General features: G+C 51.8%; 2 protein-coding genes across 8 annotated transcripts in view; one reads left to right on the top strand and one right to left on the bottom strand.

Annotated features, from left to right (window-relative positions):
• Positions 1-3676: 3676 nt before the first annotated feature.
• On the top strand, positions 3677-107116 carry SAMD4A (sterile alpha motif domain containing 4A). 7 transcript variants are annotated; one of them, XR_012586581.1, is made up of 13 exons: positions 3677-3836; positions 5079-5304; positions 69644-70162; positions 85831-86094; positions 92037-92146; positions 92776-92862; positions 95530-95824; positions 97600-97685; positions 99925-100043; positions 102232-102433; positions 102732-102858; positions 104596-105787; positions 106882-107116. XR_012586581.1 is itself a non-coding variant. In XM_074583511.1 (13 exons), exons 2-13 carry the CDS (start codon positions 5109-5111, stop codon positions 106908-106910), a joined length of 2118 nt encoding a protein of 705 aa, XP_074439612.1. In that variant the 5' UTR covers positions 3692-3836; positions 5079-5108; the 3' UTR covers positions 106911-107116. The 7 variants fall into 7 exon arrangements, 6 of the variants coding, with proteins under 6 accessions (XP_074439612.1, XP_074439615.1, XP_074439611.1 ...); XM_074583511.1 differs by having other exon boundaries at positions 3692-3836; positions 104596-104679; XM_074583512.1 differs by lacking the exon at positions 3677-3836 and adding an exon at positions 4298-4630 and having other exon boundaries at positions 104596-104679.
• Positions 107117-119966: 12850 nt separating this feature from the next.
• The window catches only part of GCH1 (GTP cyclohydrolase 1), a 21977-nt gene continuing 21081 nt past the window's right edge, over positions 119967-120862 (bottom strand). The window contains exon 6 of the mRNA XM_074583509.1: positions 119967-120862. This exon is cut by the window's right edge and continues 1475 nt beyond it. The gene's annotated coding sequence lies outside the window, so the exon portion shown is untranslated.

Raw genomic sequence — 120862 nt, 5'->3', positions numbered from 1 at the left:
CCTCCTCCCCTAGCCTCAGATAGACACCTGTAGGACAGACCTTGGGAGGTCTCTGCTCCTTTCAGGGTGAATTCAGATCCGAGGTTGTCCCCAAACCCTAGGCTGGGCACAGGAGCATGAGTATAAATACAGATTTTTTTTTTTTTTTTTTTTAATGGCTGCCCCATCCAGTTTGGTTATGCAGACCCATGTAGGTTTTATTGTTGTGGTTTATTTTTGGCAGGGCTTATTTGTATGAATTGCACAGCTCCACTTCACCACCCAAGGTAAGGAAAATGCTAGCATCCCCATGGCCAATTCCCACACTTTGTTTAGGAACAAATGGAAGAGAAGTGGTGTTTAATTATCTCAGCCTGCCATGATATTTTCACTAATACTTGGGTTTAATGAGATAGGAAATCTGGGCCATTGTGTGCTGGTGGATATACTCATCCTTCCTTCGGCTAAATATGCTATCGGAGAGCTTTCACCGAGATGAGCAACTGCTTTCTTTGAACTCATGAACCGTCAAGATTGGCTAATTTGCTTAGACCACCTGCTTGGTGAATATTACTGCAGGCCTCTTGTTTTCTTTCTGAAAAGGTAAACAGAAATGTAGATTGTGCCTAAGTGTTGCTGTGCCTAGCCGCCCGGGTGTGCTGGCAGCGGAGGTCGGCCAGACCACGCCGTCAGCTCTGCCCCGGCCAAATAACGACCACAGGGACAAGGCAAAGCCCCGTGAATGGCCTCCGTGCTCTGCCCCGGGACTTGCAGCCCTGCAGAAATGCTCCAGCTGGATCCGCAAAGATCCCAAGGTCCCCCAGGAATTGCCATATAAAATAGAATTATCCTGTTCCTCTACTCGCTCTGCCTTGTGTTTGTGCTGGCTGGGGTGTCTCTGCTCCCAGGGCTCCATCCACAGGGGAGAGAGTTGACCACAGAGGTGAGTGTTAACAAGTCCCCCCATCCCATCTGATCAGCCCCTGAAAAGGAGATTTGCTTCCAGCCAGCTTGGGGATCCTTCTATTGCACTGATCCGCATGGGCACCCGCCCTGCAATGCATCTAGTGATGCAGCAGGGCGTTTCTTCCACGGGTCACAGATATATTTTTTTAATTGCCATAGAAACCTCCAAACATCACAGCGTATGCCGTTAGGTCAGGATCTCCCTCCTCCACGTCTGCTTCCTGGGGACACTATGGGGAGTAGGTGCTTGTAATCTCCTGAGTGATGGGTGATTATTTTTGATTTTATTATCAGGCACTCTCTTGATGTTTCCTGGAGCACGGGACAGACTCTGCTGCTTCAGTCCTTTTACTCTTGCTCCTTTGTCCCTTGCTGCATGTTGGGGGGATGCCATCTCCCACCGATCTGCCCAGCCTCACAGAGGGCTGCGTTGGATGTTTCAGCCCTAAATATTCTTCTGATCGCTGCTGTTACTGCTTTAGATGTGCAAAATGCAAAACCGGAGAGGCGTTATCGGCAAAGCTTGGCAACCCTTAAATTAGCAACGTGCAATCGCACGGTGTTCTGCCCGGAGCTGATGGTTTAACGAGCCTCGCTCCGTCTTCCCGTGCAAGACATGCACACCGGGGTGGCAGATGGTATATCCTCGCAGCTCCGCCGGCTGTCCCTCAGCACGCCCGGACGGTGGGAGGACCATCGGCACCAAGATGAGGGAAAAGGGAGTCTTTGATTGACCGTTTGTGAGGATGGAGCTGGAGGATGAGACAGATGGGGTGTGTTGGCAGGGAACTCCGCTCCTGTTTGTTTAATTAGTCACCAGACATACTGAATGCTGAAGGGTGTTCCATGCAAACTCGTAAGCGGGGTGAGATAGACCATAGGATAGGAGCTGCTGGAAGCCACTTGGTGATTGTGGAATCCCAGACTGGCAGGGGTTGGAAGGGACCTCTGGAGGGCAGGTTGGACAGGAATGCATCCAGGCAAGTTTGGAATATCTCCAGAGTAGGAGACTCCACAGCCTCTCTGGGCAGCCTCTTCCAGGACTCTGCCACCCTCAAAGGACAGTTTTTCCTCATGTTGAGATGGAATTTCCCATGTTCCAGTCTGTGCCCATTGCCCCTTGTCCTGTCATTGGGCACCACTGAGAAGAGTCCTGCCCCATCCTCTTGCCCCCCACCCTGTAGATATTGCTGAGCATTGATGAGATCCCCTCTGTCTGCTCTTCTCCAGGCTGAACAGCCCCAGGGCTCTCAGCCTGTCCTCAGCAGAGAAATGCTCCAGTCCCTGACCATCTTTGTAGCCTCCGCTGGACTCTCTCCAGCAGTTCCTTGACGTGGGGAGCCCAGCACTGTCCCCAGCACTGCAGATGTGGCCCCACCAGGACAGAGCAGAGGGGGAGGATGAGCCCTCTCTACCTCCTGGCCATGCTGTTTTCAATGTGCCCCAGGAGACCATTGGCCTTCTTGGCCACAAGGGCTGGCTCGTGGGCAACCGGTGTCCACCAGGACCCCCGGGCCCCTCTCTGCAGAACTGCTTTCCAGCAAGTCAACACCCAACCTGTACTGGTACATGGGGTTATTCCTCCCAAGGTGCAGGACCCTACACTAGCCCTTGTTGAACTTCTTTAGGTTCCTCTCCTCCGTGATCCTCATCTCATGGTCCTGCTGCGGGATTGATGCTCCTGCACATGGGACCAGGCGTTCTCATGGGATTGAGGCAGCCTTTTATCTCCCCGCTACTTTTTTTTCCCCCTCACAAAGGGACAGATTCAGCCACATGCTTTGCTTTTTAACCGAACGGTGCACAAACCTGGAGCTTTTCTTTCTCCAGCACCCACCAGAGCACGCAGCCGCTTTTTGGGGGAGTGGATCCACTGGCAGGGGACTTTGGCCCCTGGATTGCCTGGATCCCAGCGTGTCTCCCTCCCTCCCTCCCCATTTCCCCCCACCCAGCGTGGCCCTTCCTCACCTCAGAGCCTCCCTGTCCCCAAAGCCACTGGGACGAGAAATTGCTGCAAAGGCACTGGTGGCACTTGTCCCCTGGAGCACGAGCTGTGCACGGATCAGGCATTTCACATCCTTTGGCGAAACACACTTTACACCTTTATTTTTGCTGTGTAAAGTGATGGATTCGGCTCAATATTTGCCATTGCCTTCCAAAAGCTTATGCTTGGGGTTCCCCCCCCCCCCCCCCCCCCGCCTTTCCCTTCCTGGCTCTACCTGGAATGTTGGGGACATAACACCTGCCGGCCCGGGCCGACAAGTAAAACGGCTAAAAATAAATTATAATAATTTTTTACAAAAATGCCTTTTCTTGCCGATGCGACGTTTAGCGGAGCCGAAAGTAGGATTCCCGCCCCCCCCCGCCAAAAAAAACCCACCCACCCCTGCCATTACCCCGCAGGCCACTAGATGGTGGTTTCCTCCAGCGGGAAACCCGCAGCCAGGGGGTGGGCCGGGAAGGGGGGGGTCCTGGCTCTTCTTTTCCCTCCCCCGCACTGGAGGAATCCCCCGAATTCCCGGGGCGGGGTGTGGGGGGGCGTTGAATTGGGATGTTGCACGGGAATCCCACCGGTTCGCACCCGTTTGACACCGGGGAGGGGGAAAAAAGCGGAGGGAGGCGTGTGTGTGTGGATGGTGGTTGTGCCCCCCCCGCTTCCTTTTCCCCGCGCGCCCCGCCCCTCCCCGCCCCCCATGACGTCACCGCTATGCAAATGACGGCATGTGGGGAGCGGGGGCTCGGCGCGCCGCCGGGCTCAGTCTCGCGCCGCGGAGCAGCTGCTGCCGCCGCCGCTCGCCCCCCCGTCCCCCCCCCCCCCCTCCCCGCCATGGCACGGCCCCCCCCAGCGCCGCGCCGGGCCCCCACCGCTCCCCGGGGCCGGTAGGACTCAGGTCAGTGCGTTACTGCGCAGGGGGGGAACTTTTATTCCCGGGGGGGTGGAAGGGGGAAGGGGGAAGGGAGTTCCTCCCCCCCACCATCCCTTTAGCTTTGCTGCAGCGGGGACACCCCTCGGGTGCTGGATGCATTGTGGGAGGGTTGCTTGTCGTCCCCCCCCCCATAATTGGGGGTGCTGGGTGCATGGTGGGTGTTGCTTATTACCCCCCCCGTGCGGTTCTGTATGCATGTGGGGGGGTGCTGGGTGCATTGGGGGCTTGCTTGTACCCCCCCCTAAATGGAAGTGCTGGATGCATTTGGGGGTGGGGCGTGTGCTTATCCCGGGGTGCTGGATGCATTCGGGGGGGTTGCTTGTCCCGGGGTGCTGTCTGCACTGCGAGGGGGGAGGAGCCTTATTCCTCCCCCCGCCATGGGGGTGCTGGATGGATCAAGAGGGGTTCCCCCCGCCTATGGTGCCGTGGGAGGGGAGTTCCCTCCCCCCACTATTGGGGTGCTGGATGCATTCGGCGGGGTGCCTGTGTCCCGTTCCCCCCCCTCCGTGCTGCAGCCGGGGGCACCCTAGGGGGTTGCTGGGTGCAGTGTTGGGAGCGGGGGGGTACTTCGCCCACCTCCCCAACCCGGGCGGGGGTGGGGGGGGGGCTTTTCCCAGCGCTGGGGGGGGGGGTCGGAAAGCTGCTCGTCCGAGGAGGAGGAAGGCAGCGGGACTGCGGTGCCAGGGCCGAGGGCGAACCTTCCTCCTCCTCCTCCACCTCCCCTCGCCCCCCCCCTGACATCCCCCTCTCTCTTCCAGGTGAGGAGGCCGCCCCCGCCGCCCCCCCCCCCCCCACGCCGCCGCCTCGCTGGGGGGCAGCCCTGACGCTGGGGTTTTCCTTTTATTTTTTTGGGGGGAGAATTTTTAAATTTTTTTTTATTTTTTTGCCCCCCACCCCACCCCTTCCATCCATCTCTCCCTCCCCCCTGTGTGTGGCTGTAAGAGAACCCAGCACCGCACCGAAAGCCAGAAGAGAGGGAGCAGAACCCAACCCAGGCCGAAAGCTGCGTCCGAAACCAAAACCCACCCTTTTTATTGCCAAGGGAGATTTGGTTGTTTTGGTTTTTTTTTTTTTTTTGGGGGGGGGGGGAGGAATTTTAATTTTTATCGCTGTTTTTTTTTTAACCCTGCCCCACCGCATAGGGGAGGAAGTGGAGTCGGGGCAAAGGGGGGGCTTTCCTGGTTATTTATTTTCTCCCCCTCGCAGAGGTGTCTCCTCCGGCCGCCGGCTTCGACCATGATGTTTCGAGACCAGGTCGGCGTCTTGGCCGGGTGGTTCAAGGGCTGGAACGAGTGCGAGCAGACTGTTGCGCTGCTCTCCCTGCTCAAACGCCTCAGCCGGACCCAGGCTCGCTTCCTCCAGCTCTGCCTGGAGCATTCCCTGGCAGACTGCACCGAGCTCCACATCCTCGAAGGGGAAGCCAACAACCCTGGTGAGTCGTCTTTTTTTTTTTTTTTAAAAACTTGTTTTTCATATTTTTTTTATTTTATTTTATTTTATTTTTTTGCTGCAACCCTACTTGAGTGATGCTCTAATGCAGGCAAAATGAAAAAAAAAAAAAAAGGGGGGGGGGGCAAAAAATAGCAGAAAAAAAGGGAGGTCGAGGGCTCCCCAGCTTGATTACATTAACAGCTTTCTCCTCTTAACGTTTCGTCAACGGGTGATGGCTTATTTCAGTTTGATTTTTTTTTTTTTTATTATTTTATTTTATTATTTTTTTTCACAGCGAACTACTCCAGTCTATGGCGTGGTGTAACTACGGTAGCATGAATGATTGGTGGGGTTTTTTTTTCCCTCCTCCCCCCTCTCTCCTCCTCCCCCCCCCCCCCCACCTTCCTCCTTCCATGCAGTTTCCTGTGAAATAAGTAAGTCAGGTCACGTAGAGTCTGGATTTTCTAGGCTTCTTTTGGGCAACGTGGCTTGCTTTGCGTTCTGCAACATGCCGAAGCAGCCCATCGCTACCTTAGACAAACTGTTGTTTTCTGAAGGTCTGAACAGCTGGGTTATCCTATTAATTTATTTTATTTTATTTTATTTTCTTAAATGTGGCAATTCCTATTTCATCGTTCAGATCCTGTTTGGACGCATTCCCCCCCCCCAACCCGATGGCTCTGAATACCCCCTTGTGTTTCAGCGGAGCTCTAAAGAAAATACGAGTGGGCTGGTTTAGGTTACTTGAACGTACGGGATGCGTTACGGAAAACGTGTGTGGCGATGAAAAGTCCGTTTTGGTTTTATTTATGCGGAATTACAAGTTGCCTGGACTCCTCAGAAGTAAACGGAGTTAGAGCGGGATGAAAACGGCATTTGCGCGTTGTGCTGCGTGTTCGTGTATTTATGGGTACGGGTTCCGGACGCGCGTGTTTCTAAGTGCAGATACACGCAGGGGTGCGCGTCGCTTGAAGCAGAGTTTCTGGAATACGGAGCGCGAGCAGGGAGGGCGAAATCCGTCTTTTAAGTTGCGTAGTTCTTGTTGCCCCGACCTCTCCAAGAAAATGAACAACAGCACCAAAAAAAAGAAAAAAAGAAAACCAACCAAAAAAAAAAAAAGGAAGGCAAAGCAACCCCCCTCCTTGTTGCAAAGCATCCCTTTTTGTTTTTTTGTTTAAAATCCCAGGGAGGTGCCTGGGAGCCCATTGCTTTTTTTGGGCTGTGCGTGTGGAAGCGGAGCTGGGGAGCGTTTTCGGGATGGGTGGAAATCTCGCGGGCTGGATCCCGAACAGAGCCCCCAGTGTTGGCCGGGGCGGGGAGGAATGCAGGGTCCTTCTTCTCCAGCTGTTCCCTATTAGAGCACCGAGCCGGCAAGGATTTTGGGCAGCTGCCTGCGCTGCCATTTGATGACAAGGTCCAGCGCAACGGTCGTCTTCCACCCAGGATGGATTTGAAGTCCTTCTGCAGAAAAAAACCAAGCCGGGGGCTGCTCCGGCGTGAAGGGATCAGGGCTGGAATAACTGGCCGTTCCCTTATATAGCTGGCAGGAATGAGAGGGAGGAATGCCGCGAGAGCGTCTGGGCGCGATAGCGCTGGTTTTATAAACAGCTGAAGGGCCGAACCTCATCCATTTGGGTGGGGAGGCCCCCGGGGTGGGGGACAGACAGGGAGGGAACACGCTCTCTAAAATCAGCTGCTCCGGGATATAAATGTGCAGCCTCCCGTGCCCGAGCACAGGCTTGCCGCAATTCCCACTGCGAGTCGGCGCGAGCAATGTATTTTTAATTTTACTTTTTTTATGAGTGTCGCAATTTTTCCTTCAAATTGTGGGTTTTTTGGTGGTGATCCCTAGGTTGGGCAGGTAATTAGAGGCAGGGGTGATTTACCTCCTGACTGCAGAAAAGGCGAATTAGGAAGGAAAACAGGGTTTCAAAGTCTTCCCAGGTACAAAGTTGGCGTGGTGGCATTTGCTCGCTGTTGGGCAAGGTGGAAACCAGGGTTTGGACCCTTCCCATCTCGACTCGTGCGAGCCGCTTCCCACTTGCCCCTGTAATCCCGTTGACCTTGCTCAGCACGGGGATTTCTCCTGCGAGCGTAACTTGATGTCCAGCCTCCTGCCTGCCCCTTAGCGTATTCGTGGAGCTGCCGGCGCTCTCCCTGGTGTCTCTTCCCAAAATGAGCTGCTCCTCCAGGGTGTTAGATTGGATATTAAGAAAAATTTCTACACCAAAATGGTTATCGAGCACTGGAAAAGGCTGCTCAGGACAGTGGTGGAGTCGCCATCCCTGGAGGCATTTAAAAGCCGGGCAGACGCGGTGCTGAGGGACATGGGTTAGTGGTGGGTTTGGCAGTGTTGGGTTGATGGTCGAACTCCATGATCTGAAAGGTCCCTTCCAACCTGGGCGATTCTATGATTCTGTGATTTGTAACTCCAAACAGCAAAACACGGATCCATTGGGTTCCTCTTTCTCACCAAACACTGCTCCGTACAGCTTTCCCGTGGGATGGATGTACTCGTGTGCATCCTGTGGAGCCGGACGTGATCTTTCCCAAGCTGGGCATTGCGTTGGGTGAAGGGTAGCTGAGGGTTGCAGCCAAGAACTGTTAGGAAATGGCTTTTAGTCTCCTGTGTTAACGCCGCCTTCTGCGTAAAACCACCTGTATTTCTTAAATCGCTCCTATTTGGCGCCCGTTTTGCAGCCTGGCATTTGTCGCTTGCCTGGCAATGGAATTGCACCAAATTCCTCTGAAAAGCAGCGTCATCATCTAACCTTGTGTTACTCCTTACTGTTTGAATCCCATTGTTTGCATAATTTGGGCTCAATTCCCTTCCAGGCTGGGGCTGAGGTGGTTCCTGGTACGTTTTCCTGGTGTTTGCTGACTTGAAAATGGTGCTTTCCTGCCTGTAGGTGCCCCACCAGCATCCTTGTTGATGCTGGGGACATGGCGATGGTTGTGTGTGAGGGACTGTGGGGTGATGGGGTTGTACAGCCTAAATGGGATGTAGGAGCTGGCTATAAGATGTGGGGTGGTCACCTTCAATGAAGCATGGATGAAATCGTCCGTCTGGTGATGCTTGTCACCATGACTTAGGCAACACCGGTCTGAACGCAACGTGTTGGTCTAATGTGCCAGAGCAAGTGTCCAAGTTGAATTAAGTGGTGGGTCCTTGTGAAAAGTGAGTTGTTTTGTCCGTGCAGGACCTGTTGCTTGTCCCAGCCCTGTTGGGAAGGTGGGAAAACTTGAACGTTCCCCTTAGTTCGTGGCTGTAAGAAGAAGGCGGCAGCCCCGCTGCGTTCCTTGGTGGTTGGGCACCATCCTTGATAATATCATCAGCAATAACTGAGATTAACTGAATTGGAGCCTTGGAGTGTGTGGACCAGGTGTGGAGGAAAACCCCTCTCTACAAAGGTGTCCAGGTTGTTTCTTGCCTGGTTGACTCCAAATGAGAGGTCTAATGTGTGGCAGAGGAGATGGGAAAAACTCAAGGAATAAAAATATCTCCTTTTAACTAGTTAATTGCCATGGAGAAGCAAGCATATTTATTTTGAAGGCGTTCTAGCTGATATTTTTCCAAGTGTGAAGGTAAATTTTGATAATGACAACCGAGCCCTGCTCCTTAGGACTGCAAACCTGATGTGGCTCTGCTGTGTACAGCCACATATGACCCTCAAAAGACCCTGAGGAGCCTCCTGCTTCTGTGGCTCTTTGGATACCTGCTAAAGCATGGGTGGGGGGATACAACCACACGGAGGGGTGGATATAACCACATCGCCCACCTCAGAGGAGAAACACCTTGCAGAAAGCTACACTGGTGTCGTGGAGCACACTGGAGACGTGGTGACTACATGTAGTACAGGGGCTGCGGGACCACCTGTAATCCCTAGCGCATTTAAAGATATTGCTTGATTATAAAGGTATAATAGAAGTGAGAAGCAAACATGGAAGGAAATCCATGCATTTCTTCATTAGGTGAAGCATACAGCTTGTGGTTATCCTACATGGTGGCTATGAGTAGCCTCAGAGCTTTAATGGTTTAACTGGTGAAGAACGTGAGTTGCTGCTAATTCAGTTTGAGCGCAAATGGCTTGGCCTGCTGTGCATGGAGAAGAATATGGAAACCATATTATCCGTGCACAGAAATAGAAGTTTCAGGTATTACATAGCGCTATTTAAAAGCCTGCTATAACTTCCTTCCTTCCTTCCAGCCTGGCTTCGCTGGGCGGCTTCGCTCCCAGCTGCTCAGAGACGTCAGGACACGGTGACCTCCTCCGAGCCACCGGTGAAGGTCAGGCAGGAGGCCAATGTGGTGGTAGTGGGACCCGTGGTGCTCCTGTGCCCATTGTCTGTGGCTGAGCACCGAGGGGGACCAGGGCAGGGTATGGACCCGATGAGGAGATGGGGGCTGCTGTATCCACAAAACCTGATCTGTAGGCTTTTGGCATTGAGTGCAGGATGTGCTTCTGATCTTACCTGCTTGGGCATCCCCTGTCTGATGGCCAGAGGTGTAACTGGGGTTTTTTTGCATCTTCTAGAGTAGTCCCACATCCAGTCCCACCAGCCCTGGCTTTGGAGCTGCCATGGCTTCCTTGCTCCTGCAGTCTCTGCTAGTTGACAGAGATGTTCCTGTGAGTCCTCCAGGCATCCAAACACCCATCTCCACTGATGGAGTTACTACTGTAACGGCTTTAAGCTCTTGGTCTTGAAGGACAGCAAGCCTTCTTTGCCCTGTGCGCAGGACATTAGCCGCTTCACTTGTTAAAGCCAAAATCTTTATTTCATTTCGGCAGGCTGTCAAGTATCACAATGAGAGCACCAGGATGACCTAGATTCCTCGTCCTGGGAAGGACTGGCTGGAGGAAGAGACAAGGGTTGCCGGGAGAGGTAATGCCTTTAATTAGACCAAGTGATGCAGCTGGAAAAAATGGCCAAGCACGAAGGTGCACCAGCTCAAAGGAGGGCTTGTGTGGTTGTGGGGTTTCTTTTTTTCCTCCCCAACTGTACCAGCCAGTCTATTAAAAGGCATTACATGTTCCTGCAGACCTCGCCTCTTGCATCCTTAGGTCGTTGTGGCTCCAGCCCTACGACTGTTGCTGCCACCCTGACTGTGGGAGGGGCCAAGCAGGCATCCCGGCAGGAGGACGGGACAAGGAGCTAAGTCCCATGCTCGGTGGCAGTGATAGGAATTTTTTAAGTGGAACACCGACGTTGGCATCGCGTGGTCCCTCCGCATGCTGGACTCTCCCTGCCGAGGGGGCTGAGCAGCCCTGCCGGCTCTGCTCATTAAAAATCATCAGCTGGGACTCTTAAATGGAGAGACCTGCTGAGCTGTTGGACACTGGCTTCTTCTCGTCTGTGTGCTGCAGCTCGAGCTGCTGCCCTGCGTCCTGCCCAAGTTTTGTTTGCAAACTTGAGGGTTAAAAGCTCTCTGTGCTGGGCTTTTTTGGAGAATAGCAAGGGGAGGGGTATGGAGGTACAGAGCAATGTTAGCCAGGGGCTTTGAGCAAGGCTGCACGCCCAGTATTCTCTTGTAATTCAAAGATATTTTTATTTTTAAAGATGTTTTTCAGAGTAGCTGTGGGAAGCACCGCAGGCCAGCGTTTGGCTCATGCCAGCCCTGGCTGGAGGCAGGTCCGTGGCGCGGCGTGAAGAAGGGTCCCCCTTGCCCTGTCGTGGGACCGAGAGGAGACACCTCTGGGCTTGCGCTTAACTCTTCTGCATTTTCTCCCATTTGCTTAAAAATGCCTTCCCTGGCAGTTCCTGGCTCATGTCCCTTGTGGACGAAGAAGGAGGGAGAAGCTCCCCATGGCTCGATTCCATGGCACTAGCAGCACTGATGGCCGTGTCTTCTCCACGGGGCAGAGCTAACGAGGGCTGGATCGTTTGGGTGGTGGCCGTGCCTCTTCCCGCACAGCAAAGCGTGCCGGGGGAAGCTGTTTTTCTAGGTAGCAATGCATAAAACGGGAGTGAGGACAAAAGTTAACTAAGGAGAACAGTGTGGTTTGCTTGCTGGGACCATCGTGTGGTGCAAGCGGGTCTGCCCACGGGTGGGCTGCTCTCTCCCAAAGAGACTTTTCCACACTTTGCAGTGTCCTTTTAATCATTTTGTCAGCTAATGCGTGCATCGGCGAGGGGCCTGATGTCAGGGTTAATTTCCCCACTGACTGCAGTTGGGGAAAAAAATCCCGCTGTTGAAGTGTGTGGAAAAGATCTAGTGAAGTGTTTCGTGTATCATCGCGGACCTGAGCTGGAGTTCTCTGCCTGGGCCAGCTTGTCCCTTGGTTTCCCTCCAAATGCTGATGTTCTGTGCAGATATCTCACGTTTGCACTTAGAAAAGGAGTCGAGGTGAAGTTCTGCCCCGCAGCAGGGGGTGCAGGGAGGCTGCGTGAGAAGGGGAGGAACTGCACGAGGCATCACTGATGGTGTGTGGCAGCCTTCAACCTGCCGAGGTATGGATTGATGGGAGAGGTCGAGGATGGCTCTACAGCAGGAGCTGAATAAGAACCAACAGTAGAGCCGTCAATTAAAATAATCTCGTTTGTGAATTATCTTCAAATGAGATTAAATGGATGAATGGGGGGAGCGCTCTGCTCATGGCTGGGCTGTTGCTGGTGGATGATCATCTGCGTGGTCAGGTCCTTCGGCGTATTAGACCTCAGCATCCCAACAATGCTGGGTGCCCCTCTCACCATTTATATTTTACGTGGTTGCATTTTAAAATGCAACCAGTCGATTTTAAAACAGTTGATGCCCCAGTCAGCCAAAGTTTCCCTGAAGTGGTTGGTGAAGGTTTCTGTGGACCAGGTGGATCACGGTGCAAATTCCAATCTTCCAACAATTTCTTGAGCTTTAACCTTTCTTCTTCTCATCTTCCATCAAAAAACACCTGTATTTAATTTGTGGCCCATGAAAGCAATTTTTTTTACCAAGTGGGGAGTTACGTTTGCAATCAGCGCAACTGAAATAGTAATTAGTGTGAACGCTTGCTTTATTTTAAGGTGCATTCGTCAGCGCTTCAGCTCTCCAGCTTCGTGTTCGTGTCTAATGTTACTGCAGATAAGTGCTGTGAGAAAGGGCAGCCCTTGTGCTCCCACCGCATCCTGACCCCAGGGGTTGGGGCCAGTCGCTCCTCGGGGTTGGACTCATCCGCGGGTGGAGGGGATGGTGTTCTGCAGTGGCTGCTGGGCTGTGTTTTGGGGTTCCCACCTCATCGCCCCAGTCTCCTCCCCACTTCCTGTGTGGTGCCAAGCGAGTGCAGGAGCCCACGGCAAAGCACGGGGCGTCGTGTCCGAAACGCTTTCTGTCCGCGGAAACCCATGAGAGGGGTTTGGTTGGACTGAACCTGTACGTGAATGGTGTGTGTGTGCATGTGTGTACCACCGAGTGCGCAGGTGCCCTTTCCGTTTTCACTGAATAAACAAGAGCGTTACTTTTTTTACTAACTCTTTCTCATGCAAGAGCTGCTGAGTAATCTGAAAGAGGCTGCAGGCCCTGATGCGTGAGACACAGGGGTTTGTATGCTCACTGCTCACCCCTTTTCTCTTAAAAACCCAACGCGTTTATCCATGCAGTGCTCTGGTCCTAGGAAGGAGACCCAGAGATTTGGAGAGGTGAGTTTGGCGGCGGCAAACAGCCAGGCTGATGGCTCTCCATCCTGGCCCCAGCAATTGCAAATGACGTTGAGGTCGGAGCGAGCAGATCCCTTCCCCGCTTCCCACCCGTGCGCCACTTCCTCTTCCGCAGCAGATGCGTGAAGCCAAGGTGAAAGATCTCATCAAAAGAAGGTCGGGATTGTTTCATAGAATGGTTTGGGTTGGAAGGGACCTTAAAGATTACCCAGTGCCACCCCCTGCCCTGGGCAGGGACACCTCCCACCAGACCAGGTTCCTCCAAGCCCCATCCAGCCTGGCCTTGAACACCTCCAGGGATGGGGCAGCCACAGCTCCTCTGTGCAACCTGGGCCAGGGGCTCACCACCCTCAGAGTGAAGGCAAGAGGAGATGTAAGAGAAGGATTTACCAGCTCAGGTTCACCCGTCCGATGCCTGGTTCACAGCTTGTGGTTTTATCTGTGTATTTGCTTGTGGTGACTCCATGGCATGGTACGGTTGGATCAAAGGCTTTGGTGAAGGTGTCTGAACTGCAGCATGTTTTTCCTCGTGGGGCTCTGTGCTTGCGGAGCCGTCTGGGTGTACGGTGCAGCACCTCCTCTGAGGCTTCCCAAGCTTGGGGCTGGTGTGAGGGAAGGCTGTTCTTGCTCACTGATGAAGTCTATGGACTTTCTGATCTCTTGAGTTGAAACCAGGGTGATAACCATGTGTTTTGCTACTGTCAATTCAGGCTGCTGCCCTTCGCAGATACTTCAGGGCATTTGTAGTGCTTGAGCTGTAGCGCAAAAACCTTCTTGTATCATATATAAATAATCCACGGGTCAGAAAAAGGCTTTCTCCTGCGCGTGCTACCATGCTTCAACAAACTCGTGGTCATTTTGTATTGCGAGTGTGGGACTCTGTTATGGAAAACACGGCCGGATGGTATTGATGGCTCTGTTGCACCGAGGGCTAAGCCACAGCTTCTGCCGCAATCCCTGCGAGCCTTCCCTGACATTTGCAGGAGCTGGACATGGCCCAGCGTGTCGAGCTATCGCGCCTGAAGATGTTATTTTACTTACAGTAACGCTAATATTGTGAGTGTCGTCTGCAGCATCCGGCAGCTTTGCTCCGCTCTTTGCTCTCGAGCGAGGCAGCCCAGGCACGGATGCACAGGGCGCTTTAAAAAGCTTCTCTTCTGTTACTGATCCTCCCAAGTAATTCATTCCAGATTTCTCTTTTTCTTTTTTTTTTTTTCTTAATGATAAAACTTATTTCAGACAAACCACAAACCTGCCTTATTTTTAACCAGTTAGTTCTCCTGCTCATTGCCTATGCTGTTGCCTGGTTGGGGTATGGGCATGTGTTGCGTTCGGAGTTCTGATTGTTGTTGTAAGAAGTTATTGAGTGGGTGGATAAAACAGGGTTTGACCAAGTTTAGCTTGAAACATTTTAAAACTCACATTCCGTGCCACTGTATCTTTTTTTCCTTATTTCTGTGTTCTCAAAGAATTAAAAACCCTGAACATCACAGATAGGTTCTTCTTGTCCTTGGGTTTTTCCTGTTGGTCCCCTTGTCTGCAAGGGGAAAGGAAAAAGGGGAAAAAAAACCACAAGCGGGAGAGAAATGTGGAGGGAAAAAACCCGCAACTTTTGTTGTGAAGAAACTTGGCTCATCTGACGTTTGCGAGCAGAACATAGTGTTTCTGCAGCAGCTGCGGTCTGCGCTCCTGCCTTTCCCTGCTTTTCATAATTTTCCTGTTGGGATATTCCCCTTGTTTCTCATGCAACAAAAACCAATGTGATTTCTCTAGCTTTTTTTTTCTGTCTGTTCCCCAGTGTGCTCAAATTGCCCATGGGGTCAGCTTGGTTCTTGGTAGGCTTTCTGAAAATCTCACAGTTCCAAATAAGTGGATTATTTAAAAAAAAATGCAAAGTCCTCAGGCTGTTTCCCTCCAGATAATGCAAACATAGATGAAACGTTGGGTTATAACTACCTGAGTGACCTTTTAAGATAAGAATTGTTATTGACTGGCGGTATTATGTTAAACTGATAAGAATTCTTTTTAAAAGAGGAGGGGAAAAAAAAACCAACAAACCCTCCAGTAACCATAACAACTTACGTGGCAATGCATGGGCAGCGCACAGCTCCTTCCTGACGCTGGTGCTGAGGATTCCCAGGGGATCCCATCCAGCAGCCCCTTGGGAAACCTCCCCAGAGCTTCAGATTGGCGCTGTGAGGGATGCCGAAGGTCGTTAGGAAGAAATTCTTGGCTGTGAGGGTGGTGAGCCCCTGGCCCAGGTTGCTCAGAGAAGCTGTGGTGCCCCATCCCTGGAGGTGTTCAAGGCCAGGCTGGACCAGGAGCAACCTGGTCTGGTGGGAGGTGTCCCTGCCCAGGGCAGGGGGTGGCACTGGATGATCTTTAAGGTCCCTTCCAACCCAAACCATTCCATGAATTTTATCCGGAGCATTGGGCTGGGGCTTGGGCTTGGTGCTGCAGGTTTGGGAGTGGTGGGAGGGATGGGTGCTGGGAACAGGAAGGATGCTTTTGGAAGTCAAAGGAAGATGCTTTTAATAGTCTTTGCTTAAGAAATGAGCAGCCGGGCAAGGAAGGCTCTTCCTTACTGTTACTGTGCCAGCAAGCACAGCACAGCCCTTGGAGCCCTGCTGGGAGCTGGGTCCCATCTCTGCGCCCCAGCAGAGGCGCCAGCTCCTGTTTTTGGTTATTATAACAGAGTTAGGAGTCTGATGTGAACATACACGTACTTAAAGCCTTCCTTCACCTGGCTGAGCCCTGCTTGGTGGGTTTGCACGTGCTGGGTCGTAGGGGATGCTGTCAGTTCTAAGCAGAATTCACGCTTTTGCCATGGACTGCGACCGTGGATGGTCGTAGATGCTCCATCCCTGGAAACATTCCAAGTCAGGCTGGACGGGGCTCTGAGCAACCTGATCTGTCGGAAGGTGTCCCTGCTCGTGGCAGGGGGGTTGGGCTAGATGGCCTTTAAAGGTGACTCCAACCCAAACCATTCTGTGGCTTCGTTACCTTCTGTTATCGGGGGCTGCCACTGAGATTGTCTGAGGTGAAGAAAACCAACCGCGAACAACTGGGTTTTCTTACGACCTGCTTTTCTTCTTCCTCCCCCATCCCTTTGCACTTGTATTACCTACGTGTTGCGAGTTCCCGGGTTTTGTGGACAAAGTGTGTCCATGCTCGTGGCTCGCAGGCGGGGGTGAGCCAAAAGGTGACCGAACAAGAAGCAGCAGCTCAGAAAACGCAGAGACCCAGGAGGCCTGAAAAGAGAGGGGACAGGCCTGATAAAACCAAAAAATGCTCAAAATGTCTTAGAATTAGGTCTAGGAAAAAAATAATTAACTCCATTTGAATACGTACCAGCGGCGGAGGCAAAGGTGTGCGACTCGGCGTGTCTATTTGGGAAATCAATTACTTGAACCTGCTCGGTTGAAAGAGTCACGGCAGCAGCACGAATCCTTTTACCGATCGCTCTTAGCACTGTGTAAAGGTGTCTTCTCGGACTGCTCTCGCCAACCTTTCATCACATTATTCTGAAGCAGTCAGTTGGATGCTGAATGCTTTTTGTAGCTGATGTCAAACCTCGGTCAGCCGGAGACCCTTTATAAATAAAGGTGTCCGCTTGTATTCAGGCATACGTGGATAATAGCTGCTGTAATTCAGCTGTCCGGCTCGGCTACCCGGCTTTTATAAATGACTGATCAGAGATTCCATGGAGAATGAGTATTTAAAGGGATGGAGCTGCTAAAAGTGGTCTCTGTGCCGATAAGTACAGCAAGTCTCTATCCCCGGGACAGGTGGCCGGCCTTGTCCTCCTTCCACTCATGTCCCGGGTTTATATTTCACACAAAGCGAATGTTGCATTAATAAAACCTCAGTGCTGCGGTTAGATCACAAGGCTCTGCATTAATTTTTTTGCAGGCTGCACCCAAATCTCTCAGTTTGTCATCTTTTTTTTCTTTTTTTTTTTTTTTTTTTTTTCTGGGAGCGGGTAAACACTCAGAGATCTCTCTGGACAAGCCACAGCAGCTGGAGGATACTGGTTTCTCTATGGAGTGGAGGAATTTCATCAGAGGAGCTATTGTTCGACTGTGTTCTCAGCATTTTGGCAACTGTTCTTTAGATTAACCCTACAGAAAGGGGAGGGTGCTCTTTGCCGGGTCTGAAATAATTGCAAAAACGTGGGCAGATGCTTTTGCATTGTTAGAAGTCGATACTGGTTGGTAGTGGGGAAGTGTGGTGTGGGATTAAGGAACGAAGAAGCCTGAGTTGTTTAAATCCCTCCTAAAGCTAAACTGGATGTTGGCGTTGATGTTCAGTTGCTTTTTAAAATAGAAATAGTTGACGCTTTCTCCCCCTGTCCTGAGCAGTCGAGACGCGGTGGGTCGCAGCTGGCACACCCAGCCCATCTCCCGAATGAACTAAGACAGAGTATTCGCTCATAGTCCCATTTTCCTGGGCACAGGCCCTTGTGCTTGAAGAGGAGGAGGATTCGGTACGAGAGCAAGCGTCCCGCGTATGGCTTGGGTATGGCGGGTGGGGAAGGAAACCCTCTTCCAGCTCTGACATGTTTGTGCCGGGGTTACCTGTGTATAGGGTCCTTTTAACATTATTTCTCCAAGCGTTTATTTATTCCTGCCCGGCAGCTCCCGGCAGAGCTGTTTATGTGGCCGTATATCCACGTGCGGTGTACCCCAGCCCTTTCACCGTTTGCATCCCCGGCGGAAAACATCTTGGCAGAATGTGCCTTCTCTGGGGGGACACTTTTGTTTGCTTATTTTTTGTAATTAAAAAAAAAACCAAACCCAAAACAACCGAACAAAAAAGGTTGCTAAAGCTTTTCCCAGGAGACATTCAGCACTTCTGAGTGACTTCTTGCGTTCCCGGGCTCTCATCCTGCATGGGAAGGCGGGGCTGTCCCTGTGCCCGGGTGACGCTCGTGGGCTGGTTCCTTTTTGGGCTCCCCTGGCACTGGCCAGGCTTGGACCCCCTCACTCACACCTAATTGCAGTGTTAACGAATCCCACCTCGAGGGTGGGAATGAAGAGGGATGCAGTCAGCCACTTGATGAACCACCCTGCTGAAGTCAGTGATGCTTTCAGCTGTGTTGAAACGGATAAAAAAAATAACTTCTTAGGGGCTTGCGTGTAATTTTTCTGAATTTGGCCCCCTGGCACAGGTGGAAAATGGGAACAATCTCCCTAATCCTGCTAGGGCCGTTGCATCTGGAAGGAGTCTCTGATCCGGAGAAAACAGTTTGGATATTGACTCTCTCTCTACGAAGGCACATCAAGGTGTTCTTGAGCGGACAAATGGATGCTGGTGGCTCAGGAGAGGCAGAGCTCCTTGCTGCAAAAGCTTGGCATGTGCCGAGAACGCTCGTGATGGGTCAGGAGGTGGCTTGAGATAGCCAGCCCGGTGTAAATCCGGAGGGATGAGCCGTTCCCAGGGACAGAGGGAGGAGCTGCGCTCGCCGTGGAGCAGTGTGTGCACGGCAGCCTGGGCTCGGCCCTGCTCGGGCTCTGCCGTGAGCACAAGGACGCTTTGCTCATCCGCAGCCCATTGTGATCCCTGGGGCCTGGAGGAGAAGCAGGACCCCGTGAGTGGTGGCTGAGGGGTGATGGAGCTCCTGGCTCACCATCCAGCAGCTTCTTCTCTGCCGGTGCCTGCAGAGCCCGGTTCAGCCCCCAGCTCCACCAGTTCTTCAAAACGTAACCAAGGGTTGTTGGTTTTTTATATTTAACCTGATGTGCGTGTTTTGGTTCAGTTTACCCATACAATTACGCTAATTTGCTTTCTTATATGCCAAGAGATTAAAAATGCATCTGGCAGAGAGGATTAAAAACCAGTGATCTGGCTGTTGAGAAGCCCGTGATGTTTTAGGGTTTCCTTTCTAGGTGTGCAGAGCGCTGTAACATAAACAAATGTGATCCTTTGTAGCTGCAGTTTTCACAGGGAGAGCTCGTTAAAGCTAGCGCGATTGCTCAAGTAAATGAGAAATGAATTAATTTAAAATATAAGACTAAATCCTACCACATTAAAGCAGCACTCATGATTTAAGAGCTTGATTTTGGTTTGGTTTTTGTTTTTCTTGTATGCGAACCCAGAGCAATAGGGTTGCTTTACCTTTTAAAAGAAATTTAGAGCGACTTGTTAAATCCTTTAATGTTGCAGTGCTTCAAAATAATGCACGGTCAGACCGAGCGTAACTAATTCCAGTTTGAAAGCAGAGGGTAGCTGGTTTCTCAATAGACTTACAATTAGTGCAACAACAGTCCTGCCTTCGAGAGGGATGTAGCAGGAAATGAGACCACTGGAATCTCGGTGAATAAAAATATGTGCTTGGGGATTTTTTTTTTCCTTATTTTTTGTATGAGGAGAAGAGGGAACCCTATAAAAGCCATGGTTTAATTTAATTTTTCTTGCTCTCACACATGCTTCTGGCCCAAGAGGAGTCGTGGCAGGCGGTCAAGACGTGATGAAAGTGCCCTTGCAGCCGTCAGGGGCTGGCAGACCCCTTTCAAGGGGCTGTCTTTTGAGTCCTCATCCCTTGGTTCGTCTGGATTTACCTGTGGCAGGGTCCCAAGGATGTCGAGAGCTTTTCTCCTGGAGTCTGAGTTGGGCTGGTGCTGCTGCATGAGTCCTGTTGCTCCGTCCCAGCCCGGTGCTGGGTTTCCAGGGGCGGTCGCTTTGCTATTAATGCCGGCCCAGGTTGCCCAGAGAAGCTGTGGCTGCCCCATCCCTGGAGGGGTTCAAGGCCAGGCTGGACGGGGCTTGGAGCAACCTGGTCTGGTGGGAGGTGTCCCTGCCCAGGGCAGGGGGTGGGACTGGGTGGTCTTTAAGGTCCCTTCCCACCCAAACCATTCCACGATTCTATTTTGCAAAATCTTATTGTTGCACCATCAAGACTTGTTGTCGTGAATAGTAACTTCATCATCTTGATGGCAAAAGTACCCCTGGCTGTTTTCGTGATGCTCTTGGTGTGCTGCCCGTTCTGCCCAAAGCATCATCCTGCGTTTCCTGCAGCAAACCCCACAGTATGTGTGTGGCCAAAGCAGATCATGCTTTAGTCAGGTCATCTACAGAGATCCTGCAACATGGCCTGGCTGCGGTGCGGCTCTGATGGCTGGCGTTAACAGCAAATAACCGTCACTGCGTCACCGTAGTGTTTCAGGTGGTGCCCAGGGTCCTCCCCTGCCATCATTAGAGGGCTGTTTCACAACTTGTCCCTTATCGCATGTGTTAATTTTGCTTTTGAAGTCCGGACTGCTGCCACAACCTGTGTGCATCCCTTCTTTTCTTACATCGTGGTCTCCTGCTGCCAAAGGCGGCCGGGAGCCTGGTAACACCTTGAGTACAGACGGGGAAAGGAGATCTCCCATGCTCTCACTCCCATTTACCTTCCCTTGCCTTGCCCAGAGAGACTATTTTCATGATGTAGAAGTTGCTGCTGATCACGGCGAGCGTTTGCTGCTGTGTGCCCAAGGGGAGACAGTGAGGACGTGTCCCATTTTCCACCAGCCTTCCCTGGTGGGGGCTGTCGGGGAGCCCCGGGGCTGCCCCATCGCCGCCAGGATGCAGGTGCTGGTCCCTGGACTGCTTTGACTCTTCCCAGCTGCGGGATGTGGCCACCAACCTCCTGTCCCCCAGGTGCCAGCTGGAGCCCTGCCGGCAGCACCAGCCTTGCTGGGCATCACCTTCCCGCTGGCAGAGCTGTGGCCAAATTAAAAAAAACAAACATTTTTCTCTTCTCCTACCTATTTTGTGACCGTTCGGCCTCAGGGAGGGAGATGGGGCTGGGGGCATCTCTCCAGCCATGCCTCAGGCTGCTTTTATCTCCCTTCAAATGTCTGCACACCCTGGTTTGCGAATACAGTCAGCTCTGCCTCGCTCCCTTAAGGGTTTTTTTTTTTTTTTTTAATTTTTCTTAACTCCTTCTGTGCCCCTGGCTGATAGAATTTGGCTGGTTGTGGTAGAAATCCCAGTGTGTGCTCCATGCTTGCGCTTTTTTTTTTTTTTTTTTTGTTATTGGCAGCGAAGACCGTATGTTGCGGCTCCTGGGAGAGAGGAAAGCGGCGTTAACTTTTCATCTCTGTCGTCGCTGATTTACGGGGTGAGAAAGTGGCCTGGGTCTGTTTTTTTTTTTTTTTTAGGAACTGGGTATATACTGATAGTACCAGTGTCGGTACTGAATAACTCAATAAGCTGAAGAACGCAGCAATATCTAAAATTAAATCTGTTCTTAATTGCCGGGTTATAAATGGCAACATTTTCTCCAAATGGAATTAATTTATTATTTTTCAATTGCCGACACAAGCCTCAGCAGCACAAACGCCCCCCGGTTAGCATTAATACAATAATGAGGTGCTTGCAAAAGGTGCGTTTGGCATCTGCAACATACAATACAATCTAACAAACCATAAACTATGTCAAAATACTCTTAAGGTACTAATTAAAACTGTAAAAAAAAAAAAATGTAGAATAGATGAATACATTCCAAATTGTGACTTTTCAATGAAGCTCTTTCATAAAAAACATTGTTTCTTGCCAAAACAAATTCAAAGGCATTTTTGTAATTTCTGTTGGGGAAAGGAGGAGTGTTTATCCAGCCTTTCATGTTGTCTGGGTTTTTTGACTTTTATTTAAAAAAAAAAAAGGCAGTGCAAAAAAAGAGGTATTTTTTTCTGAATATGCATTAAAAAGTCTTGCTCCTGTCCTCTCCGGAGGGATGTGGGGTGAGGGCTGGAGAGGGATGCGCCCTCGGGGGCGCGAGGCTCCCAGCGGTGGTGGAATCCCCTGGTGCGGTGCGTGTGGGGCAGGCAGGGGGCCCGAAGTGGTTCCACGTGGCACAAGGACGCCGGGGGTCCTGCCGACATTGGTAGCTCCTGTTTTGGGAGGAGGAATCCCCCCCCTGGGGGTGCTTGGAATGGGGACGGGGTTCCCCCGGGCTTGCTTCGCTGAGCATCTTCTGCAGCCACAGGCATCCAACTAGTGCACAAAGCAAAACTCCTTGAGGTATTTATAGTTTCCCCTTCTGATTTTTTTTTTTTTTTTCCAGTCCTTCCAATTTTGGACACATTTTTGACAGCTTTTACCTGCTGAGTCACCATTCATCCCCTTTCACGGGAGCTACTCCTGCCATACCAATTCCGCGAGCAGGCTTGAGCAACCATCATTTAAAAATAAATCCTGTCAAGGAAGTGTTTTTCTTCTCCCCCCCCCCTTTTTTTTTTCTTTTTTTTCTTTTTTACGTATCGCCAACTGCTTTTCCTGCTGTGTGTTTTGCGTTCTTGCACAAGATGGCTATTTTATAGCTGCGATGCCTTCGCGTTGCTAAGGATGGCTTTATGATTTATCGCACCCCGCCGCAGCGTGCCGTATGGAGGAACTGGGTGTCGAAACCAGATAACGGCACAACTTTTGAAGATAACTGTATCTGATCCTGCAACGAGTGCTTTGGTTTTCCTAAGGTGGATTTTTTTTTTTTTTTTTTTTTTTTTTTGTGGTAAACCACAACTTGAGCACAAACTGCTTGTTTCTTATAGCTCCTTTTATTAAATAACTCGCCATCCGCAGCAAGTAGCTGTTGCTTCTGATGGACGGGAAGGGAGGGTTGGTCTTTCCAAGGGTAACACCAATATCCAGGTCGGCGTTCTTTCCCCCTTCCCAGGTTCAGACGGCGCGAGTGTTTACAGCTGGTTTTGCAGTGTTGCTTGGCGTTTAATCTGCAAGACTCGCAGGTTGGTCAGGCTGCGACAGCCACCTCTCTAGGAACCGCTCAGAAAGACTTTGGATGCATCCAACATCTCTTTATTTAGGGGATTGAAGCACCTGCCTCCCTGTCGCTTCCTGCATCTCGCATTTATTTGCTTTATTAGCTGCAGTTTTGCATGTTGGGTGGTAAACGTCAAGAATATCATTAGCTACTTCCTATTTCTCTATTCCCACCAACGTGAGCCCACGCTGATGCTGCGGATGAAGGGGGAATGTTCCACACTGTGCATGGCTGTTCTGCCTGGGTGGCGTGTTCCTTATTTTGTGTGTGCTCCCACCTTCCTCCTTTCCGGAGAATACGCTGCAGAAATTAAATATTTGGTCTATTTATAAATTTCAGTCTCTATATTAATGCCTCTACATATTAATCCTCCAGGTGGTTGCATTTCACTGTAATACAGCTGCTAGTGGGATGTTAATCTTGGTGAAAGTCTATTTTAGCTTTCTCCTGGTCGTCCAGCCTGCTGTCGTCCCATGGGGCAAATCCTCCCCCAGGAGAGAGGAAGGGAGACTATTTCAGGAGGAGCAATGTGGGAGGGAACAACTGCAGCTGAAACCGAAACCTGGTTTGAGAGGAGGAGGCCGGGAAGGAGCTATTTCAGTGGACGGCTTGCCTGGCCATGGTGATCCTGGGCACGGAGGTGTCTGTCCTCCTCCTTGGTGTCTGATCATCAGCACTAGTTCTGACATGAGTGCCTTAATCCCAGATTGGCAGGGGTTGGGAGGGACCTCTGGAGATCATCTCGTCCAACCCCCTGCCAAAGCAGGGTCACCCAGGGCAGGTTGGACAGGAACGCGTCCAGGCGGGTTTGGAATATCTCCAGAGCAGGAGACTCCACCACCTCTCTGGGCAGCCTGTGCCAGGGCTCTGCCACCCTCAAAGGAAAGTTTTTCCTCACGTTGAGATGGAGTTTCCCGTGTGCCAGTCTGTGACTGTTGCCCCTTGTCCTGTCGCTGGGCACCACTGAGAAGAGTCTGACCCCACCCTCTTGCCTCCCACCCTGTAGATATTGCTGAGCATTGATGAGATCCCCTCTCAGTCTGCTCTTCTCCAGGCTGAACAGCCCCAGGGCTCTCAGCCTGTCCTCAGCAGAGAGATGCTCCAGTCCCTGACCATCTTTGTATCCTCCGCTGGACTCTCTCCAGCAGTTCCCAGCCTCTTGGCCAAACTGGAGTCTCATCCTGCTTGCAAACATAAGCCTTGTTTTCTTTCTTCTAGTTTATTCTAATGAGTGGCCCATCTTTTCCGTAACTAAACTTCTAAGGCCCTGGGGATACATGGCATTGATCGGATGGTAAATCATAGAATCATAGGGTTGGAAGGGACCTCTGGAGATCATCTAGTCCAACCCACTTGCCAGAGCAGGGTCACCTAGAGCAGGTCACACAGGAACGCGTCCACGTGGGTTTGGAATGTTTAGGTGGAACTTCCTATGCTCAAGTTTGTGCCCATTACCTCTTGTCCTGTCCCCGGGCACCCCTGAAAAGAGCCTGGCCCCATCTTCCTGACATCTACCCTTTAAGTATTTATAAGTGTATAAATCTGTGACCTCAAATTCAGCAGGGCGGCTCAGGTCGCCCCGGGAGCGGGGTTTCAGTGTGAAAGCCGCGGTAAGGATGGCCGATCCTGGACGCGATGCCCTAACCCTTGCCCCTCTAGTTTTTTCTTGACAACACAGAAGGCGACAAGCTTTGTACTTCCGCTGCTTTTAAATCTGAATGAGTAATTCAATAACGAGTAGCTATCAGTTCATCGCTTTCATGTTAAGGAGAAATCCTGTCGTTTTAAAGCCTTTATAAAAGAATTGGATAGTGAGCTAATTTCCAATCTTGCACGACTAACCAGTACTTGAACATAAGGCTTCCCTTTATCTTTGCAGTCTCTTTTGTTATAGCAATCTTCAGCGTATGGTTTTTGGAGAATTTAACATCTAGCTCAGACACATGGCGACACACTCTTAATCCGCTCTGCGCATATAAGTCTAAAAATGGCTTTTTTTTTTTTTAAGTTTCCAGGATGCTTGTGAGCGCTTAGCTGTAGAAAGGAAAACAAAAAACCCACCAACACCAACAGTTTTTGCAAAGGAAGGTTTCTAAAAATGCATCTCCTTTTAGTGAGGAGAGCACGTGTGTCTGGGCCGTAACACAAAAATTGTTGACACGTTTTGCTAAATTTGCTAAGGGATTTTCAGTGCTGGGGATTTGGTTTTTGGGGTTTTTTGTTTGTTTTGTTTTGTTTTGTTTTTTTAACAGTTGGGAAAATCTTGTAAAAGCTTGGCGTCTGCGGTGGTCCTTGTGCCCTGAGCCTGGGCACAAGCTTCCTTCTTCTGCCCTTACATCTTTCTGCTTGTTTAAGATGGAGATTTTGTAAATAAGAGGTTTTCCCTTCCCTCCCTTCCAGCCTGCACGGGGACTTGGGGGCAAGTGGCTCCTCACATCCTGCATCCCGGGGATGGGGAGGGAGCAGGGATGCTGCAGCCCCTCTCCCCGCTGGCATTAGGGCGCTGTCAGCAGGGTCAAAATGCTAAAATCACAGCAGGGATGTGTGTAGGGGGAAAAGGGGCCATGGTGTCACGGTCCGTGCATCACCACTCCCAAGCAAAAAGGGTTTTGTGATTGCAGGGAAAAACCTTCCAGGTTGTGGGATGGGGCTGGACGTTGGAACTAGAGCTGTTGTGGTACTCCTCCCTCTGCCCAAAGATTCCAGCTTCCCATTGTCTATCAAATAGAAGGTGAATTGGGCCATGCGGTATTTAAATTGGTTTGGAAAAATCAGCTTTTTCCTGGTTCCTGTTCGTCCTTCCCCTCAGCTGTTCCTTTGGCTGGTGATGTGTGGTACAAAGGAGGAAAAAAAAGAAGGGGAAATCCTACTTGGGGATAAAGAAAAGTGTATTGTCCCGAGCACTGGAACCGGGCAGTGAAGCGTGAGAAGGGCTCACATGGGCTTCATTGCGGCCGCGCATTTCTCAGCTTCAGCCGTTTTCCCATCAAAGCAGAGGCCACACGGATATCTCAGTTTCTATTATTGCCGTGATAGAGGAAGCATTTTGTATGTGGGATAACAGCTCTAGGGGATTTCTTGGGTAGTTTGGAGAGATAGTGGGCCTTTTGACCCAAGCAGAAGCCGCAGGGGCTCTCGGAGTCACCGAGGATGATGATGGTGTGCTATAGTGTATCTGAACTTTGCTCAAAACATGCAAGCTTTGCTTCATTTTTCCTTTTTTTTTTTTTTTTCCCCAGGGGGTTTACATGCACCACTGGTTTTGTACTTGGCTTTCTTCTAGCACTTCTTTCTCCTTGGTCTGTGCACAAGCCGAGGGCCGATTCCCAGGGAAGGCTCGGCTCCCCGTTGGCATCCCAAGAGGAGCGGGATGAAGGCACTCAGCGGGGTGTCCCTGCCCGTGGCAGGGGGTTTGGAACTAGATGATATTTAAGGTCCTTTCCAACCCAAACCATTCCATGACTCTGTGATTCTAAAGGTCTTTACCAACCGAAATGATTCTGTGGTTCCGCTCTGGGAGGGGGACGGATGGGAATTCCATGTGTGGTAGGATGGGGAGGTGCCTGCCCACCCAGGCTTGCTGTGGAGCAGGAGCGAGGGGACCCTTTGGCCCCAGGGAAGATCCTCATTGTCTCCCACGTGCCGCAGGATGGCTGGGAGAGTGATGCCCCTGATCCAGACCTCTTAAAGCTGTTGCTGTGCTGCTTTCGGCGGGGAAACGGGAAAGGTGTGGATGAAGGTACTGTCTGGTGGGTGCCAGAGCCGCTCCCCCCATCCAAGACAGCAAGATAAGCCGAAGGAAAGCGTGGGGATGGATTCCCTCCCTCCCCCGGCATCCGCATAACCCCGAGGCTTGGCTGGTGTTTCAAAGCTGCTCTGTGGCTGTGTTAAATTTAGGAGCTGGCTCATGCAGGCGTGGGATGCGCCGTGGGGCAGGAGTGGGACGGGGTGACCGCAGTGACCTCCTCCTGCTGGGTCCATCGCCCTCCCTGGCCCAATTCTCCACCCCTCCTGCGACATCCCTGCTCCCGCTTTCAAGTCAAGTCATCAGGAATTAGGGGGTTTTAGGCAGAGCTTTTGATGTTGGGGGAGGAGAAGCAGTGGTGAGAGCGGCTCCTGCAGGGTCTCGAGGTGTCCCCCATGTACAATGTTGTCTTGTAATTTGCATTCGGGCTGTAAAACATGGTCTTTTTGGCTTGAAGAGCCAGGTTGGTGCGGACTTGCAGAGCACACAAGCATGCAGCTCCTGCCTCTGCAGGCATGGGTTGAACTCGGAGTATCAGCATCTCTCTTGATGCTTGACCTTTTGCGTGCTCTCTCTTGCAAACACACTTTATTTTGCAGATTTGGGGGGGAAAAAAGAAAGAAAAATACATAAAGGTCTGTGCTAAAGGCAGCCCTGGTGGGCCGGCTTCATCTTTAGCCCATGTTTGTTTCTTCGTCCTCCCTTCTCTCTATAAGAGGAAGATAATCTACCTGGCAAGGGTGCTGGGAAGCTAAATTAATTCCCGCTGAGGTCTTCGGATAGAAAACGCTGCACTAAGCACAACGTGTGGGTGTAGGCACGGTGCTGTACAGCACTCGGATGGCGCCTGTTAACGTACACGTAGAAAATGTGCTGATATCTTTCAGCTTGGCTTTAAAAAAGTCGCCTGCGCCGTTGAAAGCGTAAATATAGGAAGACTAATCAGCCCAGCGGTGATCTCTGCGACCTCCAGCTTGCGAAGAGAAGCCTTGTCTCTCCCTTCTTTCCGTACCCACATCTTCATCTTGCGTTACAGGTCTCTGCTCAGGATCCCGTATTTTACTTTATTTTTCCCTATCTGATGGTTACAGAGGACTTCAGCTCTTCGTCAGGAGGCCTGACCCCCCCCTCCTGTTGCCAGGCAGCGAGGTTTAAATAAAAGGGTAGTTTCTTTCGGTAGGAAAAAATAAATAAGGCTCCACCTGAATTTCCCGAGTTATTTTTTTTTTGGTCAAGAATAGCCTGGAACGCTCCTGGCCAGAAACAAATACGAGCCGAGGTGTCTGAGGGGAGCGCAATAATTTATTTGAACTGAGTATAATGATTTATTTGGAGCGGGCTGTGGGAGCGGGAGGTGGCGGCGGTAGCTTTGCCAGTCCTTTGCGCGGGTGAAGCGGGGAAAGCTGGGGATGGGGCTTCCGTTTTGAGGTGTGCCTGGCCGTGGCCGGGCGCATTTTGGCCAAAAAATGAGACACCCCGTGATTCATCCAGCGCACAAGAAGCTTCGCTTTGCCGCCTCACCACGCGGAGGGTGGGTAAAAGTGAAATTGCTCCTCTGCTGCCCTCGCAGTGAGGTTTCCTTGCACGGAGACAGGAGTTTTCTCTTGTAGGAATAGGGCTTTCCTTAACAGAAGATCTTTGAAAATAAATAAGCGTCTTTTGGGTCTGGAAAAATACTTTCCGATCCTTAGATCCTCCAGCCAGAAGGGAGCATGCTGATTCTCCCGTCTGGCCAGATGATTGCGCTCCGTCATTCCCGTAGCCGAGCTCCTGTTTGGTTTTTTTTTTTTTTTGGGTGAGCTGGGTTTTATTTCGGCGTTTTCCATCGACTCCGCGAAATGGGGTCAGCTCTTGCCCACCCGCTGCGCTCTCCGGCGGATGATGTGCTCCCCTGGCAGGAAATCCTCCCTCCTGCCCCCAGCCTCGCCGATGGGACATGTCAGCAGCGCGTTGGGCTTTTATCAGGAGATGAGAAGCAGATGCTCAACGCTGGGGGGAGGGGAAAGGTGGTTCCTACGTATTTGGCTCTTGCTGTCCCTTCTCCCGCCCCGGGAAGGCATGGTGATGGGTAGCAGCATCCCTCCTCCCTGCCCGCTGGACTGTCCTATTCCAGTGGGTCCCATCCGCGTCAAGAGGGGGAAATAAATAAATATTTAAAGTGCACTCGTAGCCTGCAGCCGATGGAATGCACCAGTCGCGTGGACTTCAGCCAGGGCCAGCGGGTTTTCTTCTGCTAGGAAGAGCCAGGTTGAGCGATAAAGGTCCCCTTGTTAACGCGTATTGCCTTAAGCGGTGTGTCCACAGCTTTCCGTCTGTTTACCGAGAGTATTCAGACATGTAATTCCACCGGATCTGGCTGCTTACGGAGAAGGCTGGATTATTTGTGTTTCATAAATAAGGCCAGAAAACACAAGCTTCAGAGCACTGAAAGCCAGCTCTGCATCACTCTTAATGGGGTTTCTTTTTTGGTCCCACTCTCCTGCCTTTTGATTATTATTTTTTTTAACCATAGCCCCTCTTCCCTCTGGCCCACATGTGCCCCGTTATCCACATTCTCTCCCAAAACTTAGCGAAACCCCACAAACCAACTGTATTGGTGTAGAAGGAGGCATTTCTGTCCCCTTTGCACCCCTTCTGGCTTTGTCCCATGTGCTTTAAGCCCTGCAGGACGTGACCCCCGGCCCGGCCGAGCAACCCTCACTGCTGGAAGGACAGGCACGGGGCTGCTTTTAGCAACATCTCCTGCTTTAAACCATTTGTGGCTCTGTGTCCAGCTCACACCCCTCCAGAGAAGAGTCTTATATGGGCTCCCCACTCCCTGTGGCCCCTCGCTTGCCTGGAGGCTCCTTTTTCTGGTTTAGTCCTGCTAGCGTTATTTTTTTTTTGGTACGGTAAAACCTTATTTTGAGAGCAGTTGGGATGATGTGTAATGAGACCTGAGGAAGGGAGGAGCGACCCGTTGGGAGGAGACGGTCCCAGCACATCCCAGCGTGGCGAAGGGTTTGGTGGAGCATCTCGTCTGGGTGAGCTTTCGTGTTCCGCACCACCTTTTCCCACCTCTCCCGTTCATCCTCCTGGCCGTAAAACCAGCGCAGGGCAGAGGCGGGTTTACACTAGGACCAACGTGAGGTGAGAGCTCTGCCTCCATCTGCCCCCCGCGGGGCACAGCATCCCTCCCTCGGCTCCCGTGGCACCCACGGCGAGAGCGGGTCTGTAAAGGTAACCGAGTGGTTTGGTTAATGAGAGCTCTCTGGACCTCTTCCAGCTGGATGCCCGTGGAAGCAGGGGACGGCTTGTGTCCTCAAGCTGGGCACCTGGACCACAGCTCTGGGGCTCACACCTGGACCCTGCAGTGATGGTCAGGCTCTGCAGGGGGGGAAAAAAACGCTAAAGCCTGTTTTTTTCATAAAAAGGTCTCCCTCTAATGATAGTTTAGCGGTCCAGCCTGTCCTTAAAGCACCTGGTAGGAACTGTTAAAGTAAAAGCAGCGCTGGTACAAATGCAGCCATATGTTCATCTGAACAGGAGGGCGTTGATTCAATTGGCAGAAGCGTTTGGAGGAACATCTGTGACGGGGTAGGAGAGATTTCCCGTACCACTGGCACGGCAAGTCCCGTTCCTGTCGGACCCCATCGGAGCCGAGCCAGACTCTTCCTCAGAGACCGTCACACTGAGATGCTGCTGCCTCCCTCAAAAGAAAAGAATAAAATCCGTGTTTTTTGCGGTCGGGGTGGTTTGCAGGACAGCTGACGTGCACAGCAGTAGCATGGCCTGTCCTTCAGCCAGGCAGGCCTTGGTTTTCCTAACTTGGAAGGAATTGCTTTGGATAAACTTCAGTAAAGTCTGGATTCGTGTCCTGTTGGAGTGGGTGAATAGATGCCTGTTGTTTTATGGAGCTGTGGATGAAAACCTGAGAGCTTTCCTTTGGCTGTAGCGTTCAGGGCACAGACCTGGGAGTGCCCCAGGTGTGTGAGGAGTCCCGAGCCGGGGTCATTTACCTGCTCTAGTCCATAGTGCCGGGACCCTCGGGGCTGAAATCGGCGGGGATTAAAGGTGGTCTGTGTGTGCATCGTTAAACTCCTGCCGTACCTGTATGTCAGCTGTATCCCTTAGCCCGCAACCTGCAGGGTGCCGCGTCCTCAGCCTGATAGGGCATTTGGGCTGGGGACGTCCCCGCAGGACGTGTGACAACTTTTGATGGCTGACTAGCAGATGCATGGCAAATCCTTCCAGTAGCGGGGCCTATAAAGCGATGCTTTCCCAGTAGAAATTCTCATTTTCCGAAAACACAGCATTTGTGGGGACTTGCTTAGGTTCCATCCAGACTGACTGGGCTGAGCTGTAAGTTTGGGAAACGGACCCCATAAGCAGAAGAACAATAGGAGGCTGTTTGGGCTATTTTTCTAATGGAAAACAGACTTAAGGACTTTGTTTCTTATTCTGGGGGAAGTAAATGGGTCTTTGAAGCTTGGCTCGCTCTCCATCTGACTTTTCAGCACAGAAATTAATATAACCCCCCATTTTAAATGTATCCTTAGAGAAGTGTCTGTGGTGTCAGACCATAGATTGAGGGATGACGGATCACCACTGCTGTAGCAGTTTGGGGGTGATGCAGACTGCACTTGGCAACTTCCGTGTTTGCGGGGAGGAGATGGAGCTAATCCTACAAACCGACCATGTGCCCAGACTCTGCGCTGCGTATCTTCAAAGCATCAGGCAGCTGTAGACTAGTTAATGCCAAACTTTTATCTGCTCGGTCATGAAATTGGGGACCAAACTGTGAACCGCGGGGGAGCGATGCAGAGCCCGAGTCTCGCCCGGGCTCGCTCTGCCCCTGGCTCCATGTGCACCTGGATGTTGTGTCGCATCCCAAAGGCGAGGAAATGTTCGAGTCCATAAAGTGTTTGGCACCAGAGACATGTTCAGGAGGATGTGACCCTCCAGGTGAAGGTTTGGTGCTGGTTTGAATTCGTAGGGAGCGACACGTGAGCTGTATAACCAGTATAATCTTCAAGCAGGCTACATCTAAGAGACTCTAGATGCTGATAATAAACCCAATTAGACTTTTATGGTGTTTTTTTTAAAATGCCCCATGTGAGGTTTCCAATGGCATTTTACGTTTCAGACTTCCTTGGTAGAACAGCAGTAGGATCTAGAAATATCCGAGGCATTAACAGCGTCTCTGTCTCTCTCCCTTTTCCCATCCAAAGATAACACGAGCTGCGGGGCCGGCCCTTCCCCCAGAGCTGCAGGGCTTGTGCTGCTTTTCCTTGCATATTTTGGCAGGCAGAAAATAGCCTTGAAGTATGGTAAAAGACAGAAATATGCCAGAGCATCAGAAATCAAACCAGCCTCTTTGAGGATGGAGTAAGAGAACGTAAAGATTTTTCTTTCTTTCTAAAGGCGTTACGAGCAAAGCTGTCATTTTGGGGGAGGGAGGATCACAAAGCACTCTTCCTGGACCGGAGAAATGATTCAAACTGACAGATTTCAAAATGAAAACAAAACTGTGGAGAAGCTGAATTTTTAAGAACTACTGCTTGCACCATTTAAAAAAAAAAAACCACAAAAAACTGCATTTGCTTTGCAGTTTTTGCTGATGTTATTTCTCAGGCTGTGTATTAATGATCTGAAGGTAGTGATAGCTTCTTGACTATTCCCATGGTTTTTAAACTCGTTTTTGCTGGACGGGGTGGCTGGTTTTTTATTCCCTTTTGTGCCCGTTTACATCAGAGCGGTCGCTGCGGCTCGGTGGTGATGGGGGGAGCTGGTGGTCCCCTATGGATGGCGGCCAAGAGCTCGGGTTTGGCCGCTGCAGGCCGTCGTGCGATGCCCAAGGTGTCTTGTGTATTGAAAAGCCCTTGGGGGCAAGAAGTGCAGAAAAAGGGTAAACTTGCTGCGCTGCGTGGACAATTTCAGTCCTTTGTGGCGTACACTGGTGCCAGGAGTCTCTCGTGCCAGCTTCGTGCACGGAAGATACATGCAATTTGAAAATGTGTGTGAGTGATGTTAGACCCGATAGTGCTGCTCAGCTGTGGGCACAGAGAAGGTAAAAAAACCGCAAGAAATAACAAACAAAATGCTGCATCTTTGCTCCTTTGTTGTTTTTTTTTTTAAAGAGGCCTCATTAGCCGGTAGCACTCGTCCCTGCTGTGGCTTTGCAGAGGCGATCCATCATAGAATCCATAGAATCATGGAATGGTTTGGGTGAGAAAGGGACCTTAACGACCATCCAGTGCCACCCCCTGCCCTGTGCAGGGACACCTCCCACCAGACCAGGTTGCTCCAAGCCCCGTCCAGCCTGGCCTTGAACACCTCCAGGGATGGGGCAGCCACAGCTTCCCTGGGCAACCTGGGCCAGGGGCTCACCACCCTCACAGCCAAGAATTTCTTCCTCAGATCTCATCTCAGTCTCCCCTCTTCCAGTTTAATACCGTTCCCCCTCGTCCTATGGCTCCCCTCCCTGATCCAGAGTCCCTCCCCAGCTTTCCTGGAGCCCCTTTAGGGACTGGAAGGGGCTGGAAGGTCTCCGCGGAGCCTTCTCTTCTCCAGGCTGAACCCCCCCAGCTCTCTCAGCCTGTCCTCACAGCAGAGGGGCTCCAGCCCTCCCAGCATCTCCGGGGCCTCCTCTGGCCCCGCTCCAACAGCTCCGTGTCCTTCTGCTGTTGGTGCCCCAGTGCTGGAGGCAGCACTGCAGGGGGGTCTCACAGAGTGGAGCAGAGGGGCAGAATCCCCCCCCCTCGTCCTGCTGCCCATGTTGCTGGGGATGCAGCCCAGGCTGCAGGGCGTTCTGGGCTGCCAGCGCACGTTGCTGGCTCGTGTTGAGCTTCTCATCCAACATCCCCAAGTCCTTCTCCTCAGGGCTGCTCTCCATCCATTTCCCACCCAGCCTGGGTTTGTGCTTGGGATTGCCCTGACCCAGGTGCAGGAACTTGCACTTGGCATGGTTGAACTTCATGAGGTTGGCATGGACCCATCTCTCCAGCCTGTCCAGGTCCCTCTGGATGGCATCCCTTCCCTCCAGCGTGTCGACCGCTCCACACAACTTGGTCTCATTGGCAAACTTTCTGAGGGTGCACTCAATCCTGCTCTCCGTGTGGCCATGGGTTGCAGCAGGTCTGGGGGAGGCAGCACGAAGGGCTGCAGTGCCATCCCCGTCCTCGGACCAGACCGAATGGCAGATCCCCCTGCCTGGGCATCGCAGTCCTTGCAGCGGGCTGTCACCCAGGGGAGCAAGCGTGGGGCGTTTGGGAGCTGGCAGCTTCCCATTCCCCAGCCACCTGAGCATCGCTCGGGGCTGATGCAAGGCTGTGCCCCGCTTGCCGGGGATCCTGGCTCGTCCCCGAGGCCATGGCGTGGACGTTTTATTTTCTGTCGTCAGCCACGAGTACTCCTGCGTGCTCCCTGGTAAGGCGCTGATCATCTGGCACAGCCTCGGCTCCCGCTGCTCCCGGCGAACCTGGCTCGGCTCCATCCGGAGCCAGTCACGTCGCCTGGGGCTCCAACCTGGTGCAGCAGCACAGAGCTTAGGCCGGGAAGAATATATATATATAAAATGGACTGGCATGAAGAGTCACTTTACCGCGTCGTTTAATGGATATTCAGTTTTTTCTATGACTGCATCTGTCAGCGTGACCCCGGAGTGGTACCTTCAAGCAGCGAGTACAGCAATGAATGTCAGATCCTGCAGGAGGAGAGACCTTTAAGACGTGGCCAAGAAGTCCCTGTTCATAATAGAAGCCGCTCTGATTTAAATCAGAGCTCTGTAGGTTTTTTTTATTTGTGGGAAAAAGAGGCGAAGAAGAAATACACGATGGTTCAGTAATGCCTTCAGAAAAAAAAAAAAAAAAATTAAGATCGCAAAGTGACAGGAATCTGGTGCAGCGGTTTTTGTGGTGCTTCTGGTGCACGTCGTGGGTTGGTGCCTCTCTGCTGTCACATCTTGTGTTTTAGTTTCCCGGCGAGCAGCCGCGCATCCATCCCGCAGGCTTTACTCCTGAGCAACACTGGCTTGCGTCTGCCTGCAGTTCATCTTTCTGCAGAAGGATGTTTTTGCCAATGGAAAGACAGATCTTCAGTCTCTCAAAGATGAGGTGGCTTCAGATGCCCACAGGTTTTCTTGGATTCTTTTTTTTTTTTTTTTTTTTTTTCCCTCTCTGGTGTGCTTGCTTCCAAAACCAAGTGGGAATCCTTCCAGTGATGAGTGCTGTAACTTCAACTTTTGGGAAGATTTTTTTTTTCTCCCAATTTCTATCCATATCGTCACTCGTTAGCGATGGCAGAGAGCCTACAGGTATTTATCACAGCCTCAACGATCCGGCTTCTCCGCAGCAGCCCCAGCCTCTGGTATAATGCTGGGGAATTCAGGCAAAGTACAGAACAAGGCAGGTAAAATAAGTAAAAATTAAGAAAGCCCTTTGTAAGAAAAGGGTGGAAGTTAAACTTCAAATGAGGACAGTCTGGGTTAAGATAAAAACATACCACGATGAGTTGCTGTGCTTCGTGTTAAATATTCAAGCACTGCTTTTGTGCCGCCAGTGTTAATGAGAATCAAACTGTTGGGGGTGAGGAGTCGATAGCAAAGTACCCGTAAAGAGATTATCGAAGTGCTTTATTTTCTTCCTTTTTGTTGAATTGCCCGGTTCTGTTCAGTGGCTGGTCCCTTCCAAGCAAAGACAGTCGAGGCTGAGGATGTTTTCAACCCCCAAGCGAAGGTGAGACCTTCTAAACTCTTGAGACGGACCAGAAAAAAAAATAATATTAAAAAATAAGAAAATAAAGAAGCAGATAGTCTGCAATACAAGCAGCATCAGCTTCGATCCCTTTGCTTTCTCCGTGTGTGTTTCGCAGAAGCCACCTTGTCATTCTGCTCTTCGCTTTCCCCTGGAGCGAAGTTCAGCACATCGCTGAGAAGAACGAGCGCGTAGTAAATATAATGATTCATCGTTCCTACCGTAGCGAAAAAGGGAGGTGGGGAATGTCTGTCAAGTTCTCCAGGTCCTTGAATTAAATGTGTAGGGATTTTGAATAACCCCCGAGTTAGCAAATAAAAGCACTAATTTTAGTGTCGAGGTGATATTTAATTGAAAAGCAACCGAAGGGACATGCTACTCATTTTTAGGCAACTAACAAAAAAAAAAAGTATAAATACAAAATAAGTTTAAAATAAAGTAATTGGAAATTAATTGAAATTTAATTTTAATTAGGTGCCCGAAATTGGATCGTCTGGATCCCTGGGGGTCCTATCTCTGTCTCTTCCCTTTTTTTTTTTCCCCCTCTCTGTAAGGCAAATGCCAATTAATTTTTTAAAAGTGTTTTAAATAACTTCATGTCTGCAACCTGTTGCAAGTCAGTGGGTCTCAAATGTTCAGAGGTTTAGGAACCTGCGTGCAGTTGTAGTTACAGAATAGCTGCAAAGGGGAAGAAGCATTCAGGTCATTGTGTGTCTTAGATGCCCAGTTTTCCTTAAAAGCAGAAGGAAAAAAGACCCCCAGTTTTGCTGTTCTGCTTTGAAATATCACCTATACTGATTTTCTTCTCCTGGCTGGAGAGAAGAGGGTATGGTTCAGACCTCTTAGCGAAAATCGTACGTGTTTTTCCCTGAATTAAGTAGATATCTGGAGATGCGTTGGCTTGCCTTTCCCAACATCTCCAGCTGCAGTAGCACCTTAAGGCTGGGCAATGGTACAGGATCCATCCTTTGCCCTTTGGGAGTTTGATTTCCATCCAGCAAGGGTCTTCTTGGGTGTCTAGACAGGCTTTCAGTTAACCCTGGTCTCCAAGGTGTCTCGCCAGGCGCTGCCTCTCTGCGGAGAGCTCCTTGGGCTGGAGGAGATGGACCTGTTGGAGCGGGGCCAGAGGAGGCCCCGGAGATGCTGGGAGGGCTGGAGCCCCTCTGCTGTGAGGACAGGCTGAGAGAGCTGGGGGGGTTCAGCCTGGAGAAGAGAAGGCTCCGGGGAGACCTTCCAGTCCCTAAAGGGGCTCCAGGAAAGCTGGGGAGGGACTCTGGATCAGGGAGGGGAGCAATGGGACGAGGGGGAATGGTATTAAACTGGAAGAGGGGAGATTGAGATGAGATCTGAGGAAGAAATTCTTGGCTGTGAGGATGGTGAGCCCCTGGCCCAGGTTGCCCAGGGAAGCTGTGGCTGCCCCATCCCTGGAGGTGTTCAAGGCCAGGTTGGACGGGGCTCTGAGCAACCTGCTGTAGTTGAAGTTGTCCTTGCCCATGGCAGGGGGGTTGGACTAGATGGCCTTTAAAGGTCCCTTCCAACCCAAACCATTCTATGATTCTATGAGATGCCTGAGCGTTGCCCTGCCGCATCGTCTGCAGTCCAGGGCATGCAGGTGCCGAAACATCTTCTTGGAGCATTGATGACTTTCCTGGGAAGATCAGAATGCTGCTCCGGGCCACCCTGAGGGATTTTGGCGTGGATACTGCCCTTGGCAAGTGAGGACATGGCTCATACCAGCTGCTGGGCTGGTGGTGGGGTGAGGAATGTCCTCCGTCTAGACGGATGGGTCTGACTCAGGGAGCCTGTGGTTTTGGGAACGGCCTCATCGGCTCCCTCGGGGTAGGGCTCAGGTGCACCCAACCGCTGCTATTTTTGTACCTGCAGAGAGAGGGGAGGCTCGGGGCTCACTCAGGCAGCCCAGCAGCAAAATGAGCAAGATGCTCCAAAGACGAGTGGACCCTGGAGCCCGTCTCCCATGCTCGGGCCAAGCCGTCTTCTGCTGTGGCATCCCCAGGGTGGCTTCGTTGGAGGAAGAAGGCTAAATGGACGCGGCCTGTGGGGTTTGCCAGGGGATGGGTGCAGGGGGAACCGTTTTGTGGGGAATACCGGCACCTTTTCCACCTCCATCACTTGCCTGGCCTGGGTCCCCACTGGGTCCACGCTGCTTGGGGAAGCTGGCAGCATGTTCTGGGTTCTTGCAGAGGACGTATCTTGATGTTTATCGACTCCAATAATACAAATACAGGCTGGGCAGAGAGTGGATCAAGAGCAGCCCCGAGGAGGAAATTCTTGGCTGTGAGGGTGGTGAGCCCCTGGCCCAGGTTGCCCAGAGAAGCTGTGGCTGCCCCATCCCTGGAGGTGTTCAAGGCCAGGCTGGACGGGGCTTGGAGCAACCTGGTCTGGTGGGAGGTGTCCCTGCCCAGGGCAGGGGGTGTCACTGGGTAATCTTTAAGGTCCCTTCCAACCCAAACCATTCCATGATTCTGTGATTCCAAGGTGCCTTTGTCATGCTTGATCAGAGAAGGGGTGTTTAAAAGGGGCTGTCGCTTAATGGCTTGAACTGCAAAGCTTGTTATTGTTGCGTAAAAAGCAGGAAAAAGTCAAGAAAGAAGGAAAAACAAGTTTTATTGTCCTTGTGCTGCATTTGCAGGACCGGAGCTGCTCAGGGCTATGCCTAACAGCTTGCATGCGTCGTATGTGCACGAGCTGGCACATGTGTGCCTGCTGGGGGGACAGGGACTACGTGTGGAGGAGCAGGTCTCCCCTCCCCTCGCCCAGGTGTCGCGGAGTTCAGCTGCTTGTCATGAGCTCCTCAAGTCGACGCCGCTTCCTTCCACCTCTTGGAGCTGCAGAAAAGATGGGTTTCGCTCCGGAAGTCAGAGCGACTGCGTTATTTATAGAAGAATTATTTGTTTGGATGTGAATCACCTCGGCGTTCGTTGGCGGCGCATCGGGGATCAGCTTCCCCGTCTGCCTGGGTTACTGCACCTTTGCTGCCTGGGGGAGACCCTCTTGGATCCTGGGGTGTTTTCCTGGGCCGTATCCCTCCCTCCCCGTATCCCTGCCCATCCTGGGGTGTCCCCTCCATCCCGGCTGTCCCGCACCATCCCTGATGATCCCTGGTGGTGGCGCGTTGGCCGGCGCACAGCTCAGAAATCCTCTTTGAAAGCATCTCCCCACACATAGTGAGTAAGGCGGTCCCACCAAAAAAGCTGATAAACCCCCATTTTTCAGGGCAGGCTTAAATAAAAGACGCGAGCATATCTTTAGCTGCATCTTACTCATTTTGCTGGTTTCCCCATTTCAGCTCCGAAGTGAAATCATCCCTCAGCCTTTAACTAATGGAAACTTGGTTTAGGTGCCAAGAGAGAGGCAGCAGAACCTGAAACTATTTTTCCAAAGGGCTGGAAACATTGTGCAGCTACAGCTACCAGAGGGGAGGCAGGATGGAAACGTCCACATCAGGTTCGTTACCTCTGATACCAGTTTTCCAGAGATAAGGTGTAAGCCCCCTGCGTCGTTCCGCCACAAAGCGGATTTGTTTGTTGCTTCAGTATGAGGTTTTTTCGGTTTTAAGCTGCATCATCTTATTTTGGCTGGGCGAAGGGCGCTCAGAAGACAAATGGATTTCTTCTGCACGCTTCCCCGTGCTCTTTTTCATTGTCAGAGCAATGTTAAGACTCCTTAGAGTAATTAGGAATCTAGCCCTTCGTTTCCCTTTTCTTTTTTTCTTTTTAAAATCAGGGGAGAGGGCTCATTCCTCCTAATTCAGCTGAGAGTCCACGTGAAATGAAATCTCCCAGAGCGCAGTGTAGGGTTGAGTAATGTTGTGCGTAACGCTGATTCCAGCATCTGCCTCTCCTTACGCACAAATCGAGAAGAAAGCAGCATTTATTTTTTTTCTTTTAAACAAGGTGTGTGATTTGTTTGTGGAGGGTTTGGAAAAAAACCTCTGGAGCTCCTCTGTGTGTATATGCAATCTTCAGGCATACTTGTCTGACTGTCCTAGCTGCTAATTTAAAGGTCAAAGTCTTGGAGGTTTCCCAATGTATATCGTCTACCGTGATTATTTTTTCCATGTAAAAAAAAAAAAAAGTATTAAATTTGCCAGTAATATTTAGTTATTTTCCAATTTTCCGATTCATTTAGGCTCTTGCGGAGGGGTTTGTGTTAGCACCGCGGGGTATTGCCCGAGCGAGAGCAGCGTGTCCCGCTGGAGCTGCCTCCGGCGCAGGCAAAGGGCTTTTTCTTTTTCTTTTTCTTTTTCTTTTTCTTTTTCTTTTTCTTTTTCTTTTTCTTTTTCTTTTTCTTTTTCTTTTTCTTTTTCTTTTTCTTTTTCTTTTTCTTTTTCTTTTTCTTTTTCTTTTTCTCATTTCCTTTTCTTTTTCTTTTTTCTTTTTCTTTTTCTTTTTCTTTTTCTTTTTCTTTTTCTTTTTCTTTTTCTTTTTCTTTTTCTTTTTCTTTTTCTTTTTCTTTTTCTTTTTCTTTTTCTTTCCCTTTCCCTTTCCCTTTCCCTTTCCCTTTCCCTTTCCCTTTCCCTTTCCCTTTTCCTTTTCCTTTTTCTTTTTCTTTTTCTTTTTCTTTTTCTTTTTCTTTTTCTTTTTCTTTTTCTTGTCTTTTTTCTTTAATTCTCTAAACACAATTCGAGTCTCAAGTATGAAAGTCTGATGAGGGGAAATACTGCACCAGAACATTTGCTTGTGGTTTTTCCCTCCCTCCCTTTCCCTGTGCGTGCCTGTGAGGGAGGCAGAGCGAGGGTTTGTGAGGAGGGAGGGGGAGGCACCAGACAAAGTTTTCCAGCAGGGAGCTTGGCACGCCTGATGCTCTGGGTCTTTGCTAGGATACTTAGAGGGAGGTGGAACAGCTCAAACTGGGGTAATTGGGCTTTATCCAATTGCTCGACAGACAGCAGCTTCTCGAGATGAGCAGCTCTCCCCGCCTTTTTTTCCTCCAACCCCGCTCCCCCCATCACCTCCGTCCGACGTGCGTTTAGGTTTGGTCCCAGATGGCTTTGTGTTTCGGGATGGGTGAAGATGAAAAGGGATGACGCCGTGGGATGGAGACGGAGTATGCCAGCTCTGGGTGGCAGCCCCTGGCTCCCACGACAGATGGTACCACACGCGATGTAGCTACGGCAAGATTAAAGGAAGGGCTGCTTATCTAATTACCCCAAAGGATAATTATAGCAAGGAGCAGAAGTCGAGGGAATGAACTTTCTGGGTCTGACTCATCCGCTTTGCTGCTCTCTGGCGGGGCAGAGTGGGTGGGGATGTCCCCAGAGATGCTTCCCAAGCATCTTGGTCACGGGGCGATGGCTTCACCTGGAGCTCTGAGATCCGTGGGGGTACGGAGGGGTGCGAGTCAAGGTCACGGCCCTTCGGCTCCAGCAAACTTTGAGGGTTGCAGGACTTAAGCCGGGTCATTGCGCATCCCTGGGAGAATCCAGGAAAGTCCCCGTTCCTCTTTCAGGCGTTGGTTTGGGTTTGGTGTTTGGGGTCCGAAGGGAGGCAGAGGGTTTGCCGGCGTGATCCCTTGTGTTAACACGGGGCTGGAGATCTCCACTCGGCGGTTTCTGAGCCGTGTCCCCTGCTCGTTTGAATGGGGCCATCTGCACCTAATTAGGGCAGAGTTTTCCTCCAAGAGGCTTGTTCTTGAATGAACGCAGTTGAAAGGTGCATTAGTTCCATAAGTACTCGTCATAGGTCCTCCCGGGCTGTCCACGGGAAGAACCTCGAATGTGAGATGCCCCATCGCCCACCCAGTTCTTTAATTTTTATTTCATTCACTTATCCACTGGGCTACACCTGCTTTCCCAGACCCCTTTCGTTAAACGCCAAAAGAATTAAATATGTCAGCTATCCCCCACCCCCACCCTGCCCCCAGCCCGATTTCCGTTGCCGTGCTTTATAACTGGATAGCAGTGATGCACCCTCGAAGGAATGCCGGGAACCGCTGCCGTTCAGGATCTTCTCCCGGCCCACGGAAACTCCGCATTCTTCGGCCAGCTTGTGGCACGCCAGCGCATTCCTGCTCCATGAGGTGGAAGCAATACTGGTAGTGTGAGCTGTGATTTCTGTGGCCGGGGTGGGGAAGCGCCGCTTTAAAAAGCCTCTTAATTATATTCTTTCTCGGCAACGTATCAGCGCTGTTTTTAGCCCATTACGAACGCTGCGATTTTTCTCTTAAATCATGCCTATTAACTGATTGACCTAGTTCTCTTTTTTTTTTTTTTTTTTTTTTTGCCATCGCAAAGCGTTCTATTTTCAGGCACTTTACAGCCCTTGAAGAAGAAGGGAGGGGGAGAAAAGAAGGAGCCCAGCCCCGTTTTCACACCCGTCTCCTCGCTCGCCTGCCGATGGCGGCGTTCGGTTCTTCACCTGGAATCAGAATCATAGAATGTATTGGGTTGGAAGGGACCTTTAAAGGTTATCTAGTCCAGCCCCCCTGCAGGAAGCAGGGACATCTTCAACTAGATCAGAGAGTCACACGGATACAACACAAGTCCCTGCGCAGCCTGGTTGTAGTGGCTGCTTTGGACTTTTCCCTCATTTCCTCGGGGGGTGATGCTGCCGGCAGAACTTGCCCCAAACCGTTCCATTGCCGCATCCATCCCTTGCTGGTGCCTGGCCCCGGGGTTCTGCTACAAACCAGCCTCATTGTTCACTCAGAGCTGGATGCAAAAGAGCGCAGCTCCCATCACCTGCTGTGCAGGAAAAAGGATGGGGAGGGGATGCGGGGGTGCTGGCAGAGGTGGCGGGGGGCGATGCCAGACCCTCCACCGACAGAGCGGAGCAGAATTCCGTTTGCCGCGTGGGCGGGGAGGAGGGAGCGAGGTCCTCTCCTCTTTTTGGCAAGCTCTTCCGCGCCGCTGCGCCCTGCCGGTCCTGCTGTGGGTCACATCTCCCGTGGGATGCCGAGTGCCAGACACACACGGGGGTTGAGCGCCTCAAGGAGGGAAGGATGGGAGAGCTCTTCCCTCCCGGTCTCCTAATAAATTCCCTAGCAGTAAAACCAGGCATTGGGAAGGTGTGTTGGCTGCAGGCTAGGAGAGGACCGGCTGCTGGAGACGCTAATCTGGCATCAAACACGTGTCGGGGTGACCCGCTGGGTTTGCGATCAATACGAGGGGTGTATTTATCATAATTCCTCCCCTTGTCCTTAGACCCTGGCGAGCCAGAGCCCCACTCCACACCGGCAGCCGCCTGCCCTCCTTTAAATGCTGATGAACTTGCAGGGAAAGTTGATTTGTCCGTTCTGCATATTAAGCGGCGGTTCCTTTGAGGAGGCTGTTGAATGCGATCGATCCTTACGATGTGGGATGTCGGGGCCTCTTCGTCTGGGGATAAAGCGATGAATAAAAGATGCGCTGCCTGGGGGATAAATCTCTGCGTTAGTCCCCATGTCAGCAGATAGTGCACCTGGGAGAAGTGTTTGTGGCTACCTGCGTTCGGGGGAATGATTAAGGAAAATCGGTCTATTTAGTTTATCCAAGATGACATGGGGAATTGATCCAACCATGTATAAATACCGAGGCGAGCAGTTGGTAGCCGGTTTTAAAAACACGAAGGGTTACAAGTGGATGCTGGAGACATTCAGGGTGGAGATGGGGTTTGGGTTTTTAGCTCGTCGTGTAATTAAGCTTTGCACCAGCTTACCAGGGGCTCGTCTGGATTCTGCATGGGGTTAAGGTCAGGGGTGTCACCTTCCCGCAGGGTTCCTGGTGTAGGTGCTACAGAGCACAGTGCGGGGCTCCCCGGGTCTACGATTCTCTTTACTCTCTTGAATTAAGAGTGAATGACTACCATACAGCCCTGCCTGGCCCTCACATTGACCGGCTCGTCAATCTGTGAATAGTCTTATCCTGTGGTTTTTTTGGTGGGTTTTATTTTTTTTAGCTGGCGTGGGAGGCGTCTCTCCCCGGACCTGCGGCATTTCTTGCCCAGGCTCCAGCCTTCTCTCAAAACGCGTGTTCTGAAAATGCTGATACCTTTTTGGGAAGAAGATGGGATGTTACAGCCTCGTGGCAGGCCCTTAGGTTACCCGGCGGTGTCTGTGATCTCTCTTTACTCCTTCCCTATGAAGTTACCTCTGAGCAGCACCTGGCAGGACCTTTCTTCAGAGGTTCAGAGGTGCGTGTGCTAGACAGCCCCGTACTTTTTTTTCCCTCCCCATGCTGGGACAAGCAGATCAATAACTCTTTGCCTTCAATAGGATTTTTGATCCCTTCAGCTGGGGAAGACGCTCGCTCGTGCTCTTACAAGTGCCCTCCTCTCCCCGTGGGGAGCCCAGTGTCGCAGGAAGACTTCCAGCCGCAACCACTGCACTCGTTTTTCTTGCAAAAGGTGCCAAAATGAGCAACGAGGCAGTGATGCCCAAGCAGCCCGTCCTGCTGCTGGTTTCCCAGGTACCGGTGCAGCCGGGGGAAGCAGGAGAGCTTGCTGCTGGCAAGCCATTCCAGGGATGGACGTTGCAGGGAGCCAAGCACGTAGCTTCATCTCGCAGGGCTGGTCTTCCGCAGTTGCAGCCTTCGGTAGGTGGGAAAAGATAAAACAAAGAAAATCCTGTTGCAACGGCTTCATCCATGTTCCTCCCCCCCTCTCCCCAGGTCTATTCTCGGCTTGCCACGATACTGCAAGAGTATTTTTAGATCTGTGGTCATGTGTTTGCGGTATCTCATGTGCTGCCGTGCCTTCTGCCCGGCCGGTCACAGGGATGCCGGCATCCCCGATCCGTGGATGGCTGGTTTGAAAAAAAAAATAATTAAAGAAATAAAGCCTTCAAGGGCTCCTAGCAGCCTGTTGGGTTTTTTAATTGACCTGTGAAGACAAAAAAATAATCCCATTTGTAATAATGCATCCTCTAGTACTGTGTTGTAAGAATACATTGCAATACGAATGGGCTCTGTCTTTAGATGTTTAGAATGATCTTTTCCCAGGAAGCTTGCCTAGTCGTCCAAATACGTGCATGTATTATGTATATATTAGTTGAGACTGCACATATCTAGCTTTTTGGTTAACATCCTTTAATCGTAGTGGTCTTGCATATTTATCCTAGCTTTGCAGGGATAACTGCCTGCCTGAAAACCGTTTATCTGATAGAAATAAAATTGTCGAGTTGTTGGCATCCTTTTTCTCCTTGTGCCCTGGAAACAGGTGTTTTCTTTTGAAGGATGCTAACGACAGAAGCTCTGATTCCTTTCCTGTTGAATACATGAAATTCACTCAGGTGGACACCCTTTTTTCTCCATGTAGAGTCTTACCTGTGAGCCGCTGTCTCACCTGTGCAGACACAAAGGTCTTAAGGGAAAGGGCAGCATGATACAAAGAGCATGTCAATAAGATAGCTATAAACCAGAATTTATCCACTCGGAGTGATGGAAAATCATTCATAAATCACTGGGGGATCACACATACTCCAGAGGAGCCGCTCTAGACAGGCTTTGTACATGCCAGACAGATAGATGGGAGTATCACGTTTGCTCAGGAATAAGAAATGGAAAAACCTCACCCCAGCCTTTTAATCCTAACTCCTCTCAATCACGTTTTTATTGACTTGTTTAAAATACGACGCAGGCAAAATCTGTTTCTCAAGAGTGACTTATGCTGGAGTTAAAAAACAGAAAGCCAGTCTTGTCTGCCAGCCAAGTAAAACTTGGACTGGCTATTAAAACCAGGATTTTGTTGGCTAGCCTCATATCTGATTACATGGAAGTGTGGGAGCTAATGCTTTCTAAAGCTATTTTTCCAGTCTTTCAGATGTTCAGTCGTATCACCTACCGTAGCTGATCAGCAAGACTTCCCTCCCCACCGGCCCTACGCCTTCTAATCAAACCCGCGTGCCTCAGGAAGGTCAAGAAAAGCACTTTTTGTTCTATGTATTTATTTTTAAGTAAACGTAGCTGACATTCTACACAAAGGATCTTAAAAACAATTTTGCTGAACTGCAGAGGAGGTGGAGAAACTTGTTGACTGTAAGCATAGGACTGGCTGGGTGGTTTCAACTGCCGGAGGTGAGAAACTGTCTCAGGAGGTGTAAATTACCCCATTTCTGTTGAATGACACAGAGCCGACAGTCCGGCTCAGCCGAGGAGGATCTCTGCACCTCTGTGAGGAGTTCAAACAAACTCCTTTGAACATCTTTGCAGAAGATGCATGTGGAAATGTACAGTCCTCCCTTGCTTTGCAGAGGGAGCATCATCTGACGTGTGCAGGATCCTCAAGAAGAACAAGCAGAGCAGCCGCCCCTTGGACTGATTCACTTTCAATTTTCGGAATGAATCTTTTTATCTTTGTATTGTATATGAAGGTACTGAAGGGAACTCCTATATAGACTACTGGAAAGAGCACTGAGATGACTTACCTGTCTTCCTGCACTAGTAGCATTGGGCCATTTTGGACACACTTGTCTTCTCTGCTCTTAAACTCTTCTATGAAGAAGATGATGCAAGCTCTTTGGTCCAGTGCTTTGGCGCCCTTGTTGCAAACAAATTTTCCCTAATGCATAAACTAACACTCCTTCCAGCACATTGCACTGAGTCCTCCCTGCTGCCTGGAAGCTGGCCTTTCATTACACGATGAGGATGAGTCTGTGGGAGCCGTGGTTTCTGCGGGACACGTGGGGCTGCGGGTGGGAGGCTGAAGGAGTTGGCCTTCTCTGTCTTAACTGGAGATAATTCTGTGGGAAGCGTGAATTTGTCTACTGTAGGTGCTGGTCAATAGAGATGATGTTTTCCAGTCTGCTCCTCAGGGTCATGAAGAGCTCTTCCATGAAGTGTACATCTTTGGGTCTGGAGTTATCTTTCTATCCTGTGCAATAACGCCCTTAGCAAGGCGGCGGTCTTGGCCGAAGCAAAGGTTTTGGTTTGCTACGGTAATGTGGTGAGGATGACGAAGATGGCATGATACACTTTGCTGGAGGACACCAGCACTCGAATGGCTGAGGTGGTGGTGGCTGGGGAGGATGAGCAAAGTTTGGGCAGATACCGTGAATGTGCTGTTTATTGTGGGAAATTCAGTAGCAAGCAGAGATGTTTGATTACCCTCTTTGTCCCCTGGGCTAGATTTTGTTTACGAAAGACAGGTTTCACCAAAGAGGCGCTACAGGCATAACCTGAGACCAAAAGCAAGTTTCCGAGTGCTGGTCGCTGAGAATTTATTTGATTTCATGCAGTGATGGAGGTGTTTGCTGCCTTCTTCCCTGCCTGGTCCTCTACTGTCACCGAGGGTTTTCTTTAGCTCTGAATGCGCAGGAGATGCGATTCTCTGAGGCAGAGTGAGGTTGGTGGCAGGTTTCTCTTGGTGTGACGTGGGCAGCATTGCACCTGAGTCTCGTTTTGGGCAACGCAAGACAGCATTGCCCCAGTCCAGATCTCCAGTGCTCTGCAGGGCTGTGTCCAAGGTTGGGGACCGCGTGTTCTGCACTGAAAGGGTAACGCTGACTCCCTGGTGGGCTTGGTTTGGATGATCCTAAAGTAGCGGTCTATTAGGTAGGTCCTGTCTCCCCATATTGGCTCATCGGGCACAGCACTATCACAAGAGGAATGTTTTTCAGGAGTCTACAGCATCAAGGCACTTCAAGTCTGCAGCCAGGTTGACTTTCCTGTTGTTGGCTCTTGGGTGGGGTCTTCTTGCCTGTTGGTGTTGAAGTTTCGAGGGAGCTGGTGCCCATGGCTTTGATATCTGGCTGCCATCACGTTGCCAGAAAGCTTTTTGTTTTCTCCTTTAAGGCCTCACCCCATGTGTTGTGAAGGTGCCCGGGGCAAAACAGTAGCCACAAAGCTTGTGAAATAGGCCAGGAAGAAATGACAAACGTGTCCTTACTCGAAGTCATGCACTGGCTGATCAGATGCTACTTCTTATGTGGGCAGCCTTGGCTTCTCATAGAAATTTGGGGAAAGTTGCCTGGCAAGATACCCAGAGAGTCACCAGCACCAGACTGTAGCAAAGAATGTGCTGCAGGACCAAGAGCTCCCGAGGACAGCCCAGCACCCATGTCGCTTGGATCTTGAGAGCTGTTGCAGGTCTTCACTATGTGAGGTGGAGAGGTGTTTTGCCCCGGAAGGTACAAATCATTCAGGGCTTTCTGGGTCTCATCGATCCATGGTCAGAAAAAGACCAGGAGCCAACCTGCGGTGTTGGCAACCCAGTGGATGGCCAGTTGCAAAGCTGAGTTGCGTCCGTCGGACGTGTTTGTCATCACCAGCATCAGCTTGACCTCCCTCATGGTTTTGCCCAGAAAATTCCTTCAGGGGCAGGCTCGAAGGTAAGCCTCCATTGCGAAAGGCTAGGAGACTTCTGAGGAGAAATGATGTAGAGAAGTCCCAGCCCCATTCATCTGGTGAATCCCAGAGGATTTACACTCTCCTGTTCAGGAGAAGAATGTGGGTCTGGGTCTCCTCGTCCTGGCCTGGAGCAGCCCCCATGGAGGGCACCGCTGAGGGAAAGCTGTTACAAGAGTGCCCTAACGTTACAGAGGAATAATGCAGAAACTCTGAACGAGCCATATGTATATAGGAAGTATTTGGAAAGATGTTTTGTCTTTAGAAGCGAGGATGCTTCATTAATCTCACTGAATAATGCCAAGCCATAGATTATATTCATAATAGATGTATTTCCATACTGAAAAGTAAGTTCACGTGGTCTTTACGTGACTAGAGATTAGAAGCAACTGTATTTTAAGGCAGCCCCATCAGGCTATTAGAAATAGTGTGCTGAGAGGTCAGAGGATGGAAGGACCCAGCTGCGCCCCAGAGCCGTCTGTGTGTCCTCCCACGCCGCGGCTGCGCCTCTTCGGCAGCTTCGTGGAAAATTTGGAAAAAAAAAAAAGGGTTAAAGAAAATTGCTGGGACTTGCAGTGAGCTTGCCTTGATTTCAGCATCCGAAAATATTAAAACCAGCAGCCCGTGCAGTCCAGACCACGACAGAATTTGGAGGCTGTGGTGCAAGTATCCCGGAAACTGGTTTCGTATCTGTAACCCAGTAATCCCCGACGCTGGGAGAGCTGGAAGTGGGTTGCATTTCAGGGCAGTGAAGCTGTTTAGCCAGGCTGGAGAAACCAACTTTTCCTTGCAAGAAGAGAAAAAGCTCATTTAATGAAAGCTTTGCACAGCATCTGAGGGGCAGCTCCGGTTTCACGGGGTTACCCAGAAAATGCCTCAAAGAAAAGAAAGCGGCAGAAGTGTTCGCAGGGATTGGGTTGCTTTTTTCCTCCCCAGCATTTTAATGTTTTTTTTCCCCTCTCTCAAAGCCCAAACCTCCCCCATCCCCTTGCCACATGGGCAGTTCCTCCCCTCGGGCGGGCGGACAGGCGGTTTTAGGTCCCCGGCTGGAGGGGGTGAGTTGCCGCAGGAGCAGTTTTGGCTGATGGGCACCTGTGTGAGCCCAGCAGGGAGACTGGGTCCCGATCCCATCGGCAATGCAGAGCCCTGTGAAACACCAGTGGTGGGTCACGTCGTGATCGGCGATGTGCGCGTCCCCCTGGATGTTGCCCACCCAGGGGCAGATTTGAGTCCCAGGGAGATGGTTCTGTACCACCGCACCAGGCTGTTCTTGCACTGCTGGATGAGGCGGTTGAGGATGGGGGAATGGTTTTTAAGCCGCTTCTGCATTCATTTGGTATAGTGGAAAATCATTGTGATACGGAGCAGTGGGAAATGACAGCCCCGATGTCGAAGAGGACAGCGGGGGTTGAAGAGCTCTGACTTTGTCACTCGTCTTCCATTGACAGCATGTCCTGCCACTTCTCCGGTGCCGCCACTCAAAGGCGCAGAGCCTTTAAACTCCTGTGGAAGCACTTGAAAGAGGAAAGGCCGGGCTGAGGATGAAGGAGATGCTGGCGCGCTCCAGCCTGGCAGCTCCGCTGCTTTTGCGGGCGGTTTGCTGCGTGCTAACGAAGCAGCGAGATCGGTCTGTCCACGGCAACTCCTGTGAGCAGGAGTGCTTGCTGCTTGTGCTGGGCTCGCAGCGTGACGGAGGGGAAAGGAGGTTAGGAAGTCATGCAGGGGGTGAAAGTCCTCTGGATCCTGGGAGAAAATGAAGAATATTCTTCCCTTGCCTTGCCTTGCCTTCTCTTGCCTTCCCTTGCCTGGCCTTCTCTTGCCTTGCCTTGCCTTGCCTTGCCTTGCCTTGCCTTGCCTTGCCTTGCCTTGCCTTGCCTTGCCTTGCCTTGCCTTGCCTTGCCTTGCCTTGCCTTGCCTTGCCTTGCCTTGCCTTGCCTTGCCTTGCCTTGCCTTGCCTTGCCTTCCCTTCCCTTCCCTTCCCTTCCCTTCCCTTCCCTTCCCTTCCCTTCCCTTCCCTTCCCTTCCCTTCCCTTCCCTTCCCTTCCCTTCCCTTCCCTTCCCTTCCCTTCCCTTCCCTTCCCTTTATCCTATCCTATCCTATCTTATCTTGCGTTCGGCATCCTGTTCCATCCAGGTTGGCATCAGCGACATGGGGGATGTAGGAGAGGGGCAACTGTCCCAGGTCAGGCAGCGCCAAGGCTGGTTTTCAGGCAGGTCCCTGGCAGCTGCCTCCCAGGGAGAGTGACAAGGGACTTCTCGCAGCCTTTGTGCCGGCTGCCCCGGGAGCCACTCAGGTTTCACCCCGAAATAACTTCCTTCTGCAAACAGTGGTGGCCGTTAGAAGATCTGAAACCTGAGCGTGGCCTCGCATTGGTCACTTTGTCAAGCCGGGAATTTAGTGCATCTATCATCTCTCCCCCAAAACTGGTTTCCAGTTTTGCCCTGGTGGTATTTGGTGGGACTGGGAAACCAGGGCTTCTCACCGCCTTCCCCAGCTCCTCCCGGTGCTGCTGCGGGCTGGTCCTGCAGAGCCTGGTGCCACTTCATGCTCCGAACGGATTGTCAGCATCTGATGGAGAAGCGTCGCTGGGAATAACATTCCCTCCTGCTGCTTTTCTATATAAAACTTCCCACTATTTATTTTGCAGTTTTTCTTGTCGCGCTGCTTCACGTTGAGAATAGCGATTTGTTGTGCAGTGACTGTACGTGCATATTCCACAGCAGCAAGGGGACTGCGGGAAGTGGCAGCTCAGGGAATTTGTTCCCGGTGTCCAGTTTTCTGCCTTTAGCAAGTCTCTCGCTGTGTTGCTGTTCATAAAGAAGCCCAGAAGAGGAGCGGAGGCTTTGTGAGCATTACTCACGTCAGTGCTTTTCTTTATGGGGTGGCCAGCGTGCGGGAGCTGCAGAGCTTCCAGTTCCCTGCTCCTTAAGGCATTGCTCCTCAAGGAGCAAACCTGGAGTAGCTGGTGGAACAGTGTTGCCCACAGGCTTTAGTGAAAGGCTACGGACTGCAAAAGCAGCCCTCTACGTGAAATACTATGCTGGGTTTACATTAGCTAAGAAATACCATCTCCTCCTAATACCGGGAGGAGACACAGTAGAAAGGCGGAGGAGGGAGATGATAGCTCGGAGTTGTATGAACCTCATCCCAAAGTTTCCCTTCACACCACATAAGGACGGTTGGAGACCTGGAGGACCTGAGCAGTTGTGGGAATCCCTTTGAGCTGGGAAGTGCTGGAGCTTCACTCTCGCTACGGGGAACGGGGGTGTAGACCACATCTCCCCGTGAGCTGGAGGTTGCAGACATCGCGCTGGGCGGGACGATGCTATTGCCGTATTGCGACGCACCAAAGCCTTTCTCTGGCTCTTCTGTGCTGGGTGGGTGCACGTTGCACCTCTCCAGCCAGAGTCCAAATTTCTGGAGGTATTGGGCAATCAGGTCCTTCTGCAGGGTAGACTTGCCTGCAGCGGAGCCCAGCTGCATGGGATGGCATGGGAATAGGAGTGGAGTGGAGTGGAGTGGAGTAGAGTAGAGTAGAGTAGAATAATTTCAGTTGGAAGGGACCTACAACGATCATCTAGCCCAACTGCCTGACCAATTCAGGGCTGACCAAAAGTTAAAGCATGTTATTAAGGGCATTATCCAAATGCCTCTTAAACACTGACGGGCTTGGGGTATCAACCACCTCTCTAGGAAGCGTGTTCCAGTGTTTGACCTAATGTCCAGACTAAGCCTCTCTTGGCTCAGCTTTGAACCAGGTGGTAGCATGTTGACCTTCCCCATGGTCCCCAGCAGTACGTAAGCTGCTCCTCTCACCAATGCATCTGTGTGCTTGGTTGCTCATCATCTTGCCACGTTTTTCCAACTTTGCTTCTGGCCAAGAAAAGCTTCCAGCCCCATTTCTGAGGATCCAGCTTGTTTTAACACGCTGTTCGTGGGCATGCGATTAGGGCTTGAGGCATCGCGGGGACAACGTACCATGACTGCCAGGAGTGGTGAGGCGTGATTTATCCCCTGCAGAATCCCAGCGAGCATTGCGTAGCTCTCCTAATTTACTAGATTTCTGCGCATTTACCACGGTGTCGCTGCAGATCGGCTCAGAGCCGCTTGAGTAGCGCGGTTGCTGATCGGCTGTAATCAATAGCCTGGAGGGTAAGACAGGGGTCAGCAGCTTCCAGAAACCCTGTCGCTTCTCATGTCCATCACTTCTGAGCAGCGTAGGTGGAATCTTTCCATGTGGGTTATTGCAGCGTGTTCCTGCTCTTCAGGGGCAAAAACCAGGATGCACAGGAGGGGACTTTCGTCTGCAGGAACATCCGTTCCTCCCTCCACAAAAATACCTGGTTTCCATTTTGCTGAAAGTTTATTCCCAAATATTACGGAATTTGGTCGAGAAATTTAACTCTCAAGGCATTCTTGTGGTTTTTTGGTAGTTGAAAATGGACGTTTTAGGGAGGGAGGAGGAAGGACTTTGGTTTGGCTGAAAATTTGCAGAAATGGTAAAAGCTTTTCAGGTTTCAGGCTCTAAGAAGTGTGGAAGTCATCATTGCTGGGAGCTGGGAGAGCGGTTGGTTTTCTCCGTCGGTCTTATGGCTCAAACACGTCGTGTTACATGGAGATTTTGCAGTCAAACGGAAAATGTTGTCCCACTTCAGCCGTGCGATATTTCACCAGGTGTTCAGGGATGATCTTTGCTTTCGCTCCCCCTTTCTGCCTGCCCTGACGCTGGTGGCCAGGGTTGATAACACCAACCCTTGGACCACCAGTAGCTGTTGGAGCTACATCAGCTGCTGCCAACTGTCCCCAACACCCATTAGTATATAAACTGTGGCAAAATGGGGCTGTACTAGTTTTTTGGGCTCCTCAACATAATTTTGGGGACTTTCGTAGGCAGCAGCTATTACGGGAGAGGAGCTGGGGTGTTCGGCACCATGCATGGCCAAACCAGCCAGCCGAGCAGTGGGAACGTGGGATTGCAAGGATCATCCGTTCTTCTGTGTTCATTACGTTACATGTCCACGTTGACCCGTGTCATGTTGTGTTCACGATGGAAGGAGCATCGTGGAAACCTTCCCGGTGAAGTAGCTGTGGCTGCGGCACCGCCAGATAGTTTTAACCCCCCCACGCTCCAAACGAAGCCTTGCAGCTCCTGGGATGTTTTTTGTGAAATATAAATAAAAATGGGGCGAACAGCAGTTTTATTCTGCGGGAGCAATGTCGCTCTTTGTTTTGAGGTCCTGCAGCATTTTGTAGGTATAAGAGAAGCAAAAAGCGAGGCCGGTTATAAAGGAAAGACAAGCCGGCTGCCTTGACGTGCCAGCGGCGGGCAGCACTAAACCGCGGTGAATTCCCTGGTGAAAGGTGCTTTTTAATCCGGTGTTTCCTGCCTTGTGAGAGCTTGTTACAGCTGGCAAAGATACAGGGAGTCAGCCGAGGGCTGGTACCGCCGCTCTGGTACAAGCTGTTAACTGGTGAGAGTCAGCTCTTCCAGCCCACTTGGGGTTTTGTTTTGGTTTGTTTAAAAAAAAAAAAAAAGGAGTTTCACTTTGCTTTGAATGTCTGTGTTAGAGATGCACAGATTTTTCCTGTCCTCCCTGAGTCAGCCCCCAACCCTCCCCTCCCTCCTCTTTGACGTTGGCACTTCAGGGCAGGATCAAAGCGGGTGAAATGAGAAAGTCTCCTCCTCGGGGTGACTCATCCGCTGGCTTTGGTCAAGTGCTTTGCTGCTGGGTGATGCGAATAGCAGGAAGGGGAAGGGATGGATGTCTGCACTGCCCAGCTCCTCCCGGGGCTTCCGCACCCCGAACACGCAGTGTGTGTGCGCACGCGTGGGCGTCTGCTCGTCCTCGGTTTGCACCCAAACCGTTGTGGTTCGCTGTTCATCGTAATTTCAAGCCAAAGCAAAATATGTCAGTTTTTAGGCAGGGAGGAAATCTTGTCGAATCTGGGATGCAATCAAATCTATTGAACTGGTTTTTTGTTGTTTTTTTTTTTTTATTTTATTTGCGGCAGAGGGTTTGAAGCGATGAGCAGCCAGGTGTTGCCCCAGGCTCCCGCAGGGCAGAGCGATGTGGCCAGCCACAGACAGGGCTTGATTTTTACACCTTGAGCATCGCACAAAAAGTTTCATTTTTTTCAAAGTCCTGGGTACGTTTTCCCTGTGAGGAGCTTGGCTGCGGAACAGGCTCTTGCTCTTCGGTGTGTGGGGTGCGTGCAGCAAGAGGGGCTCCCCCTGATGGATGTTCTCCATTGTCCGGTGCTGGTTTCCAGCAGTAGACTCCATGCCCTGTAGCTCCTGAGGTTCCCAAGAAAGCTGAGGACCGGGCCAAAGCTCAGACCAAACCACAACCTTGCTTATCTTTTTTTTTAAAAAAGAAGTCTCGGGAGAGCTGCACAAGCTGCATTTGGGCAAGAAGCCAATTTGTCATGGAAGGGGTTACCTGGGGGGCAGAAGCGTGCTTCCCACCCACCCCAAACGCTTATGGAAATCTTAACAAAGAAAGGAAAATAATCCTTTTTTGGCTGGCAGATCACAGAATCATAGAACCGTAGGGTTGGGAGGGACCTCTGGAGATCATCTCGTCCAACCCCCCTGCCACAGCAGGGTCACCCAGAGCAGGTTGCACAGGAACGCGTCCAGGCAGGTTTGGAATGTCTCCAGAGTTGGAGACTCCACCACCTCTCTGGGCAGCCTGTTCCAGTGCTCTGCCACCCTCAAAGGAAAGAAGTTCCTCCTCATGTTTAGGTGGAACTTCCTATGCTCAAGTTTGTGCCCATTACCTCTTGTCCTGTCGCTGGGCACCACTAAGAAGAGCCTGGCCCCATCCTCCTGACACCCACCCTTTAAGTATTTGTAAGTGTTGAATGCACAGACTCAGCCCCTTGTCCCGCGCTGCCTTGCGGTGCTCCTGAGGGCCTTTGGCTGGGGCATGGAGGAGGATCCAACGTTCATCCCCAGGGGTGGGATGAGCCCCTGGCGTGGTGGGGGTCCCCATGGCCTTGCTGTGATCTCAGGGCTTGTCCCTGTGCAGCTGCGGTGGGGGGGCTCCATACAGTCACCCCAACCAGGAGCGTGCTGTGGCACGCTCAGACCCACCTGAAAAAACCAACCTGGGGACACCGATGAGGTTCTCCTCTCCCAGCTCCTTTCTGCTCTGGGGGAGAAGCTTTGTTGAGGGGTGCCGGCATCTGCTCCAGGTTCACGAGTTTTGAAAGCCCGGTGCCAGCAGCCATGGACGTGACGTTGCACACAGCCTTCTCCCTCCAGCTCCTGGTCTCCTCTTTCTGCAGGGCTCGGTGGTGCCTGGCAGCGCCAGAGGCAGCTGGGGCATGAGGGGGGTTTTGCAGCATTTTCATGCAGCGTTTTGCTAAGAGCAGCGGCAGATGATGACAGTGAGTTTCATTCATAGCAAAACTTTTCCTTAAAACTCCTCTCCTTTTTCTCCAGGCGTCGCGTTTCCTCTTACTACGTGGAAATTACATTATTGGCCAGTGTGGTTCCAGCATTTCTTTTTATTTTTAACATTTCCACGTCTGCTGTGGGACAGGAAGCGACGGTAGCAGTCCCCCAGCATCCAAAGATAGGAACCAGTTTGTTTTATCTTTATTTTGGACGTGTTAAATTTTGCTGAGCGCGTCTTGGCTGAGCTCCAGGATGCTGGACCAAGCCCACCATATTCAGAGGGAAGTGAATAATTACTACTTTGTGGTGGTACCGTGGGGAGGAACGCAAAAGTGTTTGCAAAACGCTTGTGAAGATAATGACACCCCCCAATTTTATGAGCGGCGGCGTTACAGAGCATGCTGTAGATATCTCGTTAATGCTTGGTGATTAGAGGACCAGACAAGAAACACCGTTTCCAACGGTGCCCGATTTGGACTTCCTTTAAGAAGGGAGTGGTGAAAGGGAGGGCTCAGCCAAAAATAAACGAGCATCTCAAAGGCAGATGGTCCTATTCACAGACCTAAAATTACACCAGCGAGGGCCGGGCAGGATGAAAGGAATTAGCATCTGGTGGCGCAGGAGGGCCGTGGCTCTGCGCAGGGTGGGTGACCAGATGGCCTGGGCTCTGTCGGGTGTCCTTCCGCAGGTGGTTTCAACCCTTCCCCCGCTTGCAGACCTCTCTATAGATTTAAATTTATTTATTTATTTATTTATTTATTTATTTATTTTCTCTCTGCCGGGGAGGTGCATATTTCTCCAGAGCAAATGTAGGCTCTCTGGCAGGAGGCTCGCGTCTCCCAGTTCCCTTTTATGGACCCGTTCAGCTGAGGAGCTCTCAGCTGGGGCTGGGACCTTTCGGCAGCGCAGCACCGCCATTCATCCCCAGGACAACCAAGCCAGCCCCAGTGGTGGTGGTGGGGAAACCTGTAAAGGCTCAAGCACCTGCTTTCCCAATAAATGTGCAGCCGGTTGCTTCATTTCTGTGGACTCCTCGGTGAAATGAGGTGCGATGAGCCGCTGGCTGTGGCCGCTCCGGCTGCCTGGGGCACTGTCCTCCTGCATCCCGGATGGATGCTCGCTGGTTGTTCCCTGGAGTAGCTTTTCAGGGTGCAGAGGGGCCAACGCTCACTTAAAGGATGGTTTTCCCTTCTCAGCAGCAAAAGACTTTTGTGGAGCCGTGCTGTGAGTCCCATCAGCATCCCGATCTAGGTTAAAATGACCTTTTTTTTAGTTTATTCCCCCACTCCTGGTGTTATTTTTAGCCCGGAGGAGGCCAGTGACCTGGTTTGTGGCGCAACCCCATGAACGTTGGGAGGGGTTGGTTGGGACGTGGAGCCTGGTGCAGGTGCTGGTGTACCCCTTGCACCCCATTGCCTGGGAATCCCTTGTTTCCCATTGCCTGGGAACCCCTTGCGCCCCATTCCCTGCCGCGACCAGAGGGTCACTTGCAAGTGCATTTCTATGAAGCGGCTCCAGACAGCATTTGAAAACTCCTGAGGTTTAAAGGCACTGTTGTGATGCAAGAGAAAAACCTAAGAACTTAAGATTTGAATCCCTCTCCCCCTCCTCGCGTGTATGGGGGATTCAGGGAGGGACTGGATTTGGTCCAGGGTTTGTAAATGTTAATTACACAATACATCATACCATTCTGCAAAGGACAGGGCAGAAATCTCTGGAAGAAATCGCTGACTGGTGGTGGTGGTGTGTGTGGAGTTGTGTATGTGTGTGGGGGTTGCCTTCCTACATAGCCACATTTATTTTTATTTTAACTTTTGAGCTTAGTATTCCAGGAAAGCCCATTAAAAGCTGGCAGCCGCCCGCTAGTGAGCAGCTTGCCGGAGCCGAGCGCCGACGTGTGATGCCGGAGGAGCTGCGCCGACGGTTGGGGATGACTGATGGCACGAGGTGTCGGTGGAAAGGAGGGGAAAAAGGGGGATGTTCTCACTCCGCTGAACTTCCTTCCTTTGTGTTTCCTATTAAGCCGAGGGAACCGCGCTGATGCGGCTGCTTTTGCAGCCTTCCAAGCTCCGATTTAATTGTGGATGATTTCATCCTGGCCTTTTTTATGTTGAAGCCAGTGGCCTGCGTCATGCAGCAGTGAATTTAGGCAGATTTTATTTGCATGTGAGTCATTGAGCTTTTCCAGCTGAATGTCACCAACTTGGAATTTTTGTCTGATTTTGTTGTTGTTTTTGTCTCTTGGTGTTTTTCCACCGGGCTTTTTCCCTACCCCTCGCTGCCTCCACTCCCTTCGACCCTGGCTCCGTCCCTCTGCAACTGCCCCCCCCCCCCAAAAAAAAAATAGGAAAAGGCTAAATATGCGTTTGAGTTGGCAGTGCGAAAGGACGGGATTATGAATGTTCGGGGAGCCGGGGTGTGTGTGTGGTGGTGGGGGGGGGAAAGGGTGCTTTATGTCTCTGGGAGGGAAGGACTGGAGCCAAGTCAAATTGAGGGCTCTAATTTGGGAGCGGTGTTATTACAGGTCAGAGGGAGTCAGTTACTGGCTAAATTGGGAGAGCTGTCACATGCGGGAGCTGTAAATGCTGCTCACGTGGCTGGGGCACACGGGCTCTCGGACGACTTGGTTTGGTTTTGTTGACAAAGCGCTTAAAAAAAAATAAATATATTTTAAAAAAAAAACAACAACTGTTTATTTTCCCCCAAAATAGAGGCTCCCTAGCAGTGGCCCTTCTGCCTCCGCTGCCTGCTCGTCCCGGCCCTCGCCTGCCCTTTGCACAGAGAAGTTTATAAATAGAGCAACTCCTCCATTATGTGCAGCTTCAGTCTCTTTATTTTTACACTGGAATCCGTTCAATGATTAACAGTTTAAACCATGTGCTGTACATCAATACCTTACATACCCTTCATAACTTATTTTTAGTAGTATTTCCCCCCCCCCTTCTAAATCCTTTATCCATGTTAGGCAACATGGTTATGACATTCAGATAATTTTATTTCTTTCTTAGCCTTTGAAGAAACTTATCTGCATTTCAATTGGGCTTTTGCTAAAAGGCTTTTTGCAGTTGAAATTAAGAAGTCAGAGGAGTATTTCCTCCCTGCCTGCGGTTGTGCTGGTAGTCTCCTCACCGAAAGCAAGGAAGATTTGGGCTTTTTTTGTGGATTAGGCTCAGAGAAGAGATACAGAAATGGCATATTTTATTTCTTTGGCTTCCCGCGTCCTAGGAAATTCCACTGAAAATCTGGATTTGAAGGCGTGCGGCGGCCTATGAGCAACATAAGTGAAAGCAGGCAGTGAACTCATTTCCCACCTGTACCCCCATGTCCCAGCAGCAGCAACACCAGCAGCATTTTGCCATTGCTGAGCTCACCAGCTCCAAGAAGTGATGGGACTTCTGGAAGCAATCGGCAACCCCTTGTTTAATTAGACTTCTAATCCTCGCTGACCCATCCCGTTGCCGTGGGCTGAGCTGCCTCTGCGGGCTGGCTAAGCTCAGCTAACTTTGCGTGGCAGCCAACGAAAGCCACTTGACCCAGGTCCTCGTCGGGATATCTTTGTCCATCAGACCTGGCACGGCTGCTCTGATATTTCTGTCTCCTCATTGCATGCACAAGGGCTGATGGATTCCCCTCCGCCCCGCTGTCCAAAAGGGATGGCATTTTGGTATCGTTTCTGCCATGATAGCTTTCTTCCACCCACCCTGTGTGGATGGTGCACCTGCCTTCTGCTGCTCTCCTGCACCAGTGGGTAGAGGTGGAGAAACACCTCACCCGGTGATGTCCACGCCATTGATGGTGCTTTTGCAGTTTTGCACGGTTGCTGTTGTCAGGTGGGACCCAGGCACTATTTTCCTGCACTTTCAAAAGACCATCTTCCCCATCCGAGGTTCGGGAGCATGATGCCCCTGATGCCCAGGAGCTTGTGTGCTCCAGCGAGTAAAGAGAAACTGGTGCTGTGAGTCCTTGTCTGGTGTCAGGCTGGCTTCACTCTTCAGGACAGCTTTTGTAAGAGGTTGACTGGTTTGTCTACCCAAGCGTCTGTCCTCCTTCTGGCCTTTGGGTGAGAAGGGAGGAGGTGGTACCTCATCCTTGCCGATGCCCCATCTGGCTCTGAGCTCTTATTTCTGACACTGAACGATTTCCCACATTTTTCTGTCCAAGCGCCGACCCCTCAGACAGAACTTGTGGGATTTGCACTCTTGTTTTGCGCCCATTGGCACCGCCGTCATCAATGTAGTCTTCACTCTGTGAGACCATGCTGGCTGGACTGCGACTTATAAAATCGGTGAAGCGAATTCATCTTCCCCAAGGTGTTTTCCACACCAGTGCTGGCCACGTTGCGTTGAGGAGCTCAAACACCATTGCACGTTGGGTGTAGGTTCCCTTGGCACCAGTGGGGTTTTCGATAAGTTTTCCCAGCGTGTCGTCTTCGCTGTGAGTCAGTGAGATGCTCTCAACGTTGCAAAGCTCTGCATGAAATTAAAAGTCATGTTGCTAGGGAGTGTTGTGATAATACATGGTATTATGCTCTGTAGCAAAAGTGTGCCACAGATACAGCCTAGAAAACAAATCCATAAAACCTCCCATCGGATGCACGGTATGAAAATGGAGTGTACTTCAGCTTGGTATTAAGTATGTCATGGAAAAAGACTCCCGCTCCTTCTGAATTTCCTGAAAGTCTGCTTTGGGCTGAAAACCGTAGTGGCTGCAGCCAATTTAGAGAAGGAAAAATCCCTGCTCTTGTTGCTGTCGGCAGAAGCACACTTAATGATCGTGCCATGCGAATCTCCAGTGCTAAAAATATATTGCTTCTGGGTTTGTACAAACAGCCTCCTAATAACTGGAGCTCTGGCAAGCTCACAAAGGTAGAGGGGGAAAATGTAAAAATCTTTTTTCTTTCTACTCACTCTGCAGCGCAGTAGAGCTGAGCTAGTCTGTCCTGGTAGCTCTCGGCGTGAATTAAGGGATGTTTTGTTGAGGGATCTCCCGTTTTTTTCTGCTTCTGATGGCCTTTAAAGGTCCCTTGCAAGCCAAACTATTCTATGAGTCTCTGATTTGTTTCGGAGCACTTTCGGCACCTTTCAAGAAGCACAAAAAATAGGCCAGCGATGGCCAACATTCTTCTTGCAACCCAGCTGTGCCAGGAAACCCGTCCACGCTGCCTTGGCAATGGATGTTGAAGAACTGGCCCATTGCACGCAGGGGGATGTTGGGTGTGGTTGCAAGAAGGTTGTGTCTTTTGGACAGAACTGTTTTCAGTGGTGAAGTTTGCACCGTTACGTTTAACAAGTCAAAGGGATATTGCGTAATTGATTTACACGGAGCTTCTTAATCTTGGTCGTTAAAGATGGAGAAGATGCTCCTTCCTGAAGTCCTCTGTGCTCTTGTCAGTGCTGAATCCTGCAGTATAATCAGAAATGCTTTGCCTTTGATGGCTGTACAGCTCTTGTCTTTGTTTTTCCAAGGAACCAGTATTGCCTGCAGTGGGGACATCCCTGGCCACCTCCTTTTGCAGGACATGCTGTCCCTATTGCTCCATTTTTATGGCATCCCTTCCCTGCATCCACACGGGTCTGTTCACCTCCCCTCCTGCTTGGAGCTTCTCTGCAGCAACCGCTCGGGTGGAAAAGAAACATTAGGAAAATACTTAATGTATTTTTAGCCTCTTAGAATGTGATGTAGCTGCTGGAAACACGGAGGAGAGCCAGCACCAAGTGAACCGATAGGTTGCAACGCATCACCGGCAAATCTTCCGTCGAGCGCTGGTGCTCCTTGGCACCGTCGCGGAGACAGGGTGCAAGGTGGGTCATGTGTGATGGAGAAAGGAGGTTGTGCACGTGCCTTGTGTGCTACGAGTCTCAGATTGCTGCCTGACTGTCCTCTCCTTATGGGTGTTGGTGAACAAAAGGTCTTGTCCTTCAAAGAGGTCATCTGCACTGAAGTCTGCACAGAAGCAGACCAGCTAGGGAAAGAGGGAATTGAGCAATTGCCTTTTTGTATCTCTTTATAGACCAAAGACGCTGGGGTAGCACTGAGCCGTGCAGCAACCTTGGACCCAGAGGTTCATAGCTGTCAGGGTGGGTGCTCAGGGCAGGAAAGCGCAGAGCCCCGATTGCCACAAATAGCAGTCCCCAAGCCCTCCTGGTGTCCAGGTCTGGTTTGCAGACCTTCTGGCTTTTCCCTGCTCTAGCCAAGGCTTGTTCCAGGAAAAGAGCTTGGTCGCTACTCCCCAAATTTCTCCCCAAGTTGGGCTGTTAACACCTGCAAGGGAGGGAGTGAAAGCAAACACCAGTTGTGACGTTTTCTTGGTTTTACCTCTCTCAAATCCTGCATTATCTGCCAGGATGAGCGGTTTCAAGGACCTGAGAGGAAGCAGTCCCTGGGATGCAGAGCTGGCCTCTCCCGGCCGCTGCAGCAGGGAGACGCGGGAGGTGCCAGGAAGCCACGGGTGCCGGATCCAGCAGGCGCTGATGCTGTTTGGCACGGCTCCCGTTGCCTCCAGACGTATAGGATTAGGTCCTCCCGCTCCACGCTGAGGTCAGCTCTAGCACAGGCATAAATTCAAGCCCATTCGAACGTAGCAGGGGGAGGCTGATGAGGTTTACACACCGTGCCGCAGCCTCCCGGGTCGTAGAAGTGCTTAGAGACATCACCGGTGTCTTCTTGGCTGTGTTAGCGGTGGTTTTGCATCGATTTGGATGAGACGAGGAGCAGGATTCGGGTTGACCGGCATTTCAATGTCAGCCTACATCTCCGTCTTGTGCAATTGGCAGGTCTGCAATAACCTCTCTCATCGAGATTCCTTTCTATTAATTAGCGTCGGTTGCAATAGCGAAAAGGCACATGCTGAAATTCTTCTTACTCGGCATCTTGTGGAGGGAGAAGGCTGCCAGGTTTAACAGGGAGGGTATTGATATGCTCTGAGTGGGGTACAGAGAGGGTTTCCAACAGGGTTCTCACTTGGTATTTTTCAGTGTTGGTCTTTTGAGTGAGGCTGATTTAGGAAGAGAATGATGGGAATTCACCCAAACAAAGTATTACGAATGGGTTGGCGGGCAGGTGCTAATTACTGCAAATAATAATTTAAATCCCTTCGCCTGGAAACACGCTGCGGTTCACCTTCAGTCGAGCTGCTGCGGCGGGAGCCAGGGCAGAGGTTCGCATCTGTAGCATCGGAGAGGAGGTTTGTGTGATGGGTGGTGGGGAGCTGGACCATCTTGCAGACCAGTAAATCCAGTTGCAGGAAGGCTGGGCCTGGCAGCAACCTGCCCTTGGTTGATACACTCGGGGCCAATTCAGACTTGTGGGTGAAATCTCTTCATTTTTTGCTCTTCTGCTTTAAGTTGGCTGCGGACCACCCTGTGTGAGGTGGGGTATGGTCTCTCCACCCCACTCATGCTTTTCACCAGCCCGAGTAAGACTCGATCCACGTGGGTGCTGGAAGTCATAGAGCCAGCAGAAGTGTTACCGTGGGCTCAGGATTAATGAGCAGAGACCCATGACCTGTTAGAGACAGGACATTTAGCTTCTACTAAGCTTACCAGAAACAAAAGGGGAAGGTGACTTGAGTGCAGAGTCCTGAGTACCTTCACTTGAGAAAACGCGCGACACCAGGGAGCTCTTTAATTCAGAACAGAATTTATCCTGAAGCCAGATAAATCCAAGCTTAAACCAGATAAATTCAACTGGAAATGAAGACAAACTGAAGTGGTTGGGAGACATTGGAACAAATAGCCAGTAGATGTAGGGTTGGGGCTGGTTTCTTGGTGGACGTTCACTGGGAGATGACATTTTGGCCAAACAGAGGTTGTTGGGCTGTGTTCGTATGCAAGGCTCAGGTTTCTTGACTCCCTTTTGGCCTGAAATGATGAAGACACTCATGCAGCTGTAATGGGTGTTAGATACCAGCGCTCACCTTGGTTGCTGCGGATTTTGGTGATTTCGGTGGAAGCGCAGCCTCTTGCTTGTGTGTATGGAGGAGCTGGTGGGTAGTGATGTGCTGCTGGGTCTTTATGCAGCAGGAGGAGGCCGGGCGTTGATTTTTCTGCCCCTGGCTAAAAAATGGGTGCCTCCACAAAGCTCTGCCCCTCGCCCAGAGCTGGTGCTGTATCAGTAATCCAGGAAACGGCGAACAATGGGATCCTCATCGGGGACCTGCTGAGGAAGGCCTCCTGCAAAACCTTCCTGCAAACCCAGAAATAGCCATCGCTTGCACCAGGGCAGCCGATTTCAGGCTCGCTTGAAGCACTTGCAAGCTGCCTAAGCACGGATTGGATTTCTGCTTTGCTGTTGGCCATCCAAGACACAAAAACCTCGGAGTCATCCATCCCTAGGAGGACTTGGTTGCCAGCCAGGAGCACCCAGTTCTTCAGTCCCTAATGCTGCAGCATGTTACTTTGCAAGATCAGGGATCCCAACCTCAATTTTTGGTGCAAACTCTTGTTTTTTCTCCCCGAGGACATCTGAGAGTGACAGTCCATTCAGCCCTGCTGTGAAGGTGCTCTGTTTGGTGGGTGCCCTTCAGATGCGCACATCTAACTTTTAAGTCATTTCTGGCTTGGGCAAATTATCTGAATGGGCTTTTGAGACCTTTTAATGGAAAATGTTGTTAAACTGAAAACAAGGGTATAATAAAACAGTAATTTAAGAGCAATTTACTGACAACTGGAGCCCTTAAATGCACTGACTTACCATAGTGGAGTGATGACACCAAGCCCGCTATTTGAAGGTACTCTTTGTCAGTCAGAAAATTCTTGGGCAGGTTTTAAAGCACTTCCAGTCTTTAACTGTTGTGCTGGTTACTCATGATAAGCTGTTGTCTAGCTCATAAATTACACCTCATTCATCTTTCCCGCTCCGTCAAAGCCCCAGTCAACATATTTGTCTACTTCACGTGTGAAATGTGATGTCGTACATGACGACGGCAGGATAACCCAATTTCTGCTTTCAAAATGAAAAGGTTTATCGTGGTTGGGGTTGGTTGTTTTGGGGTTTGTCTTAAGCGCTTGAGAGGTACCACGCTTTGCCATTGTTCCTTGGAGGCATCTCACCTGGTGAGACACACGCGTTCATGTGTCCATTCAAGCTGCCTTGGGCCATCCCGCCAGACAGGGTCGATGTTTTCGAGGTCTATACGCAAAAAATCAAAAATAAAAGAAAACCCCAAGCAGTTAGGTACTTCAGGGTTTCTAAATGCAGGCACCAGCGTGCTGCGTGCGTTGATTTTTGCAGGTGTCCACAGGGACTGTGTATCCCTGCCTTCGTCCATCCAGGCTGGCTTTACCTTCAGACAACTGCGACTGTTCCCTATCCATCATTAACAGCTTCAGGAGCTTCACGTGCCTCACTGGTGGTTGAAATAACCCGGGCATCTATCAGGAGGCAGGTTCAAAGTAAAAGCAAGAAGGTCCTTCACACAGGGTGGCGTTAGAGGTGGACCCGTCACCACCGAACATGAAGGCAATTAACAGCTTGCAGGGATCCAGAAGTGATTAAACAGATTTGCAATAGAGAAATCCAATGACGGCTTATTAAATGGACAAACATCACCTCTTTCTGAAGGAAAGCATTCAGGGATAGCATTGGGCCTATTCATAGCACAGGTTTCAGCCTTGGAAGCAGGACCCGGCTATATTTGGTGCTGTATTGATACGCAGGGACTCTGCCCAGGCATCAGCTGTGCTGTCTAGCAGCAAAATCGTGTTGGTTAAATAATCCCGTGTTAGAAAGTAGTTTCACATCCCACCTTCATTCAGCTTCTCACCCAAGAAAGAGAGTCCCGTAATGAAAATTGGGGTTTTCTGCTTCGGGGCCACTGCCAGGTCCCATCCCTTCCCAGAACCAGGGTCACAGGGCTGAGGTGGGAGCCGGCTCCTTTGGGTGCTCATGGTCAGTTGTTATTTTAGCTCATCTCCAAAAGGAGACGTTGGTGCATGGACAGAAACGGGTAGGACAGGGAATCTGGGGAGTTCTGGAGCAGCAAGGTGGAGTTTCTAACTTTGGGGCTTTCTCTGTGCTCAGATTTGCCTGCTGCAAATACCCATAGTCTTGCCATCCCTTAGAGCAGCGAAAGCCTTGTCGTGGGAAGCATCAGGCATCCTTGAAGCAGCACCCAGGGGAACTAATGAGGCTGTAATGTAATCAGTGCCTGCGACCCCCTACACCACCACAGGCAGCGTGCCGGGACCCTGGGATGTGGGACCCCAAACCCGGACACATCCTAACCGCGGCTGACCCAGGGGGTCTTGTTCTGGCAATAAAGGGTAAGATCCCAGATGTCCAGGGGTACCTGGCAGTGGATAGGGAGCTACATGGTGGCTCCTGTGTTTGGGGAGAGGGTGGAAAGGGGCATCGGAGGGGGGTCACCAGCTCCTCTCCCCCTGCCCAGCTCCAGCTTCGCTCCTCCCACACCGCCCTCTCCAGATCCCTCTGTTTTCTGGCAGATAGGATTAAGCCTGACCTTCTGCCCCATCTCAGAGAGAGCCAAACCTCTTTCGGATCTAATTATTTTCCGTTTTTGTTTAATTGTGCACATCCTGCTGCTGGCTGAGAAGGAGAGCGGCTGCTGCCCGGGCTGGGGCAGGGAAGGGCATTGATGCTCCATTCGCATCGATGCTCCATCTCTTTGGGGCTGTGATTTCAAACCCCCCACATCTCTTGGAGGTCCAAGGCACATTTCCCAAGAAGCAACTCTGGCACCATCCTGTGTTTCTCCAGTGGTGACCTTCACGCTTGGAATCCCCCCCCATGAGATATAGAGGAGCCCGGCCATGGCCACCTGCCTCCCCCATCCTCTTCCTCCTCCCCTGCACCCAGTTTGCACGGGGCTCTGCTTTTTCTGCGTGGATTTTGCTACATAATTCCTATGTACAAGCGGCACCGGCTTCTTTTAGCGGAGCATTACATGCCTTTTTTTTAACCGTCTTTTGATTTCTCAGTTTATCCAAGCTGCCGCAAAATCCCTCATCAAAATCCCGCAGCCTCTCCCCACAGACGGTGCTGGGCTGGGGTTTGGCTGTGCTGGGTTGAAAGTGCTGCCGAATCGCCCTGACGGCGATGGCAAAACACGGGGATGATACGGGAAGGGGTGAAATCCCTCTACGGGAGGAGGGGAGAAAATAAGACGGGTTTTCACTTCCCAGGCAGACGACCAAGAAGCAGGGGAGAGAGGGGACAGATAAATCGGATTCAGCGTGACACAAAGCATTGCTTGCAGCAGAATTACGTCTGCGTATGGAAAACAGGGAGATGCTCTGGTGGGCAAATGCTCAGGCTTCGCTTGGTGCAAGAGAGACGTCTGGAAGGTGTCCCCCACATGCAGCGGGTGGTGTGTGCAACCGGTAGCTTTCCAAAATCAGGCGGCCTGGCCATGCAATTTGTCCCCAGTAGGTGCTAAACGGCATTGTGCTGTGTCTGTGTCTGGCATCCTGGAGCTGGTGGTCCCCGTGTCGGGGCTCGGAGGCGGTCGCAGGGAAGGTGGTGGACAGTGACTTGTGTCGAGCCTCAGCTGGTGCTGTTCACAGTCGTCCTTGCGGCACAAATCTGCTTCCATCAGCTTTTGTAGAATCATAGAATCACAGAATCATAGGGTTGGAAGGGACCTCTGGAGATCACCTAGTCCAACCCCCCTGCCAGAGCAGGGTCACCCAGAGCAGGTTACACAGCAAATGAATTGCAGACGAGTGATCCGGACTCACGTTGACTTCTGCGCTCCCTGGACTTAGAGAAAAAATAACGATAGCAACGAGAAATAGTAATGAGACGGGTCTGTGGCCAAGACGACGTGTTTCAGGGGAAGGCAAAGGCCAAGCTGTACAGGCTGTTCTCGCAGGGAAGGCATTGTCCCTAATTCCCACAGGCAAGGGAGGATGGGAACCCACCCACTGCAAAGAAAAATGAAGCATTTGGGGCTTATTTCTCCCTGCCTGCAGCTTTGCCTCGGTTCCAGGTCCCCTGCAGCTGGTGGAGTAAGGCAGGTGCCACGTGGACATCCCAGTGGTTTCATCCACAGCAGGATTTACACCTAAAAGCAAAGGGTCTTTAAGGCTTCCCTCTTGCTTTCTCAGCAGTACCTATGTTTAATTATTCTGTGCAGCAGAGCTGCTCCAAAGTGGTTTGAGGTTGCTTCTGTCCAGAATACCCTCCACTGGGTGGGTAGAGCCAGGCTCAGGGTGGAGAGGTTGCGTCTGGATCCCCCAAAGCTGTGTCCCTTGTGCCTCTCGGCGCAGCAGCACGAGGTGGCTCGGGAACGCCAGTGGCCGGGTCGGGAAGCAGCTCTGGAGGAGGGATGGTTCTGTGGAGAAGTAAATACCGCTACAGAAGATTCCAGCGAGAGCCGTCAGCGTTTCCAGCAAGCCATCTAGTGGCTTCCTATTAAAACGGTTGCACGCCTTCAAACCGGGAAGGTGAAGCAGGAGGGGTGAGCGCTGCACGCCACCGTAGTCGTGTCGAGGAATCGACATGCAGGGTTTGGCCCGAATTGGGAAAAGGCCCTGCTGTAATAGCCGCCTTCTGGATCACAGGGTGGTGGAAGGATTGGGTTAGCTGCTGGGCGGCAGCGTGGTTCTTCCCAAGAGCAAACCTGATGGGTGATCCTACAGATGGGCATCGAGATCTTCATTTCACTGGTGTGACTTCGGTTACCCTAGCTCAAAAATACATGAAGGATATAGGGTTAGGCAATGATTTAGAGCAGCTTCCTCTCCAGTACGGACAGGAGACAGCAGACAGAGAGGGAGAACATAAAGTTTTGGGGTTTTTTTATAACGTGAGAACTCAGGGCATTTCACTTGGTGAAGTTTTGGGCAGCGAGTTGAAATCAAAGAGAAGAAAGTACTTTTTCACCAGCCAGTTCAGTTAGCACAGGCACAACCTGCTACAGGGACCGAAAGTTTGAAGGCTTCATAGAGGGGTTTGGTAAACGCTGGAGACTGACCTGGGGCTGGGAAGCGTCAGTCGGGTTGTCTAGGTAGATCCTGAGCTGTCCTTGGCTGGTATTTATATAAGCAGTTTGGGAAAACCTCCAGTGATGGAGATTTCACAGTCTCCGTAGGCAATCTCTCCCTGCACATCACTAGCCCTACCTGTAGGACGTAGTTTCTTCATGTCTGACCTCATTCGCCTTTGCTGCAATTCAAACCTATTACTGCAACCCCCCGGGAGACACGGAGAACAGCTTGTCCGCATCAGTCTTCCACCTCTCAGACAGACAACAGGCTGGCTGGTGTAGCTTTTATGTGCAACGCAGTATTTGGACTGATGTTCAACCTGTGATGCTTCCTGACCCCAGGCTCTTCCCCTCCTGGTGCCGCACAGCGGTTTGCTCCCACCTGCCTCCAGATGTTTGCGCCTACTTAATGTAGCTGTGTTTTTCTCACTTTTCTCTAAGTCTCAACATTGTTTGACTTCTAATCCTGTTTTCTGGAGCGTTTTCATTTCTCCTAGAGTGTTACCTACGCATTGAATACATTTATCCCATCACCCGTATCACCGATGACACACTGGGTAGTGTCACGGCCAGGACAAGGCTCCTTGCTCAGCATATCCTCTGGCGGTGAATCACCAGTAACGACTCTCTCCATATGGTTTTCTGATGAGTTGTGTGCCCACATTGGAGTAGTTTCGCCCGAGCATGTTTCTCTGGTGTGCTGCTGAGGAAGCCGTGTGCGGCAGCGCCTAATGAATATCAAGATATACGGCTCCAACGGCTTCTCCAGCTATTCACAGGCCAGTTACTCTGTCGCAGAAGGAAATTAAGTTGTTCTTGACAAATTGGTGTCGGCAGTCACTTATCATCTTGTTATCTTCTAAGTGCTTACAAATAGGTTGTTTCATTATTTGTCCCATCAGTTTTCCAGGAGTTGGAGTTAAGTGACCAGTTTGTAATTCCCTGGCTTTTCCGTTTGCATATTTTTAAAGCTAAACCCTGTGTTTGCTTTTTTCCTTGGCCTTCTAAAACCTCTCCTGTCTGCCGTGAGCTAGCAGAGGAACGATAGCTCTGTGGCTGCTTCAGCTGAGCTCTTCCCTCTGTCCCTTTGGGGCAGGTTATCGCACCGGGCTGGTGGATGGACCAACACCCTGGTTTGGTTTTTGCCCTCCTGCTGGGTTGCTTCTTCCCTTCGCCCTCTGTGTCTCTTCCCTGTGTTAGCTCATTTGAATCTTACAATCACAGGATCATGGAATGGTTTGGGTTGGAAGGGACCTGAAAGATCATCTCATTCCACCTCCCCTTCCCCTGGGCAGGGACACCTACCACCAGCCCAGGTTGCTCCAAGCCCCGTCCAGCCTGGCCTTGAACACCTCCAGGGACGGGCATTCACAACTTCTTGGGGCAACCTGGGCCAGTTCCAGACCTTTTCTGTTTTCCAACCGGTGCTTTTAAAAGGTTAGATTTATCCACAAAGTGCTTCTGTGTAGTATTTTGTGTAATCTGCCACGATACGGAAAATTTGGGCCGAATCGTAACTTTGATTAACATTAGGACAAGAGCGGTGGAGCTTTGTGGCCATAGAGGTGGGTGTAATTTGGCTTTTTGAGTGATTTTCAGGAGCATCTGGTAACTCTTGGTGTCTAACGCGGCATGCCTTTCCGTGACCGGGGTTTTCAGAGAGCAGTGACCCTGGAGAGTCTGGAGATGCTCATGCAGTGGCAGCACGCATGCAGGCATTCCTCTGGCATCATGTATTTACCCTGCCAGGGTCTATTTATTTCTTTATTAGGTCTGTTTGCTGATTTCTCAATTATCTTCTTTTTTTCTACCCCCACCCCCCCCCCGCCATTCCTTCAACAGGAATCATTAACCAATGGCAACAGGAATCCAAGGATAAAGTGATTTCCCTATTGTTAACCCACCTGCCTTTACTGAAGCCCGGAAACATCGAGGCAAAAGTCGAATACATGAAACTCTTGCCTAAAATCCTGGCCCACTCGATCGAACACAACCAACATATCGAGGAGAGCAGGCAGCTGCTGTCCTACGCCTTGATACACCCTGCCACCTCCTTAGAGGACAGGAGCGCCCTGGCCATGTGGCTCAACCACCTGGAGGACCGCACGTCGGGTGGCTTCGGCAACCAGGGCAGAGGTCGGTCGGATTCGGTGGACTACGGGCAGACGCACTACTATCACCAAAGACAAAACTCCGACGACAAACTCAACGGATGGCAAAACTCTCGAGACTCAGGCATAAGTGTCAGCGCTTCCAGCTGGCAGGACAAAAACCTGGCCTGCGAGAACGGCCATCTGCCCCTCTACTCCTCCTCCTCCGTCCCCACAACCATCAACACCATCGGCACTAGCACAAGCACCAGTAAGTACCTATGGGAAGCGCTGGGGACGGCCACCCACGGCCACCCTTCACAGCACGACCCCCCCCCATCCCACTAGAAAACGTTGCTTTGCTGTGGTTAGCAGAAGGGCTAAGTTCATCTGGGCCATAGAAAACTTTGGTTTTTTTTATTTTTTGCTTTTTCTTTCCCCTACCTGCCTTTTTATTTCCTGCCTGCCTTTTTTTCATTTTGTTTTTTTTCTCTGGTCCTGTGGGATTTTAAAGACCTGACGGCTGGAGAGGAGGGGAAAACCAGCCAAGCTGTACGAGCAAAAGCTGTGCGTTATCGAAGGGAGCCCCTTTTATTTCACGTAGCTCCATCTAGATTGGCAGTTCGCCTTTCAAGAGTTTCCAAAGCAAGTGGGGAGCTGATGCTTTGTGTCCAAAAGGGAGCTGGGGGACTTGAGGCAAGTCCAAAAGTGACCTGGGGACTTACTGGGAATAAATGGGATTGGGGCCCCGAAGCGCAGGCATCATTTTTGGAAGCAGGGCTGGGATCCACCGTCTTCAGGGTGTATCTGAAAATGTTACCTTCTATCTCCAGTGCACAGAGGTGTGAAGCTGGTGGTGATCAGGGGGTTTAGATGTGAAGTTCTCGGTGTTTTACAGGAGAGTTGGGTGGCTTTTCCCCCACGGAGGCCCTGCCAGGCTTTGATGGGAGCGGTGGACAGTGCTGAGCCCAGCCCAAGGCTTGGACATTGGGAGACGCTGCAGAGCACCATGGCTGGAGATGTGTCACTGGTTTTGTGTGGAGACGTAGTGCAGCTGGAACTGCTTTTTAGAGCGGTTGCTGATGCCTGCGCGCCATCCTTGGGAGAGGAGGAACAAAGATTCTTCTCAGCAGGGTTCAGGAGCTTCTCTGCCCACCCACTCCCTCTGCGGAGGGCTGTCATGCCTGCCTTGCTGTCACCTTGGGTGACCGCCACCATCTCACCTGCAAGGCTTGACATTCTCTTTCGCTTTGGAGGGTTCAGAAGGTCTGTCTCCAAGATGCTTATCACCTCCCTAGATATAAGGGATGCAGAGAGCACGTCGGGGAGGAGAGGCTTCTTGTGGTGAGGGTGCTGGCTTCTCTATCAGCGTGCGGAAAGCCACAATTAAATAGCTGAAAGCTTTAAAATGGTCACTTAAGGCTTCTGGGTTTTTCCCTCTCCTGTAATAAGCACTTTTTTTAGGTGGTGTTTCAAACTGACAACGATACGAAATGTGGTGCCGGGTTTATTGCTGAGCACCCAGGTCCCTGCCTCTCCAGTGTCCATCCCTGCAGGCAGCACTGCCTGCTCCACCATGCGGGGACTTAGCAGAAGGGTCTCAGCTTAGAATCACAGAATCATGGAATGGTTTGGGCTGGAAGGGACCTTTAAAGGCCATCTAGTCCAACCCCCTGCGGTGAGCAGGGACATCTTCAACTAGATCAGGTTGCTCAGAGCCCCGTCCAAGCTGATCTTGAATGTTCCCAGGGATGGGGCCTCCACCACCAATCTGGGCAACCTGGGCCAGTGTCTCACCACCCTTAGCGTAAAAAATTTCTTCCTTATATCTAGTCTGACTCTTCCCTCTTTTAGTTTAAAGCCATCACCCCTTGTCCTATTGCAACAGGCCCTGCTAAAAAGTTTGTCCTCATCTTTCCTGTAGCCTCTTTAAGTACTGAAAAGCCACTACAAGGTCTCCTTGGAACCTTCTCTTCTCCAGGCTGAACACCCCCAACTCTCTCAGGCTGTCTTCATGGGAGAGGCCCTTGGATCGTCTTTGTGGCCTCCTCTGGACCCACTCCAACAGGTCCACGTCCTTACGTTGAAGGCTCCAAAGCTGGACACAGTACTTCAGGTGGAGTCTCAGGAGAGCAGAGTAGAGGGGTAGAACCACTTCCCTTGACCTGCTGGCCATGCTGCTGGTGATGCAGCACAGGAGACTTCTCCACCGACTCTGAACATCGTGCCTATCCTGTCCCCTGTCTTTGAAGCCCCGGCTCCTGCTGCCATGGGATTGTGTGAGGTTCAGCTTCTCCAAGCGCCAGGTCCCTGCACTGCGGAGGAGAGCTGTTGCAGGGTGACAAAGCTGCATGGGAAAGGCTTAACAAGCAGACAGAGTGAGAAGAGTCGGAAATGTATTTGCAATTACTCTGTTAAACCTCTCCAGGGATTTTGGTTTTTGGGTCCCTCCATGTAGTTTTTCCATGCCTGGCGCTTCAGAGGCTTTGCATGCTGGGGAGGCAGTGAGAAGTGGTGGCTTCAGAAGGGATCCGCTTCCTCGCGTCGAGAGCTGGAGGGAAGGAGGTCTGGTGGGTGCAGCAGGTTAATCATTGACAGTGGCTGAAGCTCCACAAGAAGCACTGGGTCCTGAAGGGCACTTTTCAAAAACTCTTTTGTGCTTCTTTGAGCCTTTCGGTGTACGCTTATCTCTTAGCAGAAGTAGCGACCCACCTCTTGCCCCACAGGATCCCCAAGTATTAGCACAAGGTGCCGAAACCCAGACAACAGCCGAATTACTCAGCAGTGCCTGGGCTGCTGCACTGCTGAGGTTTTTTCCTAACTTCTCCAGAATTTAGCAGCGCTGGGAGAGGAGCAGTTGTGGGTCTGCCAGCAGCCCTACGCTTCACCCTCGTCTTTGGCTGGAAGACCACATCCCTTCTCCGTCTCTGCCACTCGCTTTGCCGGGGCATCCCCTACCATAAGTCCTGGCGTGGCAACCCTTGCCCAGTCTAGTCCTTCCTGGCATCCCAGAGTAGCTGCTTCTCGTGGCACCGGGGCAGCTCACTCGCATCGTCTTGCTCTAAGCTGAAAGGTTAATAGAGTTCGTATTCAGGGAACCTTTTCCCCCGAGCATCGCGGTGGGGTCAACACATATTTCTAGGGCTGAGTAGCTTTGCAGAGGCATCTGAACACATTTTCAGGCCAGTCTAATCCTAAAAGTTAAGCTGTCGTGACTCCTGCTAACGCTTTTTGGTGGCAGCGTGTTCAGACAACCCATGGGCTGAGCTGGAAATGACCTGACCAAGCTTCACGTTTTAGCTCGTAAGCTTCCTTAATGCAATATTTGCTCGGACACAAACACAGTAAGTCCACAGACAGATGCTAAAAAAATAAACACGGCTGTCAGCCTTTGTCCCAGCCCCTTGAGTCAATCAATATGTCCATTAATCTTTTATTCCAAAGCAAAGCCCTCAAACTATTACTGTTTGTTTAGGTTTTAGTGTTATTATTTTTAAATTCTTCCTCGTACTTGGAGGTGTTTATCTGAGCAGGGGCTTAATCCAGCAGCACCCTGCAGGGCACAGCATTCCCCGACCCGTCCCCACAAAGGCATTTTCTTCCTGATGCCGAAATGGGGCAAAGTCTTTCCTGGAGGAGGAACGTGGTGATCTTGCCTGAGGTACTTTCATCTGGTATTGTGGCATAATTAGGTTAAATATGGGTGGCTGACACTCACGTGACAATTTGCTTTGTGCTGTCCTTGTCTTTGACTTGACCTAGACCCAGGCTTTGAGACTTGGTTCAGGCTTGGTTCCTCTCCAGCTCTCTCTTAATGGTGCTGGCTGGTGTTAGCCAAGGTTTGAGGAGATGTTGCTGGAGTTCTCCAGCCTTTGCCAGGCAAGTCTGGAGTGCTCTGAAGGAGACGCTCTGGATTTACACCAGTGATGGTGATCCAGGAGTGAGACCAGCGTTGTAAGTGATGGGTTTGGGTCTGGAGCGATCTGAGGGCATGGACTTACCTGAAGCAATGGAAGTCCCATCTGTGGTATCACCGTAACTGCTTTCTCAGCCCGTCCTGCAGAGCTTGACCTGCAACTTTAAACCAAGCTTCAGTGTGTTGGGAGTAAAGGAAGCCTTGGCGTGGGCTTGGGAGCGCAGGTGGGCAAGAGGCCAGAGCTGCTCCAAGCGTGGTGGGACAGGGTCAACCTCAGAGCCCTGGGCTCTGTGGCCGAGTCAGGCAGCAGTTGCAAAATGCCTGGGTTGCACAACACCTTTGCAGTGGAGACAGGGCCTGGAAACTCTGAAAGAACAGAAAAAAGCGGCTGGCTTTCAAAGCTGCAGACCAAGAGCTCCTTGGATGGGGGCTCCACGTCCTTCCTTTCTCCTGTGTAATTGGTTCCACCTGAGTACCGTCTGATGGCATGCCAGGTTTTGGTTGTCAAATGGAACTACAGTGTAGCTTAACCCTGTGTTTTCTGCCTGCTCAGATGGGAATATGTGCAGAGGAGAAGGAGGGTCTGCTGTTAAATATGCTTGTCCAGTGCTGAGAAGGTGGGGTGCAGGTAGACCAGCCCGGATTGGGCCATAAGGTCTACAAGCAAGAAAAAAGAAAAGGGCAAGGTTTGGAGGAAGCGATAGCAAGTCCAGTTGGCAATAGCGAGCCAGTTGAACCACAGCTAGAGGCAGGGACTCAGTTCCTGGCTCTGACACGCATCTGCTGGACAAGTGTCTTGCTCCTCTGCTCCCAGTGCGTAACCTGGGGGTAACAGTATTACTTCTTTTCTCAACGTATGGTGAGATTTTCCTATGTTCTCACGTCTGGTGTAGTGCCAGGGCACTTAAACTCCCCATGGGGAGCAGGTTCCCAGGGGCAAGTCAACCTCCTACCTCTGCACAGGGGCAGAAGGTCTTGGTTTTACTAGAGGAGCAACAGCGATTTGCCCCAGACATTTGAATTAAGAGCAAGTTCTTTCTGGCAGAGGAGCGAGGACCTCCTTATGCCAGTACCTGCCCAGAGGGCAGCACTTCAGCCAGGGTGAGTGTCTCCAGTTGTCACCCTGCCTGGGGGACAGGAGCTCTGCCCACCTCTGTATGGACTCCAGTGCTTCCATAAAGCAATGGCACGTTGAGTTCCTCGGTGGGAGATGGCCCCGGAGAAGGTAGGCAGCGCTTGGTCTTGTTGGAGCCTTGTAAGTCTAGGAGTTCATCTCTTGTAAGTGCTCAAGGCAGGGACTGCGTGCCCTGGTTTTGCACGGCCGTTGGGATGTTGCTTGTCCATTAGCAGCAGGGGTAGGACACCATTCTCCACCTGCAAGTTGGGGTGGGGTGAGCCTGAAGCTTGTGGCTCCACCGCCACCTCCACTTTCCTTCCAGTAGCCTGGGTGTCTCGGGCAGGGGCAAGAAGCAGCAGCAGTGATGGTTTTGTGTGTTATCCTGCGGTCCTTGGGATTCCTGTCGCCAATGAATCACGCTTCTGACCTGGAAGCGGCACAGGAGCCGCCAGGGCAGCTGATTGATGCTCTCCAGGCTACAGAGCAAAGTCAGACGTCCCCAGTAATTCTCTCAGACCCCTTGGCAGTCTCCCGTGTCGGTTGACCTGGAGGTTTTGTTGATGGATGGACCCTCCTAGACCCGGGTGTATTTTATCAGCTGCCCTGGTGCCTGTTGGATGCTGGCGCAGACGTCAGGATGCTGTGGTTACTCATTGCGTAGGAGCTTGTTGCTCTCCTGAGGGAAGCTTTGCTTTTCCCATCACCCCGTGAGCGTCCGTGGGTCCCTGTCTGCAGTTTGCATCACTGCTGGAGCCACCATCGGGGCTCTGTCTGGAAGCTGGGTACCACAGGATGCTCCTTGGCGCCTCCACTATTTACCTGTATCCGTAAAGTGCCTGATGAGTGATGCCTCCAGCTGCCTACAGGTAGGGATAGCTCTCGCCAACTCACCCCTGGGTTCCTAGTTGCCACTTTGGGGGTGCCCAGCAGAATGGGAGGAAGGGTCTGTGCTGGCAGAGGCATGCAAACCCCCCCCGAAACCCTTTTTGCTCCTCCACGACAGCCTCCCGACACCACCTTTCCCCAGCTTTCCCTCGCACCTTGATGAAAATCAGATTTGGGATGTTTTCCTGAGCATCTCCATGGGGCGAGAAACCCCCGGAGAGAATCGCCTTGCCATCGCTCAGCCTTTGAAACCCCGCAACTCCGGGCTTTGGCAAGTAAAGAAATGGAGACAGACAAGCTCTCCTTCCCCCCCGCCATCAACCAGCAGCTGCAGAGAAACAGCAGGAGGGCACCGGGCGGGGAAGGGAGTGCCGGGGTTTGGATTCATCCAAAGCGACTCCAGGCTCCTTCCCGATTGCACGAGGACTTGCTGTGTTCTCCCGACTCAGTAACGCGCTGCTATTTAATTAACTTTTGACTTCTGGTTTAAAGGAGCCGTGCACAAAATAGTTATTTACTTCATTTGGAAATTCTTTTTAATCGTTACCATAATTACAGCTTCCTCCTCTTTTTTTTTTTTTTTTTAATATTTTTCTTAGCAGGGGGAAGGGGGGGGGGAGGGAGGGGGAATATTTGCTGCTCTCCTTGTGGTTATCACATCCTTCAAATTACTAAAAGAGGCTGGGATAATAGGTCTGGTGATTATATATAGGCACCATCTGCTCTGTGGCTGCTTCCTATCAAAGTGCAGTTAGGAGAGTGCAAGAAGGATATTTTCTCTCCAGCTATATTAAGACTCTGTTTCCATCTCGGCTCCAAAGCAAAGCTCTCTGCATGCAAATGGATCTCAAATGTGCTGTAATCAATGGCTTGGTTTTGGCAGCCTCGAAGCCGAATTTTTTTTTTTATATTTTCTTTTATTTTCCCCTCAAGTTTGCTGTTCCCATTTGTTACGCAGTTTTAGTCGAGGCCGGTCGCTCTGCCTCCGACGTTTTCTTGTAACCGTAGTGTGGGTCCCCCCCAGGTTTGCTGAGTGGTCTTGTCTCGTGTTATCCGGCACGGCGATCTGTGTCATAACTTGGATACAAGGCAACATCCGAGCAGTTGGGAATGTTTCGGATTCGGATGATGAGGGCGGATTTTTAGGATGCACACGCCATGGGTATGTAGAGGAGGTGGAAAGCTGAGCCGAGTTAATTTGGAGCAATAATGGGAGAGAATGAACACGTGCTGGATGGGAGCCGCTGTGGCTGTCCCCTTGCTGCTGGGGACTCTTGGGGAGCATTGCAGAGCTCAGTATTTGGGGCAATATGGGGAGTCAGGAGGCATCCCAGCATCTTCTCATGCCCCTTGATGGCCTCGGAAACCCAACAGGCTTTTCTTCTCTCCTGGAGCTGGTGAGATTTTCTGTTCCTGGAAGAAGGAAGATGGAGGAGAAGGAATAAGACGTAGCCGAGGGGGAGGGTGCTTGGGACGGGGCTGAGGGCCAGAGGAAGCGGATAAGGCTGAAACGCAGAGGAATTTGTCTTGCAAAATCGGCGCCATGGTGCCTACACGAGAGAAGGACTAAATGGCTTTTTTGAATGAGCGAAAGTGGGTAGAAAGAGACAAGGGAGGAGAATATCCCGAATGGGTCAGCGAGGATGGAGAAGGCTACAGTGCTGTAGCAAAGTCCTGTTTCTTTCTGGGTGAAATTTCTCTGGTGCTGGCAGGGTGATGACTGTGGGATGCACGCTGTGTCAGACACACATTGTCCTCCTGTATTTTGTCACTCCTAAAGGCGCGCTGTCCCCCTGCACTCCCTCCACAGACTTTTAATGGCTCTAGGGATTATGGGATCCCCGTTTCTTGGGGCAATTCCAGAGGTTTCACATTCACCCCTTCTGCTCGGCTGGCTTGAGATCCTCCTTTTCCTACTCCCAGTTTCCCACAGGTTGCATATTGCTACGTAAAGGATGTATGTCTTCCAGCTCGGCCTCCTGAAGTGGTTGTGATAGAGGTGTTTCTCCAGCTGAAGCGTGGCCTGTTTTAAACTAGGGCAGGGCAGGTTTAGATTAGACATTAGGGAGAAGTTCTTTACACTGAGGGTGGTGAGACACTGGCCCAGGTTGCCCAGAGAGGTGGTGGAGGCCCCATCCCTGGAGACGTTCAAGGCCAGGCCTGATGAGGCTCTGAGCAACCTGATCTAGCTGAAGATGCCCTGCTCACTGCAGGGGGGTTGGACTCGATGGCCTTTAGAGGTCCCTTCCCACCCAACACATTCCATGATTCTATGATTCTGTGTGTGGTAGGAGCTGATGCTGTTGGCAGTCTCAGCAGGCATCTGCTCCTCGGACCAGGGATTTTACTGGCAGCTGGTGGAAGCAGTGGGGAGCGCTGGCTGCTGCTTGATGCTCCCGGACATCTCCTCTGGGTGGAAAAGGACCGTAGGAAGGAGAGTTTCTGCATCCCAGTGCCATTTATCTGGCTTGATCCGTGAGCAGGGAAGGGATTTCCCCCAGGAGCCCATAGTAAAAAAATCAGTGAATTCTGGGATAATTGCAGAGTCTTGGTTCAGCACAGCAGCGTTGTTATTGACGGACCGGGATTCCTCACGGGTGAACACTGTTTTTTCTGTGGTTTGTGTATAAAAGTATGAGAGAAACCAAATTTATTGACCTGGAGATCGGGGCGTTGTGTTTAGGGCAGCGCCTTCTCGCAACCCTCCATCCCCAGCACCGATTCCCACCTCCTGATGTGGACACTGTTTTATGCATCCTTTTGTCTGCCAGTTAAATCGTGGTCGGGATTCACACCTGGGCTGCCTTGGTCCCACCTTGATGGATGCTCTGGTGGGAAGCCCCATGCAAGGACCTTGGAAAGGAGCTTCTGCTCCTCGGTGAGATGAGCTGGAGCATCCTTCCAGAAATGCATCCTGTTGGATTGCTGAAGCCACCAAGAGCTGCGTTTACACATCTTTAGGTGCCGCCCCGGCTCCTGCTGCCACACAAAGGAGTAAATAACAACAACAGCAATTCCTGACGGAGCCAAACGGAGGGTCCGTGTGTGCTGGTGTCACCCAGGGGTTCACAAAACCCTTCCCCAGCTGAGCCTGGGTGGGGCCTCATGTGCCCTGCTTGGAGAGAGCAGCAACAAACAGGTTATTGTTTCTCTGTCCAGTTTCTTGAACAGGAAACCGTGTTTAAAAAAAAGTAATTTTTTTTTTTTTAAAAAGTTTGCTTGACAGGCTTTTGTGCAGTCTGTGCTTCTTCCTAATTTCTCTGCTTGAGGCAGCACTCTGCTCATATCTTTTGGGTTTTTTTTCTCCTAATACGCACAACTACCCGGTAGCTGCTTGCATTTAGCACCCTTGGTTTCACCCCCCGTGGCTTATATCAGCCCAATTCAGAAGCCAGGACAGGGTTTATCCGGCACCGTATGAACACAGTTAAAGTCACAGCCACCAAAAAAAGGGAGGGAGAAAAAAAAAAAACACAAAAAAAACAAACAGAAAAAAAGGCACAAAGAAAAGGCTCCAAGGGTTAGGGGATGTTGAGCCGAAAAATGTTCTGTCAGGGTCTGCTTCGGCCGCGCTGGAGCTGCCTGCGGCGGTGTGGGCAGCGGGTGAATGAGGTGCCCAGGAAGGAGGCAGGGTGCCAGCTGGGCAGCGTGACCCACCGCCGGCTGTTTCCAAGGGTCCCCGGCACAGAAACGCTGGAAAAGCCAGGAACGTGGGTCTGCCAGCGCGGGGGAGCCTTCCTGGAGGGGACGGTGCTTCGTGACTGGGGTAGCAAGGGGGAGGTGGAGGAGAGGACCGAGTTGAACTTGGCGGTTGCTTTGTGAGGGGGGATCGCGGGAGATGGTCCGTGTTCCCTCTCTGGGCTGCACAGGGGACCCTGTGGCCTCAGTGGATTAAAAACATCCCCACTCCGTATAGCAAATTGGGATCAAGCTGCTGGTCCAGGTACCTGCAGACCAGAAAAGGAATTGTACGTGATCGGACACTGCCTGAGGATGTACCGTAACCAGCTCTGCGACCAAGAAGTGCCATTTTTAGACTAAAACCAACAAAAATCTCTCCAAAAGAGTACAGGGCTCTTTTCCTTTCTCCAGCCATGGGGAGGACATTATTGATCATGGAATGGTTTGGGTGGGAAGGGACATTTAAAGGCCATCTAGTCCAACCCTCCTGCAGTGAGCAGGGACATCTTCAACTAGATCAGGTTGCTCAGAGCCTCATCAGGCCTGGCCTTGAATGTCTCCAGGGATGGGACCTCCACCACCTCTCTGGGCAACCTGGGGCCAGTGTCTCACCACCCTCAGTGTAAAAAATTTCTTCCTTCTATCTAGTCTAAATCTACCCTCTTTTAGTTTATTCTGGATTTTAGTTTATTCTGCATTGTAATCTGCTGTATGGACTGTGCGCTAGTATAAAGGGTTGTTGCAAAGGTCCTCTGGGTGTCAGAGACCCGGTGGAGACCATGTGGTGGTGGAGGGCACACCAGGACGGCAGACGGTCTGAACACTCCTCTGTAGCTAGCAATGGGTCTGTTGGAAACACTCACATCAGCCCGCACGCCGCTTGAAGGAAGGTCTGCCTGCAGATCCCAATCCCTCGGCTCTAATTACAGGAATGGGTGGCTTTTTCCTTCACAGGCTGAAAAAATTGGCCCGAAACCCTGAGAAACCACAACACAAACATCTGACGCTGTTCCACATGGGCTTCAGTGAACAAAAACGCTCTTGAAATCAGCCCTTGCCTACCAAAATAGGCAACACCACTTCAAAAAGGAAGAGAGAGGGGAGAAAAAAAAAAGAAACAGGGCTTCATGGGGAAAGCACTTGCAGCCTCCGAGTTTCTCTGAGCACGTGGCCGTTCCTGCCAGCCCAGACAGTGTTTGGTCTGTGATAAAGCTGGTTTTGCCCGGCGGGTGGTGACCCCACAGGGATGCTCCTTGCTGCTCCGTCCCTGCAGCAGCGTGATCTGCAGCCGCCTCCTGCGATGGGGAGCCCTGCAAGCCAGGGCAGCTGCATCGTCACCATCACTCCTTCTCCATCCACTTAGTGACTTTTTACCCCTGGAAATATTAAGCCAAGCTTTGTTTGAAGCCTGAGAGCACTTTGGCAACACTTCGTACATCTCAGCACCGTTAGCACTGGGTTATTTATCACATTTTTCCCCTAGGATGCAGAACACCCCAAGCTCGTCTCAAAGGTGTTGTGTTTAGCAGCATCTGCTGGGTTGCAGCTGACCCCGATCCAGAGGCCACGAGGAGCTTTCTTGCGAGGAAAGACGGTCTGACATGGGCTGAGCACAACTCCTGCAGCTGTTCGGAGCTGTGGTGATGGAGCAAAGCGGCGATACCAGCCCACTCATCATGGGGAGGACCCCGATCTGTTCCGGTCCCCATCCCATGGGATATCTGGGTGGAAGGAGCTGGACCAGGCAGCGCCTTTACAGAGTGACCGGTGGGTCCCTGGGCAGGGGATGGCTCTTGCACCGCCTAAATGACCCTGCAGCGGGCAGGAAAACACTTCTAAACCAGAAGTGGGACACCCTTACAAGTTGTAGGGGATCCGTGTGCCAGCCTGGCTTGCACTTTGGAGCGGTGGTTTCCTCTCTTTGTTCGTCCGGCTTGTACCAGCGCGGTGCTCAGAAAGGCAGGCGTGCCTCTGGCTGCCCCCACAAGGCTTATCTTACCCCAGAGGAGTATATTAGATTTCCTTTTTAAATTAAAGCTTATTATTTTTGTAATAAAAAGAAGGAAAAAAAAAAAAAGGAGGCTGGAGTGTAAGGGTATAAACTCACACTTGGCTTTCTTCTGCTGAAGTTCAAGCCCACGTAGACCATTTATTTTAGCAAGAGACTGAATAAGCGACTTGTCCTGACAGGAAGTTGCAGCTTGGCCGTCGGCAGCCCCAGATTCACCTTGGACCATCCAAAAACTGCCCAGGATTGTCAAAAAGCAGGGAAGGAGCTACGCTGAACCGACACGCTGAAAATCGTTAGCTACAGCCTCCGCTTTGAGAAAGTGAGGGCATTAACACTAGCAGCGGCATTAATAAATACGCACATTTGTGAATGTCCTTTCTGAGGGTTACAGATTAAAAGAGGGAGAGGTGTGCGCACGCCAAGCAGGTGCCAGCCCGGGGTTCGCAGCGTTTTTAAGCCTGAATGCTGATGGAAACTGGTAAGAGGGTTTGCAAGAAGCTGCGTTGCTCACCGGTGTGTGTTACAGGCAGAAAAGCTTCAGCGGAGTCTAAAATTATGCCAGTGCAAAGAGCTCTTAAATAATCCATGTCTGGTAACGAGAGCGGCTGGGGTGGTTATAAAGAGCTGGTGGCTTTTTCTGCTTGTAGCATCCTTGTCAGGGGAATTATCGCCACCGCGTCTCCTGAAGTTGTGTGAGTTGAGTCGTAGGTCAGTGAAAACGCTTGTGGTTTAGTAAAACTGTTGGGAGTCCAGCGCTATCTCCGGGAAAGACATAGACTTAATTTTTATAGGTTGCACCAGATGATTTCTGATTGTTCCTGGACATCCTGCAGAGTTCGTTATTTCTCCTCCAGCCGACACCGGCTTCTAATTAGGGGACATAGAATTAAGATGGAAGAGCTGCAGCAGTTTGCAAGGGTATTGCCACTCGGGAAGGAATTTGGCCTGGACTTGAGCCAAAAACAGCCTCTTGTTTGCAAGGTTTTGGTGGGGAGAGGATGGTTTAAATGCTGCAGGGCGCCAGCTGCTGCAGGAGGGAGCACTAACAGAGCGTTCCCCTGCATCTCTCATTCACCCAAAGGGCACAAATATTTCCTAAACCAGAGTTTTTCCTACAGCAAATTCGGGGTGGCTTCTATCCCCCCCGGCCGTGCGACCGCAGCCGGGGGCAGCAGGCACAGAAGGGGCTCTGGGCGGTTTCGCTGTGATGCTCAGCCCCGGTGATGCATTTCAATGGATTTATCAGGTTTTTTCCCCTGTATTTCCCCCCATATTTTATTCTTTTTTAACGCTAAATATTTATTTCTTCGGGGAGAAGCAGCCCCCGTTAACGGTGCTGCTTTTGGGGTACAATTGCAAGCCAAGAGCTGAAACAGCTTGTCCAAGACCTCCTTAAATCCATTTATTTCCCCATTGGGATGCATCACAACTTTAGGAAACATAACACTGCCCTGAAAACAATCCCGGGTCCTCATTGACATCCTTTTGTGCCAGGAGAGTTCTGGAAAATGTTTCTACGGGTATTTAATGGGAAGGGAACAAATTCTTCACCATAAGCCATCCCCTTGCTGGTGTTAGTGTTACGTGCTGGCAGAAGACGACGCTTTCAAAAATAGGAACAATTTAGATATTGCACGAATCTGCAGGTTTTTGGCCTCATCCCTCGGCTTGCATGTGGCACCAGCTGCTTTTTACAGGTGCTTAATAAATGCAAACGAGCTCTCTGGTGTTTTTCCTCTCCCCTCCTTTTATAACCCCGCTACTTGCTCATTTTCATTCCACTTCTGGTCAGCAGACAGGGCTTTGATGGCGGGTTTTCCCCCGGGCTTGAGCCAGGAATTAAACCCGGCTTAACTTTTACAGCACAGTACACTTGGCTGGGGGTTTTCCACCAAGACTCGTGGATATTAGGCAATAACCCGTGGAGGAGGCAGGAGTGGTTTTGGTGAACTACCTGTGGAAAAAAAGGGGCTCGGGGAGATTCAGTGCTTTGGTGCTTTAGGAGGAAAAGCAGCGAGAATGATAAATTCCCCCCCAGGTTTTGTCCAGAGTGAAGAAATTTGATTTTGAAAGAAGAATTGAAAAGTTTTTTGCTTCGGTTTCGTATGGGCTGAAAAGTCATTTTAACCCCTCAAATTTCCCTGGAGCAGAAAATCTGCTTTTCGTTTCGTCTCCCCCGCAATGAAGCTTCCAGCCGCTCATTTTGAGAAGTTGGTGTATTTTTTGCAGAACTTGCTCTCATCTCTAGAAATAAGTCCCTGTTAAGAGAGCGGTGCGGATGTTTGGTTAGCTGTCACGATGTGAACCCCACGCCTGTACCCAGGGGCACATGGAAAACAGCATTGGCTTGGGATCGCTGCAAACCAGGCAGGACCTTCCCAGAGCGCTGGATCCAGCTCTTGTCCCGGTTATCCCAGCGGGCAATGAGACGCGGCTCGGCTGAGGAACAGCTAAATCCCGAGATTTTTTTTGGTCTCACATAGCAGGGAACAGCCCCCATGAAGCTTGACTAATTTTCCTTGAGAGTAACTGCAATAAAGCATTAACCAAGTGTTTTACATCCTAAATGCATACATTAAAATGCATTAACTGTGTTTATGGTTTAACCAGCAGTTTAGTGAGTTTGTGAGTGATGGAATTTGAATTTTGTTAAGCAAACAGACCAATCTTCTCATATTTTTCATTACAGGCAACAAAGATAGTTCATCCATACCTGTCTTTTCCTCTAAATACCATATATTACCCCCGCTGACCAACAGACCTGAGAAAAGGATATCTAAATCTGTAAGGGGATAACTAATAATGAACGAGATGGTATGGAAGAAGAGCAGTGGAAAATGGAGACCATTCAGTAAAGATTTAAAAATCTATTCAAATTGCAACACTTCAACCAGAAAGTGTCAGAAAATCTATGATTTGGGGTTTTTTAATACTTTAGCCTACCTAAGACATATTCCTGTACTTGACTGAGAGGCAATTAAATACCTGCCCATTGTAAAGCCTTTCTGGAGAAATAACTCCAAATCGCAGGAGCTGGTGCATCGCTCTTTCCCGGGCGGTGTTAAAGTTACTGGTTAAAAACAAATCGCTCTTGGTGGTATCAAAATTTCAGCCAGGAAATACAAACCCCTATGCAACTGGGAAGGAAAAACAAATCCAAAGCTTTCCAAAGACCATTTTTTTTTGCGGGGATCCGGCCTCACCTCTTTGTCATGGGAATATTTTCACCGTTGCTTTCGTTGGTTGCTTTTGCGGAAGGTTGAGTGTCACGGGCATGGAAGCCCACCTGATGGGTGGCTGAGCTGGGATGCTCTCGTCACTGGTGATAGCTCGGACTAAGTGCAAGATCTTAGTAGGACACAACAAGGCTCAGACGTTTCCATGGATGATAAGTAGCCCCGTGATGGCGTTAGGCAGATGTGTCAATGCTCGTGCTTTGGGGCGTAAGCCAAATCCTAACTTGGCTTATGATAGGACGAGGGGCAATGGTTTAAACTAGAGCAGGACAGGTTTAGATTAGACATTAGGAAGAAGTTCTTTACGCTGAAGGTGGTGAGATACTGGCCCCAGGTTGCCCAGAGAGGTGGTGGAGGCCCCATCCCTGGAGACGTTCAAGGCCAGGCTTGATGAGGCTCTGAGCAACCTGATCTAGTTGTAGATGTCCCTGCTCACTGCAGGGGGGTTGGACTCGATGGCCTTTAGAGGTCCCTTCCCACCCAACACATTCTATGATTCTAACCCAAAGGGAGAGACAGAGAACCTTTCCCTGGGTCTATGTGAGGATGTTCCCACCCTGGGGATTTTTATGCTTTTCCTAGAAAGATAGGGGTCCAGATGATTTTAGCGGGGTGAATTTCACGGCCTCAGTGTAGTCGCTTGAAGATTCCCATTACGCCTGCAGTGGCAGCTGTGCTGTCCCTGCAGGGGCTCCAGGGTTGGCGAGCGGCAGCAGACGAGCACCCAGCACAGTCCCACGCTCAGGTTTGCTACGTCAAAACCTCCAGAGCTGCTCAATTTTTTTTTTTTTTTCCCCTAAAGATGCAATCCACTCCACGCCTTTCCTTAAGCAACCCGAGGTAGCTCGTGTAACCCCATCTCCCTGCGAGTTCTCCCAGCCCCTTTGCTTCCCGGGAGGCGAAGCGCAGAGCTCAGGGTAGGGTTCAGGTAGCCGCGGGCACCATGAAGCCATGAGCGAGGCACCCTGGCCAACCACCACCCATTTTATGATTTCATTGAATTATTTTTCTTTTTTTCGGGGGACTCTGCTGCATCCTGGGCCGCGAGGGGGGAATAACCTCTCTGATTTTATTTTTTTTTTTTTTTTTTCAGTTCTCTCAGGCCAGACACACCACAGCCCTTTGAAACGCTCTGTGTCCCTTACCCCACCCATGAATGTGCCAAACCAACCTCTAGGACATGGATGGATGTCTCATGAGGACTTACGAGCTAGAGGACCCCAGTGCATCCCTTCCGATCATGCCCCCCTGTCTCCACAAAGCAGTGTAGCCTCTTCGGGAAGTGGTGGGAGTGAACATTTAGAAGATCAGCCTTCCGCTCGTAACACATTCCAGGAGGAAGGGAGTGGGATGAAAGGTGAGTGAAAAACCAGACGCCTTCCCCCCACCCCCCCACCAAGTCCCCGTCCCCGTCCCAGCACCCAGAGGCAGGAGGGGAAAAGCCGTTTTCCTGGCAGCGCCGGGCTCGGTTGGCGGTTTTGGGGCCAGAATCATCGTAACCAAATGGGGCCATGCGGCGTTTCTTCCCAGCTTAAGGAATTTAGCTTTAGTGGAATGAGTTAGATTCTCTTTTAAGCAGCAGTCGGTCCTGATCTGATGTCTTACAGTTGGGTGCTGGTGGGCTGGTTTTGCCCCCAAAATCCTGCAAGCTACCAGCTTTCCAAAAAGCTGGATTTTTTTCCACAGCCTGTGGCTTTTGGCTGTGAGTTGTGCTCTTTTCTCTTTTTTTTTTTTTTTTTTTTTAATTACGGTGAAAAATAGCTTGGCAGAGGTGTAGCAAGCCACATGCACTTTACCATTGCGGTGTTTGATACCCATCAAATTTCTGGGGGGAGTTTTGGCTTAGGATGCTTCTTTGCAGTGAATTTATCCCAAGTGTTTCAGCTGTTTCCCATTACACGTGCATTTCAGAGAGATTTTAGCAATAAATATACGCGATCCTGTTGGTAAACAAGGCAGAAACGAAACCCTATTGCTGCAGTCAAAGATGGGGAGCAAACTTCAGGCTGTAGAGGAATAAATAGATGAAAACTGGGCAAACGCATGGGCCATGTATTCCTATGAACAAACAAAATGACTGAAAATGAACCCGCAGCTGTCAGAGACTGACTTAAACAACGGCAATTTTCATTAATGCAAAGCAACTTTAGACTGATGATGTATCAGAACAAGGAAATAATAGTACTTGTTAAGTAATCACAAGGTCTGATTTTATTCTAATGACAGACAAATCTAGATAGGTGTAAACCTCTGTAATGTGGAACTGCGTTTGACTTGGCACTGTACGACTTTGACGCGCATGGAATAAATGCATGGAAGAAAACCCCTCGCGGTTCCCCCGTGAGAGGGATGCTCGGGGCTCAGCCCTCCCTCTGGCTGGGCTTTGCGCCGTAGCGTTGGCTCTGGGGTGGGGGCCACGGGCTGCAGAAGTGACAGGAGAATTTTCTGAGCGTGACGGCCTCGCAGAGACAGGCTTTGCTTTTCAGGTTCTCTGCTTGCTAACGAACACCTACTGAGGTAGCTCAGCCAGGGAGTGTTTCGTCTCCGGCAGTGCTGCAGGCTCTGTGACCTTATGGGGGACCTGCAGGCTGGCTTGGAAGGGTCACCATGAGCATGGTGAAGACTAAGCTGTGACCAGCGTGACGGGTCCTCAAGGTTTTCCATGCCTGGGGCCGGATCCTGCAGTCTGTCAGATGAAGGAGACCAATCTCGGGAGCTGGTGGGGTCTATGTAACGTTACGTTTCTCCGGGTTTCTGCTGATGGAGCTGGGGAGGAGACGCGGGGAGCTCGGCTCCCTGTGATCCACAGCTGCAGCTCCGGGACCTGCGTGGGTAGAAACTTTCCAGGGCGATGCAGTCAATCTGTACAGCCAAATCTGCAAAACCCAAAGGCGCTATTGCCCAGGCAGTCCGCGAGCAACGATCAATTAAATAAACGTGGATGAAGACAGCCTGTTGCTGCTGCATGTGGCCCCCCCGGGGGAGATGGCTGTCCTGCCTCAGGCCAGCCCTTCCTGAGCATTCTCCTTCTCCGGGGGAAGGTCTACAAACATCTAAACCTGATTCCCCCCATTGCTTCATCAGCCAAATTGTTTTTGTCCCGCTGTCCGAGACCGTGCGAAACAGATGCCTACATCCTCTGGTGTCTACGAGTGTCGTGTCCTCCCCACTCCACGGTATTTTCTTCAGGCTGAATCAGTCCGGCTTCTTCCCAGATGGAGTTTTCTAAACCTGGGGTTGTTCTTACTTCTCTCCACTGTTTTTTTTCCAGAAAGTCTCTATTTTATTGAAGGTGTCTTGCCCAAAACTGGGCTCGGGAGCAGAGCAGAGACCAGGTTGCCATACAGACAGTGTTCCTGTGGGTGTGTAGCTCATCGTCCTCAAATAACACACCACCGCGGGCTGCGTGTGACCCATTGTATCCCCACAGCATTCCTGCAAAATAAAAAGTACTGCCCGTTCCCTGCCCTCGGTTCGTGCTGTTTCTTGTTCCTACAGAAACGCACAACTTAGTGCATTTTTATTGGGTTGCATCTTATTTCATCCAGACCGGTTGCTCCGTTTGCCAAGTCCCTTCTCTGAATTGCAGCCACGTTTCCCCGACCGCCCGCGGGCTCTTGTGGCTTGGTGTCACCCGTGCCTTTGGTCACCTTGCTTCTTCTTGACCACCCTCCGGGGCATCCAGGAGGGTAGAGGGGAAACCAGACCCACGCCAGACCCCCATCCAACATGTCTTAACAGCTCATCTCCCCTGATGTCACCCGTTTCTCTCCTTTCTATCCATCTTTGTGCCCTAATGCCACCTGTTTCTCTCCTTTCCATCTTCATGCTGAAGGAAAAGTGACCTTTGGCTTTTTCCCAGCCCCTGGTTTCTTCAGGGGGAGACGCAGGCATTTTGTTCCCTGCAGAACCTGTCCGTCTGTCCATCCGTCCCTTCCCAGGGTAGAGCTTGGGGCACACCAGGAAGCGGGGAGGTGAGTAGAGCTGGGGGTTTCTGCTGCGAGTATGTCCGTGGCTTAGCATCTTAGCATGGTGTGCCATAAGGGCACTTCTGAAGACGTCCTGTGTATACGTTGGCCTGTGTGTATATATATATATATATCTATATATATGGCAGGGTGGATTGTTTTCCTTCTAAATTTCTTCTAGATTTCCCTGCCAGCACCCAGATATACATGTGCCGGCTGAACTCCGGTGCTTAGTGCCTACAGGGGACACTGGAGACGAGCAGCATGAAAGTCCTCGCTTTGCTGCTCACATCAGACGCAGCGTTTGTGACAGCTGTGCCATGACTTTGCAATTAGCTCCTGGTAATTGGTGATTAAAGAGTCGCTCTGCGGGTGGGCAGCTCGCTGTTCCATGGAGATCATTAGGAAGTTTGACTTTCCAAGGACCATGAAAATGTCCTTAGATGACCTCGCAGCTCCTGGTTGCCTCTTACCTGTGGGAAGGGGGAGAGCCCCACCACCCTCCCTCTGTGCTGGGGTGGCTCCTTCTCCCCAGCCCACTCCTGGGATTGCCATCCCCACTGGCAAGGGGGCTCTGGGACCGTTGTAGCTCCCCAAAATTAGGAGGTGGTCCAGGGAGGTTGATGCAAAGGGAGAGAAGAGCTCCTCCTGCACTCTGACCCTCTGCAAAGGTTGCATATGATCTGGATTTGCCCAGAGAAGCTGTGGCTACCCCATCCCTGGAGGTGTTCAAGGCCAGGCTGGACGGGGCTTGGAGCAACTTGGGCTGGTGGGAGGTGTCCCTGCCCGGGGCAGGGGGTAGCACTGGGTGATCTTTAAGGTCCCTTCCAACTCAAACCAGTCCATGATTCTATGAAAGTGGGTTTTCTACAAGATTTAACGTCTGTGCAACAGTGCACTTCTGTTCTGAAAGTACCTGTGTGGGCTTTGCCATCAGCATGGATGTGCACCAAAGGCAGATATCCCCAGGGGACACGGGATCAGGCAGACTTTTAACGTGTCATCGTTGAAACAGGGTAGTTTTGTGTTAAAATGAATTTGAGATTCAAGCCTGCCAGTCCCTGTGCTCCCCACCTGCGCTGGAGACAGAGGGCTTTCTGCTAACAGCTTTTAATGGGCTTTCTGCTAACTGCTTTTAATTTTTTTAACCAGATCGATTTAAGAGGCCTCTGGTAGCAGGTTTTAGGACTGTTTAGGACTGTTGCATGTCGGGACTTTCGGAAAACAGCAAAGTTCAGCCCGTCCGTGCTTGGTAACGGCTTTGCCCCCGTGTTTGGTGTGGGGTTGATCTCTTTCTGTGCAGCATTTGAGGAACTTCACTGAAACACGAATCCTGACCTGTGTCAGAGGGTGGAGAGTGTGAGCAAAAAGCAGTTTTTTGAGGCCATTTGCATCACCTCTGCTTGGATGCGAGTGGGGTTTGAGGTCAGCCCGGGCAGCAGGCAGCAGGAGACTTCTGGCAGATGTAAGAAGTGCCATGGGGGACCAGACCAATGGTCCATCTTGCCCTGGCCCCTCCAGCGATGAGCTGTTGGTTTGGGAAGAGGCCTGCAGTGATCCTTGACTTGCATCTGGCACTCAGCAGCATGGGGCTTTCTGGACTGAGACCACCCATACTGCGGGATGTCCCAACAGTGGGACTGTCCTCCTTGTATCGTCTCATCCCTTTCCGAAGCAAGTCTGGCCTCACACTTTGAGTCGAAAACAGCCTAGAAGACCTTTGAGGTTGTCCATGTTAGTGAAGATTATTGGAGGTGCCTGTGAAGGTTGTCCTCATGCTGGTGGTGAGCAGAGCACCAGCACCCACAGCAGCCCCAGCCGGGCAGCAGAAGCACATAGTGGGTAGAAATCCCTCCCGAAACCAGTGCAAGACCCCATTTCTCTTTCCTGCTTGATGGACACGTTGGGCAGAGGGACCCCATTGGGGCAGCCTCACCACCAGCCATTGCTCCTTCCCCTCGGGCGCTCCTGCACCGTCAGCCCCTACCTGCCGTGGGATGTGGGGTCCACCACCCCCCCAGCACATACCCCTTGCACCAACTCAGGAACGATCAAAGAGAGGGGAACTGTTGCTGTTAGTTTGTATTTAGCCCCAAAAGAGACATTTCCCAAGCCTCCACCTGCTCTATCCATTCAAGGTGCGGGTTTGGGGCTGAAACACTGGTTTTTCATTGTTACTGCACCTGGTGTGGGTTGAGATGGGGCTCCTGGGTGTCTCACTGGTGGGGAAGAGGACAAGAACTAATGGACAAGGGTACTGCTGAGAGCGGGGCACATGAGCTCGGTAGGCTACGGCAGAGCTGTTGTTGGGTTGTAGGTGCTAAATAAAGCAGATCCTGATTTGGCACAGCATTTGAAGCCTTTAGGATGCAAAGCAAAAGCACCGTCAGAGGCACGGTGTTGTGCTGCAGCACAGATATCTGCAGGGCCCTCACCTCCCTTGTGGGGTGTCACCACAGGCCCCCCAAACCTGCAAAACCCTGAGTGCTGAGCAGGCTGGAGCCAGGGAGGCTCATACCCCATTGCCTTCTCCGTGGAGGACACCCCGTCAGGGGGTCTGGTGGGGTTTTGCATGTTGCAGAGGAAGGATTCCCTTCCCAGGTCCCTCCCTGTGAAACCACTTTGATGTCAGGAGGATAAAAGTATTTTTGTGTACCCGTCCAGCCAGGCGCAGAGGTGCTACGCTGCAGATAATGACTGGGAAGGTAGAAGTCATTTCAGTTGGTGCATTTTGAGGCCCCAAGTCACCCTTCTGAAACAGGTTGTGGGACCATCTTTGATGGTACATCATTTTTCCATGCTCAAAAAAAAAAATAAAAATCTCTTCCTTTCCCTTAAGCAGCCATTTAAATTGAACAACATACCATCTTCCCTCATGCCATAAATCAGCGTCTGCCATCTGCAAAACAGCCATTTGCTCGTCCTAAGCTCAGCCACACTGTTGGCTTCAGCAGTTCCCACTTTCCTGGGAAAAGGCCAGCGTGGAGCTTGGTGTGCAGTGGCGTGATGCTGGCTCCCGGTGGACTAATTCCCAGTGGCTCAGCTGCAGAAACCCAACTTCTGAGGACATGTCCTCACCTGGGGGCTGGTTCCTCCTACCATCAATATGCATAGCACTATGTCCTCATGCGAGGGCTGGTTCCTCCTACCATCCCTATCCATAGCACTACATCCTCCAGAAGGTCCGGGAAGTTCAGTACGGTGTCTGAAGCACCTGTGGGAGGGTGGATGGCACCTAACCAACCTTGTGTTGCTGTTGATGCTGTTGCACATGGTCAAGCGGTGTCATGACCTCAACGGGAACTCTCATCTCCTTACCTTTGTGCTGCAGATGTCCCAGCCTGGCTGAAGAGCCTCCGGCTGCACAAGTACGCCGCCCTTTTCTCGCAGATGACGTACGAGGAGATGATGGCCCTTACCGAATGCCAACTCGAGGCACAAGTATGTCCCACATCGGTCGTGAAGGGATCAGCCATGGTCCCAACTCTTGTGCAGTCAGTAGACGAGACGCCTCCAACGCGTCTTTTTGTGTCTTCATGTGGAAGGCGTTTTGGTCGCAGGTGGTTGGGAAGCAAGCAGAGAAAGGAAAATGGGGTCTTGGGGAGTGAAAAAAAAACACATTATACTTGAAAAAGGCCTTGTCATGGGTTTCTTACTGGAGTCCCAGCATGAAAGTCTCATCACTGGGAGCTCCGCTTGGGTTTTTTTCCAGTTGGGATTACGTTCAGGAGTTTCAGGGGCACAGACCACAGTACCCAACTCCTTTAAAGTCAGTGGGACTTTGGTGGCCGATTGCCTTGTTAACCTTTGAAAATGTCCCCGCTTTCACCTTTACCTCTGTGTTATCCTGGGGATGAAGAGGGACAGTCCACACTTTGCTGGACTGGCTGGAAATCTCTATCTGCAGCAAGTCTCTAAGTGATTTTCTATGTATGTCCCCCACTAGTTCCTGCACTCAGAAATTGGATTAATTTATAGCAGCCCATTTTGTTAGGGGGAGGAAGGATTTGGGCTGACCAGGCTGTCCTGTAGAAATGTTAACACCAGGTTTTTGTGCTGTTTTTTTGCAGAACGTTACCAAAGGCGCAAGACACAAAATAGTCATCAGTATCCAAAAGCTAAAAGAAAGACAAAACCTGCTCAAATCTTTAGAAAGGGTAAGTAATCACAACCACTTGTGTATTTCCTCCTTTTCAAGAAGCCAGGAATTAATTCTGGGGTGAAGCACTCTTTGGCTGCACATTCTGTTTTGGGATCTTTTGCAGAGAAATCTGTTGCTGGCTTTGCCGCATCTGAGTGGTGTCTCGAACACTTCTGTACCAGATGCAGATTTTATCCGGGGCTATATTTTGGGTCCTAACCCGTCGCCAGCACTCCGGCAGCTGGGGTGGAAAAGCCCTGCCCAGCTCCGGGCTGCTTGGAAACACCTGAGCTCCAGGGGATGGAGGGTACCATCGCAGCGACACTGATGGGGAGGTGGTCACCCATCCGCTGAACCAGGGTGCAGGACCAGCTCTAGCAGCACCAGCTGCCATGGTCCTCTCCCGCTGGAGAACCAGATGGGCCTTTAACCCCTACTTATCCCTTGGCGACTCGTTTAACTGTCCAAACTCGATGTCACTGTCCTTCTCAAGAGACCCCTCCATGCGCAGCAGTCCTCACGGGGACCCCCGAGCCCTGCCCCTACCTCTCCATCCCCAAAACCAGATGTGATTTCTCAGTGTCCGTCAGGTCAAGGACCACCGCGCTTTTCTGGAGCATCATATGGGCAATCTGTCCCCAGATAGAAAGCCAGACACCCACCTCAGTGCCTGAACAACAGCTTGAATTTCCAAGGAGAACAACTAGAAACTTCTTTGTCCCTTCAACAAAAGCTTAAACTCTGCAAAAATGGCTGTTAGGGAAGCACCAGTGCCACAGACTGGCTGGGAGCGGCTCACTCAGCCTCTCACTATTTATTATCGCAATATTATATTATATTTAATTGCACCGTCTTCCAGCAGCAGCTTGCAGAGCCTCCCGCTAGGGGCTTTTAAATACTTACGTGGTGTGTTGCTATTTATTGGTGTTTTCGTTAGCTCACTGCTTCACTATTTATTTATAATATGGGATTGTACTCAGAGTATGGCAGGAGCTAATAAAGCCGTATTTACCTCCGTATATTAATAATAACTATTAAATCCAAGAGACAGCCCGCTGGATGGAGCTGGCTTCGGCGATATGTTTTCCAGGTGATTGCCCAGCCTCTTCCCCGGCTTCTCTGCCTGGGTTTTGAAATATGGTATTGACTGAGGGTGGCGGTGCAGGAGGGTGAGCCGGGTTCAGCTGAGACAAGCAGCCCCGCGTGCTCTAAAACAGGGGGAGAGAAGCGGCGGGGGCTGGTTTGGAGCCCTCCCGGGGCGGGGGTTGGGCTGTGGGGCTGCAACCACCTCATGCTTTGCCGGGACTCTGAGCTGCCTGTGAGCTGCTCCACTTGGGAGGGGATGTCTCTGGTTTTCCAAGCTTCCCATCCAATTTTATATATATTTTTTTAACTAAACAAGAGCGTGTTGTGTGGGACTTGATTTATGTGGGTTTTTTTTTTTTGTGGGGCAGTATCTCGCTGCTAAAGATTGCTGCTTTCTTGGAAAGAGCAGCTCCACCCCTCTCTGCCAGGTAGCAGAGCAGGATTCCCCCCCCTCCCCCGAAAATACCGTCCAGCAGAGTGACACCAGGTCTTCGAGAAAAGTGGAGCTAAGACAACCCAAGAGTGAGCTGGGGGTGCAGCAGGAATGAGGGTGAACAACCGTTTCGGGGCTTTGGCTGGCTGGCTGGCAGCCTGGGCGCCCACTTTGTGTCTCTTCCCTAGGGCTCACCCCAAAAGTTGCATCTTTCCAAGCGCCGTCCCACCGGCCAGACCCTGCAGGAGCCTGCGATGAGCTGCTCTGGTCCAGGCTACATTAAAACCAAAATGCAATTATTTCCCATCAGTGGGAGGTGGATATGACCGTGGAAAGGGAGTTCTTGATACACGCTATAACCGAGAGCAAGGCTGGGGGTGTACCCAAATCCTCTCCTCCCAGGTGGACCTCCCCTAGGATCTCCAAGCTGAATATTTTCGCTATAGGGATATAAATTCACCCGCAGCCTCGTGGTCTCCCCTTCTGCGTCTGACCGCAGCCCACCCTGATCCCCTTGAAACCTTCCCTTCCCCTCTGCATCTGCTCCCCCAGCCCATCCCAGTGTGGATGGGGATGTCCCAGCTTCGCTCCTGCAGGATGGGCTCCTGCATCCCAGCATGGTCCTGGGCTCTGCCGTGGTCCCAGGGCATAAGGATGCTCTGGCAAGCTCTTTGGGGCAGCGCGGTTAATGGGAAGCCAGGCTGGAAGGCCGTGCTGGAAACCAGAGACAAGCCCACGTTAAAAAATATAATTCCAATTAAGAAGGGCTGAAGTGTCGCAATTGTGGGATTGCTGGGGAAGGAGCAAGATGCCCGCTGGTCTGGGCATTGAAATCTCACAGGATGAGTCGCTCTCACGGGATTTGCATCTTCCTGGTGGAAATTTAGAAAGGCTGAAGCTGGGTTGTTGCTGGTTTTGGGTCCCAGCGGTTGACGGGGCACGTTTATCTCTGGGGATTCAGGTCTGAGCACATCCGTGGATGCAGTGCAGTCCCTGCAGCAGCTCCACACTCCCCTGCTCTGAGCAAAGACCTCCTGGAGCAGGAGGGAGGCTGTCGGCTTTGCTGGGGATTTTCTGTGGGGGTGACAGCAGGGGTCTGGTTCGTAGCCAATGTCCTGTTGTCCCAGCAGAGACAAACCCACTTCTCTCCACTTGAATCTGCAGGACATCCTGGAAGGTGGCAACTTGCGTGTCCCGCTGCAGGAACTACACCAAATGATCCTCACCCCCATCAAAGCCTACTCTTCCCAAAACTCCAGCACAGAGGAGCACAGCCGGGATGCAGACTCGCATCACCCCTCCTCGCTGCTCGGCTCGGACAGCCAAGGCTCTGACTGCAAGGACTCTGCGGCAGGGGGGATGCAGCAGCACCATTTGCCAGGATGCGAGGGCGAGTCGGGGGGGGCCCCTTTGCCCGAAGGTGACCTGCCCGGACAGTTCACCAGAGTGATGGGCAAAGGTGAGCGGCTGTCACTTGTTCTTGGCGTCCTCGCTAGGGAGACACCTCGCTTGGTGTCCTGCTCCGGGACAGGGTGCGTGCGGTGGCGGGCCTGGCAGCAGCCTTTCCCCACGTCCCTGCAAGCCACTGTCCTAAGGGTGATGATTTTTTGAGGCCCCGTCATGCCGTGGTAAGAGGTAAGAGTGTGAGCAGGGCGGTGGGCAGTGATTTTTGGGAGGGGCAGCAATGGGACAGGCTGCCTGCCCCAGCTCAGGGACGGATAGCATCCTCGCCCTGCCGCAGGTCAGGGACGGATAGCAGGATAGCGTCCTCTCCCTACCCCAGGTCGCGGAAGGATAGCATCCTCTCCCTGCCCCAGGTCCGGGGTGGATAGCATCCTTTCCTTGCCCCAGGTTGGTGATGGATAGCATCCTCTCCCTGCCCCAGGTTGGGGACAGATAGCATCCTTTCCCTTCCCATTCTGAGCCCTGGGAGCATCCCACTGGTCCAGAGGTGTTTTCAGCAGTATCCCTTGGACCTACTCTTCTTGTGTGTGGGTAGCGCTGGTACATGGGCTTAGTGTGGGCTGTCCTGGGTGCATATCAGCTGGGCCCAAGCCTCCCTTTAAGCCCCAATTTAGCTTCAGGACATCCAAAGTATCTTGGATGGACCACTTGGGTGCCGTCCCATGGCTGGTGCGGGGTATGGGGCTTTGCAGCAGGATAAACACACTGGGAGATGCACAGGAGCGATGCAAGGTATGAACCGACCTCCTGTGCCACAGACAAGACCCCCTGAGCGAATTTCTGTGAGCTTGGACATGTCCTGACTCCCCTTGGTGGGATCTGAGGTGTTGGAGCTGGCTGTGTGGAGGGAGATCTCGTCCACAGGGTCACACGGGAGACCAGGAACAGAAAGAAACTCATTGGGATCCCACGAGGAAATACCAGCCCTGTCCCTATCCCTATTTCAGACTTTTTTTTTGCAAAAAATAGATAATGTTTTCTATACAAAAACTTGGGGCAAAAATTTCTCCCCAGCTAATTGGCTGTAGGCACGGACAGAGGTGGGGTTTATCCCTGGAGGTGTTCAAGACCAGGCTGGACGGGGCTTGGAGCAACCTGGGCTGGTGGGAGGTGTCCCTGCCCAGGGCAGGGGGGTGGAACCAGATGATCTTTAAGGTCCCTTTTCAACCCAAACCATTCCATGATTCTGGCCCCATTTTAAACCCACTGATGAATTCAGCCCGTGACGAATGCCTCCGTCACGCATGAAGCTGTCTGTATGGCACAAGCCTTGCCAGGACGAGGTGTCCTGGACCGCAGGGCATCCCTGCCCAGGAGCTACAACAGCAGAGACTCATTTCTTTGTGAACTCTTTTCCACTTGCTTTTACAGCATTCATTCCAAAAGAGGTTAAAATCCATCGGGAAAGGTGGGAATCCGTTTGCAGCAGGCGGTAGATTTTGGGCGTGGGAGCAGGAGCTCAAGCCAGTGGTGCCTTTGGTGTATTGTAATTAGGAAAAGGGAATAATCCTGCACACCTGGTTTGCTCCGGTCTAATTGTGGTGACTCCAGTGGTGTTCTCTGGATCTACACCAGCGTAAGGGAGAACAGAATCCGGCCCTAAATATAGGACAGCGCGGCAGGAATTGGGGAAGGGTGTTTTTTCTCGCTGATGAGAAGACTCACCGGAGGGACACGGGAAATGGGACACCCACGGCATTCGTCGGATGCCTCAGGCCCCAGCTTGGTGTCCCCATGCCCATTTCTCTTCTCTTTTTTTTTTTTTTCCAGTATGCACGCAACTTTTAGTTTCCCGACCCGATGAAGAGAATATAAGTTCCTATTTACAGCTCATAGACAAATGTCTGATCCACGAGGTGAGTCGTGACGGATCATCTAGAACTGTTGTTCTCATCACTTAGAAACTGTTTCCAAAGTATCTGTTTATGTAGACCTTTTGGTTTCTAACACAAATATTTTTCGTGGGTATTAATAGTAATTCTGACAGAACAGGGCTGGAGTGGGCGGTAGCTCCAACGTGCTGCATGGAAACGTTGCTCCCCCCGCCACGCTCCCTTAATTGCCAAGACCTGGAGCTGGGAAATTCATCCGGCTTGTGATGGTCTGATCAGCAGCTGGATGCAAGAAAAAATCCCGGCATGAGTGCGCGGGTGGTTTCTATGAGACAGTCCCAGCAATCCCTTGGCGTTGCCGCCTCCCCTTTGGCAGCCCGTGGCCTTGGATTTTTGCAACGGGGGCATTTGTTTCTGCTCCCAGCGGATCAGCTTTTACCAGGTGACGGCTCGGGATCACCCAGGCTGTGCTCTGTGGGATGGATAGGATGACCATGCTTCTGCTCGCTGGCAGAGAGGGATGGCCGGCATTCCCGGCATCCTGCGGCATTTCGTACCCCTGGCAAAACAAGCTGCTTCCCAGCGCCTGCCCATATGGCTGGGATTGGGAGGAGACCGCGCGCCCTCTGTAACGTAACGGAGCTTTAAACATTTCTCAGTTATTTGTTTATAAAAAACCCCCACTGTCAAAGCACAGAAGGATCTCCTGTGGAGGGGGCTGGTGGCTGCAAACCCCAAAATGTGCTGCATGCCGCAGGGAAGACGAGAGAGGTGGCTGGTAGCCCCTTGCCTCGCAGCGGTGTCCGGTGGCCGAGCCGCTCTTGCACCAAGGTTTGATCCACGCCTCTCTGCAGGGCCAAGCACAGGGGATCCCCAATGGGGGTGAAATAGCTGAACACCGGGCAAAAATGCAAGTGCTTCGTCCTATTTTTTGAGCTCCTGGATGCCTCTGTTGGTCACGGGGTGGGGGGGAGGTCGGTGCATTCTGCTGACAGCACCTGCGGTGTCAGCCAACATTCGGCCCCCAAAATACAGGGTGGTGGCACCCACTGTTTGGATTTGCTGCAAGACAGGTTTAGAGCCGTGGATATGGTCTGCTGGGTGGTTTCCACAGGCACGGGCAGCAGAAAATAGCTGTGGGAGGGGGGAGAACGTTGTGCTCCCGCTTGCTCCCCTCTCAGAGAGCGTCGGACCCTGGAAACGGTGCCTGGACTTTCTGGACGTGGCCAAGCAGGGCATCGCTGGGAGAGCGGAGGTGTCAAGAAAAGGACGAGGATGGTGGGAGCAGATTCCCAGGGCTGGAAAGCAAAGCCAGGAGGACATGGAGCTGCAGAGGAGCTCATTTTCCAGGAGTGCCCGGGGCAGATGTGGTGACGCAGTGTCACCCCACTGGTGCCAGCCTGTGTCCCAGGGTCACCCTCTGCGTCGGCGCCGGCGTAATCAGTGCCCGGGAGAGAGCTTCTCCTCCAGAGGGTGGTTCGGAGCAATCAAGTCAGGCGCTAATTAGCCTCTAAATTGTCCTCCGGAGACCTCTGCTCCTCTCCGTCACCATCAGTGAGACGTTGGATGCCTAAAGTTAGCAGTGGCGGGCCCGCGGGTGTCCCCATAACCCACACGCCTGCCACACCGCGCCTGCAGGGTGTTTCGGGAGCAGATCTGTCCCCTGCCTGGGGGATGTGTCCCCTGCCCGGGTCGGGGACGGGGCTCACCCTGGGTGACCTCCGGTGGATGCTGTCAGGGCCAGGAAGAGAGCCGAGCTCTACCTGGCCCCGGGAAGGAGGATAGGATGCGGGATGCCGCGGAGCAGCTCTGCTTTCCGAATCCCAGCGTTTTCCAGCCCCAGCGGTGTTTTCTAGAGCCATGTCCGGGTGATAAGTGTCACCACCCCTTGGGGACCGGCCATCAAATCCCACGAGGAGCTGGAGCGGGGGGTCCGGGGGCGAGGAGGGGTGGCGGGGAAGCTTTGGGGGAGCCCTGCTGTGTCCAGAGGGGTTGGCAGCCTTGGGGACAGAGCCAGGCCATTGCTCTGGGGCGCACGGGACGCTGCCAGAGCATTTTCTCCACCTTGATATGAGTAAATCCTTGAGAGAGATCAGGGTTTCCCTCTGGACTTGCCGATGGGGCTCAGCTCACACCACCGCCTGCTCCAGCTGATTTTCTTCATGCGCACACCCACATGCGCATCCCTGCTCGCTTTGTCCAGAAAAATATTCATATGTTTCCTGTTATTTCCTTTTTTTGTTTGTTTTTGGGGGGGGGGCAGGCGTTTACAGAGATTCAGAAGAAGCGGCTGCTGTCATGGAAACAGCAGGTGCAGAAACTCTTTCGGTCTTTCCCTCGGAAATCCCTCCTGGAGCTGTCAGGCTACCGGCAGCAGAGGAGGTACGCGGGATTTCGGGAGGGGAGGGATGGATGCGGCAGCCGGGGGTTCAGCAAGAGCATCTCGAGAGGCACTGGTCTCCCAGTCGGGAGGGATGGATCCTGCCGGGTTCAGAGCCACATTTCGGGAGGGAGGAGGGTTGGAAAAGCTTCGGCAATAACACCCCAGGCGTTGGCTGGGAAAGGAAAGCAGCAGGAAGCTGGCTTGTGTCTGTGGTCGGTGCCTGCCCCACTGATTCCTGCCGCATCTCCCTAGCTCCGAACCATGGTGATGCTGGATTTTGGGTGATCCTAGAAAGAGTCGGGGTTATGGCAAGAACAGGTGGTTTTAGATCAGTTTTAACAACAGCGTCAGCCTTTTATTTCATTCTCCAAAGTCTATTTTATTGCCATCTTGTGCAAGTTCTTTTTGTTTTTCTGAGAAAGAAAGGAGATAACTGGGAGCGCTAGGACAGGCAGGATGTGAGTTTGAAAGGAACGAGCGCAGAACCGGAGTGTTCCCCAGGGGAATTAAAATGAAATATTTTGGAGTGGAAAAACGAGGGATTTCAGTGTCTGTGGCAGGATCGGAAGCCAAATAGACAAGAGCAGAGGTTTCCGATGGGCCCGTTTGCTCTGGGTCATCACTGGTGCAGAAGTTTAGCTGCACATCCAGGCTGACCCCAAACACGAAGTAGAGCTTGAAATGTTCCCAGTCCCATTCCCGGGGCCACCCAGGATGCTCTGGTGTCCTTGCTGCTTTGGGGTGGTTTGCATTTTGCGTTTCTTCTGCTACCGGGAAGCTGCGGGCAAGGAAGGAGCACGTGGCCGGTCCTGCTTTTCTTGTGGGGATTTAATGGCAAGAGCGTTTTTTGGACAAGGTTTAAAGAAACCCCGTCGTACTTCTGCGTAGTAAATTTATCCAGTTTTGGGATCCCAGCATGCTTGTGTCCTCTGAAGTACGTTTGCAGCCGCCCGCAGAAGTGGGAGGGATGAGGGCTGGGGGGAAGGTGAGCCGAAACATCTGCGAGGGTGATTAAGTGCTGGAGAAGGGCAGGGGGGACGGGGAGCGTAAGAGGAACCCTGGCTGTGGGTTTGCAGGGAGATCCTGTCCTTGGCTGTGCTTAAACCTGATAATGCCGCTGCCGTCCTGCTGCCCAGATAATCGGGCAGAGGCACCAAGCTGATGTCGCACGGCGAGGAGACTTGGCGCTGTGTGTGTTTCTGAGGATTAGCTGATTATTTTTGTGTCGTTCCTCTGGTTTTATGTGGAAAAACCCACATGGGGAGGGATGCCGGCATGTCTGACCCTCTCCGAGGAGGAGGAAAGATGGTTTCGTGTCCTGAGATTGATGTCTCAGGACTGTGTGGTCTTGGGTCCAGCTGGTTTTGCTCTGACCACGGGGAGCTGGAGGAGGGTTTGTGGTGCAGAGACGGGAGTGGGTGCAGAGCCTGTCCCCCATCTGCCTTTCACTCAGCCCTCCCTGGGAAATCTTGGACTTGTTAGGTCACCTTAACCAAGTTTTACAGAACTTGAGACGTCTCAGAGAGGACCGTTTGTAAAAATGAACCTCCTGGAAGGGGAGAAGGTCCAGCCTTTCAAGCATTCCGAGTAAAGAAAAGCCTACAGCACTGATAAACCTTTATCAGACACTAGAGAATCCACACAAGAGAGATCTCTTTTGGACACCTCAAAGGCATGGAGAGTTTAAGTCAAAACCCAAGAAATTGAGTACCACTAGCTCCAGTGCCTGGCTGGAGCACTGCATTATTTTAGCTTGCATTTAAGAACAGGCCCATTTTGGAGTAAAAATAAACTTAAAAAAAATAAAATAATGTGACTGTGAGAACTGCAGAAGGGAGGGAAGGTGACTGGCAGATGGGAAGAATGGACGGGAGGATGCCATGGGATGCCCAAACCCCCTCCTTCCCGCTGCACGTTCAGGATGGAGGCTGTCCTCGGCAGGACGGGAGGGTTGAGGCGGGAGCAGAGCTCGCGGTGAACCCGTGGCCGTGGGACAGGCGTGGGGTGGTGAGCGTCGGGCCGGGGCACGGGGTGGCGAGCATCGGTTTGGTGCTTTGCAACGACGCAGGGGCACCTTGGGGACATTTGGCTGTTGGTCTGAACGCACCAACCCAGCCGCTCGCCCCCGCAGCATCGTCCCCTTTCAAGCACCGATTTCTCACCCCTTGCCCATTTATCTCTCTGCAGCCGAGGCTTTGGCCAGTCGAACTCCTTACCGACAGCCGGATCTGCAGGGGCGGGACTGGGCCGGCGAAACCCCCGCCAGTTCCAGATCCCCTCCCGCAACCTCCCCACTGCCCGGCTGGGGCTGCTGGGCCCCAGTGGGCTGCTGGGCACCCCCCAGCGCAGTCCCGCCGCCAGCCCCGCCATCCTCAAGCAAGGCAGACAGGTTGGTTGTCGTTTGCAGCATCTCCAGCTTTTTCCATCCCTTCCCCGCAAGCTTCCTTTGCTTTTTTTCCTCTAACTTGTCCCAATGTCCCTTTTTTTCCTCCCTTTTTCAAGCAAACAAGAGCAGTTTGGGTTGCGCTCAGCTCCGGGCGGTGGGATGCAGAAGGGGGACCGGTGGGAGGGGGGCAAACTGAGAAGCGGAGCGGGGAGAGACGAACCCAAGGGGGTTCTGAATGCATGGCACAGAGGCCTCCGTTTTACATTTACTCCGCCACCCCTTTTTTCTTTGCTTCCCGCAGAACCTCTGGTTTGCCAACCCCGGGGGCAGCAACAGCATGCCCAGCCGGAGCCACAGCTCGGTGCAGAGGACACGCTCGCTGCCCGTCCACACCTCCCCGCAGACCATGCTGATGTTTCAGCAGCCAGGTAGGAAGCCGAGATTCACTTTTTCGCTTATCCACAGCCCGGCGAGACAAGGGGAGGCTGCGTGAGAGGAGCATCACCCGTGCCGGCACGGCGCGCTCCTACACGCTTGCAGCCATGCTCGCAGCGCCGGCTGTCGCAGCCCGAGCCGGGTATCTTTCACACCAGTTGGATTTACTGGGTTGATTGAAGCAGAGACATCACTGGAAAGATTTTGACCTGATAAATAACATCTTGACCCTATATATAAAGGGTGGTGTCTTACCCAGCTTCCTTCTGAGGGGCTTCGTGTCAGGCGGGGATGGCGGTCGCTCTTCCATCACGCATGGACACGGAGACACGGTGTGGAGGAACAGCCTTCGTGCACTCGAGGGACACGTTTTCACAACACCTGTGAAGGGAAATGGTGCTGCGTCGGTGCATCCTTCCCAAACACCGCCAAAATGCTCCCCTATATAGGAGCATCCTCTGATTTCAGGGAGGTTCCTGCTGAACCTGGACCCTGAACCTGGAGCATCCTTCCCATGAGGACATTCATCCCTTTTTCTCTTAAAGCATGCCTTTTCTTACCAACACACCATAACGATTTATACCGCAGGATGGGGAGCTGCATCCCCCCACCCCCCACCCCGCCCCGCCCCGCCCCGGTAAACTAAACCAAATCCATAAGCTTCTGCCATGGTTTCAGCTTGGCAGCTCCCTTCACATCACACGCCTGCAGTGTTTTAACTGTGTAATTTAGGCAGCAAGTGTCGTGTACAGGAAAAACAGCGTCTGTTCTCGGGTATTGATTAAACACCAGGACAAGGGCATATTTCTGCAGGCGCTGAAGGAGAATAAATAGGTTTCTCTTTGCGTGTTAGCCTGCGGTGAATGAGGGCATAGGAGGATTAGAGAGCAAAAGATGCAGACCGAGTTGCAAGGAAAATAAGCAATAATGCAGGGCTGGGCTCCTGAAATACTTTTCGTCGGGCTGCGGGGACCTCAACCCTCCTGGACTTCGTCCCATGTTCCTGCAAGCCGGTGGCAAGCAGGAGATGCTGGCCATGGGCAAGCAAAGCTGTAATTGCAAAGCTTTCTGCTGCGCCGAGGAGGGCATTTTGGTGCCGTATGGCTCAGACGGGGGCATTGCAGCACACCAAACTATCATCCCCCCCTTTTTTTTGTGCTCCCCCCAGCCCCGGGGACATGGCAGCGGGGCTGTGGGTGACTGAGCAGCGGCCATGGAAAAGGCGGATGGCAGCTCTGCCGGTCTGTGCTGCCATCCTACGTCTGAGCGTGAACCCTGCCTGCACGCTGCCTGCGCGGGCAGCTTGGAGGTTTTGCCCCATATCCAGGATTTTTGCAGGGCCTGAGCAAGGGGGGGAGCCCAGGGCTGCCTCCCCTCGGGGCGGGGGGTCCCGCTCTCACCCCAGCTCCCCCCCAGCATCTCTAACCGGCACCCGAACCCCTCATTTCCATCCACCCTCTTCTGCAATGCCGCTGAGTCCCCCTGGACTTACCCCTTATCGATAAAAAAACGACTATTTTTGCAAACTCCTCTTGCTGGAGGTGATTGCACCAGGAAGCAAAGCGCTGCCGGAGTCTGGCCATGCGGCCAGACCCTCCTGGGGAACTTGCGGGTGGTTTCCTACCCCAGGTGCACCCACTCCGGCGGCAGCAGAGCGGGCAGGGGGTGTGTGGCAGGCAGGGTCCCTGCCAGGTCCCCTGACCAAGGTCTCCTGTCCTTTCTCCCTGCAGAGTTCCAGGTGCCGGTGACTGAACCTGACATCAACAACAGGCTGGAGTCCCTGTGCCTCAGCATGACAGAGCACGCGCTCAGCGGTGAGCACTCCCTCCTCCTCGGGCTCTTCCAGCACGTCCACACCGCCTCCACCGAGCCCCCCGGCACCTGCCCCTGCCCTGTGCCCCCAAAAAGCTGGGACAGGCTGTGGCTGTGAGCAGGAGGGATGGCGGCGGGGCTGGATGCGGGGATGCTCCTGAGGATGCTCCCAGGGATGCTCCCAGGGATACTTCTGGCGATGCTCATGGGGATGCTCCCAGAGATGCTCCTGGGGATGCTCCCAGGGGAGGTCGGATGGGGACATTGGCTTCTCTCGGCGAGGTAGCCGGGGCAGAGGGGTAAAACCGAACGCAGGGATCGCACCCAGCGCTAGTGGAGTCCATGCTTATTAGCCACTAGTTAGCTCGCTAATAATATTTAGTATTGGCTCGCTAGTCTGTTATTAGTTCTCGATAAAGCCCTTGCCACCGGAGTGCACGAATGGTTCACAGGCTTTGGAGTATTTTACCCTTCTGCCACCGGTGTCCCTCGTTTGGCTGAGGGATGCGGGATGTGAAAACCCTGCCGCGGGCTGCCTGGCGCTGTGCCGGGCGCTGTGCTGGCAGCGTTGGTTGTCAGCCGGTGGTTATGCCGGTGGTTATCAGCCCGGGCAGGTGATAATGGGCATTGGGAGGGAGGAGGACCAGGCGGAAAAAACAGGCAGGAAAAATGGAAAAGGCAGCGGCAGCGTGATGGAGAGCCCGGCGCAGCAAAAAGCACCAGCACCAGAAGCGCACAGAGCCCCTCGCCGATGTGCCGGACCCCCAGGCACGAAGGATGACCCCCCAGCGATGGGACGAGCACGGCCGCTGGCATCACCCAGACCGTCCCAAATGACCAGCTCGGGTCTCGCCCGCGGCAATCCCTGGACTGCATCGGACCGTTGAGGACGGGAGCCTTCGGGGAGGATGAATGCCACCGGGCTCCCTGTGGTGACGCGACAGGCCGTCCTGGGGAGAGGGACACGAGAGCAAGGACTGTAAGAGGCAGCAGGGCCCTGGCAGTGCCACGGCAGCATCCCCGGACGGGAAAACAAGGACACTTCTGTCACCCGAAGCCTTTCTCCGGCGTGTGCCCAGGCGAGGCTTAGCTGTCTTGTTCCTCTGCAGGGTACTGTTCCTCCGAGTTACTTTTTCCAGGTCGCATACCCCGAGCCTCTCGAAACCGGTCATGCTATAAATAGCTCTTAAAAAAAAAATAATAAACCTTCGGGGGAGAAAAAAAAAAATAATATGGCGTAACAAACCTGTTTGTTTTTAGTCTTAAGGAGGGAGGCGGCCGTGATGCCCCGGGTAGTGTAACGGGGAGCGCTCTGTTCGGGGGCTGCCCCAGGAGCTGCGCCCCCACCCCAGCCCCGCTGCTCTCCATCCCGGGGATGGGGGTTTAGGATGGGGGACGGGGACGGGGTGGTTGGGGACGGAGGGTTGGAAATGCTGTTGGGTGTTGATTTCTGGCCCCATAAGAGCTGCTGGCGCCTGGGAGGGGTAGAGGAGAGGGGGCTGCTGGCGGTGGGGTCATTTGTGTGGCTTTGGGCTGGGTCATGGACCACCCCCCCCCCGCTTTGGGGCTGGGGCTGGATGCGTCCCCGCCATCATGGGACGCTGGGGACCAGGGCTCTGGGGAGACAGAAATGCCCCTGGGGTGCTTTTTCCTGATATGGTCCTCAGATGGAGGAAAATTTTGCATCCTCTGCAGTGTGGGCGTTGCAGGGCTGGGTCAGCTTGGGGCGGGGGCAAGGCAACCCCCCCGCCAGCTCCATCCCCATCCCCCTGCTCCTGGGCAGTGGGTCACGAACTGTAGGGGGGTCCCGGACTCGCACCCACCTCGTGGCGAGTCCCAGCTGCCCAGAAACCCTGGGAAAGGTGCCGTGGGGACATGGCAGAGGGTCCGGACCAGTGTTGGGACAGCAGCTTGGGGGGGCTGCCATGGCATGGCGGGGCGGGGGGGGTGGACGTTGAACGGGGGCACCGGCAGAGTGCTGACACCCCAAAACCCTTCTGCACCCCCTTGGGGAGATGGGGAGGGTGGGGATGGCCCCGTGGTGCCACCTCGCCGCAGGGGCAGTGGGATGGGGATGCTCTGGGGGTCCATCCCCGCCTGGCTGGGGGGGAGGGGGGGGGGCCCATTCTGGGGGGGGCGGTACCGGTGCAAGGTGAGCTGCTGTTGGCCGGGGCTGCTCCTAACTTCTCCCTTCCCGCTTGCAGATGGCGTCGACCGAACCTCCACGATCTAGAAGGCGTCGCGACGGGGACGCTGGCCGGGAGAACAACTGCTGCGGGTCCAGCGGCGAGGTCGGGGCTTGCAGGGAGCCCCAGCGATAGCTTGCATCCTTTCTCCTCCCTCTCCTCCTCTCCTCTCCTCTTTCTCTCTCTCTCTCTCTCCTGTTTTAATTTTGTGAATGTGTAGATTGTCCTTGTGAACATATCATTAGACTTGGAATTTGTGTTGTCATTTATTACATCCATGCTAGGGGGTGGGGGCGGGGGTGGGGGACACGAACAACAAAAACGGCAAAAAAAAACCTCAATGGCGATGATGAAAAAGCATGGGGAGGGTAAGGGGGGGAAACGCAGCAGGAGAGTGCTGACAACGGAGGGTTCACCACGGGCAAACCCTGTTTCTGGACGAGGATACGAATGAATATCGAATATCACGCAGGGGTGTGTGACCAAAAACCCTTTTGGGGAGGATTTGCCTGTTGTGCCGGGGGCTTCGGGGCCAGTGGTCCCGTCCTTTGAGTTTCCCTGCATTCAGGCACGGACTGGCCCGGAGAGCCCAGATTTTTTTTTTAAAAAAACAAAACAAAACAAAGAAACAACATAAAATAACCCCAAAATTTCCTTTTCAGTTTAGCCCAGAGCATCCGCAGTTTCGAGGCAGCGTTGTGCACAGGGCGGCAGAGGCGGAGGGTCGGTGGGTGTGCCCCCCCACACTCCATCCCTGTCCCCGTGCCCCCGGTGTGGGTCGGGGTGCGGGGACGTGGCGGGGGGAGCATCTCGCCCAGCGGAGGGTTCTGGGGGATGTTGTTGAAGGGGGGAGATGCTGGGTGAGTGTCCGTGTCTCTTGCCTGCGCGGGTACCAGGGAGATGCTGCATCCTGGCTTTACACATCTCCCCCACTTGCCAGCACCCAGCGATGAGGGGCTTTTCCGGCCCCCGGGGCAGGGGGGGCAACGAGGGATGAAGGAGGCCTGGGAGCACGCGTACGGTTTAATTTAGCCAAACAAAACCCAAAGGACACCAAAATGCAGATCCACAATCCCATTTTTCTTGGCATTAATCGTGTGCTGGGGAGAGGACGTGGAGGGTGGTGGCTTGGCTGCCCCCTCGCCTGATGTTGTGCTGCTTTTTTTTATTATTACGGGGAGATAAATTTGGTCCAAGGGCATTAAAGAGGCAAAACCGACCCGGCGCTGCTCAAGCCTGGGCTCAAAGAAAGAGCGGGCCCAGGAAAGCCATTGGCGCCCGTAGTGATGCTCGGTGTAGCGATGGCTTCGTTGCTCCGAGTCCTCTCTGGTGGATGTGGTGAAGGACTAATAATAATAAATTTAAATTATTCCCCAAATGGGCTCGGCCGCGAGCACCCATGGGCAGCAGCAGCACGTGCTGGGACCGGCCAGAGCGGGGCTGGGGATAAGGGGGGAACCGGAACATCGGCTTCGGAGGGGGGAGATGTGTGAATCCACTTGCCATGCAGCATTTTAAAGTTGTGGTTTTCTTTTTTAAAAAAACCACAAATGGCAAAGTTTTTATGTTTGCTGTTCCTTGGTGTTCTGCTCCCTGGCAGGCATGAGACGGGGGGTGTGCGGGGCTTGGGGTGGAAGGGGGTGGGGCGTGGGGTGGGGGAGCACAGAAGGGAGAACCCGAAAGCGAGGGAGGTCAGGAGGTGGTGCGAGGACGAGGAGGTGAAGGCGAAGCAGGGGCCGGGGAGGGGGTGCTGAGGACCTGGGTCATTCCCCGCCCCCCCAGCACCCCCAGGTTGTACAAAACCGAGGTGGGAACGCAACCGCTGGAGCAGGGGCCTTCCCCAGGGGAGGCTCAAATGTATTTAGGGAGCTGAATTCTATTTATTCCTTCGCAGACTATAGAAACAGAGGTTATGTGAGCATTAAGAGAGATCATTTTGGATATATTACCTATTAACTTGCTATGGCTGGTAACCATGATAGTGTCTGTTATTAACAACCACCAAATAATTCAATTGTTTTTTTTTTCCTTTCGTTAAAAAAAAAAGGCAAAAAAAAAAAAGCTTATTTTCCATTGACAGTGTATAGGTTAATAACGCCTTAGTTGTGTTTGCTGTTTCTTGGGGGTTCTTTTATTTTTTTTTTATTTTTAAGTAAAAAAAAAACAAAACCAAACACACCAAGTGGCTTCAGTCGCGTTCGGGAAGTCCCGCCTGGCTCTGGGCTGCCTGTGCTGAGTGCAGGCAGTGGAGCTCCAGTGAAAAGAAGTATGAAAAATAAATAAAATAATGATGATAATAATAATAATAATAATAATAATAATAATAATAATAATAATAATAATAATGCTCGAATCCTAAAAGAAAATAAAAAAAAAATTATAAAAAGAAAAAAAAAAATAAAACACCAAAACAACCCAGCAGTTGCACGAGTGAGGCTGTGAAGTCAAATCTTTAGTAATAAAGCGGCAGTGCCTTTCTTTTTTTTTTTGTATTCGCCCATTCACCCCCACCTGCAACTGTTCTGGACCGGGCGAGGGAGGCGTCTCGGCCGTGGGGGGCTCTGGGCCTGGGGTGGGCAAATCCCCCCCCCGCCCTCCTGCAGGCAGCCCCCGTATCCCCCCCACAGCACCCGCCGGGGACCTTTTTACTGGTGCTGTTCCCCTGAGCCGTCCCCGGCTGCAGCTCAGCGCCCAAGTGTCCTTGGGGCCGAGGGATGCTCCCCATGGCTGCAACACCCCGGGAATAAAAATTAAAAAAAAACACAAACACAACAAAAAACCCAAAACTAAAACCAAAACAAAACTTTTTTTCGGGGTGTCCTTTTCCCACCTCCCCCTCTGGGGACAAGCCCTGAGCTCGACCGGAGTTAAGCTGGGCTTTGCCTTGGTTTGCTCAGCTCATCGAAAAGTTTTTGGGAGGTGTGTATGTGGGGAGGTGGGGAGCGGGGGGTGTGTGGGATGTTAAAGCCCGGCCAGCATCCAGCAGGAAAAATCCAAAACTGTGATTTACGCCCGCCGGCAGTGCGGAGCGAAGCTCGAGTGTGGTCAGCACCGAAGGGAAACTCTTTTCTGTTGTCACCTTTCTCCATGTCGGGGTGCAGCCGTGCCCCAGGGTTGGCTTTCTGAATGTGCCTGATGGAAAACTGGGGGGGGGGGGGGGGGAGGGGGGGGGAAGGGGGAAAGGGTACTGCAGACGTCTATAATTTGCACACGGCAGCGATAACACTAAAGTTGATTTTATACGAGTCATCAGAGTTTGCAAAGTGAGTTTTATTTTTTGTATTCCTTTATCTTTACTTAAAGGTGAATGTGTATTCCTCTGGGAGGAACAGGAAGAAAAAACAAAACACACACAAAAAAAAAAAAAAAGGAATGTTAATAATGTTAAACAGAATACTTCCTCCCTTATTAATATATATATATATAACCCTTATGTATTTATGCATATTGTAAGCTTACTTTAAAAAGCTTTGAACTCTCTTCTGTTGCATGCTGTTCCCGGGCAGCCTTTTATTGTACATGCATGCCTTCAGTCCTGTTTTTTCTGTACAAAGTTAGTGCACAAAAAGAACTATTTTTGCCTAGTTAATGTTGCCGAGCAATGCATATTTTTTAAAATTATTATTCTTTTTTTTTTTTTTTTTTGGTCATATATGGAAACAGCATGTTTGTTACATGTAAAAGCTTCCCGATATAAAGAAATACTAATGTTTGGAGATGCCGGTCTTTGCAAGTGTACAGTTTTCAAATGTTGTTCCCAGTGAAACACCCTCGTGATTTCCACTTGCTCCAATGTATTTATTACTCATTTCCTCCTATGTAACTAGGAATCATGGCTATATTTCATATCAACGTTATATTGAAAGTGAAGGGAGATGATTAATACAAGGTTTTGTAACACTGGGGTGTGGCGCCTCCTTATTTATGCTCTTCTTGGCAGATGGCCTGGGATTTAAAATAAAAATAAAACAAATGGCCGGCCCCGTGGGGTTAAGAGAGGGGCAGAGGAGTTGCGTAGTTGTACAGGGGGCATTTATTATCTTTATATAAAGCCCACAGCAGGAGTTTGGTGCTTAGAAATCCCTGGTGTCCCCCACACGGCCACTTCTCCCTCCCTTTGGGACGCCCACGCCCTGGGGAGCTGTTTAGATATGGGATTTTTTTTTTTTTTTTCATTTGAAACGGGCAGGAATTGGGGCTGGAGCAGCTGGGAGGCTGGGGCTGAGGCACACGGAGGAGCCGGCCTGGCCAAGAGCCTCAGCCTGTGCCTGGAGATATTTGGGTCAGGTTTTTTGAGGCCGGGCTGATTCTGGGCTAAAAGCCTGCGGTTTTCAGACCCGCCTTGGGCCGGAGCGGGCACGAAAGGGTGCTCTGAGCTGGCACTGCCACTTGCCGCAGCCACAGGAGATGCAGAGGGCAGGACCATGACTTTTGGCCCAGGTTTTTCCGTATTTTCTCAGCCTTGGGCTCCGCAGGGGCTGGTGCTATTTGCAGCGTCACCACTGTGCTGAGGGTGGCGGGGACCCCCCTCCAAGATCACCCCATCCCACCCCCCGAGAGCAGGATGCTCGGGGAGGGGGTTGGTTACCTACAGGGGAGGTGGCTGCACTTCTCCGGGTGGCCTGGTGTGGGGTTGCACCATGCTTATGGTTTAAAAAAAGGCTTTTTCTGACATTTAAATGGAATTTCCTGTCTTTCAGCTTGTGGCCGTTGCCTCTTGTAACTCTTTTTTATCCTGCCCCCCCATCAGACACATCACATTCCCCCCCTTCCACTGCTCCAGGCTGACCAAGCCCAGCTCCTGTGGGCTCTTCTCAAAGCCCGCCAAGCTCTAAATCATCCACTTGGCCATCCGCTGTGCTCCTGTGTCCCTGTCCCTCCTGTCCTGGGGAGCCCAGCATGGACCAGCACACCAGCTGTGTCTCACCAGCGGTGAGCAGAGGGGCAGGGGCACCCCCCCACCTCAACCTCCTGGAGATGGTCTTCTTCACGCAGCCCAGGATGCTGGCGGCCACCTTTGCTGTGAGGGTGGATTACTGGCTCATGGGCAGCTTGATGTCCACCACGACTCCCAGGAACTTCTCTGCAAAGCTGCTTTCCACCCAGTCGGCCCCCAAGGTGCACTGGTGCATGGGGTTATCCCTCCCCAGCTGCAGGACTTGGCCCCTTGCTGAACTTCGTGAGGTTTCTCTCAGCCTGTTTCTCCAGCCTGTCCCTCTGAACAGTGGCATGACCTCTGGTGCATGGCCCACTCTTCCCAGGTTTCTATCAGCTGTAGATGTGCTGACAGCATCCCAGTGTCCAGGTCATTAATGACGAGGTTAAAGAGTAGTTGGCTCCGTTATTGACCCTTGGGTACACCACTAATGGCCAGTCTCCAGCTGGACTTTGTGCCAGTGAACCCTCTGAGCCCGGCCGCTCAGCCAGTTTTCAGCCCACATCAATGTCATCTTGTCCAGCCCATGCTTCATCAGCTTGTCCATGAAGGTGTTGTGGGAGGCAGTGCCAAAAGCCTCACTGAAGTCAAGATAAAGCACCCGCTGCTGTGCCCTCGTCCCCTGGGCCAGTCACCGCACAACAGAAGGCTGGATGGGCACACGTTCCCTTTGTGAAGCCACGCTGACTGCTCCCTATCACCTTCTTGTCCTTCAGGTGCCTGGAAATGGTGTCCAGGCTTAGTTGCTCCACTGCCTTCACAGGGGTGGAGAAGCTGGCTGGCCTCTGAGGGAAGAAGTGACTTTTGCTCTCTTCCAGTCCTCAGAAACATTCTTGATCACCATGACCTTCCCAAGATCACTAACAGTGACTTTGTAGTGGCTCCCACAGCACCCATGGGTGCAGCCCATCAAGCCCCATGGACTTGTGCATGCCCACATCTCTCACCAGATCCAACTCCAGGTGAGCTTTAGCTTCCCAAGCCCCATCCCTGGATGCCCATGCAGTGTCCCTGTGCTTCTCCTGGGGCCCTCGCCCCTGTTTCCATCTCTTGTATGCTTCCTTTTATTGTCTGAGTTGTGTCAGTTGCATCCAACACTGCTCCCAACCTGCATGTCCCCCACCAGTCCTTCCTGGGTTGCAAGCATGAGGTGAAGCAGAACATCTCCCTTCGCTTGCCTCTGTTAGGACGACGTCATGGGTGCCCTCCAGAGACCTCCTTGGTGGCCTGGGCCCTGCTGGAGGGAGGCACTGGTGTGGCTAATGTCCCCCATGATAAGCAGAAACTGCAAACGTGGGGCTTCTTCAGGTTGCGTGAAAGCCTCATCCACTGCTTCTCCTTGGAAGAGGCTCCTAGCAAGCTCCCCAAATACTGATGAGGCCAAGCAGCCCGAAAAGTGTCCTCAAGCTCCTTCTATTTAAAGATGCTCCTGAGTATCGCGGGCAGGGCCACCCCAGGAGGGAATGATTCATCATGGCGTTCAGTCCCAGCAGAATTACCCTGCCCTGGAGAGCACCCGCATCCACAGCCCATGGGTCAACGGCTCCTGCACCCACCAGGCATCAGCCCTCCCAAGGTGGCTAGTAAAGCATTACCTAAACCCCAGCGAAACACCGTTTCCTTCCGTAAACAGTTTGCCTTCCTGCGTAGGTGTGCCTGCCGTCTGGGTCTCACAGCACGGGTTTGTTGCACTAATACAGAATGAAAAGGGAAAGGAAAAAGTAAAAAGCCTGGGGATGGAAAATCGGAGCTGAAAAGGCTCCAAGGAAAGTCCATGGCAGCCAGGTGGTTAGGGAGAGTCTGCGCATCCCACCCATGAGTGAGTTGGAAAAGGGCTTAAAAAAGGAAAAGTAAAAGCAAAAAAAACCCCATTTCCGTGCTGCCAGGAGCCGTTGGGTGAGTCAGTACCAGTGACTAAGGGCTTTACCAACCTGCGCTCCCGGATTACACCACGCCTGAGCCCCGTCCAGCCCGGAGATGCTGAGCTCCGGTTCTCCTGCCCTGTGGAGTCTCCAGCCCACGTCCAGCCCAGCTCCCTGGGGGCAAAGACAGGAGCTGGTGGCCACTGTTTTAGCAGCTGCTGGGCTGTCTTGGCTTCCACAGCATCCCTGACAGGCGCGGGATAATTCTGGGTTGCCTTGTTAACAGGGTGTTTTCTACACCTGCCCCAAAAGGTGATGGAGAAGGAGCCCCAGCCCTGGGAGCCGGCACAGCCACCCGGGTGCTCCCTCCCAGGGGATGCTCCTGTCCCTTTGTCCCTCACCCCAGGCTCGCGCTGCGGCTACAAATGCCTTGTATTTAACAGCGAGGCGAAGAGCCAGGGGAACAATTTATCAGCAGCGGTAGGCAGGGATTTCCCATGACAAGAAAGTTTTTAATCAAGATGGAGAGGGCTGAACCAGAAGAGCTCCTTGAGTTGAAGGAATAATTAATTCCCCAAGTCTGTTGGCTGATGCTGCGCGGGAGAGGCTGGATGATGGCGGTGGGCTCCCTGCCAGCCAGGGACCCGCTCCTGGAGTATACCAAATCCCCACTACCGTGCTGCTCTGCGCACCTGGCCCACGCCAGTGGCACGGCGCTCGTCACCAGCAGTGTGGCTGTTCCGCTCAGCATGGCCTCTGTCACCCCCTCGTGAGCAGCAAGCGATGGCACGCAGCCCCCACCCTGGGGAGGAAAATATTCCTAGAACCGGTGCATCCCAACCTGGGGCTGCGAGGGGCCGGGTGTTCCTGTATGTGGCCTGACCCTGTTCAGAGACAGATGTTTGACAGCGCTTTTAGAGACCAAACTCACCGCGGGGCTCAGTAGCGTCACTGAGTGCTCCAGCTATTTTTCAATTAAAAATTAAAAATATCTCAGCAACACACGCCTGCCCACGGGCACCTTGGGCCATGGCATCGCTCGCTCGGGGCGGAGGAGGCAGTGGGGCTGAGTGGTCCCTGCATCCATCCTGCAGGTCACGGCTCCTGGCATGGCATGAGAACGGATACCCTATATCTATATCGCTATATATGTCCACATGAGCCAAGTTTGCAGCCTTAGGAAGCTGAGGCCACCTCTCTGCATCTCCCAACACAGTGCCAGGTGATAGATGCTTAAATTGGTCTAGCAACAGCATCCGTCCCTCTGCAATTTGGGGGGAGAGGGTCCTGGAGCTGCGCTGGCTGCCGTGGAGCCGTCAGCACCAGCAAAGGGAGCAACTGGAGGATGGACGGACCATGGCTTCACCCAAAGCCCAGAGTTGGGGCCGGCAGCGGAGCAGTGCTTACAGCCTGGTGGTGCCTGGAAGAGGAGAGCAGCTTTTCCCCTCTTTTCTTTAAGAAAACACCCCACTGACCAAGTCTGGCCAGAGGAGAAATTGCCCAGCTCAGCCAGAATTCCCACTTTTCCACAGAAAACAGATTTTTGGCCAGTTTTAAATAATAATGATTTAAAAAAATAAGTCATCCTGGCTCTTTAGCCCCTGCTTTTTGACAAACCATCTCCATCTTCATTCCTGTGACGAGGTGGCGCAGGCAGGTATTTGCTCCCCAGGGCAGCATCACCCGGCAGCAGGATGCAGTGGAGGGGCTGGGTGCCCCTCTCCCACCCCCACACCCCCAGCCTGGCATCGGGGTGACCCCCAGGCCTCCCCGAAAACCATTTCCAGTCCCCATGAAAGCCCTCGCTCGTCTCCCGCGGTGAGCAGAGCTCAGGGCCGGGCTCAGCAGAGGGAGCCACAGACTGTGCGTCCCCGGGCAGGCGGCTGTGGAGGCCAGCACACAGCCCGGCCTCTGTCCCTTCTCCCCGCATCACCCACCTTAAGCATTACCCAGCTGGAGCCAGGACCTTTGCAAACCCCCTGCCAGTTATCCCTCCCGCTGCTGCTTCCCTACAAAATCCTTTCCCATCCTTCTCTTTCTCTCCTCCAGCTGTCATATGGCCCCTTGCAATAATATTCTTTTCCCTCCTATTTTATCCCCCCAGGTGATGAGGATATGGACATGTTGGAAGGACACGGACCTGTTGGAGTGGGTCCAGAGGAGGCCATGAAGATGAGCAGAGGAGCCCCTCTGCTGTGAGGACAGGCTGAGAGAGCTGGGGGGGTTCAGCCTGCAGAAGAGAAGGCTCCGCGGAGACCTTCCAGCCCCTTCCAGTCCCTAAAGGGGCTCCAGGAAAGCTGGGGAGGGACTCTGGATCAGGGAGGGGAGCCATGGGACGAGGGGGAACAGTTTTAAACTGGAAGAGGGGAGATTAGATGGGATCTGAGGAAGAAATTCTTGGCTGTGAGGGTGGTGAGCCCCTGGCCCAGGTTGCCCAGGGAAGCTGTGGCTGCCCCATCCCTGGAGGGGTTCAAGGTCAGGCTGGACGGGGCTTGGAGCAACCTGGTCTGGTGGGAGGTGTCCCTGCCCAGGGCAGGGGGTGGCACTGGATGCTATTTAAGGTCCCTTCCAACCCAAACAATTCTATGATTCTATGAGCAATGGAGAAGAGACTGGAGAAGGTGGGTCCAGGCCAGAAGAGCATGGACCTGAGGTGCAGCCTGCCCATGGCCCCGGGCTGGCATTCCCATGGCTGCACGGATTCAGGGCCCCTTAGGAAGAATTTACACAGTGCAAAGGGCTATCACTCTACGCCCCCTTAAAAACAAACGGAGATCCAAAATTTACCCCACAGCTACATTATGAAGGTGATGCAACGGGTCAGTTGTGTAAGGCCAAGTTTTTGTTTTCCAATAATTAACATATCCATGGGCCACACGACTTGGATATTTCTAGCTAGAGCAGAACACGTACGCAAAGGACAATCCCTTCCTCCCTGAAGTAGGTAAAAATAATAGGTAAAAACAGTTACCATTTGTTTTACCATAAAGATACGCCAGCACCACCAGTCATTTGTTGGTTAATCTGCTTGTGATAATGCCACTAATGCTGGATGCTGATAATGTTATTTATACAGGAAACAGAAATTTTGCCTTTTTCCTACGCGTCCATGCACTGCAGCATGGCCCAGCTGAAGCCATGGAAGTCACCTCCTCCACCCGCTCCTGCAGCTCTCCAGCAGGGCGTTGCAGGACAAGAGACCTAAAGAAATGCCAGTTGTATGGTGAGATACAGCTTCTGGAGGGACTGGTGGGATACTGAGAGGGTGTATGGCACCAATGACCAGGGAAGGACGGAGCCGAGGCACGAACCCCCTCTCATACCACCTGGTAAAATGTTCCCCAGGTGAGACATGAAGGTTGGGTGGTGGGCACCCACACAGGAATCGCTCTCTTGGTGGCATTAATACATCCCAGGCAAAAAAAGCACCGTTGTGGTTTGCCTTAGCACTTTTAGAATAGCTTACAGGCCTGCGTGGCTCAGTCAGCCGCTCTTAGGGTGGATTTTTAACCTTTGCTTTACTGTTGCAATCTTGGTACAGAGCTGCAGAACAAATAGAGAGGTAACACGGTACAGTTCACTCTGCAAGCACTCCCCCTGCAAAGCCCCAACACCAAAAACACAATGCAAAGTTCTTAAAAAAACATATAAATACCTCGTGACTATATTCTTTGCGTATTTTATCAAAATTTCTTTGAATACTGCCATTTTTTTGCTGTCCCTCTTAACAGCCCAGCCCAAGACTTATTGAAAAAAAGCCTTAATGTTTTATAGACTCTCAACTACTATATCATGACTGCAACTTTAAACACAACTGGAAGGCAAAGCTTTTCGTCCAGGTTATTCCTAGGAGTTGGGCAGAAGGGCTCAGCCAAACCTCAAAGGGTACAAATGGCTGGTTGGGGGCTCTTTCCCAATGCCAATGCTTCACTGCAGAGAGCAGGGGCAAAACCCAGAGACCAGGTAATGAGCAATTTGAGCTCATTAAGCAACTAGGAGCTGCTGGAAGGTTGTGATGGCTGTGTGAAGCCTCCAGGATGATCAGAGCCCTCGACTGCAGACACCCAATCACTCAGAAGGCAGATTTTTGTCTAGAAAGAGCCTATTTTGGAATCTCTTGAGCTCTTCTGATGCTCCCCTACAACTGCTGTTGGGTACTCAGCCCAGGTGAGACATGGACAACAGCTACCTGCTCAGGAACCCACACTGCCCCAAAGGACACATCAGTCCTACTCTAGCTTGCAGCTCCCCGCTGCTGAACATGCCAAGCTGCAGGTTAGCCATCTGCCAGGGGCTTCCCAGTTAGCAGGTACAGCCCAGCTTCCTCATTCCTCCCTCTCAAAGCCCTAACCACAAAGCTGGCCACTCTTCCATGAGCTCCCCTGGAGACAGGTTGGGTTGGGCTGGCAGCTCTCATTTCTTTGGGCAGCAGCAGCCATTATTCACCACCTACCTGACCAACCTTGATGACCACCAGCAGGATCTTGTACACAAGAGGGTGCTTCGAGGAAGAAGTTTTAGGACTTGTGCCTTTTAGCAGAGAAGAAAAAGTATCTACCATGGTCTTGGGAGCATGAAGATGACGTGAGGTCTGGCCACAAGCAGTGCAGCTGGGCAGGAGATCTCTGTCCAGGCTTTCCAGGAGAGACATCCCCATCTCCAGCAAGCTCCCACATCAGGGACAGCTGGGATATGCTGGCAGAGCAAGTGACCCACCAGTCAGGTCTCTGTTGGGAATTCTTTGTTGGGAATTCACACCACAACACAAGGGAACCAAGGCCACTTCTTCACATCATGAGATGAGCAGGACTTGTCACCTCTCGAGGCTCCTACCTGTGAAAAGTTGCCTGAACTGAAGTATAAACCTGTACCTGGAAGTGGAACACAAGGGGAGAGGACCAAAGAGCCTGTGCCAAGAACCTGGATGGGGGCAGCATGGGGACTCACTGACCAATCACTCCACAGCATGTGTGGAGGAAATGATGGGAGACACCCAAAAGTAAAACCACAGTGACAGAAAAAAAACACAAAAAGGCTGCTTATATGGGGGACTCTTGAGAAAACCAAAACACTGAGAAGCACCATGTACCACTGGAGGGTATCAGGAAATGAATAGAGCATGTGCTAAAGCAAGTGGGACCTGGGGAGATGTGGTAAGTGAGCGATGGGGGGATGTCACCTCAATAACAGCTTTTGGTTCTTGTACAGATTTGATTCACCCTTCTGGGTTTTTGAGCTGAAAACACATTCAAGCCGAATATTTTTTCACTCCAATGAAAACAGATTTTTCCCATGATCACGAAACCAGGGGGGCTCCCTCCCAATCCCACACCTAAAAAACCAAAAAAGGCAGGGAATAGCAAATTTCTTGCAGAAGAGCCTGTTTTGACAAACAGGCCATTTCCCACCACAATCACCAGCTTTAATATACAGCTGTGGGAAACACAGAAGTAACTCCACTTCACGACAAAGACAATTCTTGACAACGCTTCTAGGGCTTCCCAGGAGGCATATTTCCAAACAGGACAGACCATTTGGGAAAAAAAAACAAACATGGAGTGCTGGAGGGGGATGTCATTCATCATTCCTTCTCCATTTCTGACTGCCGCAGCATTTGCCAACAAAGTCATGCTGATTCCCCCTCCCTGCCTGCAGCCTAAGAACTTCTCCAGTTGCCTTTTCCCCACCCTGGCCTGGTTTATCTTGTGTGTCGGCACAGAGGGGTAGGTAAGACTCCTCAGGAGTCTGGGATCTGTAAATTTATCTTCCCCCCCCCCCCCGAATCTCAGAAATATCTGCATCCTAAGAGGACAGCAGGAGTGTCCCCAAGACAGCCTCCCCACCCTGAAGGCAGAGGCTGAGCTCATTGCTATGCATGGGCCACGGTGGGGTGACCCAACCAAGACTTCAGCTTCACAGTCCCTTGTCACACCTGGCCAGGTGTCAGCCCTCAATAAAGGGCAATGAGGCATGCAGAATGGCTTACGAAGCACATTAGAGGACTATTAGCCCCCATGAACCTCAAGGCATGCAATAGCCACTCCAGAGCAGCTTCCCACTTTCCCTGTCCCCATGGACTTGCTGCTGATTCCCCTAGCACTGAGGAACAGCAAAATGGAGGTGACACCAAATCTTGGGGGGGTTTTTTGCTCCTCAGTCAGCAAATGGGTGACTACTGTCCCAGAAGAGCAACCCAACACCTACTGCACCTACTAGCACAGAAACAACTCCCACACAAGGAAATGGAGCTTGTGCCACTTCCTTGGGCAATGCCATCACCTCCAAGTCACCAAGGATGCTACCACTCCAAAGGATAATACTGTGCTTTAATGTTTTAGAGACAATGGACTTTGATGTGGTACAAGAGCAGGCTGTACGTACTATACATATATATACACCGGTTGTAGTTAAAGCTTGTGTATTTGAACAATACTAATGTTCCAAAATGCACCAAGTCTTACAATAACAAAAATGTGAACAAAATCCAAGGCCACAGATATAGAGAGGTATGTTTTAAGGACTACAGGTCACACGGAAATAAAAAACAGAGGTGGTGCAATGTGAACTTTATCCTGAATAGAGATAAGTGGTTAAAACACAACTTTTCATTACCGCAGGAGCAAGACTGTTTTACAGAGATTTAATTTCCAAACTAAAGCAAGCAAAGAGAAACAGATGTCTTAGTGGGTGCCCCTTTGGTCCTCAAATTCTCCTTCCAGTTGCTGAGCTAAAAAGAGAAAGAGTTTTACTCGGAACTTCAGGCAAGAAAGATTTAAGGCTTTTCAGCTGGATACACAGACTGAACTGGGAAGTGGCAATATCCGCTCTCAATCATTTAAGGAAAACAAATGCCATAGAGTTAGTGCCTTTTATACATGTGCAACACACAGTTGTTTGGGCTAGCAGACAGCCACTTCTATAGCACATAGCTCTACAGAATCTGGGATAGAGGATATTTTTCCAATAACACTGCAAAGGTCGTCAAGGTAAAATTAGTGTAATTAAACACATGAGGTTGTTGTTCTTGAAAGTTCTTTAGGCCCAATGGAAATTTGACTGGACATGATTTTAATTTTGATTCCAACACAGAGACAGGAATGTCAGTAAGATGGAGCTTGCTAGGCCAGGAACTGCCTTTTAGGTTAGTGTACGGAACATCTTGGATTTGTATTCCACAAAGTCAATATGGCCATGGGAACCT

This window comes from Larus michahellis, chromosome 4 (assembly GCF_964199755.1).
Source record: "Larus michahellis chromosome 4, bLarMic1.1, whole genome shotgun sequence".
Lineage (NCBI taxonomy): Eukaryota > Metazoa > Chordata > Aves > Charadriiformes > Laridae > Larus > Larus michahellis.
The sequence above is the reverse complement of the archived record's forward strand: the minus strand, read 5'-3'. Positions and strand labels throughout refer to the sequence as shown.

Excerpts from the sequence above, each read along its gene's own strand:
- SAMD4A (XM_074583510.1), top strand. The coding sequence starts at position 5,109 with ATGATGTTTCGAGACCAGGTCGGCGTCTTGGCCGGGTGGTTCAAGGGC. Across the intron at positions 70,163-85,830 it reads CGGCACTAGCACAAGCACCA|TTCTCTCAGGCCAGACACAC; the intron begins GTAAGTACCTAT and ends TTTTTTTTTCAG. Across the intron at positions 95,825-97,599 it reads CACCAGAGTGATGGGCAAAG|TATGCACGCAACTTTTAGTT; the intron begins GTGAGCGGCTGT and ends TTTTTTTTCCAG.